Source organism: Heptranchias perlo, chromosome 9, assembly GCF_035084215.1.
Source record: "Heptranchias perlo isolate sHepPer1 chromosome 9, sHepPer1.hap1, whole genome shotgun sequence".
Taxonomy (NCBI): Eukaryota; Metazoa; Chordata; class Chondrichthyes; order Hexanchiformes; family Hexanchidae; genus Heptranchias; species Heptranchias perlo.
The window spans coordinates 19,591,302-19,735,480 of record NC_090333.1 but is presented as its reverse complement, the minus strand read 5'-3'; the positions used below and the strand labels follow the sequence as shown (position 1 = coordinate 19,735,480).

The 144,179-nt window shown below is 41.4% G+C and overlaps 3 protein-coding genes and 1 long non-coding RNA gene across 8 annotated transcripts; 1 reads left to right on the top strand and 3 right to left on the bottom strand.

Moving 5' to 3' along the window:
• Window positions 1-35,162: 35,162 nt before the first annotated feature.
• rwdd3 (RWD domain containing 3) lies at window positions 35,163-40,456 on the bottom strand. 3 transcript variants are annotated; one of them, XM_067989664.1, is made up of 4 exons: window positions 40,426-40,456; window positions 36,503-37,002; window positions 35,629-35,744; window positions 35,163-35,516 (listed from the first exon to the last, which is right to left on the bottom strand). In XM_067989664.1, exons 1-4 carry the CDS (start codon window positions 40,439-40,441, stop codon window positions 35,411-35,413), a joined length of 738 nt encoding a protein of 245 aa, XP_067845765.1. In that variant the 5' UTR covers window positions 40,442-40,456; the 3' UTR covers window positions 35,163-35,410. The 3 variants fall into 3 exon arrangements, with proteins under 3 accessions (XP_067845765.1, XP_067845763.1, XP_067845764.1); XM_067989662.1 differs by lacking the exon at window positions 40,426-40,456 and adding an exon at window positions 40,028-40,183; XM_067989663.1 differs by lacking the exon at window positions 40,426-40,456 and adding an exon at window positions 40,023-40,173.
• Window positions 40,457-57,936: 17,480 nt separating this feature from the next.
• On the bottom strand, window positions 57,937-72,914 carry hccsb (holocytochrome c synthase b). Of its 2 annotated transcripts, none has more exons than XM_067989967.1 (7): window positions 72,836-72,914; window positions 67,747-67,889; window positions 66,914-67,083; window positions 66,028-66,176; window positions 64,737-64,856; window positions 62,438-62,524; window positions 57,937-59,605 (listed from the first exon to the last, which is right to left on the bottom strand). In XM_067989967.1, exons 2-7 carry the CDS (start codon window positions 67,859-67,861, stop codon window positions 59,404-59,406), a joined length of 843 nt encoding a protein of 280 aa, XP_067846068.1. In that variant the 5' UTR covers window positions 67,862-67,889; window positions 72,836-72,914; the 3' UTR covers window positions 57,937-59,403. The 2 variants fall into 2 exon arrangements, with proteins under 2 accessions (XP_067846068.1, XP_067846069.1); XM_067989968.1 differs by having other exon boundaries at window positions 72,849-72,904.
• Window positions 72,915-77,200: 4,286 nt separating this feature from the next.
• tlcd4a (TLC domain containing 4a) lies at window positions 77,201-139,293 on the bottom strand. 2 transcript variants are annotated; one of them, XM_067989964.1, is made up of 8 exons: window positions 139,198-139,293; window positions 134,754-134,900; window positions 131,809-131,970; window positions 129,325-129,414; window positions 128,026-128,084; window positions 121,748-121,842; window positions 91,820-91,893; window positions 77,201-82,168 (listed from the first exon to the last, which is right to left on the bottom strand). In XM_067989964.1, exons 3-8 carry the CDS (start codon window positions 131,955-131,957, stop codon window positions 81,853-81,855), a joined length of 783 nt encoding a protein of 260 aa, XP_067846065.1. In that variant the 5' UTR covers window positions 131,958-131,970; window positions 134,754-134,900; window positions 139,198-139,293; the 3' UTR covers window positions 77,201-81,852. The 2 variants fall into 2 exon arrangements, with proteins under 2 accessions (XP_067846065.1, XP_067846066.1); XM_067989965.1 differs by lacking the exon at window positions 139,198-139,293 and adding an exon at window positions 138,142-138,804.
• LOC137325175 (uncharacterized) lies at window positions 139,123-141,868 on the top strand. The gene is made up of 3 exons (XR_010963834.1): window positions 139,123-139,481; window positions 139,581-140,062; window positions 141,546-141,868. It is a non-coding gene; the product is annotated as an uncharacterized lncRNA (long non-coding RNA).
• Window positions 141,869-144,179: the final 2,311 nt, after the last annotated feature.

Sequence of the window (144,179 nt, the reverse complement as noted above, 5' to 3'; positions counted from 1 at the left end):
TTGAAAACAAGGATGAGAATTTTAAAATCAAAGCATTCCCGGACCGGGAGCCAATGTGGGTCAGCGAGCACTGGGGTGATGGGAAAACAGGACTTGGTGCGAGTTAGGATGCAGGAAGTAGAGTTTTGGATGAGCTCAAGTTTATGGAGGATAGAAGATGGGAGGCTGGCCAGAAGATCATTGGAATACTCAAGTCTAGAGGTAACAAAGGCATGGGTGAGAGTTTCAGCAGCCGATGAGCTGAGACAGGTGCAGAGATGGGTGATGTTATGGAGGTGGAAGTAGGCTCAAGATGTCATCTTAAAAGGTATTTAATGAAAGATAGAAGGGATTATCTGCCCCAATTCTTGATTCATACCGGCACTGGAAATTCTGGCAGAAGGCAATGTTAGTCTGGACACAGTCCCTTAGGGCCAAGCAGAGAAGGGGCAAAGGGCACTTTGGCCTTTTTTGGCTTTCTTCAATGACAGGAATAGTCTCAATACAGGTTAAGCTTGCAACGTATAAGACGCATCCAAACAGTTCTGCGTGATTCAAAACTCCCAGGCATACAACAAAAGGCTTCCTTTGGCCCACACAAGAGACCCAGGACCAAGCAGTGAGGTGCATTTCTGGAAAAAGGAGAAACAGCCACCGACAGAAAGCGTTCCAGCCTACACTGAGCTGTCCCTGTACACTCTGGAAGGGAGTCAGCCTCATGATGGGCACAACTCTTTGCTTAAAGCGCTTCTCGTGAGGACCTCGATTAAGCATTGGACTTGGACACCTAGAACATCAAGGTGTCTGGCATGATGCCTGGAAGGTCCTTCCACCACACAAAAGGCATATGCCCACCACATTGCTGATGAGGCTTGGTACAACTGCTGCTGAAAGGCATTACCTGGAAACCAAGTAATGAGAAAACACATCCATATATCCAGAACTCAGTGCTTAACATGCTTGGGTTGCAGAGGAGGAAGCAGCTTCTGCTGAAGCTTTGCACCTCCAACTGGTGGAACCTGGAATATGAGTGCACTCATGTATTTTATGGTCGGTTGTATGGTCACCGTGCAATTCATGAGGAACTCCTGCTACCTGGTGGACACCTAGTGAAGGCTCAAACCCTTACTTGTTGGTTGTCTTATGGCCAACTAGTGACTATCCTCCCTAGGGGCTAGGGGAGTGGAAGGTAAGCAGCATTTCTTTGGGGGAGTTGAAGTAATTTTAAGATGACATGCCCGACAGTGGAAGTACAAAACTAAGTCAACACTCCGTGGTTGACTCAGTAATTCAACACTTGAACCAGGCAGGTCTGGATGGTTCTAGCTGGACAAGCCACAGGAAGCCTATTGGTAAGCAGTGTGGCTTTACCATCATCAGTTCCCCTGTGCACAGCTTGAGGGGTCTCTAAGCTTTGCTCTGCCAACCTACACCCAAGCTCTCAGGGCTTAGGTAAGTGGAGTGTGTCCCTATGGGAGAGAGTGTGCACTCCGTATCGGGAAAATAAATTAATTCTGTATGTGTCGATTTCTTACGACCTTGGTTCAGAGACTCCTAAATATGGAAATGGGTTTCTGTATGCGTCAGACACCCAACTTTAAAAAAAAAACTGCTCTGGCAATGCTTGATACCAATAATGGGTCTCTAAAGTGCAAAAGTGTTAAAATTCCAGGGCTGACACTCTTCACTTTAATGAGAACAAAAATTCATGAAGAAACAAGATAGCTGGGGCTCTTTCCTGAATGGTAATTGAACTTGGTCATCTTTAGATTGCGAGCTACCTTTAAAACTGACTGCACAATTTACAAAGGGTATTGTGATCCTGGGGCTTGCTGTTTCTGATGGACCAGACTGAACACTTTTAAAAGAACAAGAAAGAGATTTAATCACTATGGAGAATTCTTTCTTATTTTGGTGAATTTTCTATCTCATCAAGGTGAGGGGTGTCATTGCTGCAGAATGAAACACTTTTTCCATTCTGTGCATCCATTATCAGCATCATGCACTCCCAAATCAGGCAAAGCACAGATGATATCGATGTATAGTAAACCTCCCCTACTCTGCCCTAACAATCCGGATGAATTTCCAGATGTTGACAGTTTTTTGACAGCCTACCAATCTCTGGAAATAGCAATAAAAGAAAGAAAGTAAGACTTGCATTTATATAACGTTTTTCACAACCTCAGGACGTCCCAAAGCACTTTACAGCCAATGAAGTATTTCTGAAGTGTAGTCACTGTTGTAATGTAGGAAACAGTGCTGTATGCACTGACATTGTCAGTCTGTGTATCTTGTACAGAGCGAAAGCATTAATCTATTGAAGAGAGCTTAATACATGTACACATTTTAAAATTCCCAATCAAGTGTCAATTCCCAATTTGTTAGCTTGGTTCGGTTGGTAGTACTCTCATCTCCGAGTCACAATGTTGTGGGTTCAAGCCACACCCCAGGAGATGAGCACATAATCTAGGCTGACACTTTAATACAGAGCAATGGGACTGCTGCTTTAGCAGTGCCATCTTTTTGCTGAGACATTAAACTGAGCTTGTGTCTGTCTCGTGATTTAGGTAGACAATAAGGATCCTATGGTGCTATTTGAAGAGCAGCAATTTCTCCCAGTGTCATGGTCAACATTTGTTCCTCAACCAGCACCACCAAAAACAGATTAATTGGTCGTTCATCTCTTTACTGTGTGGAAAATGGCTGTCATATTTATCTATTTAACACCAATCACTGCACTTGAAGAGAATAAATTGTTTGTGAAGCTTGAAACACGAGAGATGTGATAAAATATTCTATAAGTGCAAGGCTATCTTTCTTTAGTCATTGGCATATATTTCCATGTATTTGTGAACCAGATCCAGAGACTGTCTTCTAATAAAGATTATTTTTGGTATTTACTTTTTGCATGATTTCTTACATTTTTCATTCATACCATTCCTTACCATTTATGAGTGACACTTACGTGCATAACGGTCTATGATCAAAGTACTGATAGATACCAGGAACTTACTGCATTCAAAACACAACTCATTTACAATCGTTAGATTAGTTCAACCACGCTTGTGTGCGAGGGGGAGGGAACAGAAGAAGGTGCCTTAGCTTGCATGCAAATGTCAGCATCAATAAACATCACTAAAACTATTTCTTCCTTAATGTGCTGTTCTAATCTCAAAGTGATCATTTATATAAAAGAAAAAAATGTAGACTTTAGAAAGATCTACTAGTCGTTTGTGCTTAATAAATCACCAGACCAATCAGGAGTGATTTTTGAAGATGTACTAAGAGAGGAAAGTGTTCTGAGAATAAATTCTCAAAACAACTACAATCCTTCTACAACTGGTGTAAGCTTATACCGGAATTACTCATCGGTTCCTTACGGATCCGTGCCTTGATGATTGGAGTATATGTATATTAATTGAAAGGATTTACATTTGACAGATACCATAAATCACAGCCTGTATTACAGACTTTAGTGCTGCTCCTCTACCTCATTATAAATGTACGCTGTTTAATCATCTGCAAAAATTATTTTCTATCATTTTGTCATGAATTTCAGAAATTACAAGAAACACAAATATTTTATAATCATTTATTTAAATAAATGATATGCTCTAATCTAATGTTGAACTATTTGAGATGTGATAAGGTACGATATAAATACAAGTTCTTTTATTTAGGAAAATACTCCTCTAGTCCTCAGCAAGTTTCCTTGAATTCCTAAGACATTCTTGGATATGAAAATGTTCGTTTTTATCAACAAACAAGAGTTAGACAGTATACATACAGCGTATATGACCATTAGTACTTTCAACAGTGATCAAGTTCATCAAGCAACATGCTTGTAAATTGTAGGGACGATGTTCTCTCGGCATTGTGCGTCTCCACTGAATAGTCACACATAATTTTAGTGACAAAAATTGCTTGTGTAAAAATAGACTGATGGGTCGAGCTGGGTCTCAAAAGTTTACATATTTGACCAAATTTTATATTTTGGAAGCAGAACATCCAAGCAATGTGCAGAGGCTCCAAATGAATGCTGAAGCAATTAAAATGGTTCCAATCCCATGTCAAGGATGTATTTTAAATCCTTGTTAACATTATCATTACAGTGTTTGCTCTTTTTTTTTTTACCTCGCCCAGTCTATTTCAGTAAAACTCTGATTTATGGACTCATAACTGCAATATGAATACATTCTTCGATTTAAATTAACAACCTGCAGGAAATCAGAGGAGCAGACACGAGTCGCCATGGCTGTCACAACCCATTTCACTGCACCAAACTGACAGTAAATAAATCACCTTTTGTCAGCACATGGCTATTTCCCTCTATTGCTCTCACGTTTATTAAATATAGTGTTAAAAGTCTCGTTATGTGTTTGGTCAAAAAGGAAATTCATACTAGCTAGAACCCAGGCACAGGCTGTTCTTGTGATGTGTGCAGACCAGACTTCTATTATATATTTCAACAGACAATAAATGACACTGGTAGAAAGCAAGAGGTTGACAGGATGAAAATAAAATTCATCCATCATTGCTAGCCTGCTATGAAAAACATACAAAATAACAAGGTAAATCAGTCACAGTGAAAGAAACTGTGTTTGTTCTAAGTGCACTATATTCTTAACAGTCAGTGATAAAATGACAACTAAATCAATGACTGCTCACTTTCTTAGTTGATAGATATCTAGGTTTTCCATGTTGAATTAATGAATGTCATTCTTTAAATAGAAAGAATGCAATAATCGGAGCCTCTCCTCTGCTGAGGCTGAACAGCTTCTTACTGTTTAAGGTTAAACTCCCTTGTCGTGGATTCTGTTGTTAAAAAGGACCACACCAAATGATTCTCCATACAGAGTCCTTCCTCAACCCGCAAGTACCATTCAAAATTGCAATCGTTTTTTGGCCCAGAAATTGGATCACGCCTGAATCGGGACGCGTTCCACATGCAGCACGCGCCTAATGAGGCCAGAATTGGTCTGCCGGCCTCATTAGATAGTACCGGCGAGCTGCGGGTGCCAGTCCCAGAAGCAGCTGTCCGGTCATGGGGGAAGAGGGTTAAAAAGATCGGCCAGCTGGGACAGCCGTGAGGAGTGGGGGTGGGGGGGGGGAGGCAATGAGGAGGGGGGCGAGCATTAGATGGCGATGGCCCGCAGTATTAATGTGGAACTAGGGGGAGGACTCATGCTCCTCCTGGTTCTACATTAAGGAATTTTTTTTTTAGAAACGTACCTTTTTAGTGGCGGCCTCCAACGAATGGTCCTTTTTAGGATTGCTGGTTCGGGCGCATTTAAACCAGTTATTCCTGAACGCAGCAGGCCCGCCGCCTACTGTGTCAGGTCAAATCAATTTCCAGTTTGGGTCCTAAAACAGACGTTAGGACCCTTAAATATGCTAATATAGGGCCTAACATCTGTTTTAGGCGGCCACCAGGACGACCAAACATTGGACATCTTTCTGATGCTGTGTGGGCGTGGGAGGTTGACCCTCTAAATTGGATGTCTTTACATCCAATTTCTGCCTGAAGATCCAATTTCACCGCCTTTGTTTTTATAAAGTCATGTGTATGCTTCAGCCTTTAAAACCCTGATATGTAGTCATACTGTGCTAATTCTGTGGAGTTTCTATAATTTCATCAGATTAAGTATGAAATGCTTCCTAAAGTATCATTCCCCAATTTGACTATCATAAATCTGACTTTTAGATGTAAAATTACAATTTCACTACGGATTACCTCTACATTATTAGAATACAGGTGTGTGCCACAGTGACTGGATCAGGTCTGATGTCTGTTTCTCCACATACAGTAAGTTCAGGACCTCAGCTGGCAGTCCCCAGCAGGAGCCAAGTAAAGGCCACTCATTCCCCACAGGCAGGTGAAAACGAGAGGATGAATTACCTGCTTGCTCTTGTACATCCCCAGCTGCATTGGCAGAGGCTTGAGAGCAGCTCATCCATTAACCCTTATTACTTAGTTAGCTGAGATCTTAAACTCATGCCAAGAGCTTCAAGACGCACATTTTGTTCTAGCCATTTAGCAATTTAGCTGGTTTTTGACTATCTTAAATAACTACTACGCTGTGCTAGCTAGCTTCAGGTTAGTTTCTACTGGATTAAATCAAATAAATGAAATTACTCCAAACGAACAGTCTCTGGTCTAAAGACTTGTCAGAACAGAACTGTTCTCGATTAGCAAATCTGTAGCTACTTTTGGAGCTGAAACAGTATTGTGATATTAATAATGTTATATGTGCTGAGTAATATAGTATGTTGCCAATAATGTGATGCCAGTAGCACTGGCTTGCATTGGGTGCAGGCGGCCCATATAAACAGGCCCTGATGTGCACATGGTGCAGGATGAGGTGGTGGAGTATTACCTGTGGTGTCAAAGGCCTCTGCGCCAGCTGTGTGTAAGGCTCCTTAAGTCCTCAAAAAAAAGGTTAACAAGGCCCTTGCTACCTAATGCGATCTCAGCACTTGAACAGCACTGCTGGGCCTCAGCCCCCATCTAACACGGACACTGGATGGTCGGCCATTCAGCCACCTTGAGTCTTGTCCATTAAAGGAGAGTCAGCTTGGTAGCTGCATCAAGTAGCTGCATGTTGACCCAGCAATTTCATTACTTATTTTATGAGGTTTCACTTCTCCTGAAGCTTTCCTCCTTCCTAAAGCTGTGCTCTGCCTGCCATTTGTGAGTGCTGACTGAGGGAACTATAATTGGCCTCTGCCTAAATAAGGGTTCACTGTAATCGGCCTGGTCATTCCTCTCTTCCTGTTAGTTCTGGAGGACGAAGGACAGCACATAGCAGGCCTGCAGTACATACCTTCGGCTAGGAATCCAAGATGATTGCAACCTCAAGCACCTTGCACAACCTTGCCCTGCAAAGGACCGTTGTCATGGAACAGGTAGAGAAAAGAAGAACCTGCCTCAACCTGTGGCAGAAGCGGGTCCCTGTCATTAGCCACCTTATGTGAGTCTTTGAACATACATCATGCAGAAATGCCTTAAGAATTGTCCTCAAAATGGAGTCAGCAATCAGGCTGAATGCTAGGAAAGGAAAGGGTTAATGCTAATTTGACAATTAAGGCTTCTACAAACAAAACATTCCTTACAGGGATAGAGGTCAAGCCATCAAAACCACAGGCCAGGGGATGGCTTATTATCAACTCTCAGAAGTGTCAGCTATGGCTCAGTGGGTAGCACTCTCGCCTGAGTCACAAGGTCATAGGTTCAAGTCCCACTCCAGGGACTTGAGCACAAAATCCAGGCTGATGCTCCTGTGCAGTCCTGAGGGAACGCTGCACTGCCATCTTTCGAATGAGACGTTAAACCGAGGCCCCATCTGCCCTCTCAGGCCAACGTAAAAGATCCAATGGCAGTATTTTGAAAAAGAGCAGGGGAATCCTGGCCAATATTTATCCCTCAACCAACACCTAAAAACAGATTATCTGGTCATTATCACCTTGCTGTCTGTGCGAACTTACTGTGTGCAAATTGACTGCCGCATTTCCTACATTACAACAGTGACTATACTTCAAAGTACTTCATTGGCTGTAAAGTGCTTTAGGACGTCCTGAGGTCATGAAAAGCGCTATATAGTGCAAGTCTTTCCTTTTTTCATTAAGGGAGACATAAATATGTCCTGCTTTGTCAGGGTGTGTGAGGCCCCTTCAAAAACCTGAAGTTAGGGAATAAAGGAATGACCTGGTATGTCTACATGCAGGTGCTTCACTGATTTGAAGGTCATCAGGAGCACCAACATGGCTGTGTGAGGTGATTGACAGAAGGGCTGAACACTTCTAATACATATGTCACTCAGATTGGTCAGTAGATTAGGGCGTTTTCTTTGGAAATTAAGGATATATAAGATGGTGTTTTCAAAACTAAAATTCAATCTCAGTTCTCAGTCTTCAATCCTTAATTCTTAGTTTAGTTCTAGTTCTTTTAGTAGTACTTTGTCTTGTATATGTAGAAGGGTGTCTCTGTAAAATCAGGAAGCTCTGCAGAGAGAGAAAAGGTTATAGAAGTTAAGAATGTATTGCCATAGCAGCGTGATACTGGCAGATATAAGTGGTGTCAATTAAACGTACAAGTTTCGCTGAAATCAAGGGATATGAGATTTAAGCCAGCTGGTCCAGAGACAGCTACCAGCATGGAAGGTCAATTTACCCAGAGACAGAGGATCCAGGAGGAACAGATAGCATCACTCTGATATCGCAGAAGGTTAGCACCATCCTCCCAGAGGAAGGAGAGGCAATCAGTTCACCAGCTCATAAGGACAAAGTCATAGAAGTTCTGCAAACATTGCTAACTACAAGCATATAGATATTAATCTATTCAATAGGCCAGCTATCTAATGCTTTTAACTTGTCAGCTATTGAAGGAATCAAATCCTAAATTAATCTCACCAATTTATATCAATCTCAGACACTGATCTCAACTGTAAATTTATAATCAGCAAGCAATTAATGCTGAATTACTTTGACATAAGTGAACTATCTTTCTAACCTCTTATTTATTTTGTCAATTAACCCTATCTACTAATTATTTGCATACTCAATGTTTAAGTAAAGTGCTGCTAACTGTGATTCTAAGGTTAATAAACAATTGTTAGTTCATGACTTTGTTGCAAGACTTCTTTGATAATTGGCAAGAAAGGTTTAATTCATTCACTCAGGAGTTTCTGAGGGTCCTGCTGGGAGGCTGGTAGCGTAAATTCTAATATAATCCCAACTGGTTGCTGCAAAACAGTTTGGTGAGCCAAATTTGGGCATCATTCACTCCTAGGCATAAACGTACCTTGTGTTGGCTGTATGGTATCTGTTCCTTGCCACATTTCATAGGTGAGAGGAAAAAGGCATTCACATGGAAGCAATAGAGAGTGTTGTTATAAAACATGGACATACCTGTACATTTGGAAAGTAGGCGAACAGTTGCCAAAGTACTACCCAGTTCATCATAAATAATAATTCTAAGAGACCTGACTTATTTATAGACAGGATAAACAATGTAGGTTATATCAGCGATGTGAGGATCTATTATACATGTGATATATCTTGTCTGGTAAAATGTCTTGACAGAACTGGTAATGGAATATCAAAAGATCAAAACCAATGCTTGTAATTTTCATTAGAAGAAAATTGTATTTGACAAAATACGTTTTTTTCTGAATGAACACCATTAAAAAATATCCCAATGTAAAGGAAGATATAGAGGAAGATATAGTTGAGATACTGGAAGGGCTAAAAATGGATAAAGAGGAGGTACTAGAAAGGCAGGTTGTACTTATAGACAAGTCACCCGGTCTAGATGGGATGCATCCTAGGTTGCTGAGGGAAGTAAGGGTGGAAATTGTGGCGGTACTGGCCATAATCTTCCAAATATTCGTAAATACAGGGTTGATGCCAGAGGACTGGAGAATTGCAAATGTCACACCTTTGTTCAAAAAAGGGTGTAAGGATAAACCCAGCAACTACAGACCAGTCAGTTTAACCACGGTGGTGGGAAACTTTTAGAAACGATAATCCGGGACAGAATTAACAGTCACTTGGACGAGTGCGGATTGATTAGTGAAAGCCAGCACAGATTTGTTAAAGGAAAATCGTGTTTAACTAACCTGATAGAATTTTTTGATGAGGTAACTGAGAGGGTAGATGAGGACAATGCAAATGATGTGGTGTATATGGACTTTCAAAAGGCATTTGATGATAAGCCTACCATGCGGCACTTTATCAAGATTGTGGCCCATGGAATAAAGGGGGCAGTAGCAACACGGATACAGAATTGGCTAAGGGACAGGAAACAGAGTAGTGGTGAATGGTTGTTTTTAGGACTGGAGGGAGGTGTACAGTGGTGTTCCCCAGGGGTTGGTGTTGGGACCACTGCTTTTCTTGATATATATATTAATGATTTGGACTTGGGCGTACAGGGCACAATTTCAAAATTTGCAGATGAACAAAACTTGGAAGGGTAGTAAACAGTGAGGAGGATGGTGATAGACTTCAAGAGGATATAGACAGGCTGGTGGCATGGGCGGACACGTGGCAGATGAAATTTAACGCAGAAAAATGCAAAGCGATACATTTCGGTAGGAAGAACGAGGAGAGGCAATATAAACTAGTGGGCACAATTCTAAAAGGGGTACAGGAACAGAGAGATCTGGGGGTATATGTGCACAAATCATTGAAGGTGGCAGGACAGGTTGAGAAAGCGGTTAAAAAAGCATGCAGGATCCTGGACTTTATAAATAGAGGCATAGAGTACAAACATATGGAAGTCATAACGAACCTTTATAAAACACTGGCTCGTCCACAACTGAAGTATTGTGTCCAGTTCCGGGCACCACACTTTAGGAAAGATGTGAAGGCTTTAGAGAGGGTGCAGAAGAGATTTACTAGAATTATTCCAGGGATGAGGGACTTTAGTTATGTGGATAGATTGGAGAAGCTGGGGTTGTTCTCCTTGGAACAGAGACGGTTACGAGGAGATTTGATAGAGGTATTCAAAATCGTGAAGGGTCTAGACAAAGTAGACAGAGAGAAACTGTTCCCATTGGCGGAAGGGTCAAGAACCAGAGGACGTAGATTCAAGTTAATTGGCAAAAGAACCAAAGGTGACATGAGGAAAAACTTTTTTTTACACAGTGAATGGTTATGATCTGGAATGCACTGCCCAAGGGGGTGGTGGAGGCAGATTCAATCATGGCCTTTAAAAGGGAACTGCATAAGTACCTGAAAGGAAAAAATTGCAGGGCTATGGGGATAAGGCGGGGAGTGGGACTAGCTGGATTGCTCTTGCATAGAGTCGGCGGGGACTTGATGGTCCTAATGGCCTCCTTCCATGCTGTAACCTTTCTATGATTCTATGAAACACCTACGTTCGGCTTGCATCTTTTAATAAACTTGATTGATCGAGATCTCACAGTGTCTGGAACAAAACAAGCTGAGTTATTAGCTACGGCAGTAGACCAGCAGGAACTGTATGCAAAGTGATCTTTCAACTCTCCTTTGGTGTTTGTCCATCAGTCTGCCACCGAGGGATTTGTTCCCTGAAGAGTGAAAGCTTGCAAGAGTTGTCTCATGATAAAACAATAAGGCTGAGGTCAGTCATGATAGCTGCCAGAACAGATCACTCCTTCACAATCACAAAGCACTGAAAAGTACCAAAAATAATGTCCAAAAGGAGGTGTCACTCACTAGCTGACCTCGTCACCTGCTCCTCACAGTCATGGATCTACATGGCATATAAGGGCCGAAAGTGCACATTGTTTCTCTGGATATCAAACCAGCTTCTGACAAGAGTGCAGTGACACTGTGTCTTTATTAAAATGGGCGAGATGTTATTGCTTAGACAGCTATTTAAGTTCTTCAAAATGTTTCTCGAAGCCTGATTTTGTACACGGTGCGAATGACAGATTAAAGTCAACAAGCACCGAGTTTCCCCAAGAGTAGAAGCTCAGCTTCCAAATCCTCATAAAAAGAAAATACAATTGGTGCAAATCAGTGAGTTTTAGGTATTGCATCACAAACAAAATATAAAATTAAAAATGCAAACAACGTAAAACAACTTTTAAAAATTACTAATACCTAGCTGGAAAATACTTAACTGACAAATCAACATTGATAGCCATCCTTAATATAAAGAAATCTTACTTTGAGGTTGTCTCTTTTCTGATGCTACTATACAATGTTGTCACCAACAAAGCAATCTGTACCTGCCAACATGAGGAAAGATTAATGTTTAGTTGAAATTACCTATCAGATCTGACAGAAGCATTTTGAACTGTTAGCACATGAAGAGCAATGATAATTTCTCTGAAACTGGGGCCAAAAGACACTCGGATATGAAAACACATCTATTTATCTATTTAAGTAATAACTTATTTTTGTCCACCCACTATGCAACAAATAGCTCCCACACAGAATCAATGCCAATGATAAGGTGTTTAATGTATTTTATGGTTGTTGAGGATACTTAAAGCAAATGAAGACCATTACTATTATGCTATCATTTAGTAAAAACTTATGATGAATTAAAATACTTCTATTATGTTCTATCCTCAAGGAATAGCCTTCTGCATTTTAATGCATCGTCAGTAAAGAAATATAAACCTATAAACTAGAAACACAGAATACAGTCAGCTCCAGAACAATAAAGACTGTGATTCAACTATAATATTCCAGTGGAGCAACAGACTTCGCAAATCACTCCTATTGTAAAGCAACCCAGGGTACTGAACCATTTCTCATTTAGTTCCAGTGTACACAATTTTGCTAGCTAAACCACTTCTCAATTAGTCCAAGTGCACGCAATGCTAAAAGGTAAACCATTTCTCATTTAGTCCTGGTGTACAGAATTTCTGATCTAAGCCTAACACTTAAAAGTATAAAAAGCCTACTCCTAGCATAAAATGTTCCCTAATTATCTGGTATTTAATGCTCAGTACACTAAATGCAATCAATCCCAGCCAAATTCCATCTAAAGACTGCAACACGTTTTGGAGCGTAATCACTTTCGTGTTAAACACATGCTTTTGTTGAGTGCTTTCTGTTTTTGTTTAGATTGCATTGCTGAATAAATGATTAAATGAGCTGTGGTACAGTGATTTGAAAATTGGCTATTTTTATCCAAGCACATAATGTCACAGACGACGTTTTATGTGTTTAGAAGGATTGAACTATTTTAAAGCTTATTTTCTAGCTTATTTTTAAAACCTATTTCTGATACATTCTTCCAGGCCTCCATAAATTATATTTGTAATACAATTATATAGTCACAGGTCATAATTCATAGATTGTGATTGGGTATTGCTCCAGTCGGCTAAAATCAGCAAATAACTGACCTTTTCCCATATTATTAGCCCATGATTTTATCATTCTGAATAGGACAATTGAACACTAATAATATGGTTCTTTCTACATTTACACTGGTTGGGCTCCTTGCTGACTGAAATCCAGCGAGGATGCCCTCAGTATGTTTTCACATCCCCCAGTGGAAAGCTGAAAATAGCTAGAAACCACTCCAATCACTGACAGGGTGTAACCAAACACAAATTAAGATTGACCGTGGGAGCTTTTGGGCTGGTTTAAAGTACCTTTACCAAAGATTTCATCATCCTTCTAAGATAGTCAGACAAAGAAAACATGATACATACATCAACAGGCCTCGAAATTTGGTAGTCATGGGTCAATCACACGAACATATGAGTACATAGGAACATAAGTAGGCCATTCAGCCCCTCAAGCCTGTTCGGCCATTCAATTAGATCATGGTTGATCTATATCCTAAATCCATCTACCCATCTTGGTTCCGTAACCCTTAATACCCTTACCTAACAAAAATCTATCAATCTCAGTTTTGACATTTTCAATTGTCCTAGCCTCAGCACCTTTTTCGGGGAGAGAGTTCCAGGTTTCCACAACCATTTTTTTTTTGGAGAAGTGCTTCCTGACATCACCCCTGAACGGCCCAGCTCTAATTTTAAGGTAATGCCCCCTTGTTCTGGACTCTCCCACCAGAGGAAATTGTTTCTCTCTATATACCCTAGGGTAGATAATGAATGTAAAAGCTCAGCTCCCTATCTTTCACCACTGCTGCTATTGTAAACCATACGGCACCTGCCATGTGTAGAAGGAAAATGGATTTTGGTACAGGCACAAACTGCGTACACACTGCAGCAGAAATCTGCTATCAATGTGAGGTTCTCTACAGATTGAGAACAGCCAGCCAACTGGGCTTCTAATTGTTGAAGTTCAGTAGCCAGCTCCTACTCCTGCAGCCTGGAGCTAATTACTTTACTGTTAATTTGAATCCCTTGTTAAAGGCTGCATGGAGATAAGCATGTGGAGACAAATGAGGGAATATAAATGACAGTTCGCATTATGGAACTGAAGGGCTTTGGAGGTAGCAAAAACCTCTGCAAATCAGTTGATATGATGCACAATATCATTATATTATTTTGTTTGCATTTCAGAATTTGCATACAAATGAATTAACCTGCGGGCATAATCTGCTTTAGCTCTTGCAAGAAAAATTATTAAATGTAGTTTTAAAAAGCTAATTATATATAATGGTTTGCATTTATTGTAGCTGTCAAAAATATGAGTTCAGATATTAAATTCCACACACATATATTGGCCAAGACAATATGAAGAATTAAATTAAAAATAATTTTGGGATGTGTACAGCAATACCATGTAGTCTGATTTGAGAGACTAAATCCTACCTTGAGGTCTAAAAGTAATACTCTGTCCTTATCTCAATGGGACTGCAATAGGATTATTGCAACTATGATCCTTAGAGAAAAGGAGTACATTGTATGACCATGGGCATGTTCTAGTAATGATTTTGTTAAATCCCTTGTTGTCAAAGATTGCTACACAGGTATGGGATATAGATTTGTCCCCCCAATGTGTCATTCAAATTTATCCCTAGCTTGCTTTATACGAAAGTCCCAACAGAAAAGCAACCCATGCAAAGGTGATTCAAGCATACAGCAATGGTGACCTATTGTACACAACCCTTTCTAAATGCAAGGTGATTATTTGGATTTATAATGAATCCTTACTGGCAGAAAATAAGTCTCTCTCCACCCCATTTTTTCACCCAACTTGCTTTCTTTTAGAAATCAAAACTTTGAGGTTGAGATGTGTGCAACTGACTTCCTTTTTAAAACATAAATAAAGTTATTGTAGCTTTAAAACATTTTATGTTAAAAACATTTTGATTCTTGAGGCTGGTCTCTAACTTTTGTTCAAAGTGCAGCCTAGCTCCATTGCCCCAAGAATTTTGTGTGCCGTCTGGGCTTGAACCCAAACCATTCTGTGGTGAGTTATGTTGCCAAATTAAGAGATGTTATGGCCATAGTTTGGGCATTTCTCTCACAGCGAAAGATAGCTTCCATAGTGAAACCCACACCTACAACCCAAAATTTAGAACATTATATATGGAGTAAATGCCTTAGCATGCTGAAGGATTAATCTTTTTTTTTTACCACTGATGTTCACATTGACTGTGTTGTTCAGGCTAAACTACAAACCAAATTTATTTATAAGAACTAAGATTACGCAGCAGAACAAAATACACTACTAAATTTACATATTACGTTATCCTGACTTGAAACCCCTGAGATCTGTCTCACCACTGTGCTATACAGTGGAAATCTGGAACTCTCTCCCCCAAAATGCTGTTGAGGTCAATTGAAAATTTCAAAACTGAGATCGATAGATTTTTGTTAGGTAAGGGTGCTAAGGGACATGGAACTAAGGCAAGTAAAAAGAGATACAGATCTTCCATGATCTAACTGAATGGCGGAACAGGCTCGAGGGGCTGATTGGCCTACTCCTGTTCCTATGTATCAATAAATGGTGAAAATGGGGGAATTAAATATTCTGGGACAAATGCTGAGATATACTCACCAATTTCTCTGAGATGGAAGCAAGCTTCTTTGAAGAACATCCCAGATCAAAGTGGTATGGTAATATGAAGGCACAAATTGTTGAAGCAAAGTCCACAAATTATTTTAAAGGACAATTAAAATAGTTGCTCAAAAAGAGAAGACCTACTTTATCATCGCAACCTCAGTTTAAAGTCTCATCCAAAGATTGTCACCTCTGACAATGCGGCACTCATTGTTCTGTGCTGCAGTGTCAGCCTAGATTATCTGAATTTTAATGTGGAATATGCAGACTGAAGATTAATGCGATTTGTTCAGTTGTAGGAAAAACAACTTTATATTTACTATGCTGTAGAAATGAAAATGAAATGTTCTAATCTTGCTTGAGGCCTGTTAATTTTCTATTCATGTTCTCCAGTTCCATGTTCACAGTTTAAGATTTAAAAATAAATCTTCTTACATATACATTATCCATGTCTTTTGAATACTTCAAAGACCTGAATCATATCCCATCTCAAACAAGTCTAATTCTCTCAGCCTCACCATAACGTCCTCATTCCTATTCCCTCATCCATCTTCAATACAATTTGAAGGTAGGGTGCCCAAAACTGCATACAATATTTCAAATTTGGCCTGACTAATGCATTATATGGAGCTTAAATAACCCGTTCTGGCCTACAATTAAATGTTTTAAAGATATACGTCGGTACTTGATTAAGGTTCAAAGTCACAATTGCAGAAGTGGGAAGTGGAGGTCTTACCACTTTACTCATACACCATAAATAAGTAACTAGATACAGTCATGGGCATTAATAGAGGACATAATCATTCAAACAGAGGGAAGCAAATGTGTAGGTGATGAAAAGGAAAAGTGGAAATGTAGGTGGGGTAACAGTAACAACAATGGTAGCATGTCTGAAACAGGACATCACCAACACACAAATGGGATGATAGTGAAACAGTTGTTCGGGGGCTGAAGAAAGAAGAAGGGATAAAAAGAAAACAATTGAGATCTCACTAAAACTGGCAGAACAATGGCACATCGATAGAACCCGATTATTACTCTTCCTGGTATTTTTAAACCTGGTTTAGATGTGGAAAATGTTGTTTGCCCCTGAGGTGACAGTACAGTTTGACATTACGTAACCACCAGGTTGCTAAGCAATTTGAAATGTACATTTATTGATGATCAAAGAAGCCTGCTAATCAACACTGAAATGTTAAAATTAAAAAAAGGAAACACTCAAGTGTTAAATGAACCCATTTGCTAAAAGAGCAGATCCGAATTGACTGAAGCGATAAGAAATCAGCACCGTCACCACCAAATGATTTCCTTTATATATAAAAAAAACCTGATGCTGGAGTTAAACTGTAATAGGTACCTTTTATAAATTATCTACAGTGTGAGATACCTATAGAATACTAACATGTAACAAGTCAATAGGCATTTACTTTACTAAAAATAGTCTAGACGTGACTTGAATAGAATGGGGAGCTTCTCTACAGGAACAGAATTCACTCTTTCTATTATAATTAAGTCATTATGCTTCCTGCTGAGCAAAAAAAAAAGGTCCCTTAGTATCAGATTATCTGGACTAATATGCCATTATTGTCTATATATGTATGACTCATCACACCTGGAATTCTGTCATTACATCAGCATTATTAGACATCAAGCTTTATGTCTTCCTACAATATAGTTCTAATCAGATCCGACCAGTCACTGCACTTACCAGTTTATATTTCACACAATAGCAGCTGGGGTCAATCTGTCATCAAGGAGAAGATAAATTTGAGGATTTAATCATCCTGAGATGAACATTACTCAATCCAACCTTACCAGTATTCTGATAATCAAACATTTAACAATACTATAAGCAGCATGACCTACATAAACCACACAGAACATGTCAATTTATCCATTGGTAACTCCTTAAAATGGCATCAAATCACAGATACCAATTACCATATATTGATCAAATATGAGCTTTTAAAATAGCAGCCTTCCAAAAAAAATACATAAAATATTCATTTTTTATAACCAGCTAAGCCTTCAAATCATAACTTTCATATCAACTACAAAACTCATAGAATCATAGAATGGTTACAGCACAGAAGGAGCTAGTCCCACTCCCCCGCCCTTTCCCCGTGGCCCTGCCAATTCTTTTCCTTCAAGTACTTATCCAATTCCCTTCTGAAAGCCACGATTGAATCCACCTCCATCAGCCTTTCTTTTTTTTTATTCGTTCACAGGATGTGGGCGTCGCTGGCGAGGCCAGCATTTATTACCCATCCCTAATTGCCCTCGAGAAGGTGGTGGTGAGCCGCCTTCTTGAACCGCTGCAGTCCGTGTGGTGACGGTTCTCCCACAGTGCTGTTAGGAAGGGAGTTCCAGGATTTTGACCCAGCGACAATGAAGGAACGGCGATATATTCAAGCAGTGTATTCCAGATCATAACCACTCGCTGCGTTAAAAAGCTTTTCCTCATGTCGCCTTTGGTTCTTCTCCCAATTACCTTAAATCTGTGTCCTCTGGTTCCCGACCTTTCTGCCAATGGGAACAGTTTCTCTCTATCTACTCTGTCTAGACCCTCATGATTTTGAATATCTCCATCAAAATTCCTCTCAACCTTCTCTGCTTTAAGAACAACAATCCCAGCTTCTCCAGTCTATCCATGTAACTGAAGTACCTCATCCCTGGAACCATTCCGGTAAATCTTTTCTGCACCCTCTCTAAGGCCTTCACATCCTTCCTAAAGTGCAGTGCCCAGAATTGGACACAATACTCCAGTTGTGGCCGATCAGTGTTTTATAAAGGCTCATAACTTCCTTGCTTTTGTACTCTATGCCTCTATTTATAAAGCCCAGGATCCCATATGCTTTTTTAACCGCTTTCTCAACCTGCCCTGCCACCTTTAGCGATTTGTGCACATATAACCCAGGCCTCTCTGTTCCTGCACCCCCTTTAGAATTGTACCCTTTAGTTTAAAAGTGCCAGCATTTGAGAAAAAAAGCAAGAAAGCAAGCAAGCAAGAAGAAAAGAAACAAAAGTATAAACTTACATTTATTTACCACCTTTCACATCCTCAGCATGTCCCGAAGCAATTCACAACCAATGAAATACTTTTTGAAGTGTAGTCACTATTGTAATGTAGGGAACTGCAGCAGCCAAATTGTGCACAGCAAGGTCCCACAAATAGCAATATGATAAATGACCAGATAATCTGTTTTGGCAGTGTCCGTTGAGGGATAAATGTTAGCCAGACTCCCCTGCTCTTCTTCGAATAGTGACATGGAATCTATTATGTCCGAGAGAGAGCAGGCGAGGCCTTGGTAAAACTTTGCATTTGAAAGAAAGAGCCTCCGGCATTGCAGCACTCCCTCAGTATTACACTGAAGTGTCAGCCTTAAGTTACCTTTATAAACACAATCACTTTACCGTCTATCGTATTAAATTATCATTTTAAAAGCAAAAAGTAATGATACAACAAAATAGAGCTCTTGATTACATAAAATATATCTATGATCAACAATATATATGTATGTAGTTTCTACTTAATAGGAATTGTTTTTCCAATTACTTCATTTGATGATCGTCTCAAATTTTCTTTGTTGTGCTACTGGAAAAATAACTTTAGGTGGTGATCAAATAATCCTGATTTAATCTGGAACATTTGTCAAAAGGGGACCAGTTATTATACTATTTTTCGATAAGGGGTTTGGAGTAAGTGTATGGAGCAGCACAAGACATTTGGGGTAAAGACAGATCTGTCTAATATATTTAACCTTCAAAATGACTCAGATAAGTAAATTAGCTCACTTTTTTTTGTCGGTTTACCATCCGACAGCCAGGCCTGAATGACAGGCTGGCCTCAGTTGGGCAGGAGCAAAGGAAGAGGACGTCTTCAGGTAAGTCTTAGATTGTATGGATCGGGGGGGGGGGGGTTGGGAATGAATGGGCATGGGGGCCCGGGTAGACATGGGGGAACTGGGGAATGGGGGCATGGGACCACCAGGGGGGGAAGTCAGTCATCGGTGGGGGGGGGGGAGCGTCAGTCCTCGGTTGGGCGGGGGGGAAGAATCGGTCATCGGGGGGGGGGGGGGGGGGCAATCAGGTGTCCATCACCAAGGGAGGGGGTCAGGATCAGGGGTCATCGCGGTGGTCGCGATCAATGTGGGGGGAGGGACGTGATCATTGTGGGGGCATCGGTGATCGTGGGGGTGGGGGGGGGGGGGGGGGGGCCGCTGCAGGTAGGGATCTGGGGGAAGCACTCCTGCTCCTCCAAGCCCACAAGCAGTGCTATAAAGGCACTCACCTGCAGATTCAGGCCTTCTCGCCTCCTCTCATATGGCGTGAAGGAGAAGGCCCGGGAATCCCAGACCCGAGAGATTGAAATCGCAAAACCTTTCAAAACAGAGGCCCGCAGCCTCCTTGAAAGGTTTTAGTGACCAACCCACCTCCTGAGCGCGGATTGGTTGCCCGCCCCTCATCCCGCCCTGGTGAAAACCAGAAATGGGCGGGTTGGGGGCGGGTCTGAAATTGTTGCAATTTTCAATGCCCCTCCCCCCCGCCCCCACTTGGTAACGCTTCTACTAGAGATGCTTTACTGGTAATTGGTAAAACACATTCCACCAGTACAAGGTCTGGTTTTACTGAGTACCAGGGGCTTTGTGGACATTATTTCTCCAGAAGCAGAACCATAAGATTTGTTCACCTGCACGTAAGGTAAATCTGAGGAGACACAGCTACATTTAAGTCAATAATGTCAGATATAGACTTGGTTGCAAGGTCATTCACCAAGTATTGTGTAAATATATTAATTTGGAAAAATAAATGTAAATCAAAAGAGAGACGTTGGTTGACAAAGCAAGTTAGTTATACTATCCTTTCACATTGAGACCAGGATTAGAAGCCTAGGCTAGGCTCAGGGAATGAAAGTCTCTTCTGTCTGCTGGATATAAGTTTTTTATGTGGAATGAGCGGTCTCAATCCAGTTCCCGAATGAGTGTGGGCCCACCGCACAAAACTGCCTGTAGTTTGCAACCTCGCTTGATGAGCCCTAGTGTAAGAAATGGAAATGTCACGCTGCTGCAGAAGAGGGTGCTTGTCAATGGTTTGGATTTGAGGCACATTACCGGAGTGGAGCAGAGTAGAAGGAGCTTTACTCTGCATTCAAGTCATGCTAAGTTTCATCTGGGCGCACCTGATACTGACACTGGGTGCCCAAAATGGGGAGGTTTGCATTCCCAAGAATAAAATGCCTCACCTTGATAAGCGCTTTTTAAAAAAAATCAAATTTATAGCCAAAACACATTAAATTCAGTTTATCAATGATTGTATTAAAATACACCAAACATTCCATAAAGATTTGATTTGGTCTATCTATATGATTGGATCTAGAATGAAGCCATCGTGTCGCGCCTTGCAAAGGAATCACACCTGAAAGTGTTGCTTATGGGGCATCACACTTCAAGGTGTCACCCATCCATTGGGTAAACATTAGTAATTGGCCGAAATGAGGATTTTGCTGTTAAGTTACCAATGAACTGGTTGATCGACTAAATGTGAACAAATGAAAAGTAGTTTGATTCAGTCAGTATGAGGAACAAGGAAGCAATAGAGAATTGAGCAACCAAATTGCTCTTATTCTTTTCCCCATAGCCATCAATCCTGAACTAACACAGCAGAAACTGACCAAATCACCCAAAGAATTTTGTGAACTTTTTCAGGAAACTGAAAATTTACTGGTGCAGATAACATTTATAAGAAACCTATACAAAAAAATATAGACAGAATATTTATCTGTCGTCGTAGAGATGCCAGTGGAGTGTTGCAAATCACTGGAAAATGTTCTCTTGCAGAGGTCCATTCCTGCTCAGAGACCCTGCGGCACAATTTGAAGTACAATACTTGTCCCAGACTTCAATTATTGAGTTGGGCTGATTTACCTATTTTTTTCTACTAATGCCTGGTTCCTTACGATTGATTGCAGTCCATGACAAACACAGCAATCTCCTCCCCTGCTTCATGTTGGTTTCTGAATGTAGTTGGGGCTACCTCCCTTCCGAGCCCAATGAAGATCACCACATTTTGGAGCCGAGGGGATGCATAACATACAAGGATTTTTTTTTATGATGACAGCAGGTCTGACCATTCGTAGCGTGTGCCAGTACTTGTCGCTTCTAAGCCCTTCGCCCTTGTCCTGAGCTGGAAAAAAACATCCTGGTACTCAGTGAAACCATGTAAGGAGTCGCACAACACCAGGTTATAGTCCAACAGCTTTATTTGAAATCACAAGCTTTCGGAGCTTTGCTCCTTCGTCAGGTGACCTGACGAAGGAGCAAAGCTCCGAAAGCTTGTGATTTCAAATAAAGCTGTTGGACTATAACCTGGTGTTGTGCGACTCCTTACATTTGTCCACCCCAGTCCATCACCGGCATCTCCACATCAGTGAAACCAGGCCTTGTACTGAGGGGATGTGTTTTACCAATTAACAGCATAAAGCAATGAAACCATTAATAGGACTGTGAAGGTGCAAGAATAAATTTTGTTTCAATTAAAAACAGAACATAAAGCATGAACTTTTCAACAGGGAATTGGAGGTTATGTTTCTCCAAAGGTGGTTTTTGGAATGGCCAATGCTGCACCTGGCCACTGATGGGATTTGGATTGAAGTTTAGGAGAGATGCACTCCAAGACCATGAAGTATTTTTTTGACTGCTTCCTGGTAAATAAATCAATAAAGCATTTTTGTTACCACTGCAGATGTGTAAAGAAATAAATGTGCTCCCTTCACATACCATAGTTACATAAATAATCGTGAATGTACTGTACTGTGGTTACTTTTCAACTTTATCGGAGGTAACTGACAGGAAAAATGATGCAACTACATTTAAGAGCTTTTTATGTAGCTACAGTACACCACATTCATGTTTATTTATTGCTACTGTGGTATGTGAGGAGAACAAATTTACTTATTTACCTAACTGCAATGGGTAAAGAAAACGCTTTATTTATTTACTTACCAGAAGCAGTCAAAAAAGACTTACTTCACGGTCTTGGAGCAAATCTCTCTCAAACTTCAACCCAAAGCCCCTCGGTGCCCAGGTGCACCATTGCCTACCCCAAATTCCACCTTTACAACAACGTAACCTCCAACTCACTGTGAACAATGCCACTGGAGAGATGTTATTCATTTTAAGAAGTGAAACTATACACATTTCCAAATATTTTTTTCTACAAAGCACCCATACTTAAATTTATAATTCTGAATTCCTCAGTAACATGATGCGTACATTTTCAGCCCCAACCAACCTCTCTCTTTGGAAAGTAACACAAGTCACTTTTCCAATAACATCACAGCAAGGTCTAGAATTTTACCATTGCCATCCATTTAACAAAGCAGCATTTCTATATTCTGAGCTGGCATCTCAATAACGAAATGTCTAATTAAAGAGGCTAATATCAACCGCATACTGCATATATTAGCATGTGATCTGTGTACAGAGTAATTTGTGCATAATTTCGATTAGGAAGTAAGTTTTGTGGTCAAGTGATGCAGTTAATGTGCTTATATAAGAATGTAAAGAACAGCAGGAACAAGCTAGTCCTTCCTGACCTATGAAAGACCTCATTGTGATATTTTCATATGCAAATTCATGCTTGCAGCTGGGTTCCACTTCACATGAAACAGGGACAAGCACAGGTCCTAATAATGATCAGTTATTTGACTGGCTGCCTGCCAAATGGTTGCTAAGCAGCCACTTTCTCTTCAGGCTGTGTATGCTGGTGAGCTTTCCTCAGTTTTCCCAGTTTTGTACATAAAGGCTTCCATGAACAACACTAGATAATCATTTCCCATTCTTTGAAAATCACAGCCTCGAGTTTCCATGTACTGTTATACAAAAAAAAAAGCTGAAGGTTCAATCTGCATTAACCATTTGCCCTCAGCTACAGTTTAGGTTTCAGGTTCAAGCAATCACTTCATTGGAAGCTCTTCTCTATTAAGGGTCTGGCCCACTGCAACGCATTATGCAGCAAGTAATCTGATTCAGCGAGACTCATTAAATAGTCTGGGCGACTTAACTTACAAAGTGCAGCCTTTTATATCATGCGGCAGGAATAGTCACTCGGCCGAGGTACTGGAAGGCAAGTGGCACCAGTGGAACTGTATCTTTGCAAGGAGTCAATAGCTGCTTTTATGTTGGTGTCAGTGGATGTTGGCACTCCTAGTTCCCAACGCACAGGTCTCACACTGCTAGTGATAAGCATTAGCGTAATGCTGCCAGATTGGCCAAGACCAGCATCCAGTTAAGCCTGTTTGTTTTCAAAACGTGGATCGAATAGAAGAATTTCAATACTCAAAGCACCAATTAGAATCCCAGCATACCATGTAATAAAAACATAATTTCACTTATACAGTCACTGTAAACTAGTAGTTCTGATAATGTATAGCTCATTATATGGCGTATCACCTCTTGTTATAAAGTAACGCATCCTCTGACTCGCTAGAACATTTATTGACATCTACATTAAAAATCTTGAACTGTGCATACTTCATGTAAGTGTAACGATTACTTCCGTCAAACTTTTCAATCATTCTTAATGATAATAAAATGTGTTATAATCATCCCAAAATTTCTTTCTTACCGTTGATTGGATGTTTCTAACATGTGAGTGAGTCTCACTCCTGACTTCCATTTTCTCAACAACTGTAGCAGAAGTTAGAACAAAGTTAGAACAAACTGCCAAGGATTTATCCATATGAATCTGCATTCTCTGTGATCCATTCATTTTATCTGCCTAGGTGACTTATTATGTTTCCGTGTAATAAAGCCAGAGGCTTTCCCTCAGGGCTTCTGCCTGAAATCCATATGGATCTCTAAACATTACATGGTATCAGAAGCCAAATTATAAGCAAAAGGAAACTGTTAATCTAAGCTGCTGAAGTGTTCTCAACACAAAATAGAAAAAAGCCAATGTGAGCATCAAGCAGGAAGTTCATGATTTGTGGGTGAAACACTGTTAAGACGTTCAGAAGCACAAGTCAAATCCTAAGGAACGAAAGAAAGAACTTGCCTTTCATCTCAGGACATCCCAAAGCGCTTCACAGCCAATTAAATACTTTTTTTGAGGTGTAGTCACTCTTGTAATGTAGGAAACACGGCAGCCAACTTCCACAAACAACAATGCGATAATGAACAGATAAACTATTTTCAGTGGTTTTGGTTGCGGGATAAATGTTGGCCAGGACACCAAGGAGAACTCTCCTGCTCTTCTTTAAAATAGTGCTATGGGATCTTTTATGTCCAACCGAGAGGGCAGACAGGCCTTGGTTTAACGTCTCATCCAATAGGCAGCACCTCCCGCAGTACAAATCATATTATGTCAATTCCTAGCAAATGATACTAAATATTACCGAAGCTAATGAACAGAGAGATTCAAATACATAATTCCCTGAAAGTTTGAGTACAGGTAGATAAAACCATAAAAAGCCAACAACATTTTGGGTTTTAGAAATTGGAGCACAGAGTACAAGATAAAGTAGTAATGATAAATTTGTACGAAACATTAGTTGGACCACAGTTAGAATACTGTGTGCAGTTCTGGATGCCCCATTATAAAAAGAACATTAAAGCCACAGATTGTGAACAGTGTAGTCTTGCCAGGGACAGGGAACAATAGTTATGAGAAGAGGTTTGAGATACTGGAATTATTTCCACTGGAGCAGAAAAGGTTAAGAAGAGATTTAATATCTCTTTAAAATTATGTTTTTTAAATTATGAAGAGTTTTGATCGAGTGAATAGAGAAAGACTATTTCCTCTGGTTGGGCAGTCAGTGACAGGGGTTCATTAATAAAGAAAACTGTCATTTAGAGTGAGGAGAGGGGTTGGGAGAAATGTCTTTGCACAAGAGGGCTGTTGGAGCATGGAATGCTTTGCCACAGGGAGTGGCTGAGGCAGAGACCACAGCACTTTTTTTTTAAGGGAAATTAGGCAGAGAGCTATGAGGGGAGAGCAGGGCAGTGACATTACTTTTGGATTGTTCCAACAAAGAGCTGGCACAGACATTATGGGCCAAATGGCCTCCTTCTGTGCTATAAACTTCTATAGTTATTTGCTTTTCCTCCAGCAAAATTCAATTTTTCCCAAGCTTGTGGAATGGCCGAGGTGCAGAAAGTGTTGGGAATACGGTGTTGTGTCGAATCAGCACTGGCAGATAGATTGGAATTTAGATAAACACGATTTACTGCATGGGTGATAGGGTTGCCAAGTCTCCAGGGCTGTCCTGGAGTCTCCAGGAATTGAAGATTAATCTACAGGACCCTGCTGGGAGCAGACCAGGAGAAAAATCGTAGAGGCATTAAAAAAAATCATTTTCTTTCAACACTTTTGTTTATAGTTATTAAAAAGGCTGGAGTTGGGAAAGAAAAGAATGTTTGACTGACAGTCAAGAATCATCCAATCAGGTAATGAAGAGTCTGTTCACTTTCCAATTGGCGTGGGAAAGCACTGTGCCATGAGAATGGACATGTTGAGCGACCAATGGGGGGAGCGTGGGGTGGGGCAGTTGGAGGGAGGAGGTCATGTGATGAAACCTCCAGGAATACATCCAGCCAGAGTGGGCAACCCACTGGGTGATAAAGCAGAGAATATACTCGCATCATTCAATCTGACAGTGAAAATAAAAGCAAGAGAAAAGTGGACTTTAGCAAAATTAAAGCCCATGGGATTAAAGGGACAGTGTGGATATGAAATTGGCAAAGGGACGGAAAGAAGAGAATAGTGGTGAATGGTTGTTCTTCAGACTGGAGGGAAGGATACAGTGGTGTCCCCCAGAGGTCAGTATTAGGACCACTGCTCTTTTTGATATATATATATTTTTTTAATTCATTCATGGGATTTGGGCGTCACTGGCAAGGCCGGCATTTATTGCCCATCCCTAATTGTCCTTGAGAAGGTGGTGGTGAACCGCCTTCTTGAACCGCTGCAGTCTGTGTGGTGAAGGTTCTCCCACAGTGCTGTTAGGGAGTTCCAGGATTTTGACCCAGCAACGATGAAGGAACGGCGATATATTTCCAAATCAGGATAGTGTGTGACTTGGAGGGGAACGTGCAGGTGGTGTCGTTCCCATGTGCCTGCTGCTCTTGTCCTTCTAGGTGGTAGAGGTCGCTGGTTTGGGAGGTGCTGTCGAAGAAGCCTTAGCGAGTTGCTGCAGTGCATCCTGTGGATGGTACACACTGCAGCCACTGTGCGCCGGTGGTGAAGGGAGTAAATGTTTAGGGTGGTGGATGGGGTGCCAATCAAGCGGGCTACTTTGTCCTGGATGGTGTCGAGCTTCTTGAGTGTTGTTGGAGCTGCACTCATCCAGGCAAGTGGAGAGTATTTCATCACATTCCTGACTTAGAATCATAGAATCATAGAAGTTTACAACATGGAAACAGGCCCTTCGGCCCAACATGTCCATGTCGCCCAGTTTATACCACTAAGCTAGTCCCAATTGCCTGCACTTGGCCCATATCCCTCTATACCCATCTTACCCATGTAACTGTCCAAATGCTTTTTAAAAGACAAAATTGTACCTGCCTCTACTACTGCCTCTGGCAGCTCGTTCCAGACACTCACCACCCTTTGAGTGAAATAATTGCCCCTCTGGACCCTTTTGTATCTCTCCCCTCTCACCTTAAATCTATGTCCCCTCGTTATAGACTCCCCTACCTTTGGGAAAAGATTTTGACTATCTACCTTATCTATGCCCCTCATTATTTTATAGACTTCTATAAGATCACCCCTAAACCTCCTACTCTCCAGGGAAAAAAGTCTCAGTCTATCCAACCTCTCCCTATAAGTCAAACCATCAAGTCCCAGTAGCATCCTAGTAAATCTTTTCTGCACTCTTTCTAGTTTAATAATATCCTTTCTATAATAGTGTGACCAGAACTGTACACAGTATTCCAAGTGTGGCCTTACTAATGTCTTGTACAACTTCAACAAGACATCCCAACTCCTGTATTCAATGTTCTGGCCAATGAAACCAAGCATGCTGAATGCCTTCTTCACCACCCTACCCACCTGTGACTCCACTTTCAAGGAGCTATGAACCTGTACTCCTAGATCTCTTTGTTCTATAACTCTCCCCAACGCCCTACCATTAACGGAGTAGGTCCTGGCCCGATTTGATCTACCAAAATGCATCACCTCACATTTATCTAAATTAAACTCCATCTGCCATTCATCGGCCCACTGGCCCAATTTATCAAGATCCCGTTGCAATCCTAGATAACCTTCTTCACTGTCCACAATGCCACCAATCTTGGTGTCATCTGCAAACTTACTAACCATGCCTCTTAAATTCTCATCCAAATCATTAATATAAATAACAAATAACAGCGGACCCAGCACCGATCCCTGAGGCACACCGCTGGTCACAGGCCTCCAGTTTGAAAAACAACCCTCTACAACCACCCTCTGTCTTCTGTCGTCAAGCCAATTTTGTATCCAATTGGCTACCTCACCTTGGATCCCGTGAGATTTAACCTTATGTAACAACCTACCATGCGGTACCTTGTCAAAGGCTTTGCTAAAGTCCATGTAGACCACGTCTACTGCACAGCCCTCATCTATCTTCTTGATTACCCCTTCAAAAAACTCAATCAAATTCATGAGACATGATTTTCCTTTCACAGAACCATGCTGACTGTTCCTAATCAGTCCCTGCCTCTCCAAATGCCTGTAGATCCTGTCCCTCAGAATACCCTCTAACAACTTACCCACTACAGATGTCAGGCTCACCGGTCTGTAGTTCCCAGGGTTTTCCCTGCCGCCCTTCTTAAACAAAGGCACAACATTTGCAACCCTCCAATCTTCAGGCACCTCATCTGTAGCTGTTGATGATTCAAATATCTCTGCTAGGGGACCCACAATTTCCTCCCTAACCTCCCATAACGTCCTGGGATACATTTCATCAGGTCCCGGAGATTTATCTACCTTGATGCGCGTTAAGACTTCCAGCACCTCCCTCTCTGTAATATGTACACTCCTCAAGACATCACTATTTATTTCCCCAAGTTCCCTAACATCCATGCCTTTCTCAACCGTAAATACCGATGCGAAGTATTCATTTAGGATCTCACCCATCTCTTGTGGTTCCGCACATAGATGACCTTGTTGTTCCTTGTCGATGGTGGAAAGGCTTTGGGGAGTCAGGAGGTGAGTCACTCGCCACAGAATACCCAGCCTCTGGCCTGCTCTTGTAGCCACAGTATTTATATGGCTGATCCAGTTAAGTTTCTGGTCAATGGTGACCCCCAGGATGTTGATGCTGGCGGATTCGGCGATGGTAATGCCGTTGAATGTCAAGGGGAGGTGGTTAGACTCTCTCTTGTTGGAGATGGTCATTGCCTGGCACTTTTCTGGCGTGAATGTTACTTGCCACTTATGAGCCCAAGCCTGGATGTTTTCCAGGTCTTGCTGCATGCAGGCTCGGACTGCTTCATTATCTGAGGGGTTGTGAATGGAACTGAACACTGTGCAATCATCAGCGAACATCCCCATTTCTGACTTTATAATGGAGGGAAGGTCATTGATGAAGCAGCTGAAGATGTTTGGGCCTAGGATACTGCCTTGAGGAACTCCTGCAGCAATGTCCTGGGGCTGAGATGATTGGCCACCAACAACCACTATTAACGACCTGGACTTGGGTATACAGGGTATAATTTCAAAGTTTGCAGATGATACGAAACTCGGAAATGAAGTAAACCATTTGGAGGATAGTAACAGACTAGTGAAATGGGCAGACACATGGCAGGTAAAATATAATGCAGAGAAGTGTTTTAAAAGTACAGGAACAGAGAAACCTGGGGGTGTATATACACAAATCTTCGAAGGTAGCAGGACAAGTTGAGAAGGCTGGTAAAAAAAACATATGAGATCCTGGGCTTTATTAATGGAGGCATAGAGTACAGAAGCAAGGAAATTATGCAGAATAAACACTGGTTATGCCTCCGCTGGAGTACTGTGTTCCATTTTGGGCACCATACTTTAGGAAGGATGTCAAGGCCTTAGGAAGGGTGCAGAAGAGATTTACTAGAATGGTACCAGGGATGAGGGACTTCAGTTATGTGGAGAGACTGGAGAAGCTGGGGTTGTTCTCCTTAGAACAGAGACGGTTAAGGGGAGATTTGATAGAGGTGTCCAAAATCATGAACGGTTTTGATACAGTAAATAAGGAGAAACTGTTTCCAGTGGCAGAAGGGTTGGTAACCAGAGGATACAGATTTAAAGTGATCAGCAAAAAAGCCAGAGGCGACATGAGGAAATATTTTTTTTACGCAAGTTGTTATGATCTGGAATGCACTGCCTGAAAGAGTGGTGGAAACAGATTCAATAGTAGCTTTCAAAAGGAAATTGGATAAATAGTTGAAGGGAAAAATTTAAACGGCCATGGAGAAAGAGCAGGAGAATGGGATTAATTGGATAGCTCTTTCAAAGAGCCGGCACAGGCACGATGGGCCAAATGGCCACCTCCTGTGCTGTACCATACTATGATACTATGATAGTATGAAAGTGCGATGGGCATTTCACCATCCAGAGAAATGTGATTTATGCAAGGACAAGTTTCTAAAACAGCGGCAGAGAAAGCTTGCAGAAGCATCCAGAACTGATCTTTACAGATTAGCAGAAATCTGAGTGCAGGCATGTCCAAAGAAGAAATTATCATGGACAAACCAGTAGTGGGAATAGATGAGGCTTTGTGTGCACGACTTCAGTTAGAGTTGGTGTTGGCCACTGTGAATGGGTACAGAAAATTCCACTGCTATATATGGATGTAGGGTCAAAGTAGAAACTAACTGCAGATCACTTGAGAGAATCATGAAAAAAAATATGTTCTGCAATGTCACCATAATTGAAGAGCGTGCTCTTAAAAACTCTGAGTGTAAAATGAGGATTTTCAGCACAACCAAGGGAAAGAAATCCCAGTCACTGACCTGCTCCCAAGGACCTTCAACCAAACTTTGAAGCAAAGGAGGAAGAAATGCACGATAAGCAGTTAGTGGCAAGACAATAAAATGAAGCAAATACAAGACTGAAGAAGATTCTTGTGGACTTGAGTACAACATTGTTTTTGCCTGTGTGTGAAATATCAATTGGTCCACCTCGGAAATGCTAATATGTCTTGTTGCCAATGGGTACCTCCAGCTTGATGGCCAGAAGCAAAGTCAGATCTAGGAAGACTGGACAGTGCAAGTATATTTTAAATGTGGCTCTATGCTGAATCCCAAATGCTGGGACTATGATGTTACAAAATGATTATGAATGGATACAACTAAAACTGACTAGCAAAGTTGCATTTTTGACATGATTAAAAGGTTCTGTTTACCATCCCATATTGAGTGTTTTATAGTAATGACAACAGTATCTGTATTTGTTTGATTCATATTAAACAAGTTATGTGTTTAACAGGAAGGTTGCTGCTAGCAATCCGGGAGAAAACTACGTTGTATTCATGGTTCATGGAACTTCGCACCTGCGCGGTTCTGTTGTCTCTAATTCCTGCCCTCGCCATCAGACCTGGCGGTAAGCGAGGAGCCTGTCCGGCCGGCTCAGCCATTCCCCGCCTCCCAGAAGCAGCCTGGAATTTCTTCATAACTGGTCCTGCCCTGTGGCCTCACGCTTCTGGCGAAGTTACGACATGGAGTGGGACCAGCTAACTGTGTTCAGTCTAGTAGGCGTACTGGAAATTTATTCAGCCAACATCATCATTAGTTTATTTCTTGCAATGCACGTGATGTATTTATTTATGGTAACAAGTTAAAAAAGATTTCTGCCACTATATGCTTGCCATAACTGGGTGCTGTAATACTCATATGAATTAAGTCTAAACTGTGGGGAAGGGAAAAAAACATTTTTTGGTGTAAATTGTTACTATTTCCTTCCACCTTTCCTTGTCAGAAGTTTTCGGTACTACACAGGATAGACTGAGACTTGCCAATGCCTACCCATAGCTGGCTGCTGGGGTGTGGATGAGAATGGGCCAGGGTGACTCTCCATGAAATTTCCCCTCGCCTCCCTAAGAAAGCATCAAGGCTCCTCTCACCAGCCTCCACATTTCTGTCCAAATTGTTAATCAAGTTTAAAAAACATTCTTGTGTACTATGGCATAATTATCTTACGTCATCTTAGGAATTCTAAGTACTGAGACACTCAACTAAGTTAAACGCAATAACATTTGCTAACAATGGGTAAATGTCACCTAATCAAATCTTCAGGAGTATGTCCAACCACAGCTGGCATCCCTAATCGTGCATCAACAGGATTCTGTCAGAGCAAGTGGCAGAAGTAGACGTATAACGCCACGTGGTGTAAAAACAGTTTTGAATTTCTTCAAATTACTTGAAAACAAGTTTCAAAATAAATTCTTCAAATAAAGTTTTACATTAGCTACTGATAAATGTTTAGCTGAAACAGCGAGCCAGCCAAACAAAAAGATATACACACATCCCAACTTTCCTCATTTGAGTTATTTTTTCTAATTTTTTAAAGTTTCTCATGTAGGCACAAAAGCCTTATCAGGCTAATGAGAGTGAGGAACTTAAAGTAATTATCAGTAGAGAAAAAGTACTTGAGAAACTAATGGGACTAAAAGCCGATAAATCCCCTGGACCTGATGGCCTACATCTGAGGGTTCTAAACCTCTCTGGCTACAGAGATAGTGGATGAATTGGTTATGATCTTCCAAAATTCCTTAGATTTTAAAATGTTCCCAACGGATTGGAAGGTAGCAAATGTAACATCGCTATTCAAGAAAGGAGGGAGAGAGAAAACAGGGAACTACAGGCCAGTTAGCCTGACATCAGTCGTCAGGAAAATGTAGGAATCCATTATTAAGGAAGTGGTAACAGGGCACTTAGAAAATCATAATATGATTAGGCAGAGTCAACATGATTTTATGAAAGGGAAATTTATTAGAGTTTTTTGAGGATGTAACTAATAACGTAGATAAAGGGGAATCAGTGGATGTAATATATTTTGATTTTCAAAAGGCATTCGATAAGGTGCCACATGGAATGTTGTTATGCAAGATAAGGGCTCATAGGGTTGGGGGTAACATATTAGCATGGATAGAGGATTGGTTAACGGACAGAAAACAAAGAGTAGGGATAAACGGGTCATTTTCCGATTGGCAGGCTGTAACTAGTGGGGTGCCGCAAGGATCGGTGCTTGGGCCTCGGCTGTTTACAATCCATATTAATGACTTGGATGAAGGGACCAGGTGTAATGTATCCAAGTTTGCTGACGATACAAAGCTAGGTGGGAAAGTAAGCTGTGAGGAGGACACAAAGAGTCTGCAAAGGGATATAGACAGGTTAAGTGATTGGGCAAGAAGGTGGCAGATGGAGTATAATGTGGGGAAATGTGAGATTATTCACTTTGGTAGGAAAAATAGAAAAACAGAATATTTTTTAAATGGTGAGAAACTATAAAATGTTGGTGTCCAGAGAGACTTAGGTGTCCACATACAAGAAACAAAAAAAGTTAGCATGTAGGTTCAGCAAGCAATTTGGAAGGCAAATGGCATGTTGGTTTTTATTGCAAGGGGGTTGGAGTACAAGAGTAAGGAAGTCTTACAACAACTGTACAGGGCTTTGGTGAGACCACACCTGGAATACTGTGCACAGTTTTGGTCTCCTTATCTAAGGAAGGATATACTTGCCTTAGAAGCGTTGCTTCGAAGGTTCACTAGATTAATTCCTGGGATGAGAGGGTTGTCCTATGAGAGGTTGAATAGAATGGGCCTATACTCTCTGGAGTTTAGGAGAATGAGAGGGGATCTCATTGAAACATATAAGATTCTGAGGAGGCTTAACAGGGTAGAGGCTGAGAGGTTGTTCCCCTTGGCTGGAGAGTCTAGGACTAGGGGGCATAGTCTCAGGGTAAGGGGTCAGCCATTTAAGACTTAGATGAGGAGGAATTTCTTCACTCAGAGGGTTGTGAATCTTTGGATGCTTAGTCTTTGAGTACAATCAAGGCTGAGATAGATAAATTTTTGGACCCTAGGGGAGTCTGAGAATCCCTACGTGGTCAGTTTTCGGTAAAATATTAAAATGTCTACGTGGCAAAGAAGCAGAATGCAAAATGGTTAGAAAGGGTTAATTAGTTAGTAACTGAGATTGGTACAAGTGGCCTGGCCCCCCTGCTGGGCCATATGTTTGCTTAGTCAGCAGGCCTGCATTGTCTTATCAATGATAGGTCTTTGATGTGAGTCAAGGACTGGTCTGAATGTCTCCATGTTTATGGCAGATCAATATAGGGAACGAGCTTAGCCAAAGTTGAAAGACATTCCAGGTTGGGAGATAAGGAACAGAAGGGACAGGGAAGAACATTCTAAGTTGGAAAGTGAGGAAGTTATCCCCTTTGATGTCTAACAGCAGCATGATCAGCACATGGACGATTTATGATTGGTCGGAAATAATGTAACCTCGCATGGCAACCTATGCCCGGCTTATGATTGGTGTTGACCCTCGTTAAGTATGTTCCAACCCTATTGATTTGTATAAAAACGTGTGGATTTCTGTATGTTTCTTGTTCTTGCTCTGCCAGCATAGAGGGACTCTATCAGGAGTCCAAATCAATGCTGCAGACTAAGAACCCTGCTATTAAAGATGTGTTGGACTTTAAAATGTATTCGACTTCAGTTATTACTGAACCAGACTGAGTGGAAAGAATCCGGATCGTCAAGTCAAAGGAAAAGGGGATTGGGCAGGAAAGTGGAGTGGAGGTTAAAGATCAGTCATGATCTGATTGAATAGCGGAGCAGGCTCAAGGGGCCGTATGACCTACTCCTGCTCCTATTTCTCATGTTCTTATCACCACCGGTGTTTTGCTTCTTACAGCTTTACATTCCCTTCCATTCTCCCAAGTCAGAGTGCTCCTATGTTGTGATGCCCTCCCTCTAGATAGCTTAGCTGAGCAGTGGAGAAATCCACTCAGTTAGGCAGGCGAGTTCAAAACGTAATTCCAGACGTGACATATTTCTTTACCGCTGTCTTTATTTTCTCCTGCGCAATGCGCCACTATCTTACCAGGAGGACATGACAGCCAGATGGTCTATTCCAATACTGATGAACTCAAAACATTAGCATCCAAACGTTTGAGAGAGGAGCCTAGGTTGACTTATCCGCCCATTTTCCCTCTCTATGCTTCCATCTCTCTCACCCACAATGGTCCATTGGCCCACAGCACCAGTGGGCCACCTCAACACTTGAGTGTGCTACAACTACAGGCTATCAATTTTTTTTTAACATTGTTTTTCTCAGGCCCGGAACTGGCCAGCCCCTGGATGGAAGGTCGGGGGGGGTGGGGGGAGGTGTTTGTGAAGGCTCCAGTGTAAAACCCTAGTATAGCAAACAATCAATCAAACTAGCAGAGAACAGTTTTGACATTTTGATCTCTGGTTTATGGCCACAGCACATTTCTCTTTTTTGCTGTAGATGCATTGATTCATTTTAAGCAGCAGCAACACAGATTGAATTCATTTTCACTCACTAACTTTAGATTAATTTTTTTTAAATTCTCCTCCTAAAATTAATACAGTATATCTCAAACTTCTTCCACATTTTTCAAGTGCACTGAAGCACAGATCCCTTGCTGCGCAGGTACAATATAATAACTGTCTGGACTAAAGTCACAGAAAGCCACAATATCTATTTCCAATAATTCAACTTTAAATGGAAATATTTTGTAAATATCAATTCAATGTACATTAAAGATCAGCTTACCAAAAAGCATACATTTAAATCCACTCATTTTATTAACAGATTCAAACAAAGAAGTATTCAACAGAATTCTTAATATATCTTGCAAAGCTTTACACTAAGTTTTACGTCCATATTTCATGGATTTGAATGGTCTTCAAACATTACTGAAATATTGGCTAAACCAGGTGAAACTAAGTCATGTTGAAATCCTAGTTTCCTCACAAAGTCACAGCATTGTGGTTTTATACTCTTCCATCAAGTCAGGTTACAGGAACCTTTCAAAATTTTACAAACTTGTCATACAAGCCAGACAGACCCAGTGCTTCAAATTCTTGATGCAACTCACCTCCTGTTGCAAACTCTTTCACAGCAAAGCTTGTAAGCCTAAAAAGGAAACAGATTTTTTTTAAATCAATACTCCTCACCCAATATTCAGAATGTAACAATTTAATCTCCTCAGTCATGCAGGAATGTAAAGTCTATCCATGGGTTTTACCTGTGCTGCCCTGGTTGAAGTTTTTCTTCACAGAGAACACTTATCATCTTTTCTTTGCATCTCTTTCCACTGGAGTCCACATCCACCTTAGAGGTTTTCTGGAGAACTAGATAGTCCTTTCATTTTATGAACAAAAGAAAACACAAATTAAGTTTACAAAGCCGAAGATGTAGAAAGTATTAGAGCAATTTCATTTTAAAACAGCTTGACTGTCGTGAATATTATTAACTCTTTGCCTTCACCTGATCATTCTTAATTGAAAGGCAGTTTTGAAGGAACTTTGTATAACCATCTAACACTCTATCGATCTCCATAGTGTATGCTCATCTCTAGCAGTAATGTAGCCACTAAATTAAAAACTATTTAAGCAGAAATAAAATTTCACTCTTCCAATGATTCAGCAAGTTTACCCAATGCATAGCTCGATCTCACAGACCAGGGAAGTCTCCAATTTGATCCCTGGTCCGTACTGAGTTAGCTGACCTCAGTGGAGTGACACTAGGACAACAAGTGATTTCAGCACCTGTGGGTTAGAGGAGAGTAAGTGGCCCAGGGTTGCTGCTCCTAATCATTATAGAGTGGCCCTGCTTGCAGAGTCTGTGTGTGCATGTCAGGGAAGTGCAGAATTTGGCTCAGCTTCCTTAGCTGAACATGACTCACATGAATAGTGGTCTCTTGAGCAAGATACCAGAGAGAATCTGGTGCCCACAAAACCATTCTGCAGCAAGAAATCAACACCTTCAGGAAATAGGGGGGGGGGGGAAATTAACAAGAAAAGAAAATCATAACCGAAACAAAACAGAACCGAAACAAAACAGCATGTTAAATTAGCAGCAAAGTAAAGTCTCATCTCTGAAAGTGAGATGGTAAGCACCTTGATATCTTTCCTGTCCCCTTGTAAAAGAATTAATATGAGTTTGCCCATGAACATCAGTCTTCCTGCGAGTCTTAGGTCAGTTGTCCACTTTTCTATGCTTTTGATGTACTTTGCTTTGGCTCTCATGTGATCTAAATACAGAAGTGTCATCCACACACCACCACCTGCACTGCTCTGCTGCTGCGAATTGTCACCGCCATTGGCCTTGTCCACGGTCAGCTGGTCCACGGTCAGCTGGTCCACAAAAGTCTTAATGTTCTGCTGGAGCCACATCATCAACTCATAAACCATAGGCTGGGAAAGAAGCGTCTCTGCATATCGCAGCAAGCTTTGTTTCAAATCAGAACATTGCTTCCGGTTAAGCTGATCTGAGCAGATGGAAATATCAGGAAGGCACAATGGATAGTCAGGGGATAACTGAAAAGTGACTTTTAACTGGATTTTCTTCATGTGGTGTTCACAGATGCTATGGATTTGGAAAGTAATCCCTTCGGATTCTGTAATACATCAGATAAATTCAATATTTTAAAGTTAGAATTGGGTATGAAACTTTTCCACAAAACATTGGCGAATTAAAGTGTGCACGGGTTTCACAGACAGGTGAACCCTCCATACAATCAGCAATAACCTGCTCTGCAAAATCTGGCAGTGCAGCCACTATTTCTATCGTAACTTGCTGCAGGTTTCCCAGCAGTTTTCACATAATTACGTAATGACACGTGCAATGACATCACCTCGCTCAAGAATCCTACAAAACACCATAAAGACAAGGCAAAAATTACTGCAACTTTTTAAAATTCTTATAATTTTCAGCATATCCTTAAACCAAGACAGAAACACGTCCGTTCAGATCAATGAAAGTAACAGACACAATGGTTAGCTACACAGAGGCAGTCCCAGAGATTAGAGGTGTCCAACCTGCAGCTCTACGGCAACCGGCAACCATTAAGCACTGATAATCCAACCCTCGAAGCCCAGGCAACTCCGTCCTATTTGTGCTTATATTACCTATTTGCTAGTTTGTGCTATTTGAATTTTGTGGGCATAGAAAATGTTCTTAGTGTTGCTCCCTCATTGGTGGATAAATCCTAAATTACAACATCAAGATCTGTTAATATCACCAATTTGAGATGTGTGCCAATATATAAGAGAAAGAAAAAACAAACTTGCATTTATATAGCACCTTTCATGACTTTGGCATGTCCCAAAGTGTTCTACAGTCAACAAAGTATATTTTAAGTGCAGTTACTGATGCAATGTAGGCAAACGTGGCAGTCAATTTGCACACAGCAAGGTCCCACAGACTGTTCTTGGTGATGTTGGTTGAGAGATAAATGTTGGCCAAGACACCAGGAGAACTCTTCTGCTCTTCTCCAGATAGTATCATTATCTTTCATGTCCAGCTGAGAGAGCAGATGGGGTCACCGTTCAACATCTTATCCAAAAGAGGTCATCTCCAACAGTGCAGCACTCCCTCAAATTTCTGGAGTGGGCTTGAGCCCATGGCCTACTGACTCCGAGGTGAGCACGCTACCACTGAGCTGAGGTTGACACTTAATGGATTTAAACTTTATTTCTCCAGTCAGAAGGTTACGTCAAGGTACAAGCGTTTAATTACTACCTTTATATTGGTGAACTCAAGATCAAGTGTAGTCTTCAGGTGAAGTGGTGTTAGAGGGCACATCAGGGCCAGAAAATGGGTGTTCTGAGGTCATGAAAGGTGCTATATAAATGCAAGTTCTTTCCTTTTTTTGGTTTATAAATGTGGCCTGTGGGTTTGCAGTGGGGTAGCAATCCTGCTGACAACAAAATGCAGCTCCTGCCATCTCCCTGATGCAGCCAAGCTGGGCGTGCAGCTTATTTACTAAAAACTTCACTCAGCTGATAATGTCCCAAATCTCAATAAGACAACAGGAGCCCCGCAGTCTCTTTAATCAATCCTGGCAGCCCCGCCGCGGGTCTGACCTGCACACCGGCATTAGCCCCGACCCCCCCCCACCCACCCGGGGAGCCGCAGCCCCCCCGGGCTTTAACCCCGAGCCCCCCGGGGGGAGGGGGAGCCGCAGCCCCCCCCCCGGGCTTTAACCCCGAGCCCCCCGGGGGGAGGGGGAGCCGCAGCCCCCCCTGGGCTTTAACCCCGAGCCCCCCGGGGGGAGGGGGAGCCGCAGCCCCCCCTGGGCTTTAACCCCGAGCCCCCCGGGGGGAGGGGGAGCCGCAGCCCCCCCTGGGCTTTAACCCCGAGCCACCCGGGGGGAGGGGGAGCCGCAGCCCCCCCTGGGCTTTAACCCCGAGCCCCCCGGGGGGAGGGGGAGCCGCAGCCCCCCCTGGGCTTTAACCCCGAGCCCCCCGGGGGGAGGGGGAGCCGCAGCCCCCCCTGGGCTTTAACCCCGAGCCCCCCGGGGGGAGGGGGAGCCGCAGCCCCCCCCCTGGGCTTTAACCCCGAGCCCCCCGGGGGGAGGGGGAGCCGCAGCCCCCCCTGGGCTTTAACCCCGAGCCCCCCGGGGGGAGGGGGAGCCGCAGCCCCCCCTGGGCTTTAACCCCGAGCCCCCCGGGGGGAGGGGGAGCCGCAGCCCCCCCTGGGCTTTAACCCCGAGCCCCCCGGGGGGAGGGGGAGCCGCAGCCCCCCCTGGGCTTTAACCCCGAGCCCCCTGGGGGGAGGGGGAGGGGGAGGGGGAGCCGCAGCCCCCCCGGGCTTTAACCCCGAGCCCCCCGGGGAAGGGGGAGCCGCAGCCCCCCGGGCTTTAACCCCGAGCCCCCCGGGGGAGGGGGAGGGGGAGCCGCAGCCCCCCCTGGGCTTTAACCCCGAGCCCCCCGGGGGAGGGGGAGCCGCAGCTCCCCCCCCTGGGCTTTAACCCCGAGCCCCCCGGGGGGAGGGGGAGCCGCAGCCCCCCCCTGGGCTTTAACCCCGAGCCCCCCGGGGGGAGGGGGAGCCGCAGCCCCCCCCCCCCCCCTGGGCTTTAACCCCGAGCCCCCCGGGGGGAGGGGGAGCCGCAGCCCCCCCCTGGGCTTTAACCCCGAGCCCCCTGGGGGGAGGGGGAGGGGGAGCCGCAGCCCCCCCGGGCTTTAACCCCGAGCCCCCCGGGGGAGGGGGAGCCGCAGCCCCCCCGGGCTTTAACCCCGAGCCCCCCGGGGGAGGGGGAGGGGGAGCCGCAGCCCCCCCTGGGCTTTAACCCCGAGCCCCCCGGGGGGAGGGGGAGCCGCAGCCCCCCCCCCCTGGGCTTTAACCCCGAGCCCCCCGGGGGGAGGGGGAGCCGCAGCCCCCCCCCTGGGCTTTAACCCCGAGCCCCCCGGGGGGAGGGGGAGCCGCAGCCCCCCCCCCCCCTGGGCTTTAACCCCGAGCCCCCCGGGGGGAGGGGGAGCCGCAGCCCCCCCTGGGCTTTAACCCCGAGCCCCCCGGGGGGAGGGGGAGCCGCAGCCCCCCCCGGGCTTTAACCCCGAGCCCCCCGGGGGGAGGGGGAGCCGCAGCCCCCCCCGGGCTTTAACCCCGAGCCCCCCGGGGGGAGGGGGAGCCTTTCACCTGACCGAGCGAGGAGCTGGAAGTCGCCGCTGTAAATGGCTCCGAGCGCGGCCACTTCCTCCTGAGCGGCCGCCTCCACGGCCATGACCCAGAGCCTGGCGGCCGGGCGCTGGAGCAGATTCCGGGGGGCGGAGGTTTCATCCGCCCGGCCGGCCGCCCGGCCCCTTCCTCCGCCCGGGCTCCAGTCATTGGCCGGTGGCGGGGGTGGAGCAGCTGTTTGTCACCGTCTTACCTGGAGAGGGATTGCGGTGAAGCTGCTGAATTTGTTGTTCTTACAACTAGAATTTAAAACTCGAGGCTAAAAACTGAGCAAAATTTACAAACAGAAAGTTATTTTTTTCCTTTGAGATTGCGGGAAACGAACGAAGATTATCACAACTCCACGGGACTTGGCATAACTCACCCTTCAGGGTGCTCATATACTCGAAATTCTAACATTGCAGAAAAGCGGTTCCCACTCACAGGTTGGATTCTCATGTCTTATGATTCCAGTGTGGTATCAAACCTGGTTTGAAAAGGGGTTTAAAAGTTTGAACTTTGCTCCAGTCGATTTAAATGGGATTCTCCCGCTCACACCCTCAACATTTAAAATGTAACCACTGGAAGTTCAAGGGGGGGAAACAGCTCTCCCCTGGCCAGGAGAATTTCAATTGGACCCAGATAGTATAAAACAATGTACTGCTTGGCTGCAACTGATACTGCAGCTACTAATGTGAGATTGGATTTCCACAGTGTCAATGAACTCCGAGACATTAAACCGAGGTCCCGTCCACCCTCTCAGGTGGATCTAAAAGACCCCCATGGCACTATTTCGAAGAAGAGCAGGGGAGTTCTCCCCAGTGCCCTGGCCAATATTTATCCCTCAACCAACATCACTAAAACAGATTATCTGGTCTTTTTCACATTGCTGTTTGTGGGAGCTTGCTGTGCGTAAATTGGCTGCCATGTTTCCTACATTACAACAGTGACTACACATCAAAAGTACTTCATTGGCTGTAAAGTGCTTTGGGACATCCTGAAGTCATTAAAAGGGGAAGGTTTAAACTAGAGTAGCAGGGGAATGGGAACCTGAGCGGGGAGTCAGAAGAGAATAAAGTTGAGAGCAGCAAGAGAGGGCAAGACCCAGGGGAAATCTACAATACAAATAGTACAAACAGTTGTTCAAGAACAAGTGAAAGGGAAAAGCGTAGAGCAGCAGAAAGAAAGTGTACTTTAGGCACGACAGATAAAATAAAAACTAGAAGGCGTAAGGCGATTAACCCAGCATCAAAGCTATGGCAGGGGGTTGGGAACCTGAGCAGGGAGACCGGGGAAAGTGTGTCAGGAAGGGACAGAAGGTATGGAGTAAAAGGTAAAGTGTTAAAAAAGGAAAAAGCAGAAACTAAGTGTCACAAAACATATTTGAAAGTTCTTTATCTGAATGCACGTAGCATTCGTAACAAAATGGACGAGATAACGGCACAAATAACTACGTATGGGTATGATCTTGTGGCCATTACAGAAACATGGCTGCAGGGTGACAACGACTGGGAATTAAATATGCCAGGGTATTTAACAATCAGGAAGGACAGGCAGGAAGGGGAGGTGGGTGGCTATGTTAATAAAAGAAGGAATCACTGTAATACAGAGAAATGATATTGGGACAAAAGATCAGGACAATGAAACAGTTTGGGTAGAGATAAGGAATAATAAGGGGGAAAAAACACTAGTGGGCGTAGTATATAGGCCTCCTAATAGTTGCAACTCTGCTGGAAGAAGTATTAATCAGGAAATAGTCGGGGCATGTAATAAGGGAACAGCTATAATTATGGGGGATATTAACTATCATATTAACTGGACAAATCAAATTGGGCAGGGCAGCCTTGAGGAAGAGTTTATTGAGTGTATTAGGGATGGATTTCTTGAGCAGTATGTAACTGATCCTACAAGGGGGCAGGCAACCTTGGACCTGGTCCTGTGTAATGAGCCAGGATTAATTAATAATGTCCTAGTTAAGGATCCCCTTGGAATGAGTGACCATAACATGGTTACATTCCATATCCAATTAGAGGGTGAGAAGGTTGGTTCTCAAACAAGCGTACTGAGCTTGAATAAAGGAGACTATGATGGTATGAGAGCGGAATTGATTAAAGTGGACTGGGAAAATAGATTAAAGGGTAAGACGGTACATGAGCAGTGGTGTTCATTTAAGGAGTTATTTTACAACTTTCAAAAAATATATATTCCACTGAGGAAAAAAGGGTGTAAAAGAAATGACAGCCATCTGTGGCTAAGTAAAGAAATTAAGGATAGTATCCGACTAAAAACAAGGACATATAAGGTAGCCAAACTTAGTGGGAGGACAGAAGATTGGGAAGTCTTCAAAAGACAGCAAAAAGTAACTAAAGGATTGATTAAGAAAGGGAAGATAGATTATGAAAATAAATTAGCAAAAAATATAAAAACAGATAGCAAGAGTTTCTATAGCTATATAAAAAGAAAAAGGGTGGCTAAGGCAAACGTAGGTCCCTTAGAGGATGAGACCGGGAAATTAATGGTGGAAAACATGGAGATGGCAAAAATGCTGAACAAATATTTTGTTTCAGTCTTTACGGTAGAGGACACTAAGAATATCCCAACAGTGGACAAACAGGGGGCTCTGGGGGGGAGGAGCTTAATACGATTAAAATCATTAAGGAATTGGTACTCAGTAAATTAATGGGACTCAAGGCGGATAAATCCCCTGGACCTGATGGCTTACACCGTAGGGTCTTGAGGGAAGTGGCAGTAGGGATTGTGGATGCTTTGGTAATAATTTTCCAAAATTCTCTGAACTCGGCAAAGGTCCCGGCAGATTGGAAAACTGCTAATATAACACCCTTATTTAAAAAGGGTAGTAGGCAGAAGGCTGGAAATTATAGACCAGTTAGCCTAACATCTGTGGTGGGTAAAATTTTGGAGTCTATTATTAAGGAGACAGTAGCAGAACATTTGGATAAACATAATTTAATAGGACAAAGTCAGCATGGCTTTATGAAGGGGAAGTCATGTCTGACAAATTTGCTTGAGTTCTTTGAGGACATAACGTACAGGGGGATAAAGGGGAACCAGTGGACGTAGTGTATTTAGACTTCCAGAAGGCATTCAACAAGGTGCCACATAAAAGATGATTGCTCAAGATAAAGAATCACTGGATTGGGGGTAATATTCTGGCATGGGTGGAGGATTGGTTATCTAACAGGAAGCAGAGAGTTGGGATAAATGGTACATTCTCGGACTGGCAACCAGTAGCCAGTAGTGTACCGCAGGGGTCGGTGCTGGGTCCCCAACTCTTTACAATCTATATTAACGATCTGGAGGAGGGGACCGAGTGTAACGTATCAAAGTTTGCAGAAGATACAAAGATGGGAGGGAAAGTGGAGAGTGAGGAGGACATAAAAAACCTACAAGGGGATATCGACAGGCTGGGTGAGTGGGTGGAGATTTGGCAGGTGCAATACAATATTGGAAAATGTGAGGTTATGCACTTTGGCAGGAAAGATCAGAGAGCAAGTTATTATCTTAATGGCAAGAAACTGGAAAGTACTGCAGTACAAAGGGATCTGGGGGACCTAGTGCAAGAAAATCAAAAAGTTAGTATGCAGGTGCAGCAGGTGATCAAGAAGGCCAACGGAATGTTGGCTTTTATTGCTAGGGGGATAGACTATAAAAACAGGGAGGTATTGCTGCAGTTATATAAGGTATTGGTGAGACCGCACCTGGAATACTGCATACAGTTTTGGTCTCCATACTTAAGAAAAGACATACTTGCTCTCGAGGCAGTACAAAGAAGGTTCACTTGGTTAATCCCGAGGATGAGGGGGTGGACATATGAGGAGAGGCTGAGTAGATTGGGACTGTACTCATTGGAGTTCAGAAGAATGAGAGGCGATCTTATTGAAACATATAAGATTGTGAAGGGGGTTGATCGGGTGGATGCGGTAAGGATGTTCCCAAGGATGGGTGAAACTAGAACGAGGGGGCATAATCTTAGAATAAGGGGCTGCTCTTTCAAAACTGAGATGAGGAGAAACTTCTTCACTCAGAGGGTAGTAGGTCTGTGGAATTTGCTGCCCCAGGAAGCTGTGGAAGCTACATCATTAAATAAATTTAAAACAGAAATAGAAGTAAAGGGAATTAGGGGTTACAGGGAGCGGGCAGGAAATTGGACATGAATTTAAATTTGAGGTTAGGATCAGATCAGCCATGAACTTATTGAATGGCGGAGCAGGCTCGAGGGGCCGATTGGCCTACTCCTGCTCCTATTTCTTATGTTCTTATATAAATGCAAGTTCTTTCAGCAGTCATCAATGTCAGGAGGGACACTGATCAGTAGGCGTGACACAGGTTGCAAACTTACATTTGATGATTGCTCTTTGAATTATTAGTCACTGATTTTAGTTTAGGAAAGACCACCCTGTTCATTTTATTTGTGGTACTTGTAGATGTTCCGGTGGGATTGGACTTTGCCAAATGCCACCGGTTATTGGTCTGTACTAAACAGGACACAGGTCACAAATAGGTGTGAAACTACCTTATTTGTTAGCATAAAATATATCAAAATAGGTCACATTTTGAAACTAAAGTTAGTGATTTTTACTACTAATGAATTAGACTGGGTAGATCTGAATCTCAAAGACACACCAGTAAAAATTGGAGTTATCTGCACAGATTCACAAACTGTGGGAGATGTGACAAATATAAATGGCCTAATTCCCGGAGGTGAGCATGTGAGAGAAAACCACAATATTTTCAATGGGATTGCAAGGACTGTATCTTGGAACTCCAATTAATTTATCTATGGAGTAATGGGCACGGTTTCATACCTGCAATACCCCACATGGAGAAATCCACACCCTTATTTCAGTTGTGTTGCTTCTGGGAAAGGCATTCAACACCGGCCAAGTGGTTCTGATTCGGGAAGGAAAAGGTCATGAAGTGAATCATGTCAGAACTTGTCCATGCAGAGAGTTGTGAAAGAAGGTTTCCAGCCACTGTGTTAAGCAGAGAATGAGACATAATACACTGGCTAAGCAGCCTAATGGGAGGCATAAAGAAAATATAATGTACAAAAAAACTTAGTGCAGGGAGAAAGAATTCAAAGGAAGAGCATTTTAATATAGTAGTGAGGATATAAAGCACACATCAAATGTTATTAAAGCAGGCTTACTCCTTGAGAACCAAAGTCCCTGGAACTGAACACACCAATATAAAGACATCAGTTCGCAGGACTTGTAGAAAATGCTAAATTAAAACAAATACATAAAATGGAAAGCAGACCTGAAATACATAACCCTTGATAAGGTTATCGTGACTATGCTTAAAAATGAAACCCCAGGAAAATCCATGACAGCCAAGGAGCTTTCTATAAGATAGTGAAAAAGATTTGTGAATCTCATATAATTTTCACAAGATTTGGCAGGTCTGGACAGAGCTCAATATAAAATTATCAAATATATATAAAAATTGGCAAACATACCTATGAGCAGGATGTGTTAATGTGTGAAGTATCCATTTCAAAATACTGAAGGCATTGAGAGAACAAAATGTATTTCAGAAAGGTAAAGGCAAGGAAATTAGTCTCTCCATTCTATTCTCAATGGTACAGTAGGATTTTAAGTTGCTTATCTCATAGTAGGTACAGCACAGGAGGAGGCCATTTGGCCCATCATGCCTGCACCGGCTCTTTGAAAGAGCTTTCCAATTAGTCTCATTCCCCTGCTCTTTCCCCATAGCCCTGTAAATTTTTTCCCTTCAGGTATTTATCCAATTCCCTTTTGGAAGTTACTATTTAATCTGCTTCCACCACCCTTTCAGGCAGCGCATTCCAGATCATTACAACTAGCTACGTAAAAAAATGTTTCCCCATGTCGCCTCTGGCTCTTTTGCTGATCAGCTTAAATCCGTGTCCTCTGGTTACTGACCCTTCTACTACTGGAAACAATTTCTCCTTGTTTACTCTGTCAAAACCATTCATAATTTTGAACACCTCTTAATTTTTCTAGGCAACAGATCTTGTGTGTGTTAGAAGCTGTTGCAGGAAATTTAGACAATTTATCAACGTTGAAGATTCTCACTTACAGACCGGTAGTTAACTGTCTTTCTAGTAAATCTCTTCTGTACCTTCTCAAAGGCCTTGACATCCTTCCTAAAGTGTGGTGCCCAGAATTGAACACAATACTCCAGCTGAGGCCTAACCAGTGTTTCATAAAGGTTTAGCATAATTTCCTTGCTTTTGTACTCTACACCTTTATTAATAAAGCTCAGGATCCCACATTCTTTTTTAACAGCCTTCTCAACTTGTCCTGCCACCTTCGAAGATTTATGTACGTGCACCCCCAGGTCTCTCATCCTGCACTCGCTTTAAAATTGTACCATTTTGTTTATATTACCTCTCCTCATTCTTCCAATCAAAATGCATTATTTCATACTTCTCTGTGTTAAATTTCATCAACCATGTGTCTGCCCATTTCACCAGTCTGTCTATGTCCTTCTGAAGTCTGCTTCTATCCTCCACATTGTCTACTACATTTCCGAGTTTCATGTCATCTGCAAACTTTGAAATTATACCCTCCATACCCAAGTCCAGATCATTAATATCTATCAAAAAGAGCAGTGGTCCTAATACTGACCCTATGGGAAACATCACTGTATACTTCCCTCCAGTCTGAAAAACACCCATTTACCACTATTCTCTGCTTTCTGACCCTTAGCCAACTTCATATCCACACTGCCAGTGTCCCTTTAATCCCATGGGCTTTAATTTTGCTAACATTGTTTGTGGTACTTTTTCAAATGCCTTTTGAAAGTCCATATACACATCAACCACACTACCCTCATCAACCCTCTCTATTACTTCATCAAAGAACTCAATCAAGTTAGTCAAACACGATTTTCCTTTAACAAATCCGTACTGACTTTCATTTATTAGCCCAAGCTTTTCCAAGTGCCAATTTATTTTGTCCCAGTTTATCAGCTCTAAAAGTTTCCCCACCACCAACGTTAGGCTATCTGGCCTGTAATAGCCAGGTTCATCCCTCTCCCCTTTTTTGAACAGGGGTGTAACATTTGCAGTCCTCCAGTACCATCCCCATATCTAAGGAGGATTGGAAGATTGTGTCCAGAGCCTCCTCAATTTCCTCCTTACTTCCCTCAGCAACCTAGGATGCATCCCATCTGGACCGGTTGAATTTGCTACCTTGAGCACCGCCAATCTTTTAATTACCTCCTCTTTATCTATTTTTATCCTATCCAATACCGGTACTACCTCCTCCTTTACTGCTACACTGGCAGCATCCTCTTCTCTAGTGAACATGGATGCAAAACATTCATTTAGTACCTCAGCCATGCCCTCTGCCTCCACAAGATCATCTCCTTTTTTGTCCCTGAAAGCCATTCTGACTTGTAAAATTACAGAGATCACATACAAAGATTTTACCAACACATGATCATCCCTATAAACTGCAGAAGCTGGGAAGAGGAAACGTTTTTATAATGGAACGATAAAAGAAAAAAAAATAAGAAGTATGCTGGGTTAGTATGTAAAGTTAAAAAGACAGTTAACTACCGGTCTGCAAGTGAGAATCTTCAATGGTGATAAATTGACTAAATTTCCTGCAAGAGCTTCTAACACACACAAGATCTGTTGCCTAGAAAAATTAATGAAAGCTATTGTGACAGACAAGATAAAGTTTGGAAAGACACAGTCCCCTAAATTGTATGTATGAGTTCCTGCTACTAACTTATCTAAATGTTATGATACTGGTGCACAAAAAAGTTCTTTAAAAAATAATGTACAGGACATGATTTTATGTAATTTGTAAACCGCATAAACTACACACAAACAAAAATCAGGAGTTTGTTTTGTTTTGTTCATTGTATGTAGGCGACACTTGAAAAGCTGCAATTTATTGCCCTTCCCCAGTTGCCCTGAGATGGTGGTGGTGGGCCTTCTCTGTGAACCATTGCAGTCCTTGTGCTAATGGCACTCCTATGATAACAGATAGGGAATTCCAGGATTTTGACCCAGTGACAATGAAAGAAAGACAGTATATGTGCAAGACAGGATGGTGTCTGTCTTGGAGATGATGGTGTTCCCATGATGTTTCCAGTCTTGTCCTTCTTGGTGGTAGAGCTTGCAGGGTTGGGAAGTGCTGTCAACGTAAGCTCAGCGAGTTGCTACAGTTCATCATGTAGATAGTACCTACTGCAGCCACAGTGTTTTGGTGATGAAGGGGGTGGATATTGAGTTCAGTGGCAGGAACTGCAATCAAACAGACTGCTGTGTACTGAATGGTATCCGCATCCCAGTTTCAGCTAGGCTTCTGGCTGATGCGGAACTTCTTGCCGATGTGGAACTTCTTGCCAGCCAGTAACAAAGTAATATCGGTAGACACCCAAGAATAGCTGCCTACCCATCGCCCTCAATAGTGCACAAGAGAGAAACTTAAAAATAAGTGGAAAAGAACAAAAAATAAAAATGGGAGGAAATATGTACAAATTGCTGTAAGGATCAGTAAGCTAAGTAGTATAGTCATCAGCACGTAGGCATTTAGGGTTAAATTGGATTAAATCACACTCTGTACATTCAAAGTTACAGAACCAAGAAGCTAAGTGTAGGGAGGTTTGAGAACTTTTTTTTATATTCGTTCATGGGATGTGGGCGTCGCTGGCAAGGCCGGCATTTATTGCCCATCCCTAATTGTCCTTGAGAAGGTGGTGGTGAGCCGCCTTCTTGAACCGCTGCAGTCCGTGTGGTGACGGTTCTCCCACAGTGCTGTTAGGAAGGGAGTTCCAGGATTTTGACCCAGTGACGATGAAGGAACGGCGATATATTTCCAAGTCGGGATGGTGTGTGACTTGGAGGGGAACGTGCAGGTGGTGCTCTTGTCCTTCTAGGTGGTAGAGGTCGTGGGTTTGGGAGGTGCTGTCGAAGAAGCCTTGGCGAGTTGCTGCAGTGCATCCTGTGGATGGTACACACTGCAGCCACTGTGCGCCAGTGGTGAAGGGAGTGAATGTTTAGGGTGGTGGATGGGGTGCCAATCAAGCGGGCTGCTTTATCTTGGATGGTGTCGAGCTTCTTGAGTGTTGTTGGAGCTGCACTCATCCAAGCAAGTGGAGAGTATTCCATCACACTCCTGACTTGTGCCTTGTAGATGGTGGAAAGGCTTTGGGGAGTCAGGAGGTGAGTCACTCGCCACAGAATACTCAGCCTCTGACCTGCTCTTGTAGTCACAGTATTTATATGGCTGGTCCAGTTAAGTTTCTGGTCAATGGTGACCACCAGGATGTTGATGGTGGGGGATTCGGCGATGGTAATGCCGTTGAATGTCGAGAGGAGGTGGTTAGACTCTCTCTTGTTGGAATTCTAATTATTGGACAGGCGCCAGAGTGTTTGGTGAGGGGTATGGGAATGTGAAAGAAGAATAGGCCACAATGTAATAAATGTCTAGAGAGATAAGGAAGTGAAGCTTCTGAAGGACAGCCTTAGTTGATCGTACGTGTGGATATCTGGAGAACAATAAACAGATAATGTCACTAATGAGTAGGCACGAGAAGTGGTTTGCGTGACCACCAGCACGCTTTACATACTAACCCAGCATACTTCTTAAAAATTCATTAGCGGGATGTGGGCATCACTGGATGACTGCATTTATTGCCCATCCATTAATCATAACTGAGTGGCTTCAGATTGCAGTTAAGAGTCAACTATGTTGGTGTGGGACTGGAGTCACATATAGGCCAGGGCACGTAAGCACGGCAGGTTTCCTTCCCTAAAGGACATAAGTGAACAAGTTGGGTTTTTACGACAATCTGACAGCTTCATGGTCACTTTCACTGATACTGACTTTTTATTTCCAGATTTTTTAAAGGGAGTTTAAATTCTCAAACTGCCATGCTGTGATTTGAACTCATGTTTCTGGATTTGGTCCAGTCAAATAACCACTACACCAACATACCACTCAAAACAGGTGTCTTTTCCACCTGCCAAGGAGTAATGCATAGTTTGGGTGATTTTTTAAATTCGTTCATGGGATGTGGGCGTCGCTGGCGAGGCGGGCATTTATTGCCCATCCCTAATTGCCCTTGAGAAGAATGTAAAAGGACAGGTGACAATGTAACCATTTTTGAGAGCCCTCCATAAGGCCATACTCTGATTTTTCACTGGCGCAACATGGGAGTACTTATGCATTAACTGCACCACGCTTACCTCACGTAGTTAACCATATAAAGGTACAGCACACCTTAGGAACTGTGAGTAATTTTGATGAGATGACTGTGAGCTGTCAGAATGCCATTTACGAGGCCCCAGTGACTTCTTTGCTTGTGAGTATTGGTACTGATCTCATGAGTACTGCATATGTTGGGTTTGTATTGATTTGATAAAGGTATTGATCAGACGACTCTTTGTCTTTTGAGTCCATGAGCCGGCATTAAAGGTAAAAAGCTAAGGATTGTCTTAACAATTGCATCCAAGCGTTGAAAAAAATTGTGCACATGACAATCTTCAGAAGAACCTCCATTATAGATAATGGGGCTACCAGAAGAAAACAATAGGCCATAACATACATGAACAGTGTATTCCTGGTCCTATTAGCTACTGACTTGTCAACATATAACTAGCAGCACAAAAAACAACCCATATAATTTTCAATATTTGTTGAACCAAAATCTGCAGCAGGGTACAGAGCTGGTGCAGTGAGGGTTGAGGGTGCAATATCTCACGTTAGGGGAAGCCAGGGTGTCACATTTCCTCACAGTTAAATGACAGTTTCAAAGTATAGAAAACGGACTTGATTTAAATAATTTATTACAGCCTCAGAAATGTTTCATCACGAGCAGCAGGTTAAGTTTTTTTTAAAAGGAGGTATAAAGCGTGGGAAAGTTATGCACCACTGCTTTTTGGAAAACTTTAAAAACAAACCTCTGATATTTGTCGGAGGAAATGGTCGTTTTAGTTGCTTCCCTACCACCTTGTCGAGACCTGACATTTCAGATTGGGACGTGGTCAGCTGACATTAGTCACAGGCTGAGTAAACGAGGAGCTTTTGATGAATAATGAGTCAAAACTTCTTTTCACACTCAACCTGTACTTAATTTTCAAAATGACTGGCAGCTTCAGGTCGGTCTCCAAGAATGAAAAGGATGAGCTCATCTGAGTTGCCCTCTGCTGACTTCTCAAATGTCAGGTCCTCACAAGGGTATAAAGGAAGCAATTAAAATCACGAATAGGTGAGGTTTTTTTAAAAACTTTTAGATGGGGAGACCTAAAAGGAGGGAGTGGACATAATCCACAGAGTGATGTTCTTCTTTAAGTTAAAATCAGGATCATCTCAATGAAACTGGAACCATGGTAAACATGCAGTTACTGTCATTTACAGAAAAGTTCTAAATGACTCTACTGCCACCTAGAGGAAATTTGAACTTTTTTCCCACATTACATCTAACTATAAATTTTCAGCTCCCCGTGACTCAACGGATAATTGCACCTAATTATATGATGCTGCGCCAGACCAGGAAGGTCCCACATTGAAAAACTATCAGCAAAGGCTGGGGATTCAATCACATCTAGGGCACCACAATTTACTTCAACATCTCTCGGATAGAGAGAAAATAAAATCAAGTAGAGCTTCTGCTCTTGTATTCAGTAACCCTTGCTGGAAGAGCATGTAAATAAAGGACTCATCTATGACAAACCCCATGACAGAGTAGCCTGGCCATAGAATCATAGAATGATATAGCACAGAAGGAGGCCATTTGGCCTATTGTGCCTGTGCCGGCTCTTTGAAAGAGCTATCCAATTAGACCCATTCCCCCCTGTTCTTTCCCCAAAGCCCTGCAAATTTTTCCTTTTCAAGTATATATCCAATTCCCTGTTGAAAGTTAGTTTTGAATCTGCTTCCCCTCACTGTCCAGAGTCAAACGGACACAAAATAGTTCTTTGGATGATGTACTGGAGTGTTAGTACTGCTTATGGATCCATGATTCACCAAATTGGGATAGGAAAAGGGAAGAGAATTAGAGGAAGGGATAGTTTTAAAAATTCACAGTAGAGGCTGCTCTCTATGTTTATAAGAGTTTCAAAGTTAAATCCAGCATTTTATCAATTAACCTCAGTTTCCAGCGCCTCCCATGTTACTCCAGTGAAAAATCAGGGTATGGCAGTTACTTCTCAAAAATGGTTACATCGTCACCTGACCTTTTGCATCACTCAAACTGTGCACTACTCCTTGGCAGGTAGAAAAGACACCTGTTCAGAGGCCTTTGCCAAGATACCAGGTGAGCAAGCAAACCCAGGTGTACCCACCTTCACTTCTGCCAATGGGAAAGAACCTCTCCTCCACCAACAGTTTCTTGTGAAATTAAATCAGTTATGGCCCAAATCCAGTACAAAACAGTTTGATTATGTGGTTTTTGAGGATGTTGTCCAGCCTATATTTCCATGATTGGACCGATATGTCATACCGCTTGTGTTTTTTTTTTAAAAACACTGCTTCTGTTCAATGGTCAATGCAACTTTTTAAAAACAACTGTAGAATGTGTTGTGAAAACAGAAAATGCTGGAAATACCCATCAAGGGGCTGCCTAACTTGCTGAGTATTTCCAGCATTTTCTGTTTTTATTTCAGATTTCCATCATCCACAGTATTTTGTTTTTGATGGAGAATGTGTTGTGGCTGTTTGGTGATAATCTCCTGCAGGTGCAGCTCATCCATCTTCAGCTAGCTATATTGCTGAGAAATGTAAGTATTATGTGGCAAAATTGAATTAGTGAAAGGAATCAACTGCTAAGATATATTTTTTAAAAATTGATAAATGTTAATTATTTCACTCTGCCTAAAATTGATGTTAAGCGGCATTGCCCTTCAATGTCAATAAAGCATTTTTATCAGATTGAATGGAATTAATTATGCAGATCAATGTCTCACTTTCCATTTGAAGCAACATTTATAATGTTAAATTACCTAAGGTAGCTATGGTCTTGTCGGTTCTTCAAATGAAGTTCCCTCTACATACAAATAGAATTTTCCATCACCCCGTCAGGGGGAAGGGAACTAGGAGGAATGTGATCTTTTAAGGACGTCAGGTGACCTGGTCCACCCTCCACCCCCAAGCTGCATATTAGGCCTTGTGCTGGGATCGATCCTTGGTTCTTTGACCAGGGGAAGCAGTACTGAAATATACACAATGAGCAACAAACAAGACCAACACTGGGTTAGAAAGAAAAACAAAGGGTAGACTGAACAGCAACTTGATTTGCGGAAGCCAAACTATATTCAAAGAATGAAGATTGTAGCCAAAATAGGTAAACAAATGTTCTTCCCCACTGAATAAAATAGGAGTTTTCCAGGAGCTGGCAGTGAGGTGCTGAAGACCTAAATCTTCAGGCTCACTTGAAACAAACCAAATACTACTTCCTTTCAATGGAAGAGACATGAGGTGATAGTACCAAAGTTTAATCTATGATTTTCTAGACAAGTGAAAGCCATACACAATTACGGGCAAGATTATTGAGACCTGAGATCTGTCAGGCTTGTGATTTCAGGCCTCTTTCCACGGCATGAGCATAGTCTAGGCTGATTGAGGGAGTGCTGCATTGTTAGGGCTGGTGTCCTTCAGGTGAGAAGTTAAAGCAAGGTCTGGTCTGTACATTCCACTCTCTCAGGTGCATGATTAAAGAACCTAGGACACACTGCAAAGGAGAACTGGGAGTTCCTCCTGTGTCTGGCCAACATTCCTCTCCCTAGCTTCCATCATCAAAAACAGATTAACTGGTCACTCATCTCATTGCTGATTATGGGATCTTGCTGTATTTGCCTACATAAGTCACTGCACTTAAAAGGAATTAATTATATTTAAAGCACAGATGTTTGAGATGTGATGAGGCGCTACATAAATGCAAGTTTTTCTTCACCAGATTGATTCCTGGGATGAGAGGGTTTTCCTATGGGAAAGAGTGAGTGGAATGGGCCTATATTCCCTGGAAGAATGAGGTGATCTTATTGAAACATATAAAATTCTTTGAGGGCTTGGCAGGGTAGATAAACATAGAAAATAGGAGCAAGAGTAGGCCATTCAGCCCTTTGGGCCTGCTCCGCCATTCAAAATGATCATGGCTGATCGTCTCAATACCCTGTTCGCGCTTTTTCCCCCTATCCCTTTAGCATTAAGAAATATATCTATCTGTCTCGTGTCAGAGCATTCGTTTTGAAAACTGCACAGATAACCTGCTTCTTGAAGGCATTTTAAAGAGAGTACTCATTATTTGAGTTAGTATTGAGGTGATGCCCAAAAAAATGTTAAAAGAGTAACTATTGCCACTGCCCGATTTAGGGTTAGGATGTTAAGGTTAGAAATCACTATGCACAACGCCGTTGTCACTAAACACACGGGTCAAGATTAAAATATATGGCTGCTTTAAAGCTACCATACCTTTTTCAGAATCTCTGCACTGACATCTGGCAGTGACACAAGGTTACTGACCTCATCATCCATGACAATAACTGGCAGATGAACTAAACATGAAGAGGACCACATGACCAGTCCAACAACGATGGCAGCTGGCGGCCTGACTCTGACCAACCCCCGGCCCCCCTCACATAAAATGAACCTCTATCATGGCACACCGTTCAATCCAAAAAAAAAACCACAGCAATTCTTCTTTGTATTAAAACCTTTGGCGGGTTTGTTTTTTAAAAACCCTATCACGGTGTGGGGAAGTGGTAACGCCTCGAACGCCAGCTCCCGCCGGCCACCTCTCTTCACTTCTGCTGCCGCTCTGCCCCAAACGTCCCAAGATGCTGAGAGGCTGTTTCTCCCGGCTGCAGAGTCTAGAACTAGGGATCATAGTCTCAAGATAAGGGGTCGGTCATTTAGGACAGAGATGAGGAAAAAATTCTTCAGAGGGTTGTGAATCTTAGGAATTCTCTACCCCAGAGGGCTATGGATGCTCAGTCGTTGGGTATATTCAAGACTGAGATCAATAGATTTTTGGACACTAATGGAATCAAGGGATATGGGGATAGGGCAGGAAAGTGGAGTCGAGGTAGAAGATCAGCCATGATCTTATTGAATGGCGGAGCAGGCTTGAGGGGCCACAAGGCCTATTCCTGCTCCTATTTCTTGTGTACAAATTACTACATAATATCAAAAGAGGCCAGCAATAATTGAGTGAAAAAGTTACTTATAAAAACTCACTAATTGATTAGGGCATTGGTTTTCTCAGAACCACATGCAAATTCCACCTAGGAATAATCTGAGGAAAGCAGAGTCATACGTTTCAGATATTTCATATCTCCACCAGCCACCCCAGGAAGCTGGTGATCGTAAGAAATAGCTAGTCAATAAAAATGGTTTCTGCTATGGCACACGCTGCTGACTATCTAGGGTAGTTACTAGGGTTAACTAAGGTTGCTCTCTTGGTCCAAAACAATCCTAATATAGAGCTAAAGAATTTTAAGATGGCCAGTCTCTCCCATCTCTGAAGATCTTCTCGGCAGGTGTAGTACCTGAGAGGCCATCATCTTAAGCATCATGAACTCATTTTTTTCTGAAACCAGGGTGGTATGATATAGAGCTAAAGAAGTTTACTGCACAGGCTGCCAGTCAGCCAATCATGTCTGTGTCAGTAATCCAAAACTTATCTCACTGCCCTGCTCTCTTCCTGATAGCCTTGCATCTTCCTTTGCTTCACAAATGTATCTAATTTTCCTTTAAAAGGTGCAATGATCTCTCCCTCAACCAGTCCCTGTAGCATTCTATGCTCCAACAACCCCCATGTAAAGAAATTTCTCATAACAGCTCCACAATATCTTTTAAGATAATTGGCAGAAGAACCAGATGGGAGATGGAGACTTTTTTTATGCAGCTAGTTATGACCTGGAATGCACTGCCTGAAAGGGTAATGGAAGCAGATTCAATAGTAACTTTTAAAATGGAATTGGATATAAACTTGAAAAGGAAAAATTTGTAGGGTTATGGGGAAAGAGCAGAGTAGGACTAATTAAGATAGCTCTTTCAAAGAGCTGACAGAGGCATGATGGGCCGAATGGCCTCCTCCTGTGCTGTATGACTATGATTCCCCTCACTAAGAATTTTAAATTGATGATCCCTCATCACTATGTAATTAGAGGAAATAGTCACTCCCTGTTCACTATCAGAATCCTTAAATTTTTTGAACTGCCATTAAATCTCCTTAGTTGTCTCTAATCCAGTGGAAATAGTCCCAGTATATTTAGTCTCTCTTCACAACGATAGATTCTCATCATTGGCATCATCCTGGTAAATCTATACTGAACACTTTCTATGGCTTTAACATCCTTTCTATAATGGAGTGCCCAAGACTGTACAGTACTCTAACTGTAGCATAACCAATGTTTCATAGAAATTCATTACTTTACTCATATGCTACATCTGCATTTATAAAATCCAAAATTCTATTTGCTGTTTTTATGGTTTATCTACTTATACTATCAGGGTATTATGTATTTGAAACTTCACATCTCTGTTCATCCACACTCTTCAGTGTCTTTCCATTAAGTGTACAATCACATTCCTTGTTTTAACTCCCAATATGTATTACCTACCACTCATTCCACTAACCTGTCTACATTTATATGAAGTCTTTTATACTGTTTGCCAAATCTCCACCCTTTGTGTCATCAGCAAATTCTGAGATTTGTCCCCTACATCCAAGTCATTTATCTATATAAATATATCTATATTAAAAACAAGTGGACTCAGCCCTGGCCCTTAGGCCACACCATTTCCAACCCTTCTCCAATCAGAGCGACACCCATTTACCCTAGTTCTTTGTTTCCTGTCCATCAACATGTTGCTACCTATGCTGCTACGTTTTCTGATACTATATGCCTGAATTTTCCAACAAGCCTCCTGTACAATACCTCATTCAAAACCTTCTGAAAATCTATATACACACTGTATTCACTTTATCCTTTTAGTCATTTCTTCTAAAAACAGCACCTCCATCAGTTTTTTCCCCTGCAGCTGTTGTGGAAACCTCAATTTTCTCTACCAGGCAGAGGACAATACATGAGGCTATCTTTTTGTTTCGGTCAGCCAGGAACATATTCAAAAACCTATTTCCATGCATAAAAGCCCCTTCACTGTTTTTCAGTGACAAGACAGCAACACTAAACCGCCCTCTTTGCCACTTTCCGGGATTTACATTATTCCTCACATGGCACTTCTGTGAGTCTATTGAGAATCCTAGGTCTCTTTTCAGAATTGCCCTTCAATTGGATAACAGAGGTAAAGGATAATAGATATATTCAATTTTAAAATGTATATTCAATTTTGAAAGAAATCAAAGTCATGAGTCTGGCAACAGTGGGCTGTGCCTGTGGACCAGGCAATTTTATGTCAAGATGCAAGCACGCAGACGTGGCTCAGTGTGTTTAGTAGGCCGTAAGAGATTACTGTTCTAGAGACTGATCGAGAGATGAAAGGAAAAAATGGGTCTCCATTGCCATCGAGTATGTAGAAGCTGGTAAGTTTACATTTGCCTGTACTGTTTACTTTGCAAGACTCAAACTCAGGAGTTGACTGCATTAAAGTAAACATGTTTTGAAAGTGTTCAAACCAAACTGCTGAGAAACCGACAAAAGATAGAATTTCTGTATGACCAACATTAATTGCATATGCTCTTTCTTCATAAGGTCATACCCACTTACCTAAGCCGAGAGAACTTGGGCACAGGTTGGCAATAGTCATGACTTAGGCCCCCTCAAGTATGCATCTTTTTGACTCCAGTATCCAGAACCTCCATATCTGACTGAAGCATAGGATAATGATTAAATAATGTTGGTACTTTAATCTTGAACTGTAGGGGAAGAGCTCATGACAGTTTTCATGGAGAATACACATGATTACAGTACTTTTTTTAAAAAAAAGTAGCTTTTATTTCAGCTGTTCAAGTTTATTTGTTACACAACCCAAATCATAACTAGGGTTGCTGACCCTTCCAGAACGGAGCATGAATCTCCCAGGCACTGCTGCTAGCAACCAGAGTCGGCAATCCTACTCATAATATGTTCAGTTATTAGGAGATATTTTGAGAATTATGTACACAGCCAGATATCATGCTGTCAAGGACACCCTCTCCATGATCAACAATCCACTCAGTAATCTCCAGAACTGGGCACGAGAGAGTCAATAACACAAGAAGCAAGTTTAAAAATGTGTCACATTTCTGCAATTAAATATCACTATACAGAAATTACACCAAAGTTAAATGCTAATACAGAAATTATCTACAGTGCTAAAGCATATGCCAGTGAGCACATCAACTGTGAAGCAGAAGAGCCATCTTATTTCTCAAAAATAGATTTGGGCAACAAAGAACAAAAAGTCAAACCTTGAACATAATTGGGATCTTGTCAGATTTGCTAATAATGTTGATGGCGTATGGAAGGCTAACAAAATTGAAACTTTGGTTATCATCTCACATTTTCGACCAACTCAGACACTGATTCCAGATTAAATCAGTCACAATAACATTCTGGAACCTCGACAATATCCACTATAGTCAAAAAAGTCAAGGGATAATCTATTTTTGAGGTATTAATATCAAGTCTAAATTGCCTGCCACAAAGGAGACATTAAATCTCCAAAAAAAGTAAAAGTAGCCGACTTTAAATATTACTACATCCAAGGAAGACTAGCAAATTTAACTGAAAATCTAAATGTAAAATTTAGCTGCTGTATCTTTATTTATCAGAGCTCATTCAGCTCTCCGGTACATCAGGGCAATTACTATAATTAGTCCATTCCCACCTTCATTTGAGTGCTACAGCTCAGTACTAAAGTCAAGAGAGCACTGGGCTCATGTCTAGCATTGCGCCATAATTTTCAAGTACCACTCCACTCTAAGCACGGGAACAGTCTAATGGCTGCAATCATCCCAATGTGCCATCTAGCCACTCAAACTCAAAAAATGAAAAGATAGTCAAGTTTAACACTTTTTGAAACTAATATATATTCGAATATACAAGAGTGCAGTCTCGCAGAAGTAATTCCCTGGTGTATTTCCTTCAATAGCATCACAATAAACGAAGATGGATTATTCTACCCCCTCCTAATCAGCAATTGATTTCTAACAATGTACAGAATACCACACATGAATAGGAATCAGACACCAAGTTTATGTATTATGACAAACTGTATGCACAGAAATGATCACATTGTTTTAAATAGTTAACAGCTTTTAAACACGAGATATCTGGCAATGCAGATTGTATATAACCTGTCCAGTTGCTATTTACAGTTAATTCAGTTTTAATTTTAAAAGTTTAAAGATATGATATCCATAAGTTTCTGTACAATAAATACAATTCAAACACAGTTCACGAAGTCCAGCGCCACCATGCCACTTTCATTCTGTCCCACACTGCAGTAAGAGAATCCAGAGCTGGACGCACGTCTAGAACAGTGAACTGGTATGTTGACTTGTCAATGTCGCCTCCATCATAGTAATCAATCACATATCGTACTTCTCTTCCACAACGGTTCACAATCCAGTCATGTCGATCAAAAGGTAGTTCATACCTATCAGGATTTTTAAAATAATCAACTTGAATACAACAGTCACCTTACAAAACCAAGTTAATATTAAATACATCCACATTTTACAACTTAAATTTTGTCATTAATCTCTAGCAGGTGTCCAGACTTTGTCTTAGTGGGGGTCACTTACCTGCATGTCACGGGGCCTCACAATATAAACACAAAATTCATGGAATGCTTCAAAACATAACTCAAAAGCATTTGCTAAATCATTTTCATTAATTTGCTTCTTTTCGGCAATAATTCTTGCTTTTCTACTTTCTCATAACATAATTCAATAGTTAATATACAAATTTACAGAGTCACTTACCAATGAATTCAAGATAATTTCTAAATGGAACCTTAACATTAAAATTGATGTGTTGCCTCCTCCACCTCCCTGTAGTATTCTCCCTTTCCAATATACTGATGCTGATCTACTCTCCCTCTCTGATGTGCCAACCTCTAATCTGCTCTGCCTCTCTGGATGTGCCAGTCTCTGAACTACGCTCCCTCTTTGATGTGCAGCTCCAAATCTGCCAGTCTCTGATCTGCTCACCATTCTCCTTGATTTGCTCACCCAATCAAATTACTTTATTCACTTTGCAAGCCATACTTCCGGTCAGACCCAATTGAGATAAGCAACAATTTCAAGACGTTTATTGTACCAGCTCTCCTTGACCTGATCTCCTAGTTCCCACTTACATTTCTTGCTCTGCTAGTTTCTCCTACCTGAGTTACCCATGTCTGAAGAAACCTTTCCCAGTCATTGGTGGATTTATAAATTATCAATGAAAAAGCAGCACTAAGAAGGCCTTTCCAAACCACCAAACCTGTGACATTAAAGTGGAAGAAAAATGCCTCATATAAAAAAGAACCATAAATACAAATGTGGTCTGGGGACTTGTGCGGCATAGTTTAGATACCCCTTCTCTATATCATACGACATCTTTTGATGCCAGAATTTGTTCTTTTTTGACATCTGATGAAATGAAGCTAGTTCTTGCAATTCGATTCAATGCTTTATCAATTGTATGTAAATCAACATGAAAAGAATGATTATAAATAGGTGGCTCTGACTGGGTCACTATTTTTTTTTTTAAAAAACCACACCGTTCAATTAGTGCGCTAATATAACTCAAAGCCATATTTAGCAATCAGTATTGCTAAACTGAAAAGGGGACTCTTACTGTGATGACAAACGATCCCATTTGCAACCCAGTTCCTGATGGAGACCTTGCACCGAGATACAAAACTGATAATTATTGTGTTATCATGGGGAAACAAATATTTTAACTGTAAAGTCCACACATATTTTGCACCTACATCACCTAGGATTTTCTCCATTTAAAATAATGAAATTCTTGAAGTAAGCATGTGGTATAAGGATGTCATCCCTGGGGGTGGGTGAAATCAGTTTGCTCAAACAATTCCCTGAAATGCACTATAGAAAAAATGGCTTATTGGTTCATTTGTTCACCGCTAAATACTCAAGAGCTGCACTCATTAAAAATGTCCATTTTACGTGTACGAAACAATTTCTCTGGAAGCTTAAAAACAGCTTCACAGTAGAATTATGTCACATTTTTTCAGATCACACACTAAGCAGGTGTTACCAGTTATTTTGCCTGTTAACAGTTATAAATTCAGTGGGTATACATTTAGATTTTAGGACTTAATTTCTAAAGGCAACCTTCCCCAAACATATTGCCCTGCATCCTTTGGACCTCTGACTCTGGCTTTTTACGCATCATCCTACCCCAATTGGTGCAATCGGTCACCTTGACCATTCTCCAACTCCCTCCCTAAACCCTTTTGCCTCTCCACTTCTCTTTCTCCTTTTAAAAGCTCTCTCAAAGCTATCTTTTCAATTTGGCTTTTTTTCCACTTCCCTAACCTCTTCTTCCATAATTCAGCATCCATTTCCCTATTTTCATTTGTGAAGTGCCTTGTGACTTCTTTTTAAATTAAGAGAGCAAGTTGTTGTTCTTGAAATATATAAAATTCATAAGCAAGTAAAAATATAATGCAAACTTGCATTCATTTAAGAAATTGATATACGTAATCATTTTTGTAGTAAAGTACAAAAACATTAGCATGGAGTGACAAATATTTAGTTTGAACACAATTCTAGTAAGTTTTCAAAAAGCTTTGACCAATGCAGTGCATTAAAAATTCCAGCAGATGGTAGTCATTGCATATAAAAGGAAGGAATTAGACAGACAAGAAACTGCCCAAGTATACCTCATGGTGATTCCCAGACCTTTAGCTCACTCACATTTAATACAATAAAGTACTTAAATTAGATGGTACATTGTTCACTAATGGTCATGAACAGTGCGATGTCCCAAATAACAGTAAAAATGGTTTATATATACAATTCCGTCACTCTGAGGGAGTTCCTAATCTCAATCTAATTAAGGGAAGGTGCCAAGGGGAGATTGAATGGTTACAGCCAGATCAATGGTATCATTAGTGGAGGACTAGGGAGAGCATTTGAGGAAGTATAACAGTGGCAGTACAAATGGGCTAAATTCAAGGAAAATACTTTGAAAGATACTGCTGTTTGGAAAGATTTAGACCAGTAGGTTACCAAGTTCTCTTGCATGCCTTATTTCTCCCCCCACCCAAAAAAAAACACAGCATTCAAGGGGGTCTTTTTTTTCCAAAAAGACCATGGCACAATTTATTTCCATTCTCAAAAAGATATCATGTAGTCTTATGGCAATCTGTCACAATAAAAAAGTGTGTAATACATCAAGTGAGGCAAAATAAAATGCGCTACATAATCTAATTACATTAAATAATAATTTCAATGAACAATTCAAAACATACCCCATTAAAGAACGAATCCGAGCTCTAGGTGAATATTCCTTAGCTTTTCCCCCAAAGCGGATTAGTGAAGGCCCACAGGGACATTCTCTAAAACACCAAACACAAAAGTATATCAAACGTTTTCAATTTAACTAAAATTGACATTTAAATTAAATATTGATCCTATAACTTTATTACATGCATTGATTATTCAGAATATTATGTAGTAGCATGACTGAATTCATGCTTTTAAAACCTGAAGTTTATTGGAAGATATGGAGATTTCACATTAGAGACATTATTCAAATTATGAGGAGGAAGAACAACACTGCAGACAGTTTGAGACGACAAAATAATGACTCTATTTGAAGATGTAACAGAGTTGCAACAAAGCTAATATTGGAGATCTTCCACATGTGACATCACTGTATTGCAACGCACCATAAATTCACCAAACAAGCGACTGTGCAAGATTACAAGTAATGCATAGAAGCTGTGAAAATTCAGGAACACTACATAACTCAAAAATGTTTGATTCTATAAGGAATTAACGGATTTAGTAATACAGGATAACATTTCACTAGCACTATTTTGATGAAAAGGGGCAAGAAAGAACTGGGAGAGAAAGTTAATCTGGCACTAGACAGATTATTGTTATATTTTCAAGTATTCTTATTAGGTCACATCATTTTCCTAATTCTGCTCATTTTGACTGCTACTTCAACATTGTAAAATTTTGAGCAAGATAAAGAGGATGAGTCTTACATTCTGTTGGGAGTAATCAAAATGTTACATTGACAATAAAAGGTTATAAAAAATAATGCAATGACTGGCCTTAAGAGTAGAAGTCTGTGGAGCATTTTGGCTAAACCTGTAGGGATTTTTCGTTAATGAAATACAGGCAGAGGATATTGGATTCATATTTTTATAAATAAAAGCTGTGTATGTCAGAATTACAATTCTTAAAAATGATAAGTGATAATATACACATGGACATTCCCTAAAGGAATGGGCAGTCTCCGAGCACAGACTAGATTAACTTGCTCCTTTTCGTTTTAGAGACGTCTAGTTTTTTTTATACCACATCCCACTTAAACATTCAGCAATTCAATCAAAAATACATTATACATACTGAATGCGAAATCATCTAAGATGTGAAGATGTCTAAGCAATTGTTTGTGAATATTAAAACCCAATCTAGCACAAAATGATATCTTAGATCAGGAGTTCTATTTCAGGTGAAGGGATGGAAAGTGACTTGGTATTGGGATATTATGTCCAGGACTGGCATGATTTAGATCATACTGCCTGTATATGGAAAAATCTGTTTACACAGGCAGTTTTGTCTGTCCTAATCCATGTATTTTTAAGCTGTCAATTGCACAGCAATAGAGTAAACTATTATTACAAGACCCAATAATAATCACCAGTAGATCTTGCAATGAGTATTGCAAATGAATCTTTTTGGCTGCAGTGCTAAATTCGTAAATATTTATGATTTTAATAATTTGACACTACCAAATTTGCAAACATCACAAAGGCATTTTAAGAAACTATTACAGTTGAGCCTGTTTAAGTAGGTCATTTGCCAGCAAAGCTTATCCAGACTATATTCTTCCCATTTTCAATTGCTTCTGCTGTTTTAAACCAGCAGTTTTCAACATCACAGCTGACTAAACTGTACCTGGGCAGCTGGAAAAGAGCGAGCACAGAGCATGATGAATGAATCGAGCGTGTGATGAATGTGTGTCCACAGAACATCACTGTTGACTGGTTAGTCAGTTGTGATGTTGAAAACTGTTTTCAGTCACTGCAAAAATTGTAACTTCCAGATAGGGTGAATGGAATTGCAGATGGTAACATTTTAGTTCACAAGTATTCTGGAAAACAGAAGAAATCATATGAAAAGAATTTCTGCATTGAGAATTCACTCACTTATGTGGGCAATTCACTTATGCAGCCTCAACTGTACTAACATTAGTGTTATTAAGTTCTTGTCCACAGGATAAAATCTGTAGCATAACACTAAGTTCCCCATATTGATGCTTGAAAGAAGTGAAAATAAAAAAATTCTTATTGCAGGTGAGTGGAAGTAACTAACATGCACAGAATTCAATAAGAACTTTCAGAACCAATGATCAGATCAGTGGACATTTAGCCTTCCAAGTGTTCATTTTAATTAAATGAAAGTCTTGCAATAAATCGAAGTTTGATACATTGCAAGGTCAGTTTCACTTATGAAATAAAACAGCCCTAGCAAAAGACAGCTACCACTCTGTGCTGTTCAATAGGTGCATCTGTTTTCAGCAGTTGAACTAACTTGGCATGGAGCGCTTCCCACTTGAGTACTTCATTCCAGGCCTGTTCATTATTCTGATTATGGATCTTAATAATGTTTGACATATCATCAGCTGTAATGTCTTCATTACGCCAGCGCCACCTGTAAAATAATTATATAATGGAATATAATTTTAAACCAAGGAACTGAACACTTTGTCACTGTTCAAATAATCCATTTTCTTGATTAATTTCACTGTGTTTCAATGTTGAATTACAGAATATAAAACCCTGACCTTTTTCATATTCTGGTTGTTGTAAGTGCTGAATATAGTGCTACACCAGTGATGAATCGCAGGTACTCTACGCCACTATTCTTTAATCTGAACTAAACATTGGTATTTAGACATCTTAATATAAAACTTGTGCTAGATTAGTAACGGGACAAAAAAATTTTTTTATTTATAACATATAGTTTTACAGAGGGTAAAAAATATTTGTTTTGCCATTTTAAAAAAAAATTTCCCTTCCTTTCCAGTAACTTGCCACTGAGAGCACAGACAATGAGTGTCACGAGCCTATTGCCCTTGAAGGCATCACAGCTGAGCCCAATCTTGTCTTTACCTCCACACCTTCCAGCAGAGGTCACTGGACAGCATTCAGGAATCTTGCTGATTTTCACATCCCTATACCAGGGGCACTGTGGCAAAGCTCAGCTAACTCACCACAAACTTAGAATCAAACAGTGGACCTTCCTGGTCTATATGGCTCAGTTCCACACAATACTGTACATTTACTCACTGAGCCATTGGGACACTCCAATTGCCATGAACTTATTACAACTGCTATCTACACACACTTAAATCTAGTAATTCACTGACTTTCCTAAAACAAGACTGTTAATAAAACTCCGACCAAAAACACATTTCTATTATTGGTCAACAAATATACGAAATGGCTGAAAATTTTAAATAGAATAATTTGGTACTCATTCAATACGACATTGAGCTAAGTGCTCATGGGAGGAATACAAAATAGACCAAAAGCAATTCTGAGCTCTTGCTGCACTATCACAAAATAGGAGTGTCCCATACTACATCAGTTTTAATCTTTCCATCTGCACATCCTCCTTTTAGAGCTCCTCAGAGAAACTACAAATTTCAAGTTGATGCAGACTAGAAGGAATCAGAATTTAACCTGCAAGCATTAGAAGCTACCTAGTGGCATACCTTTCCTTAACCATGTCTGAAAGTAGTAATGGCGACTGGTACTTAAGTTACATAACTTTTTCCTCCGTACTACTATCGCCTACATAATAGGTCTTGTCTGCTTACCCTTTCTTGATCATTGCATTCCAAAACATCTGTTCAGAAGGGTATACCCAATGTTTGCCTGAATAAGTTCTAGGAATAGAGGACTCCTCTCTGACAACAGAAAGGGGGAATGGCTGATCTGATGTTGGCATCTGGTTAGGTGGTGGCATCTACAAAACAAAATGGATATAGTTCTTATATATAAAGAACACCAACTTAAAAAAAAAAATCACAGGATGTTGTATAGTTCTCTTTAAAAAGTAAATATAACTCCAGCTCAAAATAGTTGATTTCACTAAACTGAATCTTAGAGAGAGGAAAAATTAAAAATCTAAAACCATCTACATTCACTGCTTTAATGCTAATTTCAGCTGAAATGAAATTTATTTTCTCCAGAACACATTCTAACTCATTACAGCTAAGTTATGCAGTTTATCTACATTCTCTAACATGTTACAAGCTTTCTATTACTTAATTTATAAGTCATAAAAGAACTAATTTTTTAGAAAGGTGTAACATGTTGAATTCATAAATAAAATTGTGGTAGAGAGGTTATTCATTTCATAAATGTCACTATGCAACATCCCTTTGACATGCCTAGCAAGTTCAACTACCTGGATTTCAAGCTTCAATTGCTCAGCCAATGAACAATTATCATAAGCACATAAATAGATACAGACAGCAGAATTAAAGCATCACATTTTGTTGAAAAATGACATATAGTCTACTCAAGGTAATCATGATATCCATTAAGGTTTTAAAAATGATCAACAAAGCACTTTTTGCCTAAATGCTTTACTATAGTGGAAAACTTAGGAAGGGTAGCAATGAAACACTGAATTACCAAGTGGAAAAATGTGGACAATATTAACATTTGAATGATTAAAATGACTCCTATCCTACTTACCATATTACTGGGGTCAATATCATTTCCTGTTTCTGGTCCGGCAGTTACTCTCATGGGACACTCCACATATTCGTATGCCCTCTCCTGATGTGCTGGTAAGGGATAAGATGTATTCTCTGTTGAGGTTGCTGTTGCAGTTGCCTGATGCATTGGACAACCTGGTGGAATGCCTGTTGCAAAAAGAGGAATATTTCATATGGATGAATCATTACATGAACTATATCAATGCTATTTTGTATCGAATCCCACACTCACCTGACGAAGGAGAAAGCCTCCGAAAGCTTGTGATTTTCAAATAAAACAGTTGGACTATAACCTGGTGTTGTAAGATTCCTTACATTTGTCAACCCCAGTCCATCACCGGCATCTCCACATCATGGCTATTTTGTAGTGACAGCCTTGAAATACTGCTGTTTTAATTTTAGAGTACAAATGCTAAATTCTTTGTTGGGTTAAAAGTCATGAAAATAGCAAAGTAACAAACACACCAATATTTAGTGTAGCGTCAAGGCTAATAAGTTTAAAATACTTGTTCATGCATAACGCAAATGGAGACAGATGTGTAAAATACCCATGCTGTGTGAATATCAATACTTTCTAATGTGCCAAATTTTGGAGTGGGGGTAAATTAGTTGCTCTCATTCTGAAGAGGCTCTACAATTTGGAATCCATACAGGTAAACTATGATTCCAAGATACATCTTAAATTTCTCCATAATCTATGAGATCTGTTCGTCCTCTGTCCCCATAATTTGCTTAATATAAAACACTCTTTTCACAAAAGAATTTTACTAGTTGGCTGCAAAATACATTCTTATGCTTTAAAATATTTACCTTCCTTCTTGGCTTGATGCATAGGGCATTCCGACAATGGGGATGTTGCCTGTGGTGCACCAGTAGCATAAGCAGTTTGCACATTGTTAGGTAGCGTTGATGTGGATGTTCCCATCCTTTAGATGACTTAAGGCCTCAAGTACCTGTGAAACATGGTAAGCCCTTTAAATTTATAATAACGTGACAAAAGGCAACAATCCTATTATAAGTTGAATGCCATGCTAGCTCTGTGGTATTATCAATGTTTGAAGTATCAAAATGTCAACATTAACTCAATACAGGGGTTATAATCAATAATGTACAAACCAGAGCTCCATCTGGTCATGTTCTAATTCAAAAGAACCTGCAATTGAGAGGAAATCAACATAACAAGATCCTTGCAACATTTATTTTTTTCACAATTCCCATACATAAATCAGCGGATAGATAAGAATTCATTTTTCATTCCATGAATGTAAAAGCACATTAGTTCCCATTATCTCAAACAATGTCTTCCACAATCTCATTAATCATCTAATGACCAATTAAGAAGTCAGCCTCGGCTCAGTGGAATGTCTCTTGCTTCCCCCCTCCCCCCCCCCCCAGAAGGTGGTGGGTTCAAGCCCTATTCCGGACCTGAGCACATAATCTAAGCAAACACTGCAGTGCAGTACTGAGGGAGTGCTGCATTGCTGAAGGTGTCATCTTTCTGATGAGATGTTAAACTGAGGCCTTGTTTGGTCCCTCAAGTGGACATAAAAGATTGCATGACACCATTTGAAGAGCAGGGAAGTTCTCCCAGTATCCTGGACAACATTTATCCCTCAATCAACACCAGCGAAATTAGATTATCCGGTCAGTTATCTCATTGCGGGACCTTGCTATGTGCAAGCTAGTGACCACATCCGCCAACATTACAAGTTGTACTTCAAATGTGCTTTGGGACGTCCTGAGGACGTGAAAGGTACTATCTAAATGCAAGTTCTTTCTTACATAATCACAATTTGCATACCAATTTTAACTGCACAGAGCATTGTAAATTTTAAAAAGTACAAAAGTTAGTCGTGATTAAAATCTACATCCTCCAGGCATTAAGTTATACTAACCCTGCCGAATACAACAACTTGCACTTATATAGCACCGTGAACATAAAAAAAAAATCCTAAGGTGCTTCGATAACCAAAAGGCAGTCTTGGTGCTAATGCTGTAAACATGGGGAGAGTGCAACCTTTAAACATATTGGGTCAGAAATTGTACAGAGCGGCGAACCAACGGCGAGCACTTTCTCGAATAGGAAGCGAAGAAGAGCCCAGCGTCAGGTCAAGCGAAGCTAGGACCTGTGGGAGAAGCGATGGGCTCACACTCTCCCCTCTAGCAATCAGATTGCAGCATTTTTGACAAACTGTCTCCATAGGCTTCCAACTTGAAAACCAGGAAATGAAAGGTACATCAAAATCATTGAAAAACAGTTAGACAGCGAAAGAGGGTAAGAAATAATTGAATTAACTAAAAGAGACTGAAGGGAAAAGTAAAAAAAATTAAAACATTTTTCTTTAATGACCAAAAACTATTAAAATAAGGAGTAGAGACTTCACATTTTTAAAAGTTAATTTTTAGTTGTTTGGCAGTCATTAAGATATATTATAACTTAGTACTTTTAAAGCACACCTGTTTTGTAGCGATATTAGTTACTTTACAGCTGGGCAGATGAGTGAGTTTGTACTTTTTCAATGATTTCCCAGATTGCAGCCGGCGACATACCTTTAATTCGAAGCTGAGATATCGCCAGCGAAACAGAAGGAGCAAGCTCCTGATTTCCGCGTTTCACTGTGCATGTTCGAACACCAGAACTTGCTCCTCCATTTCACCACTAACAACGGAAAGCGCTGTTGAGCTCATCGTTATTTTGCAAGCAATTTCTGCCCCAATATAAACTATTATACGTCAACTGTTGAATAAACAAGTCTGTTGAAATTATCTAAGAATTATATATTTTCCATAATCTTATTGGTCACATAATTACCACTTAACTCTTATACTGGTCCCCATGTGTTGGGGGGGGGGGGGGGGGGATGGAGAGGAGAAAGTGAGACGAGTCCATAACATCCATTTCAGCAGCAAAACATAGATAAGTGGAAAAACAGAATAGTCCCTGAAGTGATGTCTGATCATATAACTCATGACAAAACAGCAAGTGAATTACCTCAAATAAAAACAGAAAATGCTATAAATACTCAGGTCAGGCAGCATCGAGAGAGTTAACAGGTGCTGCCTGACCTGTTGAGTATTTCCAGTATTTTCTATTTTTATTTCAAATTTGCAGTATTTTGCTTGTTTTAGTGAATTACCTCACCACATTTATGGAAAAGTGGATTGCTTTATGTATTTCAACCAATTATGAAGTATGGAAAAGGCAAAAGATCTGAAATACATTTAACATACATCTAACATGAAATATATTTATTGGAACTTATGCTTGCTGAGCAGTCTCCATTGCCATATTAACAGAATAATGCAGAGATCAGAGATATGCAGGACCTGCCTGTGATTGTGGGTCCTACTAATCATACTGGGAGAAAAAAAGCAAAGCATGAAAGTTACAGCTCTACTATATTTTCCCCCCTATGGATAGTAATTTCAGATTTGCGTAACTCAGGCGTGCAGTCATCCAAAATGAACCCAACTGAGCAGTGTGCAGCCAGCAGTATAACTCTAGTGCCAGCTCAGTCTCGTTAGAAATCACTACCAAACAAGTGCATACATGGGTAAGCAGACAGACCAACTCTTTTGAAAAAAAAACCATTAACTAATGGGTAAAATGGAGCATGTGTCACAGCTTTGCAAAATTAATTCCAACAGGGGCATAAGTCACATCAATGAGTTTCTTTTATGCAAAACAATGACACAATATACTCAACTCCAAAAATGTTATTACAGGATGGACCTTTGACTTCCACAAGATAAACCTTCTGCCAACTTTATTTTCTCATTCCCTTTACAGTATATATGTATCATAGGTATCTTATACCTGTATACAGGTACATACAAAGCACTTAACAGGAGGAGGAAAATCTGCAGCAATACTCTCTCAGATACACCAAGGTAGCAGGGCATTGGTTCAGTCATGAAGTGTATACTCACACAGGCCGATCAAGGGTTGCTAAGGGTTACGCAGAGATCAGGAGTGAGGCCCAGTCATGAAACAGGTGAATGTGGTACGGGGGGGGGGGGGGGGGGGAGGAAGAGAAGGAGGAGGGGTTATTCTGGGTTGGGGGGGGGGGGGGGGGGGAGGGAGAGAAGAGAAGGAGGAGGGGTTATCCTGGGTTGGGGGGGGGGGGGGGAAGAGAAGGAGGAGGGGTTATCCTGGGTTTGGGGGGGGGGGGGGGGGAAGAGAAGGAGGAGGGGTTATTCTGGGTTGCGGGGGGGGGGGGGGGGGGAAGAGAAGGAGATGGGGTTATTCTGGGTTGGGTTGGGTTGGGGGGGGGGGGGGGAGAAGGAGGAGGGGTTATTCTGGGTTGGGGGGGGGGGGGGGAGAAGGAGGAGGGGTTATTCTGGGTTGGGGGGGGGGGGGGGAAGAGAAGGAGGAGGGGTTATTCTGGGTTGGGGGGGAAGAGAAGAAGAGAAGGAGAAGGGGTTATTCTGGGTTGGGGGGAAAGGAGGAGGAGTTATTCTGGGTTGGGGGGAAAGGAGGAGGGGTTATTCTGGGTTGGGGGGAAAGGAGGAGGGGTTATTCTGGGTTGGGGGGGAAAGGAGGAGGGGTTATTCTGGGTTGGGGGGGGAAGGAGGAGGGGTTATTCTGGGTTGGGGGGGGAAGGAGGAGGGGTTATTCTGGGTTGGGGGGGGAAGGAGGAGGGGTTATTCTGGGTTGGGGGGGGAAGGAGGAGGGGTTATTCTGGGTTGGGGGGGGAAGGAGGAGGGGTTATTCTGGGTTGGGGGGGAAGGAGGAGGGGTTATTCTGGGTTGGGGGGGGAAGGAGGAGGGGTTATTCTGGGTTGGGGGGGGAAGGAGGAGGGGTTATTCTGGGTTGGGGGGGAAGGAGGAGGGGTTATTCTGGGTTGGGGGGAAGGAGGAGGGGTTATTCTGGGTTGGGGGGGGAAGGAGGAGGAGTTATTCTGGGTTGGGGGGGGAAGGAGGAGGGGTTATTCTGGGTTGGGGGGGAAGGAGGAGGGGTTATTCTGGGTTGGGGGGAAGGAGGAGGGGTTATTCTGGGTTGGGGGGAAGGAGGAGGGGTTATTCTGGGTTGGGGGGGGGGGGAGAGAAGGAGGAGGGGTTATTCTGGGTTGGGGGGGGGGGGAGAGAAGGAGGAGGGGTTATTCTGGGTTGGGGGAAGAGAAGGAGGGATTAGTCTGGGTTGGGGGAAGGAGGAGGTGTTATTCTGGGTTGGGGGAAAGGAGGAGGGGTTATTCTGGGTTGGGGGGAAAGGAGGAGGGGTTATTCTGGGTTGGGGGGAAAGGAGGAGGGGTTATTCTGGGTTGGGGGAAAGGAGGAGGGGTTATTCTGGGTTGGGGGGGAAAGGAGGAGGGGTTATTCTGGGTTGGGGGAAAGGAGGAGGAGTTATTCTGGGTTGGGGGGAAAGGAGGAGGAGTTATTCTGGGTTGGGGGGAAAGGAGGAGGGGTTATTCTGGGTTGGGGGGAAAGGAGGAGGGGTTATTCTGGGTTGGGGGAAAGGAGGAGGGGTTATTCTGGGTTGGGGGGGGGGAAAGGAGGAGGGGTTATTCTGGGTTGGGGGGGAAGGAGGAGGGGTTATTCTGGGTTGGGGGGGGAAGGAGGAGGGGTTATTCTGGGTTGGGGGGGGGGGGAAGGAAGAGGGGTTGTTCTGGGGGGTGGTGAATGTCCCAAAGGGCCTCCTGCACCTGAACCGATAGTCAGTGCACAGAGTCTGGGGAGGTGGGAGGAAACTGTCGCCCTGACAGAGGCCGCAGGACCGGCAGAAAGAGCCGCGCGTCCCTGTCACATGGGGGGGGGGGGGGGGCACCTTCACACCCCGACCAGCTGGTTCGACGCGATTGTTATTCCAGCTCGGTCCAACACGTGGATGACCCACACCACGATAAAACCTCTAAGCGGGGGGGGCCCTGGTTTTATCCGCTCTGCTCCGCTCTACTCTTACCTTCTACTCTTACCTCCTCCTCCTCCCTCCCGAACCGCCGCTTCTCGAACTCTCTTCAAGGTTAAATCACGTGTCGCTCCCTCCCACAATTCCCCGCGCCGCAGCACCCGATAGACCGCTTTCCACCAGACGTCACTTCCTCCGATTGTTCCCGGGCCGCTGGACGTCTCCCGCACGTGATCAAGCTCATCTTTGCAACACTCTGCAGCCTGTGTTAGGAGAGAGAGAGAGAGAGAGGTACAAGGTGCTGCCAGCCAGTGTCCTCCACTGAGCGTAAATCTTCCCCGTTATCATCAATGCAACTTCCTGACGATGGAAAAAGTAATTATCCTGAGCGATGCATTCCGCTACGATCAATCTTTGTAAAATAAATAATCTCGTTCAGAATTAAAATTTAACTTATTTCTTGATTCTTACCTTTGCTTATAACTGCACCTGAGGGCGCAGCACGCTGGAAGATCATAAATGTGACCTTTTTTTTTATTTGCACAAGTGCGTGTGAGGGACATAGCTCAGTCCACCAGGGTTGGCTGTCTATCTAACATTAGTTAGCAACTTTTTATTTTTATGCTAATATGGTAGAACAGTGAATGTACTCTGATTAGTAGGATACAAGTGATGTTCCCCATAGAGCTGTACAGGGGCCCCACTCAGCTTTTCACCATGCACCATGGATGAAGTAATAGAGTTGTATATCCAAGTTTGCAGATGACATCAAGTTAAGAATTACATTACGTTGTGTAGATAGAAGCATGAGGTTACTAAGGGATCTTACACCAATTAAATGAGTGGACTAAACTGTAGCAGATGGTGTTCAATGTGGGGAAGTAAGGTCATCCACTTTGGATCCAAAAAAGACAAATTGCAATATTTTCTTAATGGCGACCAACTAGGAACTGTGGAAGAGATGGATTTGGATGTCCATATACACAAATCACTAAAAGCTAGTGCACAGGTATAAAAAGTAATCAAAAAGGCTAATGCAATGTTGGCCTTTATCTCAAGGCAGTTGGAAAACAAAGAGGAGGAAGTTGGACCTCAGTTGTACAGAGCCTTGGTCAGACCCTATCTGGAGTACAGCGTTCAGTTTAGGGCACTGAATTTCGTGAAAGATATATTAGCCTTCGGAGGAGTGGAGTGCAGATTCACTAGAATGACACTAGGTTTTAAAGGGTTAAATTATGAGGACAGGTTGCATAAAGTTAGCTTGTATTCCCTTGAGTTTAGAAGGTTGAAGGGCGATCTAAGAACATCAGAAATAGGACTAAGGAGTAGGCCATAAGGCCCCTTGAGCCTGCTTCACCATTCAAAAAGATCATGGCTGATCCTCGACCTCAACTCCACTTTCCTGCCCGATCTCCAAATCCCTTGATTCCCTTAGAGTCCAAAAATCTATCAATCTCATTCTCGCATATACTCAACGACTGAGCATCCACAGCCCTCTGGGGTAGAGAATTCCAAAGATTCACAACCCTCTGAGTGAAGAAATTCCTCCTCATCTCAGTCCTAAATGGCCGACCCCTTATCCTGAGACTATGCCCCCTAGTTCTAGACTCTCCAGCCAGGGGAAACAGCCTCTCAGTATCTACCCTGTCAAGCCCTCTCAGAATCTTAAATGTTTCAATGAGATCACCTCTCATTCTTCTAGACTCCAGAGAATATACGCCCATTCTATTCAATCTCTCCTCATAGGTCAACCCTTTCATCCAGGAATCAATCTAGTAAATCTACCTGATCAATCTAATTGAAGTGTTTAAAATGATAAAGGGATTTAATGGTATACATACAGAGAAACTATTTCCCCTTGTCAGAGAATCCAGAACAAGGGGGCACAATCTTAAAATTAGAACTAAGCTATTTCGGAGTGAAATCACGGCGCACTTTTTCCACACAAAGGGTGGAAGTTTAGAAAACTCTCCCCCAAAAGGCTGTTGATGCTGGGTCAATTGAAATTTTTAAAACTGAAATCACTAGATTTTTGTATGGTAAGGGTATCAAAAGATATGAATCAAAGTCAGGTAAATGGGGTTGAGGTACATATTAGCCATGATCTAATTTAATGGCAGAACAGGCTCGAATGGCTGAATGGTCTACTCCTGTTCCTATGTAACAGTACCTCCATCTATCAAACACATAAACTGTGTATCACTGATCTAATGTCTGAATTAGTCAGTACCAACTGATGTTTTCCTTATAAGTATTGAAGATACCTCTCCAATCATATGTGGTATATAATTGACTGCTATCTATTTCTTCAAGGCTGTGTGAACGTATTTTCAGAGGGTTCCTTTACAGTGGAAAAACACAGTTAGATAGGGTCCCTTTCCATAAAGGCAGGTTCAGTTACCCAATGAAAATAGTACTGTCAGAGATAGAGATAGATAGACGTACAGAGATCGAGATATAGACAGATTGTATAACGATGAATCAAGACAGAGAGATACACAGAGAGAGATAGATACATAGAGATAGAGGTAGATATAGAGATTGAGATGTAGACAGATCGATAGATTAATAGAGATGGGTAGATATGTAGAGAAAGAACGCACAAACTTGTATTTAGATAGCACCTATCCCAAAGTGTTTTACAGCCAATGAAGTACTTTTGAAGTGTAGTCACTGTTGTAATGTAGGAAATGAGGGGCTGAATGCCTACACCTGTTCCTATATGCAGATATATATATATATATATATGTATATAATCTCCAAGAGAGGTAGAGATAGCGATATAGATTGGGTCCAGGTCCACCAACTCCTCCATTTTAAAATACTCATCTTTGTGTTCAAATCCCTCAATGGCCTCGCCCATCCCCATCTCTGTAACCTCCTCCAACCATACAATCCTCCGAGAACTGTTGTGTTCCTCCAACTCTGGTCTCTTGTGCTCCCTCTACTTCCTTCATCCAACATTTGGTAACTGTGCCTTCAGCCGTCTAGGCCGTAAGCTCTGGAATTCCCTCCCCCCAAACCTCTGTGTGTCTCTCATTTAAGATGCTCCTTAAAACCTACCCCTCACCTGTCCTAATGTTGCCTTCTTTGGCTCAGCGTCACTTTTTGTCTGATTACGCTCCTCTGAAGCACCTTCAGACATTTTACTGCATTAAAGGCGCAATATAAATGCAAGTAGTTGTTGTTATAGAGTGATAGATGTATAACATGGAAATTATTTATAGCTAGATAAATAGAGCTAGAGTTACATTACATACATATATATATATATATATATATTATATACACACATACACACAAAAATGACATGCTAGTAAGTCAGCAAATACCTAAATCTGATGATCTTGGAGACCTGGTTTGAAAATCCTACATTTTTCTAATATCTGCATGGACTCTGAAAGCAGAGAAGCATCCTGAGTGCCTGTTATTTGTCCAAACTTGCTATTTTTGAGTCACACAAGACCGAAGAATACAGTTAATACTGAGATGTATTACAAAATAAATTAGGGAGTGGCTGAGGAAATAAATTTTGCAGAATTTTTAAAAATCCTTTTCATCTTTTGCATGAAAAGTTAAACCAGAGTCCTGTCTGCTTAATCAGATGGATTGGCAAAGTGCCCATGACAGTGTTAAGAGTGGGGAGTTCTCAGTTTCCTGGGCAACATCCCTCCCTTAACCAATACCAACCAAAAAAATACATTAACTAATCACTTCTCTCATTGCTGCTGCAGAATAACTGTTGCTTGTCTATGTACCAACAGTTATTGTACCCTAAAAGTATTGTGTGAAGCACTTTGAGGTGATAAGACACAATATAACTATAAATGCAAAAGTTTATTATTTTATAAAAGAATATTACTTGTGTGGCTTTATGAATAGTGTTAAGTAAAATTACCTCATGTGCAATCATATTATCTGGTTGTAAATTAATTGTATTTCCTAAGAAAAATGTATGTCATATATGTACAATAAAGAATTTACTACTTGTGATGTAGTCTGTCTTGTTTAGTCAGCTTTAATTTTACGAAAGGACAAAAAATTCTAATAATACTGTATTAAAAATCTACTTATGGGTTAATGTACTATCCAGTGAGATAATGTAATGAGCCTTACAAATCAGATGGTTCCAGCTATTGATTCTCGTTTGTGCTGAGTTAGCCAGGACAAATATGCAGGCCGCTGTAACCTCGGACCAGGCAGAAAAAACACTCCTGATCACTATGCAGTAACTCCCACCCGGAAGTGTGTATGTATGAATATCAGGTGAGAACAGAATCAGTCACCCTCCATCACACAGCCTGCTGCCATTCAACATCTAGGCTCGCATATAAAGAATGGCCACATGGACAAGGAAAGCCAGCGCTGAGAGAATGGGAAAAATAAATTTAAGGAAAACCAAAGTATTCTTCAGCAAAATCAATGATCAGAACATATGCTTTATTGCCATTTATAGTGTGATCTTTCAGCAAATTGTTCAACTTTTTAAGCAAAAGCTTCTTCACAACTGTGGACAGTGTAGGATACATTTAATAAGCAACAAAAATTGCAAAAAAGATATTATCTGCCACAGCATCAAAAGCTTTCAATGCAAACTTAGGAGGTATAGTTTTCAGCAGCTTGAGAAATGTAAAATTTGATATACAGTGACATTTACATAACATTTGATTCATATAACTAGAACTAATTTCATAATCTTGTGGTATTTAATATTAAATGACATTGTGCGAACATGCAATTTTCCATGTAAAATCTTTAGGTAATGGTTTGTAAGACAAATTGGTGTTCTAACAAAAACAAATGAATAGATTATTATGCATGGATTTGAAGTAGCAGACAAATCAATTCCATTGTATTATGCTAACATTATAAGACTAAAAGATTATGTAAGTATATAGCTAATGCATGAACATTCACTGCAGGCAGTTTTGCCACACTATTAACTTTCCTCGGGGTCCTTTAGCTACAATGTAAAAACTGTTGACAATCTTGCTGGGAACTTTTTTGAATGCAACCTTAACACTCCTTCAAAATATCACATCGTTAAAAAATATAAGTGGTTAAAGGAAATTTGAAATTAATCAACACTTTATACAGTACCTAAAATAAACATGTCTCAAAATGATTCACAACCAGAGAAATAACCTTTAGATTCACAGACAAAACATTATAGGTAATGTAGGTGAAGAACAAAAAAATATACTATACAAATACACCTAAAACCATCCCATCTAAAAAAATATTTTTCAAGTAAAATTTTTAGTCAATTTAATCATATTTTAAGACAAAATGAATCAACATCCTAGCACGTATAAAAGCAATACAAAGGCCATCACATTAAATAAAATAAAATATTGCTCCAAATCAAAAATAAACTTCTTCATATATATGACATTATGTCCTGTAACAAAGAGCAGACAAGCTTTCCACACACTCCATTAGAAAACATTATCTTGGAAGTTTGGAAACTTTGTACATTCTGGTCTGGGTGGAGCATTATAATTTTTTTTAATAAACCATAAATTTAACTAATATGTAACTTTTTACAAAAGCAATTTTCTCTCTTTGTGTCATGAAGATTCTGACTCTTGCTGGGGTACAGTTGCAGAAGGACAAGTAGCACCCAGTACCTCATACCAGTGCCAATTCTTTACGTGAGCTTAGGCAGCAAGTCTCAATTGACTATTTGACCACAGCCAAGTCTGATACCGCCATCACCAGACATCCACATATGCACACTTTTTGGCAGAGGGCAATGAATAACAATGAGGAGTAGGAACCCTTACAGATTTTCTCCTTCCTCGCCTAGTGGGGGCTGAAACCATTTCTAGCAGCCCAGTTGCTGCACCTGGCTGAGATTAATGAACCCACAGAACAGGAATCAAACTGGGAACCTTCTGGTCCAAATGGCTTAGTGCTAAACCAATATTTATTGTACTTCAGTAAGCATCAACAGTTTCATGGAAGCCCCTTGATCATCTTGTATCTGCACTAAATTTCAATTTGACTTCCATGGAAAAGTAAATCGGGAGGAGTGTCAAATGAACTATCTTCCAAGACTAATTTCTACAATTAAATGTCCATCACTAAGACTAACATAAAACAATGGAGACAAATTAACATTGACTATAAAACATTGCATAAAATCAAAAGATGGTCAGAACTTCAGTTTTTCCAAGCCCAAATTTCTCTTTTTGACCTATAACTTTTATAATCAGCATAAAAATATATTATTTATATGTTTATACACACACCCCAAAAGAAATGTTTAAATAATTAACTACAAAACAGTATATTTATTGTGGTATGCAAGAATCCCCGAATAATTTGACAAATATGCATAATGTAGGAAAGCCTTATGCCATTTTATATTATTTAAATTTATTAGTTTCGTCATAAGTAAGCTTGTATTTTGGTATAAAGTATTGAAACTAAAATACTTCTATACTAAGTATTTTACTCATACTAATATGAATAAGATAAAAATATGATTTAAGTTCAAAACAGTTCTATTAACAGCACAATAATCAGGGCATGCTTTCTCAAAGAGCTCAGTTACACACATGAAACAGTAGGTAGCTGTATTTACTGGATAATATAGCTGTGGCTCAGCAGCTTCAAATGACATAGTTCATCTACAATGCTCTCAACTTGCTATGGTGCTGCATTAACATTTTGAAATACAGTTTTATCTGCAATATATATTTTGAGATTCCAATATAAATTAATAGCTTTTACACAAATTTTGACCAATAACATTTCATTTAAGTTCCTTAACTCACTAGGAGAAAAAAAGTATTGTTTTAGATAAAAGCAATATAAAATTACTTTAATGATAGTAAATGTTAAGGCATTTCATCCCCCCAACTGGCTTGTAAGAGATCATGGTGAAAAATGCACTTGTAATCAGTTATGCAAACACACACCAAATAACTGGATGTGCAGGAAAAATGCTTAAAAATTGTAAGATTCTTAGAAACCCCTCTCTCATTAACAGTTTAAAGATACATGTCACAGGAGTGGGTTTGGAATTGCTGTACAGGTGCTGAAGCAAACTTGGTAGGTTTGAACAGCAGGCTGGATCAATTGGTCTAAAATTTATTTTAGGTTAACCTAAAAAATTCAGAGACAAGTAGATGCAGTATACTATGCCTAGCCTGTTTCAGTACATATGTGCATCACATGACCACCATAAAGAGTAACATAACCATTGATAAACATAATAATGCATATAAAATATATATAAACAATTCCATAGATATTATCTACCCATGTGGTTAAGTGACGATTTGGCTCAGCCATTAAAGAAGCATACAGGACCAGCAAGTTGTTTAGCTGCCCACTTAGCTCTGTGCAATCTATCTTTTCACCTTAGCGAAATGTAATCAAGCATAATTTTACAGAGATATGATTTGAACTCAGATTTTCAGATAGGTACTATAATGTAATATTTACTGATTTTAACCGACTTCCTCTACAGAACTTGTATTCAAACAATTAAACTTGAATAAGCAAGTACCATTTGGTTTTACTACAACATTGAGTGACACAACTCCAAACAGAATAGGGCTTTTGACATCAGGTGACCTACTATTGTAGAGACAGTTCAGCCAATTTTCCAAGCCTATGTGACCTAATGATACAACTGCATTATACACCTGTTCAACAAAAAGCCTGAGTTTCAACTGAACCTGCACAACAAAGAAGCATCACAGCAAAGAAAATCTCAGTATCAATTCTGTATTGTAAACAATAGTAATAACATTGCGTTTGAGGGCCACATGGTCATGATTTAAGAGGTGATGGTCAACACTAAACATGAGCACTACAGGACCAGGAAAGACCACACAAGACTTCACGTTGGATGTTATTGCTATATTCAAGAAACAAACCATTATGGCTTATTCTATCTTACATGTGAATTAAGATCTTAATAGCTTTGTTGTGAGAATTAAGATCTCAATAGCTGTTACTGGTTCCTATAAGATACAGAATTCATAAGTATTAAAATCTACAATATATTTTCTACACAAGCACACATTCAATCTAAATATTACTCAAAACCAGAAATCAAAGCTATTACAAGTAACTGCTTGCAAACCCTTCACCACTAATTATTGTTCAAGGTTAAATTATAAAATCACATATAGCACTGATTACTGGCTGCAAGTCTGGTGAATATAATCTGTAGAACTATTTTTTTTTAGGCTCGACAGAAAAATATTTCCTACTGTCTATATGCCTAGTAGGCTAATGTTAATAATGCCTAAGACAACAATGGTCAGGCAACCTCTTTTCTACAATAAATTGTGTTCCGGACAGCCAGCAGATCAACTTATCTGACTTTTCATGTTGAAGCCTCTTAATATTTATTCATTTTAAAAAGTCCTGAACTTAGATAGTAAAATTCAGAGATTGTGTTAAAAAGGGTTCACTTATGCATGCAGATAGACAGATTGATCCTCCAAGTCTGTTTCCCTCATGGCTGTGTGAAGCATCTTGGTTCGTTTTTCTATGTTGAAGGTGCTATATAAATAAGTTATTGTTGCTAGTTTCCAGTGAAGAAGAATTTGTTGGAAGTGGTTAGCGTGAATATCCTCCAAGCCGTTGTTTACAAGTATCCTGAAAATAACTTTCTTCATGTCAAGAAAAGGTCTTGATGCAGGCATAAAATTGGCTTGCAGTGTTCAAAGCATTACAATGTTTTCCAAAATAAGTATTGCAAACCTAAAAGCGTGTTCAGTGGGGATGATTCCCCAAAGTTGGATGTAACCAGCATGCAGTTTGAGTGCTACCACCACTTACTATTTGCAAGAATGAAAAATCAAGCGATAGATATTCAGTACGTACTCAGTTTTTACACTTTACCTTTGCTGAGTCATCTATGTTATAGGTTTATAAGCTCCAAAATGCAATGGTCACCTGCATTTGTATAAACAGTCCTCTGAAGTGATACAGTAGTGTTGATTTATGGGACCAAGCGGTATTCCCCATCATCATGTACAAAACACCAGCTACAAATCCTCTTATTAAAAAAAACTTTAAAAAATCATTCCAAGCAAAGTGAATCTCTACCGTTGTTTTCCATTTTCCTGAACGTCTGCTCTTTGCTTCTTGCAGGCAAGCAAAACTTTGTAGCATCCCTTTCCAATCTTATACATCCACATTAAATTCATAGCATCTAAGCAAACACTGGCAACGATCCAAGCAATTTGTGCTCGTAGTCCAAGGTTGTAAAAGGCCTCCGTTCCAAATGTGGAAATCATTTTGTTATAGTATGGAGGCATGACAGCAATTCTCACCAGGAAGAATACCATCACCATCAGAAACCCATTAATAATGTTTGGCCTGGAAGTTTTTGGATAACACAATGCTTCAAAAAACCACCTGAAAAGCAAAGGGCAATGATGAGAAACACTTCCAATTCAATTCCACAATGAAAATACAATTTATGTATTTGCGTCATAATCTGTGGCAATTTAAACATAAATTGACAACCAGATTATATGACAACTCTGATGACGAAGAGATTTAACAAAATACAAAGCGTTCCTGCCTCATTTTCAAGTTCAACCTTTCTCTCCCCAACCATAATATCAGAAGCTAGAACTTCATAAAGTGCAATCCTCATTTAAAAATGAGAAAAAAAAACTCACAAATTTGACTTTGTTGACAGCTGGAAGCACAAAAGAAATTGTACTGGGGTATCAACCAGAAACCCATCTTTCCCAATTCTGCTTTCAAACTTCTACATGCAATGGATAACACTATCTTCTGGGAGAGAGCTCCATTGACCAAGACAGCAGGTGTGGAAAGCATAATGGCTGGTATTACATGCAGCTTTTTTTTTTAAGAACCAATACATAATTTTAGTATCAAACTAGCTGGTATAAATATGGAATCACTTAGTCGTATACAGTTTTGGCACAATCTCCCTGATGTTATTGAGAATGGAATCGGACATGCTCTTGACAGTGATTAGTGCCAAACTTTGAGGATCCCTACTTTTCTGCCTTCTTCATCACCATAGATTTAGTTAGAAACCCATGGAGCTGAATGCTTGTAACTGAAAAAGACTGGTTCCTTTATAGAAGAGGTCAGCAAGCAACATCACAGTCGATCTTTCATGAATAATTCATGATTATTTCTCAATTGTGTCTATAATTGCCTGCAGTAATTTAGTTGCTGCTCATTTTTCAGATGGAGCATTAACCACCCTATAGAGAATGACGTGATATTTAACATAATTCAATTTTGATGTCATCCATTAGGGCACTGAAGAGAAAATAAACAACCAATTTGTTATGACCCAAGATAATTACAGATGAGGCCGGTCATTTGCCCACATCTTAGTTCATCCATCTAGAAATTGTAGCATCCATTTGTTTCTCTTTTAAATCATCTGAGGGTGTCACATATCGAGAGCAACATCTACAAAATGGGCCACACTCTTGGCTGCTCAGAGGTCAGTATGAGTCCAAGTAATGTTGAGGAATGTGGCTCTAACATTGTGCTGGTAATTGACAGAATTACTCTACATCTTGACCAGGAGATTGAGAGGATCACAGGCTGACTAATTTACTACAAAGTCAAATTGTAACTCAAAGAGCAGGGTTTTTAAAAAAATGTATTCATTCTTGGGATGTGGGCATCGCTGGCAAGGCCAGCATTTATTGCCCATCCCTAATTGCCCTTGAGAAGGTGGTGGTGAGCTGCCTTCTTGAACCGCTGGTACACACTGCAGCCACGGTGCGCCGGTGGTGAAGGGAGTGAATGTTTAGGGTGGTGGATGGGGAGCCAATCAAGCGGGCTGCTTTGTCCTGGATGATGTCGAGCTTCCTGAGTGTTGTTGGAGCTGCACTCATCCAGGCAAGTGGAGAGTATTCCATCACACTCCTGACTTGTGCCTTGTAGATGGTGGAAAGGCTTTGGGGAGTCAGGAGGTGAGTCACTCGCCGCAGAATATCCAGCCTCTGACCTGCTCTTGTAGCCACAGTATTTATGTGGCTGGTCCAGTTAAGCTTCTGGTCAATGGTGACCCCCAGGATGTTGATGGTGGGGGATTTGGCAATGGTAATGCCATTGAATGTCGAGGGGAGGTGGTTAGACTCTCTCAAAGAGCAGGTTCATGTGATTCAGATGTACAAACAACTTTCTATTCACTATGAATTCCTTGAAGTTTACACAATTGATAAGGTAGATACTGGTTTGTCAATATCCAACCCCGATTCTTTCTGGTCACTAAGTATGACATCCCATTTGGATGAAAAACCGCAAACTGTTGATATAGGTAAGTAAAATAAGTGAATACGTTAAGGTGGTGGTGGACCTTCTCCTTGAACCGCTGTAGTCCTTGTGGTGATGGTGCTCCCACAAAGGTGTTAGGCAGGGAATTCCAGGATACTGAATCAGCATTGAAGGAACAGTGATATATGTCCAAGTGGAGATGGTTGTAAATGGTGTTCCTAATACGTTGCTACCTAATACGTCCTTCTCCGTGGTAGAGGTCACAAAGATGAGAAGTGCTGTTGAAAATAAGCTTGGTGAGTTGTTGCAGTGCATTCTGTAGATAGTGCATACTGCAGCTACAGCATGCCAGTGGTATAAAGAGTGGATATTGAGTGCAATAGCAGGGGCACCAATAAAGCAGACTGTTTTCTCCTGATAATGTCAAGCTTCCCGAGTGTTGTTGCAGCTACATCCATTCAGGCAAGTGGTGAGTATTCCATCACATTCCTGACTTTAACCTTATAGATGGTGAAGAGACTTTGAAGGGTCAGGAGGTGAGTCACTCATTGCAAATTACCCAGCCTCAGCCCTGATCTTGTAGTCATAGCATTGATATGGCTAGTCCAATTAGGCTTCTGGTCAATGGCGACCTCAGGACGTTGATTGTGGGAGACTCAGTGGTGCCGTTGAAAGTCAGGCGGAGGTAGTCACTGTGTGGCACTTATGTGGTGCAATTTGTCTGCCAAATTGTCAGCCCAAGCCTAGATATCATCCAGATCCCGACATAGGATGTTTCATTATCAGAGGAGTTGAGAATGGAGGTGAATACTGTGGAATCATCAGCGAACAGCCTCACTCCTGGCCTCATGACAGATGGAAGGTCATTGATGAAACAACTGAATACGATTGGCTGAAAGATGAGGAACTCTGGCTGCAATGTCCAAGGGCTGTGATGACTGGCCTCAACAACCATGACCAGAATGATACTCAGATGGTGCTCTGCAGCAAGATGTGAGATCTTGTTAGTTTGAGACAAAAACCTGGTACAGGACTCTGGGGTACTGGCATGTACTTCACCACTCATCCTCACCAAAAATAGTTTCTTCTTCGATGATGATTAGCCTGTGGCTACTGAGTGTGACGTGGAACATGCTGAGCTGTGAAGGTCCTTAATGCATCTGACGTAAGCTACAGGTTCCTCCTGCTGTCAAACAACAAACCTGACATCCTCACCTACCAAATATGAATCAACCTAGTCTATACTGAGAACCAAGAGACCACTGCGGCAAGATAGTGGGCATGTTACAAATGGCTTCCATGTCTTCAGGACAAGGAAAAGATCCTTGCCCCGGATTCCTATTCAGCGACCTGGAAGTGTGAATGTGGAAAACAAGAGACGACATCATTGAACTTGATAGTGATGCACCTCAAGATAAAATAGCCTTCTGAATTCTACTGTTTAGGCTTACACATGATTAATGGACTCTTGTGTGGGGTCCTGAAGATCTGCTGCTGCCCAAGGGACTATAATCACAGCTTCAGGACAGATGAGATTACAGAGGGGCAAGACCATGGAAGTGCTTATAGATGACTAATTTAATGCCTTGGGGGGAAGGGAGCCAGCGTAGATCTGCATGGACATGGGTGATGTGGAAGTGGGATTTAGTGTGGGACAGGTTCCAGGTAGCAGAGTTTTAGACAAGCTGGACTTTATGGTGCATGGAGGTCAGCAAGGAGACCACTGGAATAGTAGAGTCTGAAGGTGACAAAAGCATGGATACGGGTTTAAGCAACAAAGAAGTTGAGGTGGGGCAGATGTTGAGGTGATGGAAGTAAGTCTTTGATGAGGGATAGGACGTGAGGTTTAAAGCTCACTTCAGGGTCAAACAGGATGCCAAAGGGTACGGTAGCGTAGTGGTTATGTTACCGGGCTAGTAATCCAGAGGCCTGGACTAAAATCCAGAGTCACGAGCTCAAATCCCGCCACGGCGGCTGGCGAATTTAAATTCAATTAATTCAAGTAATGATAGCCATGAAACTACCGGATTGTCGTAAAAACCCATCTGGTTCACTAATGTCCTTTAGGGAAGGAAACCTGCCGTCCTTACCCGGTCTGGCCTATATGTGACTCCAGACCCACAGCAATGTGGTTGATTCTTAATTGCCCTCTGAAATGGCCTAGCAAGCCACTCAGTTGTAAAAATCTCGCTAGGGATGGGCAATAAATGCCGGCCTTGCCAGCGACGCCCACATCCTGTGAACGAATAAAAAAAAATAAAAAAAATTGAAAATAATCTGGTTCAGCCTGACAGAGTAGGAGGGTGGACTCAGTGGCAAAGGAGAGAAGCTGTGTCTGGGACAGAAGACTGTGTCTTTGGTCTTCCCGATGTTGATGCTGGAAGAAGTTGTGACTCATCCAGGACTTAATGCTGGACAAGCAGTCTGATGCCGCAGAGGCAATGGTCAAGAGAAGTGGTGAGGTACAGCTAGGACTGATTAGCATCAATGTGTAAATCTGACCCTATGACTGCAGATGATGTCACTAAGGAGTAGCATATAGACAAGGAAGAGGAGGCAGCTAAGGATAGATCTGTGCCTTGCAGCCAGGGAGGTGATTGAGTGAGGGAGAGAAAAAATGCCATTGCTGAGATGCACTGGCTGTATGGAATAGGCAGGAATGGAAACATGCAGGGGCAGTCCCATGCAGCCGGACGTCAAAAGCAAGATGTTGAACGCATGGTCAACCGTATTATATGTTTCAGAAATGTCTACAAGAACTGACAACATAATAAGGTTTAAGATAAAAGATTGAGAAGGACATAAGTAAGACAAAGAGCAAAGTAATAAATTGGAAAAGAGCTGATTTTCAGGGGATGAGAATGGAACTAGGGAAAATAAAAAGGAAAAATTTACTGATAAAGAAAGAAATAGGACATCAGCGGGAAACATTTAAAACAGTGATGAAGAGAACCCAGGAAAAATATATCCCACTAAAAAGCAAAACAAACTAGCCAGTCATGACATACCACGGGTGAATAAAGAATAAAGGGCAAAATTGACACTAAAGAAAAAGGCATACACTAAGTACTTGACAACAAAGGAGAGGATGACAAAAGGGAATACGAAAAGGTTAGGAAAGAAGTTAAAAAAACAACTAAGATGGCAAAGAGAAACTACAAAACTAAATTATCAGAGAATATAAAAAGAAATGGTAAAGTATTCTAGACACATAAATAACAAAAGAAAATTCAGGATAGGGAAAGGGCCACTAAGGGATGCACAAGATAAACTCACAGGCAATGACAGCGAAATGCAGAAATATTAAATTATTACTTTGCCTCAGTATTTACCAGGGAGACTAACATGGTGGGCATAACATTAGAAGAAGAGATCAAAACAGATATAAAGACATTTAAGATAGAAAGGGGGGAGATAATTGATAAACTAATCAAACTTAAAGAAGATAAAACCCTTGGTCCGGATGGATTGCATCCGAGCATATTAAAAGAACTTAGGGAGGAGATAGCATAGGCACTATTACATATATATAAAAATTCATTAGAAAAGGGAATAGTGCCAGAGGACGGTCAGACAGCTGATGTGATTCCTAAAGTTAAAAAGGGAGTTATAGAACCAGTCCAGGGAACTTCAGACCAATTAGCTTAACGTCGATGGTAGGAAAGATAATGGAATCCTTACTCAAAGATGTAATAGAAAAACATCTAGAAACTGAAAATATAGTAAAGAATAGTCAGCACCGATTTCAAAAGGGAAGGTCACGTTTGACCAACCTTATTGAATTCTTTGAAAAAGTAGCAGAAAGGGTAGACAAGAGTGATGAAGTAGATGTAATATATTTGGATTTTCAAGAGGCCTTCGATAAGGTACAGCACATTAGCCTGAAGACTAAGGTCAGAGCATGTCGAGTCCGGGAACAAGTAGCAGAATGGATAACAAGCTGGCTACAAAACAGAAAACAGAGAGTAGGGGGTTAAAGGTAGTTACTCAGACTGGCAAAAGGTGGGAAGTGGTGTTCCACTAGGATCGGTGCTGGGACCACTGTTGTTCACCATTTACATAAACGATTTGGATTCAGGAATCGGGAATGCAAATTCAAAATTTGTAGACGACACCAAATTGAGGGTTTAGTTAATATAAGCTAGAGGGAATGCGACAAAATACAAGAAGATATTAATAAACTAATAAATTAATAAAGAATGGCCGTGTAATTGGCAAATGAATTTCAATATAGATAAGTGTGAGGTACTGCATTTTGGTAGGAAGAATAAGGGGGCCACATACTGCTTGGATAATAAGAGTCTAAATGAGGTAGAGGAGCAGAGGGATCTGGAGGTACAGATACACAAATCACTAAAAGTAGCGATGCAGGTTAATAAGGATGTTAAAAAAAAAAGCAAACCAAGCACTGGGGTTCGTTTCTAGAGAGATAGAATTGAAAAGCAGGGAACTTATGTTGAACTTGTACAGAACCTTGGTTAGACCACATTTGGAGTAGTGTGAACAGTTCTGGTCTCCATATTATAAAAATATATAGGCACTGAAGCAGGTGCAAAAAAAAATACTAGGATGATACCGGAACTGACGGGTTATACCTAACAGGAAAGACAGAGCAGGCTGGGGCTCTTTTCTGTAGAAAAGAGAAGATTGAGAGGTGACCTGATAGAGGTCTTTAATATTATGAAAGGGTTTGATAGGGTCGACATAGAGAAGATGTTTCCACCTGCAGGGGAGACCAGAACTAGGGGCCATAAATATAAGATAGTCACTAAAAAATCCAATAGGGAATTCAGGAAAAACTTCTTTACCCAGAGAGTGGTTAGAATGTAGAACACGCTACTACAAGGAGTAGTTGAGGTGACTAGCATAGATGAATTCAAGAGGAAATTAGATAAACACATGAGGGAGAAGGATATGCTGATAGGGTTAGATGAAGTAGGGATGGAGGAGGCTCGTGTGGTGCGTGAACACTGGCATAGACCAATTGGGCCGAATGGCCTGTATCTGTGCTGTACATTCTATGTAATTGGTTATAGTCACAAAGGATGATATTCATCACTATGGTTAGGGCCATTTTGGTGCTGAGAAGGACGGAATCCGGATTGGTGGGGTTTGAAATGGAAGTTTTGGGAGAAATGGACAGAGCTGGCATGCGATGACATGCTCAAGGATCTTAGAGAAGAAAGGGTGATTGCAGTTGGGGTGGTAGTTGAGAGGTCAATTGAGTGGGTTTGAGGATTGGGGGGTTATGATGGCAATTTTGAAGAGGAGAGAGATGGTTGCCCGAGGAGAGGGAACTATTGGCAATGTCTGCTAGCATGGGGGCCAGAATGGGGAGCTGAGTGGGGATAGCTGCAAGGGAGCAGGAGGTGGGTCTCATGGACGGGATGAGCTTCAAGAGGCAAGTGGGAAGATGGGCGAGAAACTGCAAAAATACAGAGATACTCGGCTAGAGCGGGTGGGAGAAAGCAGCATGGATGGCTTTGATAGTAGAGACAAAGATAAAGTTCCTCACATTTACTATTTGAGTTGAGGATGGTGGGGGCAGGGGAAAGAAGGGCTTAAGGAGGTGGTTGGTTGGGCAATAATGAAGTCTGAGTTCAGTAAGGAAGTTGGCATGAGGCTGGAGGATAGTAAATAATGAGGTTTTTTTTTAAGAAAGGTGAAGTGCTCCAGGGAGGAGAGCGTGGCAGAGGAGGAGAGGAGAGCGTGGCAGAGGAGGAGAGGAGAGCGTGGCAGAGGAGGAGAGGAGAGCGTGGCAGAGGAGGAGAGGAGAGCGTGGCAGAGGAGGAGAGGAGAGCGTGGCAGAGGAGGAGAGGAGAGCGTGGCAGAGGAGGAGAGGAGAGCGTGGCAGAGGAGGAGAGGAGAGCGTGGCAGAGGAGGAGAGGAGAGCGTGGCAGAGGAGGAGAGGAGAGCGTGGCAGAGGAGGAGAGGAGAGCGTGGCAGAGGAGGAGAGGAGAGCGTGGCAGAGGAGGAGAGGAGAGCGTGGCAGAGGAGGAGAGGAGAGCGTGGCAGAGGAGGAGAGGAGAGCGTGGCAGAGGAGGAGAGGAGAGCGTGGCAGAGGAGGAGAGGAGAGCGTGGCAGAGGAGGAGAGGAGAACGCCAAGAGACTTGGCGATGAGGATCATGCCACCACTGCTGCGTTTTGGTCTGGGCTGCTGGTGGAATGTATAGCCAGGCAGGGAGGTTTCTGTAAGGGGAATGGAGTTGCTGCTTGAAGGCCATGTTTCTATCAGTGCCAAGATAGCAATACAATTATCCACAATGAATTAGTGAATGGCAAAGGCCATGATTAGCAAAAAATTCAAACAAAAAAGTATTTTAATTCACCAGATATCCTACGTTAACCAATCTTTAAAAAAAAACTCATTTAAACTTTCACTTTTATTACAAACTTAGTCATTTGATGGTACCTTAGTCACACATTCTCCATCTATATTTTCTATGTTTTGAATATCAAAGCCTGTGATCCTATCTTCACCCAATATGCTTTGCTAAAAAAAAAATCTTTCTTCTCTTACCTAGTTCGTAGCACAGAAATCATCTTTGTTGCTTTACGTTAAAGAGACATTGTTACTCTCAAGCTGGACACGAGGCAGTATGCAAGCAGCATCTTGCTCAGGATTGTCCAAGTCCAGTAATATTGCACATAACTAAACATTTTCTTATGACAAATTTGCTTTGTAATGTAAATCACATTGTATTCAACAGCAATACTGATGGTTAGCAAACGTCTCAACCCCCTGATTCTGATGAAGGGCAATGCCTGAAACGTTTAATATTTTCCTTTCTTTACAGATGCTGCCTGACTTGCTGAGTGCTTCCAGCGTAATCTGTATATTTTTTTCAGATTTCAAGCATCTGCAGTATTTTGTTTTACAGAATACTTCAATCTATTTCTTTCCTTAATATAGTTATGTAATTAAATTTTAGTTACATTATCTGTGAAACAAGCGACCTTTTGGAAAGCAATCATTTATATACATGCCTGAATAAGCAAATCGTGCTACAAGGGTATCTTATCACTCACTCGATACTTCTTACTGCAGTTAGAAACAGCTCGGATCATTCGTACATATTAAATTTCTAATAGCGTGGCCGCTGCCCATTCTACTCTCCGCCACTCTTTCCTCTGCCTCAAACACCAGAAAAAAGCCCAATGGAGTCCAATTGGATGGCCGGAGCTAGCCCGATCACCATTTGGATGGCCGGAGCTGGCCCGATCACCATTTGGATGGCCGGAGCTGGCCCGATCACCATTTGGATGGCCGGAGCTGGCCCGATCACCATTTGCAATGCCGGAGCTGGCCCGATCACCATTTGCAATGCCGGAGCTGGCCCGATCACCATTTGCAATGCCGGAGCTGGCCCGATCACCATTTGCAATGCCGGAGCTGGCCCGATCACCATTTGCAATGCCGGAGCTGGCCCGATCACCATTTGCAATGCCGGAGCTGGCCCGATCACCATTTGCAATGCCGGAGCTGGCCCGATCACCATTTGCAATGCCGGAGCTGGCCCGATCACCATTTGCAATGCCGGAGCTGGCCCGATCACCATTTGCAATGCCGGAGCTGGCCCGATCACCATTTGCAATGCCGGAGCTGGCCCGATCACCATTTGCAATGCCGGAGCTGGCCCGATCACCATTTGCAATGCCGGAGCTGGCCCGATCACCATTTGCAATGCCAGAGCTGGCCTGATCACCATTTGGAATGATGCAGGGGCAGGACCTAGCAAAACCACCCAACAAGCATTTGGTTGGTTTGTTCATAAATACCAATATACCTACCGCTGGTTAACAAAAGGAGTTGAAAATTCTGCAATCAGACGGAAGTTAGCAAAATAAGGCAGCAATCCTTGGCCCTAGAAGAGCAAGTTAAAAATTCAAAAAGTTTACCTATAATCCACATTATCAAACAAATCTTTCAGTGAAAATGAAGTAAAATGGTTGCCCAAAGCATCATGTGTTGAAAAACTATAAAATTGATAACACAGTAATACTTTGGTCATTTATTTTCCACCAATAATTGACAGTAATAACCATGTTTTGGGGGCATAAACAGAATGAAATTCAGATGGCATATTGTGCAATTGTACTATATATGCCCATCTCTGGAAGTATGACGTTTAATTCTTCTAAATTAAATGATAAACAGCACTGTTAATGCACATTTACATTCTGACTTTGAATACTTGTGTCAAACGTCAACTAGAACATTCAGGAGGGAAATCCAGTCAGTTAGTCAAAGATAAATCGATTGATTGCAACTACAAGTAAAGCCACTGTTGTTGAAAGACATAGCTGCATGTTTAATTTCATTACACAAATATGCTTGGCTCACAGGTTATTCCACCTGTATTTTCTATCCAGCCATATTGAACTTAGCATGTTGACCAACATCCTTACAATGACCTGCTTATTTTCAGTTAAGGATAAAGAACTACAGAATAAAGTGTGAAACTCAAATTTTTTTTCTTTCATTTTTGATCATGAACCCTTTAAAAACTGTTGAACTATGGAGAAAATGGTAAGAGGACACATTTATTTTCATGCTATCTGTAGAAGTGATTTCACATGGTTAGAGGGTAATGAATTTTCATCTGTTCTCGTGGGACATGGCGTAAATATACAATAATATGGAAATAGAACAAGAGAAAGATGCATTTCAATACTTAATATGAACAGGCTTACACAACACAGTTCAAATGCAAGACTAGAAATCTTTTTTGGAAAATAGTAAGCAATACATTGCAAGTTTGTTGGATGGTTCTAAATGTTTAATCCAATGGGAGTCTTCCCTTAAGTGATATTCAGGCAGACTCATCCAAACGACATTTTAAAAATAAAATATATGACTTACCAGTTCAACTGTACATTATTGGCATCTGCAGGTTCAAAAATATATTGAGGCCCAAAAGTATAAAATAGCCACTAACTTACAAATTACCCAATGTAGAAAGTGCAGAATCTATATTATTCTGTGGTTTCAGACCTTCAAAAGAACTCAATGCAGTGAAAATGAAAATAATAATTCACATAAAGTCATGTAAATGTCCACTCCGTGTGCTACAATTAGGATTCTACCATCCTTAGTCATTTTTCTCTCCCTCCTTAAGCCTCTCTTTCCCCACCTCCTCAAGATCATGTCCTGATCAAGCAGCAGGTGACATCACAGACATCTACCAATGCCAGTCTAACTAGTCACAAAGTGATGAGTGCCAGTGTCGACAAACTCTCAAGTACAATTTCCAAAATTCATAAGCCTCATGATAACAACTATTGGCAACTAACTCAAGACTTAAAGGCTTGGGAGTGGATAGCCTATCTATTCTTTCAGACAAAATAAATGTGAAAATGCACTAGGGCATTTAGGAGGACAAAAATATAGAAAAGGTTTTTTTTTTAAAAAGAAAAACTTTTGCAAAACAATGGGGAAATTGTTTAAAAAGATCAAACAAAAGTGTTCAAAACTCTTACAAAATGTGTTATATCCTCGGCAACATCATCCGAAAATACGTCAGGTTCCATATGTACGCTGACGACACCAAACCCTACCTTACCACACCTCTCTCGACCCTTCCACTGCCTCTGCTTGTCCGACATCCTGTATTGGATGAGCAGAAATTTCCTCCAATTAAATATTGGAAAGACCGAAGCCACTGTCTTCAGACACCGCTCCAATCTCCATTCTCTCACCAACGACTCCATCCCTCTCCTTGGCCACCGTCTGAGGCTTAAACAGACTACTGGTGTCATATATGACCCTGAGCTGAGCATCCAACACCACATCCTTTCCATCACCAAGACCAGCTACTTCCACCTCCGTAATACTGCTAGTCTCCAACCCTGCCTCAGCTCACCTGCTGCTGAAATCCTCATCCGTGCCTTTGTTACCTCCAGACTCGACTATTCCAATGCTCTCCTAGCCGGCCTCCCATCTTGCACCCTCTCTAAACTTGAGCTCATCCAAAACTCTGCTGCCCATATCCTAACTCACACCAAGTCCCATTCACCCATCACCCCTGTGCTCGCTAACCTACATTGGCTCCCGGTCCAGCAACACCTCAAATTTAAAATGCTCATCCTCATGTTCAAATCCCTCCATGGCCTCACCCTACTCTATCTCTGTAACCTCCTTCAGCCCTACAACCCTCCGAGTATTCTGCATTCCAGATTTTCTTCGCCCCACCATTGGCAGCCATGCCTTCAGCTGTCTAGGCCCTAAGGTCTGAAATTCCCTTCCTAAACCTCTTCACCTCTCTCGCCTCCTTTAAGACGCTCCTTCACACCTACCCCTTTGATCAAGGTTTTGGTCGCCTGTCATATCTCCTTACGTGGCTCGGTGTCAAATTTTTGTCTGCTAACACTCCTGCGAAACGCCTTGAGACATTTTACAACGTTAAAGGCACTATATAAGTGCAAGTTGTTGTTGATAAAAAATAAACAGTAACCAAGGAAGTAAAGCACACTCAATGATCAAAAAACACTTGCACACTCTGCTTTTTATCTAACCATTTTACGAACTAACATATACATACGTACATACACCCTGCAAATATGAGTTTTGAGATCACATGCCCAATAACAGTGCCTGTTTCTCATTTTTTATTTACTAATCAAAAAATGCAATCATCCACCTCTGGGTTGCCAATTAGCCACATGTGGCTAGCGGTTAACATATTGGACAACAATGTTTTACACTTATATGTTGAATTCCAACTGTCACCTCTCCGTCCATTGGCCTAGCCTGTCTTTTGGATTATTGTACATTGGTTATTATCATTGGCCAAATTTAACCAATTTAGTGCCATCTATAAACTTGGATAGTTTGGACGGTACTCCATTGTTCAAGTCATCTATAAAAAGTGAAAAACAGCAGCCCCAACAACAGCCCCTGCAAGATTCTAGTGGCAGTAAATTTCCACTTGGATATCTTGCCATACACCATCACCCTTTGCTGCCCACCTTCCAGCCATCTAGCCCATGTGCTCGCACCTTTGTGAATCAGTCGGTTATGAGGGACAGTATCAAATGCTTTCCTGAAATTCAGGAAGAGAACATCCACTGCCACACCCTTATCCATCAGGTCTGTAACCTCAACAAGGAAATCCAATGAATTGGTCAGACATGATTTACCCCTTCTGAACCCATTCTGGGTCTCTCTAATTAGCCCTCGTCGTTTCAGATGACCCTTGTGTTAACCCTCAACAAAATAATTTTGTCTATTGCTCTTTTTGTAACAAAAATGGATGACATTTGCTACCCTCCAATGCATTGGGACTTTACCCAGGGGGAGGGTGAGCAGGCAGAGGTCGTGGTCCACATTGGGACCAACGACATAGGTAGGAAGGGAGATGAGGTCCTGCATCAAGAATTTAGGGAGCTAGGTAGCAGATTAAAGAGCAGGACCTCAAAGGTTGTAATCTCTGGATTACTCCCAGTGCCACGGGCTAGTGAGTATAGAAATAGGAGGATAGAACAGATGAATGCGTGGCTAAAGAGTTGGTGCAGGAGGGAGGGTTTCAGTTTCCTGGATCACTGGGCCTGCTTCTGGGGAAGGTGGGACTTGTACAAGTCGGACGGGTTGCACCTGAACCAGAGCGGGACAAATATCCTTGCGGGGGGGGGGGGTTTAAACTAACTTGGCAGGGGGATGGGATACAGAGTGGAGCTACAATAGGGGGTGATGTGCAGCCAAATATAGAGAAAAAAACAAGTCAGCTTGGAAGACAGGGCAAATATGTGAGGGCAAGGCTGGATGGCATCTATTTTAATGCAAGGAGTCTTGCGAATAAGGTGGATGAACTGAAGGTGTTGATAAACACATGGGAGTATGATATTGTTGCTGTCACAGAGACATGGTTGAGGGAGGGGCAAGACTGGCAGCTCAATATTCCGGGGTACAGAATCTTCAGGCGAGACAGAGGGGGAGGTATAAGAGGAGGGGGGGTCGCAATATTAATTAAAGAATCAATTACTGCCATAAGGAGGGATGATATATTAGCAGGTTCCTCTAATGAGGCCATATGGGTGGAGCTTAAAAACAAAAAGGGGGCAAGCACTTTGATGGGAGTGTACTATAGGCCCCCAAACAGTCAGGGGGAGATAGAGGAACAGATATGTAGGCAAATCTCAGAAAATTGTGCAAATAATAGGGTAATAATAGTGGGGGATTTCAACTTCCCCAATATTAACTGGGATACTCAGAGTGTAAAAGGCTTAGAGGGTACAAAATTCTTAACGTGCATCCAGGAGAGCTTTTTGAGCCAGCAAGTAGAAAGTCCTACAAGAGAGGGGGCGGTATTGGACCTAATTCTAGGGAATGTGGCTAGTAGGTGAGCACTTTGGTGAGAGTGATCATAATTCGGTGAGATTTAAGGTGGTCATGGAAAAGGACAGGGAGGGGCCGGAAACAAAGGTTCTAAATTGGGGGAAGGCCGATTTTAATAGGATAAGGCAGGATCTGGCCAAAATGGACTGGGATCAGCTGCTTGTAGGAAAATCCGCATCGGAGCAATGGGAGTCTTTCAGAAGGGAGATTGAGACCATACAATGGCAACATGTTCCCGTAAAGGTCAAGGGTGGTTCCAAGAACTCCAGGGAACCTTGGATGTCAAGGGATATACGAGAATGGATTAGGAAAAAAAGGAGGGCTTTTGGCAGATACAAAAGGCTAAAGACGGAGGAAGCCCTAGAGGAGTACAAAAAGTGCAGGGGGATACTTAAAAAAGAAATTAGGAGATCAAGGAGGGACCATGAAATAACACTGGCGAGCAAAATAAAGGAAAATCCTAAGATGTTTTATAAGTATATTAAGGGTAAGAGGATGACTAGGGAAAAAATAGGGCCCATTAGGGACAAAAATGGCAATCTGTGTGTGGAGCCGGCAGATGTAGGAGGGGTTCTAAATGAATTTTTTGCATCTGTTTTCACTATGGAGAAGGACGATGTAGACATAGAAATACGGCAGGGGGACTGTGATATACGCGAACATATTAACATCGAGCGGGAGGAGGTATTGGCGGTTTTAGCAGGCCTAAAAATGGATAAATCCCCAGGCCCGGACGAAATGTATCCCAGGCTACTGTGTGAGGCAAAGGAGGAGATTGCGGGGGCTCTGACACATATATTCAGAACCTCTCTGGCCACAGGGGATGTGCCAGAGGACTGGAGAACCGCTAATGTAATACCATTATTCAAGAAGGGGAGTAGGGAAAAACCGGGGAACTACAGGCCAGTGAGCCTAACATCAGTGGTAGGAAAATTATTGGAAAAAACTCTGAAGGACAAAATTAGTCTCCACTTGGAGAAGCAAGGATTAATCAGGGATAGTCAACATGGCTTTGTCAAGGGAAGATCATGTCTGACTAATTTGATTGAATTTTTTGAGGGGGTGACTAGGCGTGTGGATGAGGGTAACGCAGTGGATGTGGTATACATGGATTTCAGTAAGGCCTTCGATAAAGTCCCCCACAGGAGACTGGTCAAGAAGGTACGAGCCCATGGAATCCAGGGTGCCTTGGCACTTTGGATACAAAACTGGCTTAGTGGCAGAAGGCAGAGGGTGATGGTCGAAGGTTGTTTTTGTGACTGGAAGCCTGTGGCCAGTGGGGTACCACAGGGATCGGTGCTGGGTCCCTTGCTGTTTGTGGTCTACATTAATGACTTGGATATGAATGTAAAAGGTATGATCAGTAAGTTCGCTGATGATACAAAAATTGGTAGGGTGGTAAATAGCGAGGAGGATAGCCTCAGTCTGCAGGACGATATAGATGGGTTGGTCAGATGGGCGGAACAGTGGCAAATGGAATTTAACCCGGAAAAATGCGAGGTGATGCACTTTGGAGGGACTAACAAGGCAAGGGAATACACAATGAATGGGAGGACCCTAGGCAAGACAGAGGGTCAGAGGGATCTTGGTGTGCAAGTTCACAGATCCCTGAAGGCGGCGGAACAGGTAGATAAGGTGGTAAAGAAGGCATATGGGATACTTGCCTTTATTAGCCGAGGCATAGAATATAAGAGCAAGGAGGTTATGATGGAGCTGTATAAAACACTGGTTAGGCCACAGCTGGAGTACTGTGTGCAGTTCTGGTCGCCACACTACAGGAAGGATGTGATCGCTTTGGAGAGGGTGCAGAGGAGATTCACCAGGATGTTACCAGGGCTGGAGCGCTTCAGCTATGAAGAGAGACTGGGAAGATTGGGTTTGTTTTCCTTGGAGCAGAGGAGGCTGAGGGGGGACATGATTGAGGTGTACAAAATTATGAGGGGCACAGATAGGATGGATACTAAGGAGCTTTTTCCCTTCGTTGAGGGTTCTATAACAAGGGGACATAGATTCAAGGTAAAAGGCGGGAGGTTTAGAGGGGATTTGAGAAAGAACTTTTTCACCCAGAGGGTGGTTGGAGTCTGGAACTCACTGCCTGAAAGGGTTGTGGAGGCAGGAACCCTCACAACATTCAAGAAGGATTTGGATGAGCACTTGAAATGCCATAGCATACAAGGCTACGGACCAAATGCTGGAATATGGGATTAGAGTAGACAGGGCTGATGGCCGGCGCGGACACGATGGGCCTCTATCCATGCTGTATAACTCTATGACTCTATGAAAGATATCAGTGAGGAGATCAGCAATCTGTTCAGCCAACTCAGCTAGTACCCGTGGATGGAAATTGTCATAGCCATGAGCCTTGTTCATCTTAAGCTTCATAAGCCCTTCTAATTTTATTTCTCAATTTACTAGAATGATTCCAGGGATGAGGGACTTTAGTTATGTGGCCAAGGAGAGGGATGGAGTCGTTGGTGAGAGAATGGAGATTGGAGCGGTGTCTGAAGACAGTGGCTTCGGTCTTTCCAATATTTAATTGGAGGAAATTTCTGCTCATCCAATACAGGATGTCGGACAAGCAGCATCTCAAATCAGAGGCAGTGGAAGGGTCGAGAGAGGTGTGGTAAGGTAGGGTTTGGTGTCGTCAGCGTACATATGGAACCTGACGTGTTTTCGGATGATGTTGCCGAGGATATAACACATTTTGTAAGAGTTTTGAACACTTTTGTTTGATCTTTTTAAACAATTTCCCCAGATTTTGAAATCAGTTTTTAAAAATTCTGAACATAAGAAATCAGTAAAAGTGACCCATAAGCTGTTGGATTGTTGTAAAAACCCAACTGGTTCACTGCTGTTACTTAAGGAAGTTCTGGACTATATGTCACTCCAGTCCCATGCCAATATGGTTGACTCTTAACTGCCCTCTGAAATGGCCTAGCAAGCTACTCAGTTGTATCAAACTGCAATGAGAAAGTGGCCCTCCAGCACCTTCTCAGGGCAATTTGGTTTGGGCAATAAATGCCAGCCTTGCCAGCGATGTCCAATTCCAAGAATGAATAAAAAGTCACAAAATAACGATTTAGTAATTCTACCTTTTTCCTGTCCTCAGACACTACCTCCCCAGTGCCACTGGTAGACAGCCTGTATCCTTCTCTGGCTCCGAATATACTTAAAGAGCACATTGTACTATCCTTTATACTTTTCACTATATTCCACTCACATGCCTCTTTGCCGCTCCCATTTGGGTGTTGCTCTACTTGACGTTACAGTTCTTCCTATTCTGTTCCTTCCCTGTAGATTTCATAATGTTATAGAACCCTTCTGTCTCCCTAACGCCTTCCATGACTTCCCTATTAATCTGTGATTGCAACTGAAGCTTTAGCACAAATCAGTATGACCTTCCACCGCAGAACCTCCACTTTTTTATTTTAGGGTGACCTGCAACAGCTTGCTACCAGTAACTTTTTCCCCTTCTTATCTTTCAGATAAACCCAGAAACTCTACCAGTTTTTTCCACTCAGCAATGTATTAACCTTCCCTGATAAACTATACCACTCCACCCATTTCTCTCGCTCATCCTCTTCCTTTAGCCAGGTTTCAGTAACTCCGATGATAATTGAAGCAATATACCCTGATTGACACAAGGTAAATTGACACATCCTACTAATACCGAAAGATACAGACCTCACATATGTACTTGTAATACTATTTACAATTTTTATGTGATTACACTCATGTGAAAAGTACCTTGTGACATTTTCCTACATTAAAGGCACTATATAAATGTAAGTCATCATCCATTTTACAAAACTTGGTTAAGATGCATGTAAAAACGCAGGAAAGTACCCAACTAGAAGAGTCTGCAGTCCATCTGGTCTGATCCCAAAAATTAATATCCCCCAATTACCCACCAATCATCTATCAAATTATCCCTTAAATTTGCCATAACTTAAGATGGCAAAGTGAGCTGGTTTATTCTTTTCTCTCCAAAACATTATCCTGAATTACTTACATTTTAACTATTTATTTCTCTACCACTTCTGGTGGATTTGCAGTATTTGGCTACGGTGCAAGTAGTTTCTTTGTTGTTTTCTCCTTCTGCAAGACCTTCCTTCACTCCCCCTTATTAATTGTATATAAATGAATTACATCAATTGATGAATGATTAAGCTCAGGTGCATGAGCAATTGGGAACTCTCTGGCTCCCATATAAAAGGGAGAAGGCTTGGGGTGAGGCTGTGGGTTTTTGTGTGAGGGATGCATTGGGTGTAATGTGAATCCCAGCAAATAAAGTTTATAAGCAACTAAAAGTTATCAATCCTTCACTGTCCATTTATAACACCCCTTCCCCTGAAGTTATGCAATTATAAAAGAATTTTCCCATGTTCAGTTTTCAATGATCACAGCTGCTTAAATAGGTGGCCATTCGCTGTGGTCCAGGCCCCATTGGCAAGGCCACAATGCCCAAGCTCAGTATCAAACCACATCATAAACACCCCTCACCCCAAACTCAGCAACAAAAAAAATCCTTCAACATTAAAGTGTAATTTTAAAAAAGGGAAAAATTAAATCTATATTCAATGTATTTGTAAGTTGATGTATATTGGCCACATGCCTCTCAATTGTTTAGAAATTTTCTGCCATATGACATAGGTTGTCCTACAGTGGTCTGAGTATCACAATTCCACAGGAAGAGGAAAACTACTATATCCATGATGCATCTCTGTCACTTAATCAGTATAAGTCAACAGGAGATGGAAATCCCTATTCCCAGGTGAAATGTCCAATTCAGAATGAGGCAGGACTCAATCCTGGATCCCAGAGAACGTGCAGATATTTCTAACAGTGAATGTTTTATATTATGAACAAGTTTTTTTTTCCATAATTGTGTATTTTTGTTTGCATATGTCCGTTATTTTTTTTTCGCTGTATCTATACTAGCTTAAGGGGGGAAATGTCGGCAAAAAGCAGTTTGAAAAGATCGGTTGAGCGATTTGATTGGGTGGTTTTGTGTGAATAGCTGGTTCATGATTGTGAGCTTTTCCTACTCGTCTATATGTGAGTGAATCAGTATGGGTAACTTTTCAGATAGTGGTCACCCAATCAAACCAAGAGTGATGGCCATTTTACAAATATGGCACTTTAACGTGCAAATCTGGTGAAAAGTGATGTACATTTCCCCCACATTACAGACGTGCACTTGATTCAAGGCTTTCAACTACAGAGATAGGAACGAGCGTGGCAAATAATAGGAGATTTTCTCCTCGGTCTGCGTCAGGGCGCACAGGATCGTCGTTGCACAGAATATTGGAAAATCAAGCAGGTCAGAGGGTGCTTCTGTAAAGGAACCTTCCCACTTTTCCCTTCCATTTAAATTAATAGGGGATAATTGGGCGGGTTCCTTTACATGCGTATGCTCTTACATTTGATTCACCCAATCAAATCACTAAACTAATGTTATGTGTCAGCTGTGGCTCAATGGTAGTACTCTCACCCGAGTCAGAAGGTTGTGGGTTCAAGTCCCACTCCAAGGACATAAGCACAAAATCTAGGCCGACACTCCAGTGCAGTACGGAGGGAGTGCTGCACTGTCGGAGGTGTCATCTTTTGAATGAAACGTTAAAACAAGGCCCTGTCTGCCCTCTCAGGTGGGTGTAAAAGATCCCATGGCACTATTCAAAGAAGAGCATTTATTGGCTCATTATCACACTGCTGTTCGTGGGACCTTGCTGTGCGCAAATTAGCTGCCGTTTTTCCTACATTACAACAGTAACTACACTTCAAAAAGTACTCCATTGGCTGTAAAGCGCTTTGGGACGTCCTGTGGTTGTGAAAAGCTCTAGATAAATGCAAGTCTTCCTTTTATTCCTTTCTCCAACAGGCCTGTTATTCCAATATGATGCACCAGGCGAGCATTGTACCTGGGTACAGCCCCAAGAAAATCTCCCCAAATATGTGAATTGTACAGCATAGAATATATAAGCCATCACGATCTAATTAGAATTACATAAAGATGAAGCTTAATTAAACTAAATATTTCTCAGCTGAACTACTGATATATGACCTATAAATCAAGGATGAATTGTGGCCAGCAGACAAGTGGGTACTTCAAGAATAATACCATGAGTGAGCTAAAGTAAGCCTTGTAATTAAATACTTATCATACAACACTACTCACCAGACAGTGTATTTATAGGTGACTAGTATTGGGTTTCAACTCAAATATAGAAGAAACTTCATAGATTGTTTATTCTTTTTAAAGCCTATCCGACTCACTAAATAGTCAGAAGCAATAAAAATGTTCCTCACAAATGGAAGAAACTGGATATTCCATTGTTCTTTGCATACTTGGTTTCTACAACAGTTATAAGAACAATTTTATTTGAAGTAAGATAAAATTTAAGTGGGGGAAGAGGTTATTACAAAAGAGGATTGATCTGTAAAACTCGCTGTTTGATTTTGCACTCCCCGGGTTGAAAATTAAAATGAGAATAATGTCCATTTCAATTGATAGTTTTACACCCATTTTATAATCAATTCTGGACTCCCATCTGTCTCTTAGGCTGCATTTACCATTTACACTATTATTGTTGCATCACTGCAAAGTGATTTTGCTCCACCAATACTAAAGAAATTGCAGTATAAATTCAGATGTCAGTGCCCAATCTGATTCTGATGCAAGAGAAGAGTAAGAGGTCCTCCTTCAGGGAATCCAGAGTAACACTAAACTTTATACTGATTGTGCAACATAAAACCACTCCACAACTACACCCCAATTAGAGCATAAATAAAACCAGTGTGGTCCAATAAGATAATCTCTCGCCACATGTGGCTAATTGGCATCCAGATGTGGCTAATTGCATTTTTAATTAGTAAATAAAAAATGAGTAACAGACGGCATCATTGGGCATGTGATCGCAATACTCCTATTTTCATGTCGTATGGATGTGCACTTTAACCTTTTTATGCGTTTGCTGCTAAAATGCTAAAACAAAAAGCAAAGTGCGTAAGCATTTTTTGATCGTTGTGTGTGCTTTACTTCTTTAGTTACCGCTTATTGGTTATCTGCTAAAAGGATGTATAATAAGGATGAAAATACCGGACCTCAGCACCATAGAAACACCAACATTGTATGGAGAGGAGAGCTGTTACTGTGTTCAAGTTGACCACTCCAAGTACCACTCGCAACTGCTGGATAAAAACCTAGAAGCTGCACTAAAATGCGCTGTGTCTGATAAATTCATCTCAAAATTTGAAACTGCTCTGTCACTATGAAACAATTTTCAGCTTGTTTACTATACAGTAAGGGAGCAGGCACCATCCAGATCAGAACAGTCAACGACCACAAGGAAACGTGAAGAGCGACATTAATAATTAATAAAGAGCATAATAGATTGTAAACACCAGACTAAGACCACAACGTTCAAACCCTGGCAATCACACAAGCACAGTGATGGCATTGCTCAAATAAAGTCGGCACCTATTCGTGCAGATCATGTTTTTGTGCATTTCAGTTTAAAAAAATAAATCACAGTATGGAATGATTTTTATTTTCAATACAATGAAATATGCCTTTTTGAGAAGGTCAAAAGAATATTGGCTAAAATCACCACTGGCCTTAATAGGGGAAACTCAACACGTTTGCACAACATTCCTCTGTCCACCATTTTAACAGAACGATTGGATTAACCTCGCAATTAAAAATAGCGAATCAAGGAATGTCATAAAAGCGAGTTAAGCAGTTGCCTGCTATTATTGCCTACAATAATTTCTACTCTTATTGCTTTAAAGCTTTAAAAACAAGTAACATTTCGAATTACATAGCAGGGTGATCAGAATCTAAGAAAGGAATTGTTCAGTTAATGTTTTGGTGTCGACCCTTCATTAGGATTCGATCGACGGTTTAGAAATCATAGAACGGTTACAGCACAGAAGGAGGCAATTCGGCCCATCAAGCCCGTGCCGCCTCTTTGTAAGAGCATTCCAGTTAGTCCCATTTCCCCGCGCTTTCCCCGTAGCCCTGCAAATTTTTTCCCTTCAAGTATTTATCCAATTCATTTTTGAAAGCCACTATTGAATATGCTTCCCCCATCCTTTCAGGCAACACATTCCATATCATAACTGCTTGCTGCATAAAAAAGTTTTTCCTCATGTCGCCTTTGGTTCTTTTGCCAATCACCTTAAATCTGTGTCCTCTGGTTCTCAACCCTTCTGCCACTGGGAACAGTTACTCTTTATTTTCTTTATGTAAACCTGTCATGATTTTGAACACTTCTATCAAATCTCCTCTCAACCTTCCCTGCTCTAAGGAGAACATACCCAACTTCTCCAGTGTATCCACGTAACTGAAGCCCCTCATCACTGGAACCATTCTAGTAAAACTTTTTTGCATTCTCTCTAAGGCCTTCACATCCTTCCTAAAGTGCGGGGCCCAGAATTGGACACAATACTCCAGTTGTGGCCAAACCAATGTTTTATAAAGGTTCATCATGACTTCCTTGCTTTTGTACTCTATGCCTCTATTTATAAAGCCCAGGATCCCGTGTGCTTTTTTAACTGCTTTCTCAACCTGTCCTGCCACCTTCAATGACCTGTGTACATATACCACCAGGTCTCTCTGTTCCTGCACCCCCTTTAGAATTGTACCATTTAGTTTATATTGCCTCTTCTCGTTCTTCCTGCCAAAATGTATCACTTCGCACTTCTCTGCATTAAATTTCATCTGCCACGTGTCTGCCCATCAACCTTGATCAATATGTTTCCAGCCCAACAAGGAAGGAGGCATTGTTGGATCTGGTTCTGGAGAATGAAGTGGATCAAGTGTCAGTGGGGGAACATTTAAGGCACAGGATCATAGTTAATCTAAAACTTATGATACTATAGAAAAGAACTCTCAGCAATCTAGAGTAAAAATACTTAATTGAAGGAGGGCCAATTTCAGTGGATTGAGAATGAATCTGGCCTGAGTAAATTGGATTCAAAGATTGGCAGGGAAAACTGTAATTGAACAATGTGTGGCTTTAAAGAAGAGGTACAGTTTAGGTACATTCCCACGAGGGGGAAAAGGTAGGGCAACCAAAGCCAAACCTCCCTGGATGACAAAAGATAGAGAGCAAGAAGAAGCAGAAAAAGGGGGCGTATGACAGATGTCAGGTTGTTAATACAAGTGAGAACCAGGCTGAGCATAGAAAGTTCAGAGGGGAAGTAAAAAAGGAAATAAGAGGGGCAAAAAGAGAGTATGAGAATAGACTGGCAGCTAACATAAAAGAGAATCCAAAAGTCTTCTATAGGCATATAAATAGTAAATGGGTAGTAAGAGGAGGGGTGGGGCCGATTAGGGACCAAAAAGGAGATATAAGCATGGAGACAGAGGGCATGGCAGAGGTACTAAATGAGCACTTTGCATCTGTCTTTACCAAGGAAGAAGATACAGCCAAAGCCACAGTAAAAGAGGAGGTAGTTGAGATACTGGATGAGATAAAAATTAATAAAGAGGATGTACTGGAAAGGCTGGCTGTATTTACAATAGATAAGTCACCCAGTCCGGATGAGATGCATCCTAGGTTGCTGAAGGAAGTAAGGGTGGAAATTGCGGAAGTGCTGGCCACAATCTTACAAACCTCCTTAGACACAGGGGTGGTGCTGGAGGACTGGAGAATTGCAAATGTTACACCCTTGTTCAAAAAAGAATGTAAAGGTAAACCCAGCAATTACAGGCCAGTCAGTTTAACCTCAGTGGTGGGGAAGCTTTTAAAAACAATAATCCGGGACAAAATTGATAGTCACTTGGACAAATGTGGATTAATAAGGGGAAGCCAGCATGGATTTGTTAAAGGTAAGTCCTATTTGACTAACTTGATTGGTTTTTTGATGAGGTAACAGAGAGGGTTGAAGTTGGCAATTCAGTTGATGATGTGTATATGGTCTTCCAAAAGGAGTTTAATAAAGTGCCGCATAATAGACTTGTCAATAAAATTGAAGCCCACAGAATAAAAGGGGCGGTGGCGAAATGAATACAAAATTGGCTAAGTAATAGGAAACAGAGTAGTGGTGAACGGCTGTTTTTCAGCCTGGAGGAAGGTAAGCAGTGGTGTTCCGCTGGGGTCGGTACAGGAACCACTGCTTTTCTTGATATATATTAATGGCTTGGACTAGGGCGCACAGGGCAGAATTTCAAAATTTGCAGATGACACAAAACTTGCAAGTGTAGTGAACAGTGAGGAGGATATTGATAGACTTCAAGGGGACATGGACAGGCTGGTGGAATGGGCGGACACCTTCTCAAGGACAATTAGGGATGGGTAATAAATGCTGGCCTCGCCAGCGACGCCCACATCCCATGAACGAATTTAAAAAAACACGTGGCAGATGAAACTTAACGCCGAGAAGTGTGAGGTAATACATTTTGGTAGGAAAAACAAGGAGAGGCAGTATAAACTAAAGGGTATAACTCTAAAGGGAGTACAGGAACAGAGAGGCCTGGGGGTATATGTACACAGGTCATTGAAGGTGGCAGAACAGGTTGAGAAAGCGGTTAAGAAAGCATGCGGCATCCTGGGCTTTATAAATAGAGGCATACAGTACAAAAGCAAGGAGGTTATGTTGAACCATTATAAAGCGCTGGTTCGGCCACAATTGGATTATTGTGTCCAATTCTGGGCGCTGCACTTTAGGAAGGATGTGAAGGCCTTAGAGAGGGTACAGAAAAGATTTACTAGAATGGTTCCAGGGATGAGGGGCTTCAGTTATGTGGATAGAGTGGAAAAGCTGGGGTTGTTCTCCTTAGGGCAGAGAAGGTTGAGAGGAGATTTGATAGAGGTGTTCACAAATATGAAGGGTCTAGACAAAGTAAATAAAGAAAAACTGTTCCCACTGGCGGAAGGGTTGTGAACCAGAAGACACAGGTTTACGGTGATTGGCAAAAGAACCAAAGGCGACATGAGGAAAAACTGTTTTATGCAGCAAGTGGTTAGAATCCGGAATGCACTGCTTGAAAGGTTGGTGGAAGCAGGGTCAATTGTGGCTTTCAAGAAGGAATAAGATAGGTACCTGAAGGAGAAAAATTTGCAGGGCTACAGGGAAAGAACAGGGGAATGAGACTAGCTGGATTGCTCTTGCAGAGAGCCAGCGCAGGATTGATGGGTTGAAAGGCCTCCTTCTGTGCCGTAACCATTCTATGATTCCATGATTCTAACCGCATTGCCCTCATCAACCCTCTCTGTTACCTCATCAAAAAAACTCAATCAAGTTAGTTAAACACGATTTGCCTTTAACAAATCCATGCTGGCTTTCCTTTATTAATCCACACTTGTCCATGTGACGAGTAATTTTGTCCCAGATTATCATTTCTAAAAGCTTCTCCACCACCACAGCTAAATTGATTGGCCTGGGTTTATCCTTACACCCTTTTTTGAACAAAAGGTGTAACATTTGCAATTCTCCAGTCCTCTGGCACCACCACCATATCTAAGGAGGATTGGAGATTATGGCCAGCACCTCTGCAATTTCTACCCTTACTTCCCTCAGCAACCTAGGATGCATCCCATCCAGACTGGGTGATTTATCTACTTTAAGTACAGCCAGCCTTTCTAGTATTTCCTCTATCAATTTTTAGCCCATCCAGTATCTCAACTACCTCCTCTTTTACTGTGACTTTGGCAGCATCTTCTTCCTTGGTAAAGACAGATGCAATGTATTCATTTAGTATCTCAGCCTGACCCTCTGCCTCCATGAGTAGATCTCCCTTCTGGTCCCTAATTGGCCCCACCCCTCCGCTTACTACCAGTTTTCTATTAATATGCCTATAGAAGACTTTTGGATTCCCTTTTATGTTAGTCGCCAGTCCATGTTCATACTCTCTCTTTGCCCCTCATTTCTTTTTTCACTTCTCCTCTGTACTTTCTATATTCAGCCTGGTTCTCACTTGTATTTTTAACCTGACATCTGTCATACGCCCCCTTTTTCTGCTTCATCTTACTCTCTCTCTCTCTTTCGTTATCCAGGGAGCTCTGGCTTTAGTTGCCCTACCTTTCCCCCTCGTGGGAATGTACTTTGACTGTGCCTGAACCATCTCCTCCTTAAAGGCTGCCCATTGTTCAATTGCATTTTTCCCTGCCAATCTTTGATTCCAATTTACCAGGGCCAGATCTGTTCTCATCCCACTGAAATTGGCCCTTCTCCAATTAAGTATTTTTACTCTAGATTGCTCCTTGTCCTTTAGGTTTATTGATATTCACTCGCCCTTCTTTCTCCTGAAGCTACTGAAAAATGGAAGTTTATTTGAAATAGTAAAATCTGCATGCCCTCAATCCAGCAAATTCCCTGTCTGCCTCTGGGCTGCCAGGGTGTCTGGGATAGGGAGCCAGTTTTGTCCAGTAAACATGGAACGTACGGCTGGTTAGAATTGCTGTAAGGGCGTATTGTAAAAGGTTTCAGTTCACAAATGAACATGAACTCTCTGGGGATGGATTCCCAATGAAAATAACTGAACATATGATGTCATATTGATGGCCATACAATTACTTTTATTTTCAAATTTAAAGTATGCATAGCCTTTCCGGGGCAAATATCTTAATTTTCTGGGGGGGGGGATGCCCCCGACACCACTAGGAAAAAACATTCGCCTCAGTAATTTCTAAATCCACCACCAATACAAATTTCATTTCTTTGTACTTTATATATGGCCCCTGCCAAAAAAGTGATGGAATGTTGGCTATTTCTGCAACTTCAGTTATAGCAAGTCTGTGTGCCACTGCACTTCCAGTTTAACTCAGTCTTTTTGTGCCTATACTAAAGGCTGCTTTTTGAGCTATCCAAACAGCAGATCATGACTAACACATCAACAATTTCCTCACCTACTTCTTTTAATACCCCAGAGTGGGAACCATCAGGTCCTGATTTGCTACTTGCTGCCCATTCTGCTTATTTCTTCCTGAACTCTTTTATACAGTCCTCCTTGCTGTTGCCAAACCCCACACTTTTGTGTCATCAGCAGACTGTGCTCTCTATGCCAAGTCCAAATCATTTATATTAAAAAAAAGTGGGTCCAGCACTGACCTCTAGGGTACACCACGTCCAACCCTTATTCAATCTGAGCAACACATTTTACCCAACCTCTTTTTCCTGCCTGTCAAACGAACAATCTTGTAGGGAGCAGACACTAACATTATTTCTAATTAAGTCATGCCCTTTTGGGGACCATTTGACTGAGTAAACTTCCACCTCTCTACTAAAACACTTACTATTCACTGCAAGGGTTGTGGTTAACTTCATCATATATCATTTAAACTGGAATTACTGCCATCCTAAAAAGTCCATTATCAGGAGTGGAATATTAAATTCATCCTGGATACAAACACTACTGCACTCACCAATAAATTCTAGTCCTGCCACTTGAATTGTCCACATCAGACCAAAGTGTTATACAACTGCCGTGACATGGCTGTAAACAACAAGATTGTACTAGTAGTCTGGTGATCCAAGACTTATGTAGTAATTCTGGGCCTGCATAGAACTGTACCCAATACAATTTACCCAACCCACTGAAGTGGAAACACGAAGATCAACATACAAGCAAGAGAGATTATATCTTCTGACTTACTGTGAGCCATGCTATGAGGGAACCGCTAATGCATCATAATAAAGACCGTTGGACTGGATCCCAAAACAGCTTTTTAAAGAGTTACCTCATCCAGCTCACTGAGACAGAAGATCACTTTCCAGATGGGGAAGTTTTGAAAACAGTCATTTCCTTGGCCAGCACAGTCCATCTAGAATCATATTAAGTTGTTCCCACTTGCAATCACTTTGGAAACAGTACAAAATACACAGAGGTTTCTCTTACCAGAGGCAACACCTACCAAGACTCAATTTCCAGAGCTAAATGATCAAAAATAGGTAGTCAGTGAAGACAAATAGGTCTACTTGTATATTATTTTGTACTTAATTCTCCATGTCTCCCAGGTGGTGAACAATCAGATTAACCTCATGCTTTCTGCATCCACCTTTAGCTATCTGAGCAAAAGGTCTTTGATGTGATGCTTTCCCCTATTAAACGTATTCAATTATTTGAAGTTTGACATACCCAGACATCCTGCAGCTAGATTTAAAAAAACACATATACATAAGGCTCAGAACATGAGTTGTTGTCAATCTTCAAATGATGGTAGTTCTGCACATATTACAGGAAGGATATACATTCAAGGAAGTCTGTGGAATCTCTCATTTCAGAGTTTTAAAAACCAGAACAACAAGGCTATCTTGCTATGCCATGGTCAGTTCTTTCAACTAGATATGGCATATATCATGTTAAACACAGTTAAATTCTTTCTACATTTACCCGCAATGATTCAGTTGTTGTTCAACACTCTCTGAAAGGCAACAGCTTCCTCAACACAGTGATTATCAGCAAAATGATAACTGTTTTTGATGACATCTGCCATTTGTTCATGAGGACGAGGGACAGAATGGATCAAAACATACTTCTCAAAGTCTGGCATGTATGGTGATAAATACAGCTGCCTATTTATCATGATCCAATGTTTACACCTCTTTGAAGAATTAACAAACCAGTTTAGCAGTTCATTAGATATATCAAGATTCTGGCTTTCCCATTTCCAAGCTCCACAGATAAATATGCCAGAAGAAAAAAGGCCAAGTAGATAGAGACCTTCATGGAGGAAGAGGCAAGAACATAAAGCACTTCAAAACCCTCAACTTGGTGGGCTATGGGTACACCTTTCATGAAGCCATTAGTGGAGATAGGAGAGGGTGCAAAAAAAAGTTACTAGGATGTTACCAGAACTGAGAAGTTATACCAATCAGGAAAGATTGAGCAGGCTGGGGATCTTTTCTCTAGAAAAGAGAAGACTGAGGGTGACCTGATAGAGGTCTTTAAGATTATGAAAGGGTTTGATAGGGTAGACGTAGAGAAGATGCTTCCACTTGCGAGGGAGATCAGTACTAGGGGTCATAAATACAAGATAGTCACCAATAGGGGATTCAGGAGAACTTTCTTTACCACAAGCAGCAGTTGAGGTGACTAGTATAGATACATTTAAGGGGAAATTAGATAAATATGAGGGAGAAAGGAATAGAAGGATATGTTGATGGGGTTAAATGAAGAAGGGTGGGAGGAGGCTCGTGTGGAGCATAAACACCGGCATGGACCAGTTGGGCTGAATGGCCTGTTTCTGTGCCATGCATTCTATGTAATTCTATGTAATCTAGCCTCCCAACCACAAAAAGTCTGTTCAAGTGACATACACAGATCTGTCTGTTCTGCAGTTTATTGTCCTCAGTGCTGACCCCAACATTCCAGCACAATTTAAAAGTTCAGTAAAAAAGTAGCCATACAAGATCTGTAGCCTTGTAAATTATGGCACTTCGAGTGCACATCCAAGTACCCTTTAAATGAGTTGAGGGTTTCTGCCTCTACCACCCTTTTTCAGGCAGTGAATTCCAGACCCCCACCACCCTCTGGGTGAAAAAAATTCTCCTCAACTCCCCTCTAATCCTTCTACCAATCACTTTAAATCTATTCCCCCTGGTTATTACCCTCTCTGCTAAGGGAAATAGGTCCGTCCTATCCATTCTATCTAGACTCCTCGTAATTTTATACACCTCAATTAAATCTCCCCTCAGCCACCTCTGTTCCAAAGAAAGCAACCTCAGAGTATTCAATCTTTCCTCATAGCTAAAATTCTCCAGCTCTGGCAACATCCTCATTAATCTCCTCTGTACCCTCTCTAGTGCAATCACATCTTTCCTGTAATATGGTGACCAGAACTGTATGCGGATTACATAGATCCCTATGGTGGGGAAAAGATTTGAAAATATCTTCCTGCAGATGTATCCATATACAGAAGATAGATGGTCTCATTTCTCAGTCTAGATTTCTTAAAAAGATCAGCATTCCAGTTATTTTGTCAATAGCTTTAACATTTACAAAATGTAGAGTATTAGAAATAAAGGAACTATCACCTTTCTAATTCCATAAATTAGTGAATTTCAATAATCATACTAAAATAGCTGGCAACATTCAATAATTATGATTGCAACAAAAATATTGCTTTGCTTAGTATGCTATTTTTCTGCTACCTGATGGTGCTTTTCCTTGGATTTCAAAGGGTTTCAGCAAAACTCACATTTAAAGGTTCAGACTGTGATTGAGTCATTTATTCTTCCTCAACAAGAACAAAAAACAGTTTATGATAACGGCTCCATCATGGTATAACATGCAGTGACTAAGACTTCACATTTCATTGTTCTTGTAGGAGTCGGTCATTCAGCCCATCAAGCTTGCTTCACCATCGTTACCCATGGCAGCTCATCTTTGCAATTATAATTCCATGATCCCTCAATTCTCTGCATTTTCTCCATGCCCCTCAATGCTAATACTTCCCAATAAGTATGTACCTCCCTTTTAAAGACCTCAATTCATTTGGCAACTATGGCTTTCTGAGGCAATGTGTTTTACGTTCTCACAACCTTGTGTGAGAAGCATTATTGCTTTTACTTCTATTCTGGAGTTTACAGTGCAATTATGGGGCATTTAAAGTTTTTAACTTTACAAAGACAAATATCACTGATTTGGATGCCAAGGACCTATTTTTAGAAGAAGTTTATTTTATTTGGGCTCAATTATCCAAAAGCAGAAATTCATTAACAGTCTCACCCAAGTGGCAAAGTGAGTTGGCCCAAGTTGTGCACAGTGACTCAGAGTGGCATGACTAACACATGCCAGCTTCCAGATCCTGGGAAGTGCTCCCCTCAAAAGGGAATGAAGGAAAAGTCGAGGAGAAAGAGACAGCAAATCTAGCAGTACTGACGAAAGATCATGGACCTGAAACGTTAATTGTTTCTTTCTCCACAGATGCTGCCTGACTTGCTGAGTATTTCCAGCATTTTCTGTTTTATTTCAGATTTTCAGCATCTGCAGTACTTTGCTTTTGCTAGAGTGACATCAATCGGATCTGGGAGCCAATCTGGGATCACTATGCACCAGAGAGTTGGAGGTGTGAACAAGTTATAGGGAAATTCACACAGCAGGACAAGATATAAAAATAATTCTGGTGGCCATGCACATTTTGATATGCTGCACCATAGAGTCACAGGTCGTGGGCTCCTCCTCCCCATCCCCACATATCCCATCGCATCAAATTCCAAATTTCAGGAGAGATTTAAGCATTTCATTGTTGGGGCATCTGTGGGCAAGCAACATCAGGTTGGCTGCTCCCATACACTGCATGGCAGCTAATTACAAAATGGTTATGGCAAAGGCCCGATATTAGGAGCCATCCATCCACTCTCCAAGCTAGAAATGGTGCAAAGGAATAAAAAAAATAGATGACTAAAAAAAGCATGCATCATGCAATTTGCAGTGTTATTAGATGTATACTTTAGGATTCTGCCGTTCTTTACATCTTAGCAGATGGATATCGATCGATACTACTTGCTTATAACAAAGGCACTTTTACTGTCATCTGGGAAAAACATCTTGTTATCTAACCGGATAGCTCTACTGAAAGAGAAAAAAGATTAAAGGCATACTTACAGCATTACGAATGCATAAACTCATATGAAATGTACAATGGCAAAAAAGAAAAAAAGAAGCCCATTCAAAACTGATGTTGAAAGCATTGTATACTAATACCACTACATTCTGGTAAGTCCATATTATTACTAGGCAATACAATTGCTCAGTGTATAGCAATAGCATTTAAATGCAGACAAGAAGCTCACTAGGTAATTGATTCTCTCATCATTTTGTAATTTTGCAGTTTCTCATTTTTAGCTTGGACTGGTAAAGGGAGTAGAGTGTATAATTAGGTAAGTTAGAGAAAAAGGACAAAGTTAGACAACTACACAGCATCTACACAGATAGACTACAGCTAGCAGCAGAGAAGCAAAAAACTCATGCATTCCAGCACTGTGAAAAGAAAGACATAACGTTAGGTGTTGACTGTAACGCACACTTTTCAGACAATCCAGAAAGACAGAAGCTGCTGATAGGGTCTCGGTCAGCAGATAAGTCAGTGACAGCATGACCAAATACAAAAAAGTTTTCACTTAAGTGTATCTTGTACTCGATAGATTCATACCTTTCAATGTGCAGTACCAAATGGAGGGAGAAAAAGGGAGCATCCTTTCAAGAATTTACAAGAAAGCAGTTACCAATGTTCTTTAGTCAAAATAAATGCAAAAATGTCGGCACTCCTCATTAGATGATTAAGATAACACAGGTGGCCTCAATTTTTTTTTTAGAAACACCAAATTCTGGAGATCATTTCCTGCAAATTGACCATTCCGTGTTTGACTAAGTAAACTCTGACCTCCAATAGAATTCATTAATTCTGCTGTAACAAATTAGTTAACAAATTATCAAAAAAAAATACAATATTGTAGGGACTTCAATTTTCCATTTAGAATATGTAGAGACATTCCTTGCATGCTCAAAAACATGCAAGAGAGAAATTTAAGTCTCTCATTGTTCCTCCTCTATAAAGCTCACTTTGAACTACAGATTTTTATTATACTCAACTGTATTTAGTTCTCTTGGGGTTTTCAGCACTCAGACAAGTTTTATATATTTTTACCCCTTCACTAAAAGCAGTAACCAAGAGATTTGCATTAATTCCCATGTTGGAAATAAACCGAAAGGGAAAAAAATAGCTCACACTGTTTCAAAGGTTATTTTTGTTCACAAAGATTACTTATTGTGGAAAGAATGTTTGGAAGAGGGCTTTGTGTGCCAGCACAAGTGATGTAAAAGATATTTGGGCCCTCTGTGCCAGAAACCTAAGTGAGCTGTGGGCATTTTCCTTCATTAGCAACTTGCACTGGTGGGCATTTTTTTTAAAAACGAAAGGACTTAGGCAACAGTTATACTATGCTATTGGAAAGTGCAAAGTATAATTCGCAGTCAGCAAGGCCTTGTTCCAATGCCTATCTGCAAATCGCACTCTTGCTGCCAGGAAAGAGCTCAGTGCCTGCATGCTTCCAGGTACGTACAGAGCTCCACTCCTAGCTGGTAACCGATTGGAGAGTGCAGGTTGGAGCACCACTTTCTGAAAATACAATAAAAGGAAAGACTCTACTTAAGTTTATATGGTTCCCAAGAAGTCTGACAGACTCCCTGAGCACTATTTGAACCTAGATTGACAATGCACTGGCGTTATACTCCCTTTGGTGTCACCCAAACAGTGAAAGAGGTCCTCCCCGACCAGATCTCACATTTCTGCATTCCAGAGTCAGTTCAAGACCAGACCGCAGAGTTATATTGTCTCATGTGAGTTGCTGCAAAGCAGAAATTCTTTCAGTAACAGTACAACTGCATCCTGAGGTGACATTTCATATGGTTTATATTTTTGGATGGATAACTTAAAACAAGTAGACACCTGCACACAGAAACACAATGGGTCTGCAGTGTCTGACTGCAAATGGTTTTAAATGTAGGAGCAGTATTCAAAAATCAGAATTAGGCAACATTTCATACTAAATTAAGACAGTGATTAATTGACAGTTTTTATTCATACTGAACTATGGCAGCTGGTCACTACTCAAGTTTATTAGTTTGGGCTCAATTTAGAACAGTATTTTGGTTATGCACAAAATGATACAGCAATATGCTCATGCATCAAAATCAAACAGTAGAGCATTAAAGTTGATTGAGTCTATTTTCATATTGCCCTACCTCATCAAGTACCTCTCTACAAACAGAAGGCATGGAATGTTTACTGCCTGTCCTTTTATGGGATATCCTTGTATGGTGGCAATTGTAAATTAAATAACAGGGCAAAAAAAATTCTTAAAAGCAAGATTCCCATTGGTACTGAGCCAAACAGACCTGGGAGGTTTTTGGTTTCACTTGGCTTGTACTTAGTTAGCTGGTCTCTACCAGAACATTGGCATTAATAGCTCTAGTTTGGGAAGGAAAGGGTGGAGAAATTCCAAACTTGTTCAGTGACCCTTGGAAGTGTGCACAGATGGACAGGATCCCTAGAGCTGACCAACGTGCTAGCATACTGTTTAGGCTCACAAGACCATTTAGACCAGGCCCACAATCGATACCACCTGTGGAACCAAACTCCAGAATAGGTCATAAAATTCAGGAGGGAACAGAAAGTAGGAGGAAACAGGGGTGTCTTATTTTATTCAAGATGTTGCTAGAAGCAAAATTGAACCCTTGGATAAAACACAAAGACACATGCAATACTGAAGACACAAATGCAACGACATGCACAATTACAAAAGGTAAAGACAGAGATGAAGAAGAATGTTAATTTAGGTCCCACTTACAATTAAACACTGCATGCAAAAATACCAAATAGTGAGAAAAATCATTGAACCCAGTGATGCAAATCTCCCAGATTTTGGACCAAGGGTGAACAGCCAGAGGCAAGCCGAAAGCCACAGCAATTTCCCACAACTCCAATATGGCAAGACATTTTAAAATAATGAACTGCCAATTCACAGCCCTGTAACAGGTTTCAGGTACAACAAAAAATGCATTATTTATAGTTTATAATTATAGCTCAACAAATTTTAAAACCAGAAGAATCAGTCTTAAGGAATTTTTTTTAAAACAGATTTTGCAGAGTATATAAGCATGGCACAAATCTCCAGTAAGTCGTCATTAATAGACATCAAGAGTGCTCTTTTTACTTACCTCACACTCTTTCACAAAATGTACTCCAACATTCTTTTATCTTTTATCCAGTTTTCCCTCTCCCACTTTCACTGACCTAACCTAATTTTGTCTGAATTCCATTACCATCATTCAACTGTACTTCAACATACTGATCCTTTTCCCTGCTTCTCAGGATCTCTGCCCTTCAATGTTTTTCATGTTTTACCCCCCTCTCCCATCCCTGGTTTGGAATGGGAAGGAAGAAAATCCTAAACTCCCAACTTTCTTTCTCTGTTTCAGTTGCAACTTTTAACACAACAAAGACATTGGGCTAATTACATCTAGCACTCACTTTTACATATAGCGCGTCTCTAGTTTGAAATCATGGAAGAATTAATTCTTTGTGCCCCTCTCCATATTTACATTGCTAAACTGTTTTCCTTATCCAGAGGTAGCATCGTAGAACCATCTTTCATAAGTCCATGATTCCACTATTGGGATAAGGAAGTTGGTCTTAGCATGTAAATGGGAGGAGAAAGTGCAAGCATCATCTCCTGCAATCCAAACTATAGAAGTGTTACATATAAAGGCACCCTAAATTCACCCATGCTTCCAGATCTCTGCAAGTCTACAGACTCCAAGTAGTAGGACGTTATAACTCAAAATAAAAAGGCTGGAGTGCGTTCAGTAAATTACCATGTTCGGCTCAGAGCCAGAATATACGAGGAATGTCCCAGGTCTAATCACTGGCTGCGTGGAGTTAGCTGATCTTACCTAGGCCAGCAAAGGGGATGTTACAATCACCTTCAGTGTCCCTAGCTGAGGAGATTAAAAAAAATCAGACAGGATTTCCATTCGTAATGGTTATCCTGAGATATGCGTGTGGATGTTGGATGAGGGATGAGGACTGAATTAAACTCAGCTGTGATCTACTCCTTCTTCCTACCCCAGTTGAATCAGTTACATTACTTGCCACTCACAGTCTAGGGTCACAGGTTAAGAATGCCACTTGGGAGTCTGCTTCCTCCCATGGAACCATACCCCAAGCATGAGTTACAACATTCAGGAAAGGAAAGGAACATTTTTTTGATTGGGGGGGTGGGGGGAGAAGAGAGAGAAGAAAGAGAGCCCCATGATCTCCAATTTTAACATTACAGAAACCAGTGGGAATTATCTTCCTTCCCTCTCCTTCATAGTGTACACTATGTTTAAGAATTACGAGCATACAGATTTTTTTTTTTAAATTCATTCTTGGGATGTGGGCGTCGCTAGCAAGACCAGCATTTATTGCCCATCCCTAGTTGCCTTTGAGAAGGAGGTGGTGGTGAGCTGCCTTCTTGAACCACTGTAGTCAATTTGGTGAAGGTACTTCCAAAGTGCTGTTAGATAGGGAATTTCAGGATTTTGACCCAGAGACGATGAAGGAACGGCAATATATTTCCAAGTCGGGATGGTGTGTGTCTTGGAGGTGGTGGTGTTCCCATTCGGCTGCTGCCCTTGTCCTTCTAGGTGGTGGAGGTCGCAGGTTTGGGAAGTGCTGTCGAAGAAGTCTTAGTGAGTTGCTATAGTGCATCCTATAGGTAGTACACACTGCAGCCATGGTGCACCAGTAGAGGAGGGAGTGGTTGTTTAAGGTGGTGGATGGACTGCCAATCAAGCGGACTGCTTTTTCCTGGATGATATCGAACTTCTTGAATGTTGTTGCAGCTGCTCCCATCCAGGCAAGTGGAGAGTATTCCAGAACACTCCTGACATGTGCCTTGTAGGTGGTGGAGAGGCTTTGGGGAGTCAGATGAGCCACTTGCCACAGAATACCCAGCCTTTGACCTGCTCTAGTAGCCATGGCATTTATGTAGCTGATCCAGTTGAGTTTCTGGTCAATGGTGACCCACAGGATGATGCTGGTGGGGGATTCAGTGATGGTAATGCCAATGAATGTCAAGGGGAGCTGCTTAGACTCTCTCTTATGAAGGAGGGAAGGTCATTGATGAAGCAGCTGAAGATAATTGGGCTTAGGACACTGCCCTGAGGTACCCCTGCAGCGATGTCCTGGGGCTGAGATGATTGGCCTCCAACAACCACTACCAACTTCCTTTGTGCTAGTTATGACTCCAGCCACTGGAGAGTTTTTCCCCAATCCCCATTGACTTCAGTTTTACTAGGGTTCCTTGGTGCCACACACGGTCAAATGCTGCCTTGAGGTCAAGGGTAGTAGCTCTCACCTCACCCCTGGAATTCAGCTCTTTTATCCATATTTGGACCATGGCTGTAATGAGGTCTGGAGCTGAGTGGTTCTGGCTGAACCCAAGCTGAGCATCGGTGAGCAGATTATTGGTGAGTAAATGCCGCTTGATAGCACTGTTGATGACACCTTCTATCACTTTGCTGATGATTGAGAGTAGGCTAATAGAATGGTAATTGGCCAGGTTGAATTTGTCCTGCTTTTTGTGGTCAGGACATACCTGGGCAATTTTCCACATTGTTGGGTAGATGCAAGTGTTGTAGCTGTACTGGAACAGCTTGGCTAGAGGCGCTAGTTCTGGAACTCAAATCTTTAGCACTACAGCGGGATGTTGTCGGGACCCATGGCCTTTGCTGTGTCCTGAGCACTCAGCCATTTCTTAATATCACGTGGAGTGAATTGAATTGGCTGAAGACTGACATCTGTGATGGTGGGGGCTGCAGCAGATCGAGAAGGATCAACCACTCGGCACTTCTGGCTGAAGATGGTTGTGAACGCTTCAGCCTTGTCTTTTGCACTCATGTGCTGGAACATTCATGGAGCCTCCTCCTCCCATTAGTTGCTTAATTGTCCACCCCCATTCGAAACTGCATGTGGCAGGACTGCAGAGTTTTGATCTGATCTACTGGTTGTGGGATTGTTTGGCTCTGTCTATAGCATGCTGCTTCCGCCGTTTAGCATGCATGTAGTCCTGTGTTGTAGCTTCACTTGGTTGGCGCCTTATTTTCATGTTCACCTGGTGCTGCTCCTGGCATGCTCTTCTACACTCCTCATTGAACCAGGATTTATCATCTGGCTTGATGGTGATGGAGGAGTTTGGGATATGCCACGCCATGTGGTTACAGATTGCGGTGGAATACAATTCTGCTGCTGATGGCCCACAGGGCCTCATGGATGCCCAGTTTTGAGTTGCTCAATCTGTTCTTAATCTATCCCATTTAGCATAGCAGTAGTGCCACACAACATGATGGACAGTGGCCTCTGTGTGAAGACAGGACTTGGTCTTCACAAGGACTGTGTAGTGTTCACTCCTACCAATACTGTCATGGACAGATGCATCTACGACAGGTAGGCTGGTGAGGACGAGGTCAAGTAGGTTATTTCTTCATGTTGGTTCTCACCACCTGCCACAAGCTATATCCTTCAGGACTCAGCCAACTCGGTCAGTGGTGATACTACCGAGCCACTCTTGGTGATGGACATTGAAGTCCCTGACCCAGAGTATATTCTGTGCCCTTGCTACCTTCAGTGCTTCCTCCAAGTGGTGCTCAACATGGAGGAGTACTGATTAGTCCACCAAGGGAGGGCAGTAATCAGCAGGAGGTCTCCTTGCCCATGTTTGACCTGAAGCCATGAGACTTCACAGGGTCCAGAGTCAATGTTGAGGACTCCCAAGGACACTCCCACCGGACTGTATACCACTATGTGCCCACCTCTAGTGGGTCTGTCCTTCCGGTGAGACAGGCCTTACCCAGGGATGCTGATGGAGGAGTCTGGGACATTGACTAGTAGGACCGCTGTCCCAACTTTGGCTTCAGTGTCCAGACGTTAGTGAGGAGGACTTTGCAGGTCCGACTGGACAGGGTGCGCCTTTGTTTTGTCCAAATCTGATGCCTCAGTCGAAGCCGAGTGGGGAAAAGCCCATTCAGTAACAGCACATCGGCACCAATGTGTTGCACTACCACATCCACCTCAATCTAGGTTTTAGTTACAGTAAATCCCTCAATAAAAACTAATTCCCATCAGATAGACGGGATGTACTGTTACAGGAATATCTCTCACTGATTCTGTGGCATTCTGAAGTCAAACAGGAATAGAGGTTAACAACATTAAAAGTAAATCCTTGACCTATATTATTGATGGCAAATTACATCCTGGTTCATTGGTTCAGAAATGAGAATGTTAAAAAAAAAAATACTGCAAATGGTTTGATTTATGGCTTTAAAAATTTTATTGACTATTCAAACCAAAAATTTCCAATTAGGACCCAATTTCACACAGCTATTGTTAGTGCGGGGAGAAACGCTACGGAAAAATAGAAATGCACAAATGGAAGTAATATGTTGTCAAAACATATTTCAGACAAGACATTTATGATATCTTTTCGCACTGTTCACAAATCGGCTTCCAAATTTACCCACAAGTAATTTAATTGCCTGTGAAGTGCTTTGGGATGTTTGAGACATTTGGTATATGAATACAAGTTCTTTCTAGGTCAGTGATCGTGCTATCACAAGTGTAAAGTATGTTCGCTTGTTAACGCAAGTTCAATGGTCATTTTTAGGAAGTCACCAAGTACTCACTGTGAATTATCAATTCGAGAACTCAATTCTGTGTTGAGCCATAACATTTATTAATTCAACCGCTACATTTGGTTATTTTTTCATTATTGGCCCATTCATTTGAACTTGTAAACAGCTAATAAAATCTACTGGCTAAAACACAAGCCTATTGCTGTTTCCCCTTGGTCCTTTCTTGCCCACAAATACTGCTATTGTCTAATATGGCACTCACCAGTACATAATAGTAAGCATACAGCGCAGTCAAATGGTGGATAATAAAGTATATGTCTCCAATTGCTTTCCAATACCATAAAATAAGCAGCAAATCTAAAAAAAAAATACAAAATAAAAATTAGAATGGGAGAAGATGTAGACTAGAGGTTTATTCAATTGCTCAAGCAAAGCTATAGCAGCTTTTCCAATAGTGTCAGGTTGATTTAGTGCATCAGCACCAAACAGCCTACCATAAAGAAGGTATTGAAAACATAATATTACTTAAATCTATCAAATTCTAAACCAGAAGAGTAACACTACTAATTTTTAAAAAACAATATTTCCAAAACAGTCATAATGAACTTCCTGCTGTGGATCATATTAACTAAAATTGAGTTCAACATTCAATTTCCTCAAACAAACTTTTTTTTGTTAAAATTATTGCCAATAGGAGTTCACCATCCATGTTCCTAAACAATGCTTTAAATACAAGTTAGCGAATAGTGAATTTCTGTATTGGATAATACAGCTTGTAGTATCAATCTCTGTTAATCCATCTACATATATGGTTTAGATACTTCAAGTAAGTATTATGCATGAGCTACTGAAGCATATTTAAACAAGAGGGCAAGTCTACAGGTAACAGAAGTGCTTGCTGCCAATTTTGCTTAAGTGTCTGTTTTTAAAAAAAGTATTACATATTATATAAAAATGACAGGGCTCATCTGTGCAACCCTGTAAGCTCTCCATTAAAGTTGTGTTAATTGGATGGACACACCCAGGTAACATCATAGGACTCCTTTTGCAAGCACAGTAGCTCCATAACATTGGCGTCAGTGGCATTCAGTCTGATTAGTCTCCTAACAGACTGATTACCACAGTAAATATAAATAGTAATAGATAACTTTCTCGTAATATGATAGCTGCTATTTTTAGTCTGAAGGTTTTGAATGTGTAACAATGTTAAATTCTTTAATGATAAAGCAAAAATATGTTACATTGAAAGCACTTCTTCCTATAGTTTACTTGGATGATCACACATTTCAACAAAATCAAATAAAGAGCAAACTGCAAATGCTGGAAATACAATGCAGCATCTGTAGAGAGGTAAGTTGACATTTCAAGTAGAATCTGTCTTCAAAACTCCACTTTGACTTGACTTGACTTACTGTCTATTTCCAGCATTTTCTGCTTTTACTTGTCAAAACCACTCTCTTACATAGATTTGTTAAGTCAGTGGCTCTTATTGCGGGGGGCAATGAAAGTACTTTTTGGCTCTTCACCTTTGGAATCCACGAAAGCAGATCACTGACAGGCCTCTCTAACCTGAAACGACAAGTCTTTAGCAAACTGCTGGCAAGCAATATTTGGTGTCAGCTCTTAACAAGTAGGAAGATATATGCATTACTGCTTTTAATTACATGGACGGCAGGCAGTGAAATACTTTACATTGAAGGCAGTACCCCAAAGTAATTGTGCCCCTTTAATTACAGGCCTGGAATGGTGCTGCAATCATAAAAGGGAATCCAAAAGTCTTCTACAGGCATATAAACAGTAAACGGGTAGTAAGAGGCGGGGGGGGGGGCGCGATTAGGGACCATGAAGGAGATCTACTCATGGAGGCAGAGGGCATGGCTGAGGTACTAAATGAGTACTTTGCATCTGTCTTTACCAAGGAAGATGATGCTGCTGCAGTCTCAGTAAAGGAAGATGTAGTTGCAATACTAGATGGGCTAAAAACTGATGAAGAGGTACTAGAAAGGCTGGCTGTACTTCAAAGTAGATAAGTCACCCGGTCCAGATGGGGATACATCCTAGGTTGCTGAGGGAAGTAAGGGTGGAAATTGTGGAGGGACTGGCCATAATCTTCCAAACATCCTTAGATACGGGGGTGGTGCCAAAGGACTGGAGAATTGCCAACGTTACACCCTTGTTCAAAAAAGGGTGCATGGATAAACCAAGCAACTATAGGCCAGTCAGTTTAACCTCAGTGGTGGGGAAACTTTTAGAAACTGGGACAGAATTAACAGTCACTTGGACGAGTGTGGATTGATGAGGGAAAGCCAGCACAATTTGTTAATGACAAATTGTGTTTAACTAACCTGATAGAGTTTTTTGATGAGGTAACAGAGAGGGTAGATGAGGTGTATACGGACTTTCAAAAGGCGTTTGATAAAGTGCCACATGGTAGGCTTGTCATCAAGATTGCGGCGCATGGAATAGAGCGGGTAGTAGCAACATGGATATGAAATTGGCTAAGTATCAGCAAACAGAGTGTAGTGGTGAACGGTTGTTTTTCGGGCTGGAGGGAGGTGTACAGTGGTGTTCCACCGGGGCCACTGCTTTTCTTGATATATATTAATGACTTGGACTTGGGTGTACAGGGCATAATTTCAAAATTTGCAGGTGACACAAAACTTCGAAGGTAGTGAACAGTGAGTAGGATAGTGATAGACTTCAAGAGGATATAGAAAGGCAGGTGGCAGATGAAATTTAACACAGAAAAATGTGAGGTGATGCATTTCAGTGGGAAAAATGAGGAGAGGCACTATAAACTAAAGAGCAAAACTCTAAAAGGGGTAAAGGAACAGAGAGATCTGGGGGTATATGTACACAAATCGGTGAAGGTGGCAGGGCAGGTTGAGAAAGCAGTTAAAATAGCATACGGGATCCTGAGCTTTATAAATAAAAGGCATGGAGTTCAAAAGTAAGGAAGTCATGACGAACCTTTATAAAAGACTGGTTCGGCCACAGCTGGAGTATTGTGTCCAGTTCTGGGCACCGGACTTTAGGAATGATGTGAAAGCCTTAGAGAGGGTGCAGAAGAGTTTTTTTTCATTCGTTCATGGGATGTGGGTGCCGCTCACGCGGCCAGCATTTATTGCCCATCCCTAATTGCCCTTGAGAAGGTGGTGGTGAGCCGCCTTCTTGAACCGCTGCAGTCCATGTGGTGAAGATTCTCCCACGGTGCTGTTAGGTAGGGAGTTCCAGGATTTTGACCCAACAACGATGTAGGAACGGCGATATATTTCCAAGTCAGGATGGTGTGTGACTCGGACGGAAACGTGCAGGTGGTGTTGTTCCCATGTGCCTGGGGCTCTTGTCCTTCTAGGTGGTACAGGTTGCAGGTTTGGGAGTTGCTGCAGTGCATCCTGTGGGTGGTACACACTGCAACCACTGTGCGTCAGTGGTGAAGGGAGTGAATGTTTAGGGTGGTGGATGGAGTGCCAATCAAGCGGGCTGCTTTGTCCTGGATGGTGTTGAGCTTCTTGAGTGTTGTTGGAGCTGCACTCATCCAGGCAAGTGGAGAGTAGTCCATCACACTCCTGACTTGTGCCTTGTAGATGGTGGAAAGGCTTTGGGGAGTCAGGAGGTGAGTCACTCGCTGCAGAATACCCAGCCTCTGACCTGCTCTCGTAGCCACAGTATTTATATGGCTGGTCCAGTTAAGTTTCTGGTCAATGGTGACTCCCAGGATGTTGATGGTGGGGGATTCGGCAATGGTAATGCTGTTGAATGTCAAGGGGAGGTGGTTAGACTCTCTCTTGTTGGAGATGGTCATTGCCTGGCACGAATGTTACTTGCCACTTATGAGCCCAAGCCTGGATGTTGTCCAGGTCTTGCTGCACACAGGCTCGGACTGCTTCATTATTTGAGGAGTTGCAAATGGAACTGAACACTGTGCAATCATCAGCGAACATCCCCATTTCTGACCTTACGATGGAGGGAAGGTCATTGATGAAGCAGCTGAAGATAGTTGGGCCTCTGGACACTGCCCTGAGGAACTCCTGCAGCAATGTCCTGGGGCTGAGATGATTGGCCTCCAACAACCACTACCATCTTCCTTTGTGCTAGGTACGACTTCAGCCACTGGAGAGTTTTCCCCGATTCCCATTGACTTCAATTTTGCTAGGGCTCCTTGGTGCGACACTCGGTCAAATGCTGCCTTGATGTCAAGGGCAGTCACTCTCACCTCACCTCTGGAATTCAGCTCTTTTGTCCATGTTTGGACCAAGGCTGTAATGAGGCCTGGAGCCGAGCGGTCCTGGCGGAACCCAAACTGAGCATCAGTGAGCAGGTTATTGGTGAGTAAGTGCCGCTTGATAGCACTGTCGACGACACCTTCCATCACTTTGCTGATGATTGAGAGTAGACTGATGGGGCGGTAATTAGCCGGATTGGATTTGTCCTGCTTTTTGTGGACGGGACAAACCTGGGCAATTTTCCACATTGTCGGGTAGATGCCAGTGTTATAGCTGTACTGGAACAGTTTGGCTAGAGGCGCAGGTAGTTCCGGAGCACAAGTCTTCAGCACTACAGCCAGGATGTTGTCAGGGCCCATAGCCTTTGCTGTATCCAGTGCACTCAGCCGTTTCTTGATATCACGTGGCGTGAATCGAATTGGCTGGAGACTGGCTTCTGTGATGGTGGGGATATCGGGAGGAGGCAGAGATGGATCATCCACTCGGCACTTCTGGCTGAAGATGGTTGCAAACGCTTCAGCCTTGTCTTTTGCACTCACGTGCTGGACTCCGCCATCATTGAGGATAGGGATGTTTACAGAGCCTCCTCCTCCCGTTAGTTGTTTAATTGTCCACCACCATTCACGACTGGATGTGGCAGGACTGCAGAGCTTCGATCTGATCAATTGGTTGTGGAATCGCTTAGCTCTGTCTATAGCTAGAATGATTCCAGGGCTGAGGGACTTCAGTTACACTGGAGAAGCTGGGATTGTTCTCCTTCGAACAGAGATGGTTGCAAAGAGATTTGATGGAGGTATTCAAAATCACGAAGGGCCTAGACAGAGTAGATAGAAAGAAACTGTTCCCATTGGCGGAAGGGTCAAGAACCAGAAGACATAGATTTAAGGTGATTGGCAAAAGAACCAAAGGTGACATGAGGAAAATCTTTTTTTCACAGCGAGTGGTTAGGATCTAGAATGCATTGCCTGAGGGGGTAGTGGAGGCAGATTCAATCATGACCTTCAAAAGAGAACTGGATAAGTACTTGAAAGGAAAAAATTAGCAGGGCTACGGGAATACGGCGGGGAATGGGACTAGCTGGATTGCTCTTGCATAGAGCCGGCACGGACTCAATGGACCGAATAGCCTCCTTCCATGCTGTAACCTTTCTATGAATCATGTTGATCATCAGTTATTAAAATCGTTATTTGACCTAATCACGTGACTCAAAACCCCTCTGGAGCTAAAGGGCCCACTGAAAAATACTTTTTCATTCTTCTCTCTTCTCTTCTCCCCTCCCCTCCCCTCCCCACCCCACCCCCTCCCCTCCCCTCACCCTCACCCTCACCCTCACCCTCAGAAAAGCTACCTCTAACCAAAACCAATTTCTAAAGATAAAAACAAAAAACTTATTCTCTCAGGACGTCTGCCAGAAAAATTTGGAAAAGATGGAGGCATCGGGTTACTCCAGTTCTAGCGTTTTAGACGAGACAAATGACAAGTTCAGTACACAATCCTTCCACACAGTGGCAATAAGTAGAAGTTTAATTTGAATTTATTCAATGGCTGTTGCAGTGAAGTTTCCATTACAGAAAGCTCTATGCAAAGAAGGTTCTTAGAATGAAGCAAAAATAGCATTCTTGTAAAAGGATGCCACTGCAAAAATTGATTTTAAATAAAAATTAAGTCCAAATGATTATTTATAACATTTAACATTAAAATCTCAATTAGTCAACAAAAACATTTAATGTCATTATATAAAAAAAGCCTTATTTTACAAAGTTGAAGGGATATATTTTCTTCAGTCATTTTAGTACAAATAAAAGATAGATCTACAAATGCTGGAAATACACAGCAGGCCCGTCAGAATCTGAAGTAGAAGAGACAAATTAACATTTCAGGTGTAGATCCTTCATCAGCCTTCACCTGAAATCCAGTCAGCCCAAAATGTCAACATGTTTCTTTTTCCCCCCATTACAATTGTTGATGGAGCATTTTGAATTTTAATGGCATTGTTTTAGAATTCTACTTAAAAAGATTGGCCCAGTAACAGCAACACTACCCTACCAAGATTCTAGTTTAGATTTCTTATAATGTACTCCACAAAGCCTTTCATCTCCATTGGGATCTTTCAATTCTTTCAAGGAGGAGAAAGATGATTAAACCAGAGATTTCCACATCCACCAATAATCTCAGTCCATATCTGGCTTAGTCATGAGGCAATGGCCCTTTATTACCTAGTTCCAAATGCAGATGTTGCTGCGCTACAGAGAAACTGCAATAGTTAAATGAAGTATTTGACAGAAGAGAATGCTACGGTTGAAAGGGTACTCACCTGAAATGAGGTAGCCTGCAGTTAGACCAACATTTAATTTTACCAGTGCAGGTTCCCCCCTGTAAATAATAAGAAACAGAAGTTTACATTTCACAAAAATAATCTGTGTTTAATAAGCTCCCAGCATGGAACCCCGCTGTTACTGAGCCACAAGAGACCAGGATGGTCCCAGGTTTGTGTAGTGGTTGGAGCAGCCTCAGCAACCAGGTGACCCATGCTGGAAGGGCACGTGCATGAATATTGGGCCTGCCTGTGATGCCCCTGTAGTTGAATAACCTGCCAAAACTCAATGTCAAAGCTCACATATAAATAACTGCCACTTGGGTGAGGTACCAAAGGGCAAATTTCAACTATACACTATACCCCCAACAAGGAGTCAGTGCCTGCAGGAGAGATAAGGACAGGGGAAAATTGAAGAGGAAAGAGTGGTTGAGAAGCATACAGTAAACTTAATGGAGGTTTATTTCTTGCCATTTCTTCTCCATCCATAACCAGCATTTTCATGCACAAATCTGTCATTTTCTATTTCTTATTGCAATATTCTGAGATTTCATGGACAATTTTGTGCTTATTCAACAGTCTCTACAATCATCAAAATAAGTGTGTGTCTAAATTTTCTAAACAAACAGTACTGATAGTGAATTAACAATCAAATTGTCATTCATGTCCAAAGTTCAACCATGCAGAGGATAAAGAAGTCCTTATGGTTTTATGTTTCAATCATTTCAAGTCAGAAAGTAAACAAGTATAAAGCAGGAATTACAGTCAAATGATCTGATAGTTTATTGTTAGGAGTCCTAACAAGTTTAGATCAAGTTATTTGCTTAAAGGGAAACGCCAGAAAATTAACACTTTTAATATTCCTAAGTGTAAAATAAAACTTCAATGGTATTTTAAATAGAAAGTAGTCTCCCTGCCCCCATTATCACAAACACTTTTGAAGTAGACATTTTCCAATTAATTAGTTTGTGATTTTGTTGAGCACGGTCGAATAAAACTGTTTCTCTCCCTATAGAATACAGATAATTAAAATAAATAGCAGACCTACTCATTCACATCAACCAAAGCATGCTGGGAAATAAAGTTAAAATGTCCATTTATTTTCTCATATTGGCACTATAACGGCATTGTAATAGAAGCCACTATGCTGGTTATTTAGTGGTGATCAGCCAAGAATGCAGTAATTTGTCAGTGTGTTTCCCTTTAAGGAGCATCATTTTACAGTACACTTTCATCTCTGGAGTTTCTGCTCACTGATATTAATAGATTCAGGCAGTAGGCCTAGAGTATGTTTCTTACCAGAGAGGATCTGCATTAACAGCATCATCAAACCACAACAAGTACAGACACAATATCCCAACCACCAGAGCATGGAATGTGGACACTACCCTAAAAGAAAAAGTGAAAACACAGATTGGGCATTATTGATGTCTTCTGTGCAGTCTACAGTCAGTCAGTTTAATGGGGAAGATTTCTTCTATCATTTATAGCAAAATCACATGCACTTTTAGATAATTAATTAATGATTACAGCAAAAGGCCAACAGAGGAACCCCTCCCCTTAATCGTGTAATTATGGCATTTTCAGGTATAGCAGTTTTCTTTCCTTAAAGCTAAGTAAACATATAATCAATGTATAGCACAGAAATATTCAGCCTAACTGGTCTAGGCTCCATATAAGCCTCCTCCCACTCTAATTACCTCTTCCCACCCTGCCCCCAGATCCCTCTATTCCCTTCTCCCACACATACGCATCAAGCCTCCCCTTAAATGTGTCATAGCTATCTGCTTCAACCTCTATGTGGCAGCGAGTTCCACATTCTCACCACTGTGTGAAGAAATTCCTCCTAAATTCTTTATTTGATCTGTTAGTGACTAGCCATCTTATATTTCTGTTTCCTTGTTCTGGACTCAAGTAGGAACAGTGTCTCCACATCCACAATTTTAAAAGACCTCTATCAGGTCTGCGCTTATTCTTCTATTTTTCAAAGGGAAGAGCCCCAGCCTGCTCAATCTTTCTGGATAGTTTTATCCTCTTAATTCTGGTAACATGCTGAATTGGGTTCAAAGTTACTTCATTGTAACACCATGTTGGAAATGTTTGAATTATATAACTTCACATAGTTCCCCCAAAAAAAGTTTGATTTAAGTCATTCATTTGCACCATTTAATGAGCAAAACAAACGCAAACAAAATGGAAATATTTATGAATGCAGAACCACATAACCAATATGAAGTGACATCTATTGCAGTGCTTTGAAGATAGAATCATGTACTTCTTACAAGCTCAACAATTCAAACAATGGAAGCCTTTTTTCCAGTCAAAGGAGACAATATCAAACTTCTGAAAGGCATTACAATCCCATGTGGAATAGGGAACACCAACTTACTCTCTGGAATAAACACCATGCAATTTCTAGTTCTGAACACTAAAAACAGAGTACATTTCACACCAGACAGTGCATTCTTCAATCTAATATCTACACATGAACTTCTGTACATCATCTCAAATCATATCTATGTGATTAACAGCATTCCAGAAATCCCCCTATTTATAAAACAATGAAAATCCAATTATAAAACCAGTGCATGTTCAGAAGTGTTCTGTTTTCTTTTGTTTACGATGCAGATCTCTACCAAATAAACCAGAGTTCTTTGCACTGTTCCCCTCCCGAAAGTTTCCTTACTATTTAGTAAATCCCAAGAATAGTTTTCCAAAAAGGTACTTGGTCATTAATAGCTGCCACAGTAGTGTAATGGTTATGTTACTGGACTGGTAACTTAGAGGTCATGAGTTAAAATCCCACCATGGCAAGCTGTGAAACTGAATTAAATAAATCAGATAATTTGTGGATTAGCACCAGAAACAAATAACCATGAAAACTGTCAGATTGTTGTAAAAACCCAACTAGCACAACTAATCTTCTTCAGGGATGGGAACCTACCACTCCTACCAGTCTAGCCCACACGTGACTCCAATCCACACCATATGGTTGACTCTAAATGCCCTCTGAAGTGGACGAGGAAGCCACTCAGTTGTAAACCAAATCATCACATCTAGGGACGGATTATAAATGTGGCCTTGCCAGCATCGTCGACATCCCAAAAATAAAAATGTTCAAAGCAAAGCAGGCTTGCTTTACTTCTATTCTTAAGCCATTCTGTACACTTTAGAACAGAAAGGTTTTATGAAAAATTATGTAGTGTGGCCCTTAAATGAGGTTTGGTTTTAAGAATATATTTGGTTGCACCATTACATAACTCCACCTTGAAAATTGCAGTTTATTAGATAGTCTTTATTATACCTTTAAACCAAACTACTAAATAAAGTTGTCTGGGAAGACATTATACATGAGAAAAACGGTACCATCCCAACAGTTTTCCATTTTTAAAGATCATTTAAATTGGGCAACATAATGAGTGACAGAAAATACATTTTTATCAAAGAGTTCCAATGCCAGTCATAAGGTTATGAGCAGAAGAACAAATCAAACCATTCATGGACTTTCAAGTGGCAGGGCACATAGAAGCACTGGCAGAGTCTGCGAGCAGGTCACCAGACCATCCCCTTGGATACCTGGAGATGGAGTGGCTTAGAGAAACTCTCGAGGAAGGCAGGAGTTTTATTAAAAAAATATTTTTAAGGTTTAATGATACAAATATTGACTATAGTGTCAAGACTATAATTAGGAGAACTACTGCCCTCAACTGCAGACAATATTGCATTTGAATTTGTCTATTCACGTGCTGTATATTTCCTGCAAATAATCTCAAGAATGTATACCTGGAGTTCCATTCAGTCTTCTGAATGTCAGTCAGTGTTCGGTAACCCTTGCAGAAAAACACAGATATCCTTGCACTTAAACAATGGAACATAATTTGAAATACAGTGAAACTAGCTACTGCGACAATCAGCCAATCAAGCGAAGCCATGACAGCTGGACCTCTGTAAGAAAATAAAAATTTGGTAAAATATTCTAAGTAAAATTAGGACAATTAGTAAATCAATTCAATACCCAACAGTACATTACTGTTAAGTTCACATTTCCAAACTAAGGAGCAGCCTAAATTAATCATTCAAATCTCTCCGATCACCCTTTTTGTTTTAAACCAAAAAGGAGATGGCTGCGAAGAAAATTAAATTTTTAAAAGTTTAACTATTGGGAATCCAAAGGTTAGCCGATCTACAGTTTTTTTTTAAATTACTGAAGGATCTGGCTTTAATTCAGGCCAGCTAAAAGAATAACAGGCAACAGAGACCAATGTGGTAAAATAGAGATGTAGAGAAATAATAAAGATAGCTTTTTAAAATACAAAGAACCATGTGGACATGAGGACAGGTGCAATCATAAAAGGGGAAAGAAACAATCTGTCCTTTAAATGTGACCCGATCTCCAGTGATTGAAGGCGGTGGGAGAGGGGCAATTCATGTCGGCCTGTGCTGTATACTGTTGTATAATGTGTTTTTATTACGGAAGTTAGGCAGCTTTGGTGATTCTCCCCGAGGACTGAGCCTGAATTCCTTGAAGCTGGGTTTCTGTAGTGGGGTGAGGAAGCCAGTGAATTGAATGAGGTTTTTCTTTGGTTTTATTTATTATTTTTATAACTTACTGTGACAAAAAGTCATAAAATTACATGAAAATTTCAGTTATAATTTACTTATATTTACAATGTTTTGTAGAATCAGTGGAATTTACTTGGTGTTTTACACAGGAGTAGTTATTTAAACATTACTTCTCCTTAAATCTTTCCATTCTTTTATGTTCTTGCTTTGGTTTATAAATTATGTTACAAAAATTTCACCGAGATGAATTGTATTCTATAAAACAAAAAGATTGAAACATTTTATTCGGCCCTTGGCATTACTGAGACAGTCAACTAAGGTAAATGCAAGAACATTTTCAAACAGTGATCAAAAGTCACATGATGAATCATGGTCGAATGCCAGATGATCAAACCTCCAGGAATACAGGCAACTTTGCATTCCCTCGAGCCAAAATTTACAATTTAAAGCATTCAGTAAAAGGGAGTGGTGTGCCTCAGCGTTCACAATATACACTGTAATACTGGATTATGTATTGGAAGTCTTATGAGCTGCTTGCTGTGCACTTCTGATCTCTTCCATATATGAGGAAAAGCACCACGCTGTCACACCATATAGTTCAGGCTAAAACTACAAAGTCAGATTTGTGGAAAAAAAATAAGTTTACATCATGGCACATGGATTACCGTGTTAGCTCCAAATGCTAATCCAAATGTGAATGGGGCACACAATTAAAGTTAACTATTATTCATCTAATTTGGTTCAAGTTGAGGGAATTAATAATTCAGACACAAATTATAACCAAATGCTGGTCAAAGACATTTATCTAACAAACCTGACCATCCATGAGGACATTCACATCACAACATAATCACTCTCCGAATTTGACAGATACTTCTTTATGTCAAGCAATTCAGTACCACGCTTGTTTTTATAAGACAAACTGTGATTAGTTTTTCAATTTCTATTTATGTTTAACTCATTATCCAACAATTAAAATCACACTGACATGCTCCTTCCTTTGACCCAGGGGGCACAGCTGTCTGGATTGATTCCCCACAGCTGCTGTTATTATTTCTCCTGTGGTAACGACAGCAAATGAACATTTCTGTTCATCCTGCCCACTGTATATCCCTCTGCCTCCGTCCTACCTTAGACTGAAAACTTATAACCCATTTTTTGCACACATTCTAGCTCTTGCACCAACTTCAGCATTTTTTTTACATCAGTATGATACAAAAACCATGTAGTACAACCATGAAGTCACCAAATAGATCTCACATGGTATTTGAGGTAGTTTTATACCATCTGCCTTTCTACCAGCTGCAGTGTAACCACATCTGGCATGAAGCAAACTTAAAATACTCCCAGGTGGCACTTTCTAGAAGTCAATGTGTAAATTTCCTAGCATGAGCAAAAAGCTTAACTGTCCTGTCAGCTCCAGTCTAACATTAAAATATAACTGGCCATTGAACACTGGCAAGCAGACCTCTGCGCACAAATGCATTTATGCACACACAGAGCTCTACACACGTGTATACACATGCACACCAAGCTCGGCTTGCTAATCGGGCAGTGACATGCAGCCATTATAACATAGCATTGCAGGCTCTGTCATTCTAAGGAGCAGCCAAGGTAAGAGTCCTATTAAAAGAAAAAAGAGAGACTTGGGACACTGCAGTGCAAGGCACACCTTCAGGCAATGTGTCTTTTTTTTTAAATCTGGAATAGGCAAGCAACTTGCACATAAGATTTTACAGTAATTGAATTCAAATTACACAGCATGATTCCATTTTGACCCTACAAATGGGTTTCATGTGTCACGTGCATCTGACTCATTAATGTACAAGAATTTTTTTTTTAAAAAGCTGCCAGTTTTCCCTCTTTACCACAGTAACTAAGAACTTTGCCAGAATCAAATATAAAGGAAGGTGGTGCCTTATTTAAATAGACTAATCAGGCTACAAAAGCCCTAAGCGTATCTCATGAAAGACCCATCACTAGTGGCATCAACGTTATTTGCGAAGATTGCTGTGAGCTGAACTATCCAACCAAGGGTGCATTTTTTGGGGGAGGAACTGTGAAGGAACAGGGAAGATCAAAATTTTAATAGTTTGAATCTGTGCATCAGATTTGTCATGCTAAAAAGTAAAAGTAAAAGTATTACACAATAGTAATTATATTACCTCAGTATTGATTAGTAGGAGCAGAACAGTTACACTGTTGTCCTGGGGATTGAGCAAGGCAAAATAACCTAGGTTTTGAATGCCGCCAGTATCTTGGGAGTTCTGGTTCCTGTATGTTTAACCTGCTTTCTGTGTGTGCCAGTCAGGCTAAATGAGACAATAAGCAGAGTGGGGAAAAAAAGACCTAGTAAGAAGAGACTCACAAAACAAACAAGCACTATATATTACCAGCTTATATACTTCCACCTCCCCAATCCCCACTGACAGGGTATTAAAATGTCAGATTATATTAAGGAGTGGACCAATTTATAAAAATCAAATAAAAATTGGAGGGGTGCTTACACAGCCAATAGTAATCTGACTTGTGAAAATTAAAATTCTACAGATTTCTGCATGTTCAAAAAGATCCAAATGTAGCTTGAGAAACATGCAGCTAAATTGCCGTTATTACTCAAAGTCCTTCCAGTTGAAGACACCAACTACAGGTCACCTAGATTTCCAAACATCTCAAGTAACCCCTCTTCTTTAAATGAACTTAACAGTAATTCTCAGCCTACTTTGACACAGAATGTTCATCAGAAGTCTAGAGTGCAACATGATGAAAGAAAACTTTTTAAAATCAGTTAGAGTAAAGCTTCCTATTACTCCAACCCAGCAATTTGCTTCAACTCAAACCTCGGAAGGGGATCTTCTGCTATAGTGACAGCTCAATTAAAAAAAAGAACAGTTTTGTACATTGGACTCAAACCCATTTGAAATTGGGTTGACATGTCTAAATTCAATTCACTTAGCTGAATGACACTGAGTGAGGGGACTTTCATCCCATCAGTCTGGATTGCATTTGATACCTTGTTTCAGAGTTCTAATATAGTAGTCTTGCCCCACTGTTAGGGCATGACTCGGCAAAGCAAACCAGCCAACTAATGCAATAACTAGATTACTGTACCAGCGTCCACGTCGAACGGACTTGGAAAGGCAGCAATCTGTAGCAATGCAGACGCAGATCGCAGACTGGTCCTGGGAGTGAGCCAGCCACAATCAATCAGATGAAACACTATTATCCTAATTCCTGCATGATGACTATCATTAAAAGAAAATGTTTCAGGAAACAACCTAAGTTGCCGCTCCCTTTTCTTAGTCCCCAATAGATATAGTGCCATTAAGGCATGCAGCCTGGCTAGTAACAGTTGCAGGGTAACCTCCTAATGGTCCAATTGTGGAAATGATGCGTTGCAACATACAATACAAAATATCTAAATCTGCAAGGTACAGTTTCTTTTCTATCAGAGGGAGACAGGAAATGCACTTGAAGACTGAAAAAGATGTGAAAACAAAAAAAAGCTGATTTTTTTGATCTCTGTGCAAATTTTGTTGCAGCTTCACCTCTCCAGCAAACAGACTGGCTGAAATCAGGAACTTGCCATATAAGGAATCACAGGCAGAAAGTTGTATTCGAACACTATGTACTCCACCTCAGGCTATGTACTCCAACTCAGTGTTTAGCCTGCATGTATGCTTAAAAATGCAACTGATAATGGTATTAATTATGAAAAACCTCATACATAAGTTTCTGCACCACACATCAACACAACCAGATCGGGTGGCCTTATGCACAAGATTTTCTCCATATTCCAAAAAATTGAATAGCAAAAAGAACTGATGTGCATAATATATAGGACTGAAAGCAAAACAGATTGATGCATCTACTGTATCATTTCCACAATTGGACCATTAGGAGGTTACCCTGCAACTGTTATTAGCCAGGCTGCATGCCTTACAGGTAGATCACTTAAAGGATTCAACCTAAGCTAAATTCAACTTCCAAACTAAAAATATGCCCTCTTCCATACTATTTTTCCCACCTGCATCCTCAATGTGTTGAAGTCAAAACATTACAGTCTGTTACTTTCCCAGTGCATACTAACAGTAGAACTCCTGAACTTCCTCAATCTTTCCTTCCATCTACAACCTTCAGGTTTTTCAAACCCAAACTTGGTTTTACTTAAACATGACTTCCTGATTTACCTGCTCCCTTTTCAACTTAGCTGGTTGTGTTGCATTATGGTCTTGGCCCTTACATCAAGTCAACAGCACAGAAACAAGCCATTCCGCCCAATTGGTCTATGCCGGCGCTTATGCCCCAGACAAGCCTCCTCCCTCCTTCATCTAACCCTATCAGCATACCCTTCTATTCCTTTCTCCCTCATGTGCTTATCTAGCTTCCCCTTAAATGCATCTATGCTATTCGCCTCAACTATTCCTTGTGGTAGCGTGTTCCACATTCTTAGGATAAAGATGTTTCTCATGAATTCCCTATTGGATTTATTAGTGACTAACTTATATTTATGACCTCTAGTTTTGGACTCCCCCATAAGTGGAACCATTTTCTCTATGTCTACCCTATCAAACCCTTTCATTGTCTTAAAGATCTCCATCAGGGCAGCCCTCAGCCTTCTCTTTTCCAGGGAATAGAGCCTCAGCCTGTTCAGCCTTTCCTGATAGAGGATATACTCTCAGTTCTGGAATCATCCTTGTGACTCTTTTTTGCACCCTCTCCAATGCCTCCATATCCTTTCTATAATATGGAGACCAGAACTGTGCACAGTACTCCAAGTGTGGTCTAACAAGTTTAACATAACTTCTCCACTTTTCAATTCCATTCCTCCAGAAATGAACCCCCAGTGCTTGGTTTGCCTTTTTTATGGCCTTATTAACCTGCACCGCTACTTGTAGTGATTTGTGTATCTGTACCCCATTTAGACTCTTATTATCCAAGCAGTGTGTGGCCTCCTTATTCTTCCTACCAAAATGCACCACCTCACACATATCTATATTGAAATTCATTTGCCAATTAAACACCCATTCTGCAAGTTTATTAAATGTCTTCTTGCATTTTGTCACATTGTTCCTTTGTATTAACCACACCTCCCGAGATGTGATCCACAAATTTTCAAATTGTACTTCCGATTCCCAAATCCAAATTGTTAATGTAAATTGCGAACGACAGTGATCCTAGCAATGATCCCTGTGTTTCACCACTTCCTACCTTTTGCCAGTCTGAATAGCTACCCTTAACCCCTACGCTGTTTTCTTTTGTAGCCAGATTGCTATCCATTCTACCTGTGCTGACGCCACTGACCTTAGTCACGTGGCTACTACTGAAGGCTTTTTGCAAATCCAAATATATTACATCTACTACATTACCATTGTCTACTCTTTCTGTTACTTCTTCAAAGAATTCAATAAGGTTGGTCAAGCATGACTGTCCCTTGGCTTCCCATTTGAAAACTCTATAAATGATTTGATAGTCCTGTTCTCATACTCCCTCCCTAAAGTACACCAACATATTGGGTTTTCTCTTCCCAATGTGCTTCATCGCTCCACCTACCTACAGTATTAGGATTTTAGTTCAGTTTGTCACATCCAAGCCACAGTCCCTCTCTAAAGAAAAAGCCCAAACACGCTCTCCTCTCAAGCCTGGGTTATTTTGAAGAAGGGGAGGCTACAATTTACTGTATAAACACCAGGCTTAATCCTTCGCTCCGCCAGTGACTAAATCCTGATATTTTGACCTCGAAAATCGGTCGCCCACAAAGGCCACATCTGGACTCGGGGTGATTTACCCGGGAAGAGCAGAGGGCCGGGGACTGATGGAGAGGGAGGAGGGAGGAGGGATGCTCGGGGGCCGGGGCCGGGGCTGTGATGGAGCGGGAGGAGGTGATGCTCGGGGGCCGGGGCCGGGGCCGGGGCTGTGATGGAGCGGGAGCGGGAGGAGGTGATGCTCGGGGGCCGGGGCCGGGGCTGTGATGGAGCGGGAGGAGGTGATGCTCGGGGGCCGGGGGCCGGGGCTGTGATGGAGCGGGAGGAGGTGATGCTCGGGGGCCGGGGCTGTGATGGAGCGGGAGGAGGTGATGCTCGGGGGCCGGGGCCGGGGCCGCGCTCGCGCTCCCTCACTGCCCAAATTCCTCAGTCTTTTAAAAAATGCCGCCGGTTGCGGGTGAAAGTGCCGCTCTCGCTCTTTCTCGCTCTTTCTTTCTCTCCTCGGGGCCGGGCCACCTCACGGATCAATCGATTCGTCCACAACTGGCTCAGCAACACCGACCACACCCCGAGAAGGAGCAGAGGCCGAGAGGGGCCGGGCTCAGTTACATTTATCCCCCACCTCAGCCCATCGCCTCACCAGCACCAGGCAACCGCCCGCTCCAAACATCCGCAGCCCTCGCTCCTCTTAAAGACACACTCCAAACCCCTCGGCTCTCTTTAACTTTTTCCTTCAATTATGCTTTTCTTGACCTTAAATCTTACATAAAGGTACTTTTTCTTTAAAAAAATATAAATATATATATATACACACCCCGGTCAACACAGGTTAAAAGACACATCAACCTTCCCTCTTTAGCAAGCCCCCTTAGTTTAAAATCTCCGTTCTTCCCATGTGTCTTACCCCGCATGCTGAGTTATCTCTCAAAATAGCTGCTTTCTTTTTCGTTTCACCACCAGGGTCAATGTCATTCCTTCAACTGTCGACACAACACGGACTGCCTTCTGGACTGAGCGGGTTTCACCCAAACACAAACTGTTTTGAACCTTCTTCAGAAACTCCAGTGCCTCTCCCACAAACACAGGATTGTTTCGTTTAATTGAGAAGGGTGTGTGTGTGTGTGTTTGGGCTGGATGAGAAATTAAAAACAAACTATTTTCAGATCTGCAGGCATGTTGGCAAACCAAGTATGTTGATTATCTAGCTCGATATGTAATTCACCAGTATTAGTGAATTATTCTGATGACGGTCATAAGTGAAACTTAATTTGTCTTTTATCTTTTCAGATGCTGATGGACATTTTCAGTTTTTATTGGGGAATTGTTATAAAATGCAAGTGAATACTAAAAAATAAGTAAACCTTATTGAAGCCTTGGATACTGAAAAAAAACTTACAGATGTGTTCCATGAATGGTTGATCACTAGCACAAATGCATTTTAAAAGGCATTTGACTCAGTCGAAACAAGGTGTCAGGTCACAATATTATAGACAGTGTGGACACGAATTCATTGTGCACCTTGTTCATTTCACCATATCTTTCAGCATGTCTGTTTAGCTCGCCACGATACTCCATACTCCTCCTTTCTTGAGCACTGGGTAGCTAGACCTTTCACAGAATATGGAGTAAATCTAATCGAATAGATGTGACTATCACACCACACAGAATGGAATATCTCAAAGGACGGAGGCATCATGCTTCAGGCTGCACAACCCTCATGAAAGTCATGAATGAATGAAAAATGAGTCCAATTGGGAGGTCAGCCATAAGTGAGTGTTTTTTTGTAGAAATAAAAATTAGCACATTGCTGTAACTAGGAAAACCCAAAGATAAAGCCATTATAGAGAACTAAGTGCCTACTGATAGATTAGGAACAAATATATTTTGTAACCAATATAGAACAGTTTAGCTTTAAGGGCTAAATCTGTGTGGTGAGAAACCCCAACTGCAGTAGAACAGAACACTGTAGTACAGTATATGCATGCCTTGTGAAATTTGAGCTATTTGTTTTTCATTAGTTAATCCAATTAGGACCTGATCTGCAGCCATGAATTAAACTTGCATCCGATGGATCCAAATTGGATTGTGTTTTGACGAACAACTTGCATTTATATAGCACCTTTAACATTGCAAAACATCCCAAGGCGCTTCACAGGAGTGATCATCAAACAAAATTTGACACCGAGCCACATAAGGAGATATTAGGACAGGTGACCAAAAGCTTGGCCACAGGTAGGTTTTAAGGAATGTCTTAAAGGAAGAGAGAGGTGGAGAGATTTAGGGAGGGAATTCCAGACATGGTTACATTTAGCAACAGAGATATAGAACTTTCCACTAAAGAACTCTTTTGATGACTCAAGAAATTAAAGCATTTGGTAAGCTGCAAATTTTCCCCTTGTTAAGGAGTTAGCAAGGGGAAAATTTGCCAGGGATTCCCACTCTTGATTAGTGTCCAGAGCCCCCGGCTAGACAAGATTGGGCTCACCTGTGATGCTGCCTGTTGTTGAATAATCTGTGTGTGTGGGGGTTGGGGGGGGGTCAGGAAATGGGATATCTTTACATAGATATTGAGTGCTGTGTTCTTGCAGTTATTTTATTACCTTTTTTTGTCATATCTCTTCTCGCTTTCTCTCCTCTCTCTGTCTCATTCTCAATGAAGCTTGAGAGTCAGCTGAGTGTGGTTTTAAAAAAAACTTTAATTTTGCACAAAAATCAAGGCCAGGCCACCATTACAAATAATGAACAAGCAGAGTATTTGAAAATAAGCATTTTTTTCAGCAAACCAAAACACAGATATTAATTAATATTATGGTTTACAGTTCAATTTATGGTTCCTGTATGGCTAGAGATTCAAAATGCAATGTTTTTAGCAAAATTAATATAAATTATAAACTTACCTACTAACACTGAATAATCAGACTAAACAGTGGATTTTTATAGTGAGGACTAAAAACCCAATACTTAAGAAAAACTTGCATCTTTCCTTCTTCAACAATAGCTATGTTACCAAAACCCTCCTGCTTATCGAACAGCCAGAGTTTTTCTACTTCTGCACACACTAGCCCCCTATTTTCTATCCATTCATTTTAATAGGTCGATGCGGGCAGGCAAGCGCAGAAGTGGAAAACTCCAACCAAATATCAGAACTTTTTATCCAGAACGCCCCTCCTTATTTGAATAATGGGACAGTCCTCAAGGATTTCCCTCTGTTAACTTAGCCCTTTTTAATGCTGTTCTTGTGTTTTCTCTCAGGTGCATATCAATAGAAGATATTCAACCGTTGAGAACACATTACAAAATAAAGAACACTGGTAGATTTCAACTGCAATGTTTTACTTGTCACACTGGCACTCACTGTCTAGACTCAAACATGAAGAATGTCCTCTTGGGCAAGGTACTGGAGGAGAACTGGTGCTGTGAAATTGTATCCCACCAAAGAGCCATCACCTTCAGGAGGAGAGGAGGGGAACAGTTAAAAGAAATGGTGGTAAAAAGAGGAGCAAATAAAATTTCCACTAAATATGGAATCATGAATGAAGCAAACATTTCTTCTTAAAATAATAAAAAACATTAAAGTAGTACAATAATTTTGAATCTTGAAATTTTGAAATATGATTAAAATCGCAAATGTGTTTTAAAAAATCATGTCATAATTAGAGTAGCATTGGCTAGTTTGTCTTATTTAGCAGGGCAATGTGAAGTTATTATCAACAAAACTAATCATATACTGGAATATATCTCAAGGGTTGGTGCAGGTGAACTACATTTAACTAAAATAAATGAGAGGTTCAAAAAAGTTTATTGAGAATGATCTGTAACTACAAAAATACTGGACAAGAAAATACAGAAAATAATCAATAATCTATTCATCTAGCAATGCAAATCAAAGCCATGGGCTGCCTTATTCAAAAGCACAGGGGTATCTTGAAGTAGAGTGTGAATTCAGCCGTGAGCTTGCAAGAACACAATGAGATTGGGGAGAGCTGTGTGGTGCAAAATGAGGTGGGGACTTTAGGTAACGCATGAAGATCGGGATAGCATAAGATGGGAATCAGATTAAATAGAGACACTTGCTGTCCTTTCTATGTCTTGTAAATAAAACAATACATTGGCAAGTATTTTGCTTAGGATCTCCCACTCAGATAATCATATTTCATGATTACATCCTGTGTATCAACCTTCCCATTAATTATTTCACCATGTTATTATCCAATGATGGCATTACATAGTTTCCAATCAATTCAAGTTCCGTACTTTTTACTCTTGGCACTGTTTTCATATTGCATCTACAGTTAAAAATATTTTTAAAAATAGACAGCAGGATTTCTGCTCCAAATGCAAGTGTGTGAACCCCAAGTGAGGATAAATTTAGGCTTGGCTGTGATGCTCCCCTCGGTAAAATAACCTGCTGACATTCACTGTCAAGGCTTACACCTGGATAATGTAAGGCAGTGTTGTGTACTGGTATCAGTAAGGCAGTGTTGTGTACTGGTGTCAGTAAGGCAGTGTTGTGTACTGGTGTCAGTAAGGCAGTGTTGTGTACAAGTGTCAGTAAAGCAGTGTTGTGTACTGGTGTCAGTAAGGCAGTGTTGTGTACTGGTGTCAGTAAGGCAGTGTTGTGAACTGGTGTCAGTAAGGCAGTGTTGTGTACTGGTGTCAGTAAGGCAGTGTTGTGTACAAGTGTCAGTAAGGCAGTGTTGTGTACTGGTGTCAATAAGGTAGTGTTGTGAACTGGTGTCAGTAAGGCAGTGTTGTGTACTGGTGTCAGTAAGGCAGTGTTGTGTACTGGTGTCAGTAAGGCAGTGTTGTGAACTGGTGTCAGTAAGGCAGTGTTGTGTACTGGTGTCAGTAAGGCAGTGTTGTGTACAAGTGTCAGTAAGGCAGTGTTGTGTACTGGTGTCAATAAGGTAGTGTTGTGAACTGGTGTCAGTAAGGCAGTGTTGTGTACTGGTGTCAGTAAGGTTATGAACTGCACTTTTATAAAAACATTTATGGTTAACTTCCTTAAGCCATGTGTTAGAAAGTATTTTTTGGCGTCATATACTTTGATGGTTTTTGTCACCTTTGCTATTTTACTGCTTTATAATGAGTTTTGGATACGTGGCCCCTTATATATCAATTGTTCATTTTGGAATTTGGGACAATCTTCAAACTTTTTATGAGGTCACGATAAACCCCCATTATTCCAATCGTACAAAAAAACTTGACTGTAGAGCCCACTGAAATAACGCTGACAGCTGGCTGTGGAATACAAATGATCCCCAAACTGATGTCGGATGAGAATGACAATTCTATGATTGTCCTTTTGCTCCGAAGGAAGAATTTAAAAAGTACTCTTGCTTTTACAAATCTTTCAATTGTGCAGTTAGACATTAACTAGTTTGTGCATCTGGAAGGAACGAGCAACATTATGTTTTGTGAAAAACATCCTTTGCTGAATTTGAAACAGGAGTGAAGATTTGAGAAGGTTTAATCAAAAATTCTAATTTTGCCTTCCTACATTCAGCTAGTCTTCACTGGACTAATGGCATAGACAATATATGGTTGATGGCTTATGAAAAAGTACTTGTGGCTGAAAGCTGCGTGGCTATCATGTTGCAACTAAAATTATTTATAGGTACTGTATATGTAATCTGCTTCTGTTCATATCCAGATTCAAATCTACAATAAGCAAGGGCCACACGACTGGAAATGTTGTTGATCCTGTTATCACGTTACTCTACTTACAGCACACCAATTTCTGGCACTGCAAAGGTATAGAATAGCAATATTATTAGTGCTTTCTCACATGGGCTGTGCACAAATCCAGCAACACTGACATAGCAAGACAAAACAGAGTGTTGATGGCAATTGATTGTACTGAAGGTGAGGCATTAAATACAGCGA

Excerpts from the sequence above, each read along its gene's own strand:
- rwdd3 (XM_067989662.1), bottom strand. The coding sequence starts at position 40,163 with ATGAAACCTCCGCCCCCCGGAATCTGCTCCAGCGCCCGGCCGCCAGGC. Across the intron at positions 37,003-40,027 it reads GACTTCCAGCTCCTCGCTCG|AATCCGAAGGGATTACTTTC; the intron begins GTCAGGTGAAAG and ends GATGTATTACAG. Across the intron at positions 35,745-36,502 it reads GGGACAGGAAAGATATCAAG|GACTATCTAGTTCTCCAGAA; the intron begins GTGCTTACCATC and ends ATAAAATGAAAG.
- hccsb (XM_067989967.1), bottom strand. The coding sequence starts at position 67,861 with ATGGGAACATCCACATCAACGCTACCTAACAATGTGCAAACTGCTTAT. Across the intron at positions 67,084-67,746 it reads GCATCAAGCCAAGAAGGAAG|GCATTCCACCAGGTTGTCCA; the intron begins GTAAATATTTTA and ends TTTTTGCAACAG. Across the intron at positions 66,177-66,913 it reads ATATTGACCCCAGTAATATG|ATGCCACCACCTAACCAGAT; the intron begins GTAAGTAGGATA and ends TTTGTTTTGTAG.
- tlcd4a (XM_067989964.1), bottom strand. The coding sequence starts at position 131,957 with ATGGCTTCGCTTGATTGGCTGATTGTCGCAGTAGCTAGTTTCACTGTA. Across the intron at positions 91,894-121,747 it reads ATGCTTACTATTATGTACTG|GGCCAAGGATTGCTGCCTTA; the intron begins GTGAGTGCCATA and ends TTGCTCTTCTAG. Across the intron at positions 82,169-91,819 it reads ACTCCTTTTGTTAACCAGCG|GTGGTTTTTTGAAGCATTGT; the intron begins GTAGGTATATTG and ends TTTGCTTTTCAG.